Here is a 128,751-nt window from a genome sequence, read left to right as displayed (position 1 = left end):
ACAGGCTCCCACGCCACCACAGCAGCCAGCTCAGCCAGTCTGGGTGGGGAGCCCGGCACCCCGCCAGGGCCGACCCGCCTGCGGCGCCCGGCACCCCGTGTGCACCTGTGCGGCTCCACAGGGTGCTGTGTGCGGAGGGGGCTCTCCCCTGGGGTTCCCCGGGGGCTGCTGGCTCACAGGCTGTGTGCTGGCTCTGGCTCAGTTTGCTGGTGCGTGCTTTAAAAGCTCACCCTGGCACACATGGGTCCTGCCCTGGGGAGGCCAAATGTGAGAACAGCCCCCAGCACTGGGCAGGCACCCGCTGCAGTTCCAGGCTGTGCTGTGGAAACAGTCTGCAGCTCCCAAGGAGAAGCTAGGGAGCTGGAGAGGATGGAACCCACCTTGGCTGGCAGGTGGGGAGCGGTGTGCTGTGCTGGCAGGCGTAGGCAGTGCTTGTGTGGGATTTGAGCTCCAGGGCCATGCTCTGCCCACTCAGGCTCTCTGCTTGGCAGCAAGGTGCCCCCAGTGCTCACCCGTGCCTTGGGCTCCAGGTCCCAGCCCAGTTTTCCTGGCTGGGGTTGCCATGGTCTGCAAGGAGCCCAGAGAGGCCCAAAGTGCCCATTTGCACTCAAAGGTGTGAGCTCTCAGGTGTGGACAGGCGTTTGTCAGGCACTTCTGTGCAGTTATTTAACATTCAGCCCAACTATCTCCGGGCTTTACCTACACTTTCCTTCCTCCCTATCAGGGCAGGAGCAGGTCTGAAGGGGAAGGTGTTGGGGTGGCCCTTTGTAAGGTATTTTCATCTCTGTCCTAGAACAGTAAACTCTAGCAATGTGTTTCCTGGTTTTCTAGGAGAACCTCTGATGTCCTCCAAATTTTCCTGAGCTTCCTAAATGAAACCCCAGGAAATCTGCTGACTTCTCCCTGTTTTCTTCCCGAGGTTGTTTTCGTCTCTTGGCTGGTTCTTTTTTATTTTTGTTTTGTTTTCCCAGATCTCTTTATGAGCCTCTGATTAATTCAGCTTCTGATTCCTTGGCAATCGCCTCTGGAGACAACGCTCAAGATTTCTACACATGTGATCCATCTTCTTCTTGGCTGTATAGCCCTCAGTGCTGGAATTGGGTAAGAAATGTTACAACAGATCCTAGCACTCTGTAGCAGGGGTGTTAGGAAATAAAATATTGCACAGTGCTGCGTGAAAAACTCTTTGATTAATTAAAGGCGTGGGTGGCTACACAATTGCATCCAATTATCCACGCGCCATGGCGAAATGCGAGATAAAGGCATCGATTTCTTATTCCAAGGACACGGTCGAGGAGCCCATGCTGAGCCTGCAAAGCGTTGCCAGCCTGAAGGTGAACAAGAGTATTTTCATGGAGATGTTTTTCACAGAAATAGGAGATAATGGATCACCTCACCACGCTGTGCCCAGAAGGTGCTGCAATGCCTGTGTGTAGGAAGCCTGGCCCCAGAGCAGTGCCCAGCACCCTTCCCCCAGGGCAGTGTTTGGCCCTCTGAAGGCTGATGCAGAGCTCCTGCACACTGAGCAAACACCCAGCCCTGAGCATTGGTGTGTGGGAGTCTTCTCCCTTCTGGCATTTTAGGCTCTGGCCTGATCCTCAAAGCCACAACATTCTCTGAAAATCCTGACCAGGGCTTCCATCAGCTAGGGGAGCAGCCTGTGGAGGTTCCTGCCTGCCACTGAGGGTGAGAGCTGGAGAACTCACTGTTTACTCTCCTCAGAGAAAAGTTTCATTCCAGCTTTAAGTGATTGGGTAGCAATACAGTTACTTCTATTATGGTTTATATTCTAGCCTTTCTTGCTGCTTAATTTGTGACTTGAACAGAAGGAAGTCAGTGTTTAGGAGCTATCAGCGGGCAGGACTGTGCTGTGCAGTGTAGGTTAAGGACTCACAGTAAAAACACATGCACCAAAACCACACACAAACTTGATTTTGCACAACTCTAACAGCAGTGACTCAGCTTGCCCCAGAGATGGCTGAACGTGTTCCACCTGGCCCAGAACCTTCACCCAAGGGTAAAATATTAAGGCAAGTACATTACAGTCAGGCCACAGGCAGCAGCTGTCTCAGATTATTTCAGCCTTGCCTTAGAGGTGAGGAAATCAAGCAGGACTGAAAGCCCTGCCAGGGATGCCAGCAGCCAGATGAAGATGGGCAAGTGAGAAGTCACCCTGCATCCCACATAGGCTGTGGCCAGCTGCTGAAGAGGACCCAAGAATGAGTGAGAGCTGATTGAAATTTTAATTTTTGGTGGTTTTTTGTTTTGTTTTGTTTTTGTTTGTTTGTTTGGGTTTTTTGTTTCGGGGTTTTTTTTTCTGTTTTTTTTGTAGTGGTGTCTCCATGGCCAGGAAACAGAACAGAGATACTGAGATGTTTCACAGGAGATGAAGCCCAGCAAGAGAGTCTAACTGGGAAGACATGGAGCACAAACTGTAGCTCTTGGCTCTTTCACATCTTCAAGAGCATTAAGTAGAGCCTTCCTTCTGTTCCATTTGAGATGATGCTGGGCCCAAAGTTTACACAAATTAAGCCTTGCATGCCTGCTTAGTCCAGGGCATCTGGAGTAGCTTTGACAATGTTCTCGGCTAGTTGAGACAGGCAAATCAAACCCAGCAAGTCTGCAGAAAAGGGTGGCTAAGGAAGACATCTATACTGATCCAGGCAATCCTAAATCTGATTTTCTTCCCATTCGTGCTGTGTTAGCTGGTTGTGACCATCCCCACTGCAAGTGAGAGAAGACCAGTACTAACTGGAGTGGCCAGGCATGACAGGGAATGTTTCCAGGCAGCACTCTGCCCTTTTTCCCTTCCTAGGTTAGAACAGGATGGTCTCTCTCTGGTACATTTATCCCTGTTTATACCAAGTGTGTCTGCAAGGCAGAGCTGCCTTAAGGCTACCATGGCCTGCCAGCATGGCAACTAATGGCTTGCAGAGCAGCTGAAGGAGGAGAAAACAGAGTCCTGCTGGGTTTTCTCAAAAATCAGGTATTTAGAAGGAATTAGCAGCAGCCATGCCTTTCCTTGGAAAGGATGGAAGTGCTGGAAGCGAGATGCAGTTTGAGGGCAGCAGGGGAGAACCCAAGGTAGTGCCTGTGGTGTGGAGCACTTTGGTCTCCCCTACATGCTGATACTATGCAGTGTTCACAGTGGGAACAAATTGGTGCTGAGGGATAGCAGCTCTTCCCCATAGCCTGGAGCATGGGCTACCATCAGGAGCTTCTGACCTGGAAGTTTTCTTTTGCTGCTAGGCCCAGCACAAGAACAGGAGAGATGTTTGTTATCTTCTGTCTGGTGGCGCCAGCAGTTGAGCAAGAGGAGTGGGAGGCCGGTTGCTGGCTTCTGTATCCGTGCCATTCAGAGCTCCCAACTTATCCTGCTGGGTGGGGGACTTGCAGGCTTGGTAGCATTCCTGCTATGGTATATCTCACCTTTTGTTTCAGTGTAATTGGTCTGAAAGGGGAGAAAGGATGTAGCATCTTCCACCTCAAAGGGAACAGCTGAAGATTCATTATGCTCCTGGAGCAAACGCAATTAGTAGATTTGCCCTGATTCCCCCACGGCAGCAATGCTGGCAGCTCCAGCCAGTGCCATTGGCCCTCCCAGCTGAGGGTAGGCAGGTGGCCAGGCAGCCAGGCTGTGTTCAGGGCCCTGGCAGAGTGCAGGTCACAGCTGCAGGGGCAGTACCACAGCTCCCTGTGCAGATGTTCAAGCCAACAGGGAGGAACATTCCTGATGCCAGCTGAGCAGGGCAGGGTGTGTGCTCATCAGCCAGGATTTCTCACTCCCTGCAGCGCCTGGGTTTAGTGCAAGCACATTTATTTTCCCTGCAGCCTCTCAGGAGGCTCCAGAAGGGTGGGCAAGCCCAGGCTGCCAGGGAAGCCTGGTGGCAGCACCGTGGGCTTTTGGCTGGCAGGGTGGACTTGGCAGTTTGCTGGGCACAGGAGACCGGCACATCATTTGCTTATGGTTGAACTTTTGGAAGATGCACGTGAACATCATTCTCTTCATAGCTATGAGTGAGATGAGCAAAACCCCCCTAGGCTGCTGTGCTTGCAGAGATGCTGAGAGGGCTGTGTGAGTCACCTGGAGAAGCAGAGGGCACAGCCAGGTTCAGAGAAAGTCCCTGTGTACTTCGTCCCACCCCTAAGAGTCACTGTCGGGGCCACATTTTGGTGTGGGGATGGTTATTCTGAAAGTATTTGCTCAGACCACCTCAGAGTGTCAACCACACGTGGCTCAGGGCTTTCCCGGAGACCTTTGGTGACAAACCCCTTCCCTGCAGCTCTGCAAAATGAATCCAGTGATCACTGCACTGCTGATGAGGAGTTCACAGCCTGCCCCATCCTTATCCAGTGCCATGGGCTATCCATATAAAAGACTTCATTTTCCCTTTAACCTGTTGGGCAGAGCAAGGAAGGATGGGCTCACGCTAGAGTTTTTCCAGTGTAACTGAGGGGTGAAAAAGCCTGCTGTGTGAGGTGGCTGAGGGCTTTCCCCACTTAGACAGCGAGTCTGTCCCCCCACACCCAGCTCTTCTGCTTGGTGGAGTTGGGCTGTGCCCTGATGCTGTAGGCAGGTAACTGTCACAGAGTAGATAGACGTGAAACTACCCAGTTCCTTCTGCCTCACCCAGAGCCAGAAGGGTTTTTTGAAAACAAAAATAAAGGGGAAAATACAGTCTCCACCCTTCCACCCATTTTGGCCAGTAAATCAAATAAAACAATCTCGGAGCTGGCACCACAGGAGAAGCGAATGCCAGCTCCCAGCCTCTCACATGAGGTGTCGAAATAAAAGGAGATGAACAAACAACCCCCAGGTGCCTGGGGGCTGCAAACTGTTTTTAAGATGCTGGTGGGTTGTTTTTCCTGTGTGGTGGTGGGAGCAGACCCCCACAACCACCCCATCACCAGATAAGTGGCCCCCATAGCACTTGGCTACCCCTGGGCCATGGGCACATGTTGATTTTGGCTCCATGAGAAGGTCTTCATGCAGAAATGCATGTCACCACAGATGATTTTTATGGGCATCCTGGCGTGGGACAATGCAGCCAGTGACTAACAACATGGTGAAGGGGACATCAGGCTCATCTATCACCTCAGATGTGCCCAGCAGTTTCAGGGAGCCTTGCAAGGATAAGCCTGGTGCCAAGGTACCCCACTGCAGCTGGAGCCTCTGCCCTGGATGGGCACTCTTGGCCCAGGCATGTTTGATTACTGTGACTAATGAGTCTTTAGAATACGGGCTGAAGGGATTGAGGAGGGGGGAGGGACTGTTCAGTGGTTTTCCAGTCAAAACTCCCCTACTTAGAGCTATGTACGCTCAGAGGTGGCTCTGGGTTTGCCATGAACAGACCTTGTCATGGGTGCAATAAAGATTTTTGCAAAATTTGTGAGGGGGTTCGTGTTCTCCCCTCTATAAGGAAGATCATACCACAGCTGCTTCTTCACCTTTCCTGTGGTCCAGTTACAGCACCATGAGCAACTGGGAGATGCTTTGCAGGGCATTCACAAACTTCTTCACGGCTTCTGCCTCAATGCAGCCAAATCAACCACTCTCATTGCTTGCACTGGGGCTGCCCAAGGCACATTGGTGGAAAGTAATGGCCTCATATCTCACCAAAAAAACCCCAGGGACCAGCCTTTAACCTGGTGCTTTCAGGCGACAAGGGGCGCAGAAGCACTGCAAGGAGGGGATGGTGGCGCTGGGCTGCACTGAGGTATCAGAGACACTCCCGGCGCTGCGGGGAGCAGACGGGCCGGTCCGATGCAGTGTGTTACCCCTGAACTTGGGACCAAAACCACCCCAAGAGCATTGCAAAAAAAGCCATGTGTAATAAAAGGGTATTTTTCCCAGTGTTTTTCCCCATGTGCCTCAGCTGTTGGGCTCGCATGCAAGGCCGTGCGGGAGCTGCTTATCAGCTCGGCCCATCTCGGCAGCACACTGACGGTGCCGCTGCCCATCTCTGCTCTTAATCTCATTACAAATAAAGGAGGGGTAAAAGCTAAACTGAGCTCATATATTAATTCCCTGTGCCCTGCCCTGCTCAGCTTCAGGAAATACCTACTAAAATTGCCAATCTCGTTATCCAAACCATCCCTGGAAACCATAATTATTAGCTGCCTTGCTCCTTTGCCAAGCGTGTCCCCTCGCCATCCTGGCTCCGTTTTGCCCACAGGGCCCCCACGGTTCCTGCTCGTGCCAAGGTATGCACTGCAGCCACCTGCACCTGCACCCTCCCACCTGACCACGGCTGAACCCCCTCCCCTGAAGTTCACCAATGCTCTTACCCAGAAACAAGGTGAGGGTGGCCAGGCACCTCTCCGAGTCACCCTGTTTTGCTTCGTCAAGTTCCTGTAGCATGCTGGACTTATTTTTGGTGGGGTTAGATGGTGGCCAGGAGGCTGGAATATGTTGACATTTATGACTTTTTTTTTTTTTTAACGTATAACAAAGTTTTGCTAAATGAGAAGGAAACAAACTCGGTGCCAGCTTTCACCATGTGTTTAAAACAAGATAAAAGTAATCCTGGGCAGGCCGTGGTATCCACTAGAGCTGTGGAGAGAGCAATTTCCACTGGGGAAAAACAGACAGGTTACCCACACACGCTACATTATGCTCCAGGAAGATACTGGGATGCCCTGTTGCTCTCAGTGGCATCTATTGCACCTGTCCATGTGGATCCTGAGGCTCAAAGTGAAGACAGGGCTGTGCTTGGGGTGAACAACAACATGGGATCTGGCCCTGTGCATGGCTACACTCCATTGGTTCTGGTGCTGTTGCTGGCACCAAGGCATCTGATACATGGGACCTGGGTGCCTGCTGAGGAAATGTAGTGATGGGAGGAGAAGCACACACATATATATGCCCATCTACACCTGGCAAAGAGCACAGTGTTGTGGGACCTGGCCAGAGTCATACCCCAATGTACAGACAAGCAGGAACATTTCCCACAGGAAAAGGTGGCTCTTATAGTGGGGTGTGGGCAGAGGAGCAGTTGTGGAAACAAAAGACTTCTTTCCTTTTTTAATATAGTTCTTCCCCAAAGCAGGACTAGCCCATTTTTATCTCACTGCCAGCGGTTTTGTTCTTTTTCCCCCTAGGCTGGGCAAGGGTGTGGATAGGAGGAAACAACTCTTTTTTTTTTAATGACAGTTTTTTCATGGGAAGATGTTCCGCTGCCTGTGAGTGCTCAGTTTGGCTCTGCCCAGGTTTAAGCAGGAGGGATGAGCAGTGCTCAGTGCAAACTCCATCTCCTTCCTTTGCCCACATCTTCTCCCCAGCCAAGTTGCTGCAGCTTGCAGGCAGCCAGCAGCTGTAATGCAAAGCTGACAAACCAGTGCAGGCTCTGCTCCCACCCATGACTGCAGTGCCTCCGAGGTGGGGACATCCTTGCTCAGGGGCTGGCCTGAGAGAAGTTGGTGGGGATGGTGCCACCCAAATTGTCCATCACCAGGTCAGAGAACAAGCAGCAGGGTGGGGACACAGCAGGAGGACGCAGCTGCGGGGTGGGATGGAGTGGCAGCAGAAGAGGTTTTCAGCTGATTGCTTGCAGGGCTTGTGGCTGGGGCTCCAAGGGTGATCAGAGCTGCTGTATTTTGCTATGTCAGTCTAGAGGTTGGGAAATAAAGCTGACATATAAAGGAGTCCAATTGCACGATGTTTTATAATTTATCACGCCCCACCTTGGAAATAACAGAGATTAGTCATCATCCAGTGGAGTTGTAGGAGACTGCCTTGTCCACATGGCCCAAAGCCTCCACAATATTGGTGAGGTTCAGTTGCTTAAAATTAATGCCTTAGAAAGTCTCTTAGGCTAATGCCTATGGAATGTCCAGGTTTTATTAGATTGTAGCCACCAGACATAAAGAGCTTTAGGTATTTCAGTCTTGATTATAGATTCAGGAATTTGTAAATACCCACAAGTTTTATTTTCAGGTGAGGTTTCAGGGGTGAGCTTTTGGCTGGAGGGAAGCTTTCAGCAGCCACTTGCAGTAAGGTATTTACAGCCCACAGGGTTTTTTTCTTGTACGAGGTGTTTTCCATGCACCTACCCTCTGCATGAGGCATCAGGTGCCTTGCTGGGCTATCATGGCCCACTTGAACATCAAAACAAAAGCAAAGCTCCTTGCTAGTAAAGATCCCCTGGCATTGAGCAACACCATGCAGGGCTTCGCATTCAAAACCACGTCCGCACCCAAACACGCACAAACACACAAAACCATGTCAGTTGTTGTTTTAAATACTTTTAAATTCCATTATGTTTCCTTTATGAGTTGTTGGGTTTTTTTTCTCATTGACTGTCATAAATCAACCCTGCTAATCCCACTCTACACGTAGTATTATTAGGAGGGGCATGGCAGAGTGAACAAGGAACTAAGGCATGGTTCAACCATCTCCTCCAAACGGCTCCTATTGCTGGTGATAGAACTGGAGAATGTATAACAAATGGCCAACACCTAAGTGGGTTGTGCCTCTCTTTGGTGGCCAAGCCTTGGCCAGAGGAGCTCAGAGCTGGCCTGGGAGCCATGAAGTGTGCTCTGAAATGCACATCAGCTTTGTGCTCAGTGGTCTGACTACAGACACTGTCTCCCTGGGGAACTGCTTCATGCTGGTGCTTTGGGAAGCAGCAGTTATCAGACTGGCAGGGCAAGAGAGGAATAACAACGTGAACCAATGTAGCAGGAAGCAAAAATGTAAGTGCATCAGGTTGTCCCTGGGGCATATTTGACCAAGGAGGAGTGTTATACATTGAGTATTGTTGTCAGCTTTCTTCTTCGAAGGATACAGGTGCCTTGCAGGCACTCTGAATGTGACCCTGACAGCTCTGGTACATGCCAAGCCCCTATATCAAATCTCAAGAGTTGAAATTCGTTTCTCAGAGGCCAAGCCGCCTTGGTGACAACCCATCCCACTTGGATACAAAAGAGACCCAAACCCCTACATTTTATTTTGGTGTGTGTCTCAAAGAGCTCTGGGACTTGCTCCTGTGAGGCTACAGTGTGCCAATAAACCTGGCACCTACCTCTGCTGTTGCAGCAGAAATACAAATCCACTTCTGAGCTAGACTTTGCCAAAGCAGAGAGCTGAAAAAAAAACAAACAAACTGTAAAAGTGCCTTTGACTCACCACATTCCTGTTTCCTGGCTTCAGCCTGGCACAGGCCACCAGCAGGTCCCATCAGCAGAGCAGTATGGTGAGCATGGCCCAGGCAGCCTTTTCCCTTCTTGGGAAATTGTTTGCAATTTAGTCCCAAAATGTTGCATCCTTCTGAGGCTGCTCCACACTTTTGCACCAAGGGCGTTTCACCCAAAGTGTCTGTCGTGCCCTGTACACCCCAGCAGAGCACAGGGGCTGCAACTCCCCACTCACCAAACTGCCTGAAGCATGTCAGTGGTATGTAAGTTACTGCACAGCTGGATACAGAGCAATCGAGATGGACAGGCAGCCAAAAGCACGTACACATTTAATCCTGTCCACGTTGGTGTCTCTGACACTCCTCCAGCATGGGAGGGGCAGGAGGTGCTCTAAGATCTGGGGCAGGAAACCCCAAAGGGACAGGTACCATCATGAGGCAGACCCCAAATTCCCCAGTCTCTCCTTCTAATAATTCACTAAAGAAAGACAAAGACAGGCCCAGATGTGTTTAGTTTATTTCCTCTGGATTTAGACACAGCTCTGGCTAACCACCACAGCAGCAAACCAACCACGACTGGAGCCAGCCCCCCCACCTCCTCACAGGAAGACCAACTGGTGGGATCCCTGGAGCTCCGGGAGGGCTGGGGCTGCACTGAGGGGGCAGCTCTGCAGGATGCACTTGGGCAGACGTGGTTGTTGGGGGATGGCAGCACAGACCCACACAGAAGGTGCAGCATGTAGGAGTCAGGCCTTGGATGCAATAGTGTAGTGCAGATGGAAGGACAACGAAACAGGTGCCAGCTCTCCAAACTGACAGCTGCCCTCCCCTTCCTCCCCCCAGCTTCTCCTCTGGCTATTTTAAAAAGGGGGAGGGGGTTAAGCATTTACAGAAGAGGCTCTTTAGCAGGGAAGGGTCTCTGAAGGCAGAGATCTGTGAGCAGTTCTTTGAGGAGCCAACATGATCAATCTTTTCAACACTCTATGGTGAAGGGAGATAATCTCAAAGAAACAAACCATGCTGGTGACTCAGAAACACCCAGAGCTTTGTCCTCTGCAGATTCAACATTGGAGGAGGTGCAGCAAATGACTCTTCCAGCATCTTCTAGGTGGTAATGGTGCCCTCTTCATAGTCTGGGCATTTGTTTTTCCAGATGCACTGAGCTCCCCTCTGTCTTGCCCAGGACGAGCTTTTAAGGGGGTCTCTACAGAAGGACCATCCTTGTCTACAGCCTTGCAGCCTGTGAACGGATGGGAAGAGGGTGCTTCTGAGCCTGGAAGGTTTGGACTGGCAAAAGCTGCAGAAGCAAAGAGAAAAGACAATTCTCTATTGCAGATTTTAAGTCCTGGGAATGTCACAGCTGGCAGAGGGAAGCAGAAAAGGACTGAGAAAGTGCCAACACAGCAGGGAGCTGAGCAAAGTTGCTCAAGGATGAGAACTCCAGCAAAGATCCCTGAAGTGTTTTCTGGAGACATTGCATTCTTGCAGTAAATTCAGCAGTAAAGATTACTGCAACCTTCCTTTTAGGAAGTAGCACCAGAAGCAGCTGTGCTGCTATCCCTATGTCTGAGACATGGGCAATTCTGTGACTCAATGCTTGTTCTGATTGAGATAGAGGCTGCTCTAATCCCACACACAGGAGTAAATGTAATGGTTGGAGAGGGATGATTTACTGGCTTAGCAGCAGTTACTTGCCTAGTAAATCTCCTGTGATAGGCGACAAGTGCTTTCATTGCAACACCCTCTTGGAACTACTCTGAGCAAATAGATGCTACCACACCATGGACATCTGCTGCTTCTGCACTGTCAGGATGGGAGAATGCAGGCAGGACATCCAGAGTACGGAGCTGCATCGTGATCAACCAACACCATGCCACTCTAACTTCCTAAGCCTTTCAGCTGCCTTCCAACATGGACCTGGAAATTATGGGGTTTACTATGAACTTTGGGGTTTACCAGCAGCAGACTGGGCTGGCAGCTCAAAGGATGCAGTGTGAAGCAGCTTCCTTCATGCTTCCCAGGCCATTAGCCTTCCCAAGAGAAGAGACTGAACATGAGTGACAGACCCTATTTCACCAGAATCGACTGCAAAACACATCCCTTCAAGCCTGTGCACAGTTCATGCTCCTGCTCTGCAGCTGATTTCTGGAAGCTGTGCTCAGAATTAATGCCCAAACACCAGCTTTGCATGGCTACCAAGGTATATGCATTTTGCTAGGACTTGGGCCTTCTTTTGTTTTTCCCCCCTAAAAAGCACATTTCAAATGGTGAAGAACAGCCATTACTGATTTGTGCTCCAGTTTTCGCAAAGCAGCACTGCCCAGGTCTTCAGCCAGCACTTAGCAGGAGCAGGAAGGCTGGTCCATTAGCACACCTGAGACATTTCTCTAGCAGACGCTAAAGAGAAGCAGCTATTTTTGGTTGAGGGAGAAAAAAAATAGGTCCTCCAAGAGGATACACTGAATGAGTCCTGAGAAGCACTAGAGAAGAACAGGAAAGGCTGAAGGCAGAGTCAGCCCGACCAGGAGGTGCTGGTACAGGGATGAGGGTCCCAGCAAAAGCTGTGCTAAACACAGAAGAGGCACTCCTGAAACTCCACAATCATATTAACCTGTTAATTTATACAGTGTCTCTGTACAAAAATAGAAGGGTTCTAATAAGATTAACAATATTAAATAAATATTTAATAGAAAAAGTCTTTGGCCTAGTTCATAGCTCATCCTTTGGGTTTATGTTCATTTCACTGGGTCCTAGATGCTCCTGGTCCAACATCGCGATCACTTCGTCTGCCTGGATTCGCTCCTGCAAGAGAGGAAGGGGAGAAATGGTAACAGCAGAGCTTCAGTGCCTGCTCTCAGCTAATTCAGTGTGGCTCAGCCTGCAGGGAGGACACACATAGCAAGGATTTCACTCCAGAACCAGCAGTGTATTGAGGGGATGGGGAACTTGAGTTGGGAATTTGCTGGGCAAAATTAATCAAATCCATTTCGACCTCAATACCTAATTCCCTCCTCCCTTCAGGACTGCAGTAGCTGGGGCAGAACTGATGTACTGCAGTTTCCTATCACACTCCACTGGCAGCCACTGCCACAGCATACCCTCCTCCTGTCCCCTCCACATGATTTCAAGCTCCCTGGGCAGGGCTGATCTCCTACCACACAGGCAACAAGCACAGCGGATTTACCACTAGCACAAAAAAGCTGAGAGACACTAGAGTACATGACTGAAAATAAGCTTTTCCCAAAACCTCACAGCCCACCTGCATCACAAGGCCAAGGCACCAGGGTTTTGCACTCTCCCTGCATTTAGTTTTGCTTGGTCTTGTATCTTTTATTCTTGCAGACCAGAATTGATACCAAAGGGAGGTAGGGGCTGGTACATCAGCCTTTTAAAACAGAATCTGAAAGGTGCCTGGTGAAAGGCATCATAGCCCAGATTTTCCAAGGCATCTTGGGTTCCCAGCCCAACAGACTTCAGGTTGACAAAATGTCTTTGAGGACTTAGCAGCAGCAACACACCACTGAGCTGTGGATGGTTCTGGAGGAGTTCCCCAACCATCAGGCTATTACCACTAGGTGTCAGAAATGGCCAGCCCAGCCCTGCACGGAGCCTTTCCACACCTCACTAAGCACCCCAGCCGGCACTGCACAGGGCAATGGGTGCCCAGGAGCATGACTGGCAGGAAAACACAGTCCCGAGGATAGCAGCTCACATGGTGGGAATGCTGCTGTGGGAGTGTAGTGGGGGGAAAACAGATGTGCTGGGACTGGAGAATAAGATGGTCCTGGCTCCTGTGGAATGGTGGGTACTCCCCTACTCCCCCCTCAAATCATGATGGAAGGACTCACCAGCTCTCTGTAGAGAGGGTCCAAGGTGAACCAGAGAGCCACAGCACATCTCTGGCCTTTGGTGACTGCCTTCACCCCATGGGGGTTCTCACCGCCCGACGAGAAGCTGATCATTCGCCCGCACTTGGGCTTGATGGAGGCCTGTGGGAAACAGGCAAAACCAGGGTAGCAAGGAGCAGCACACATTGGCTGTGGCTGGGCTCACCATAGTCCAGGGCCTGAGACCTTACTGGGCATCTCTCTGTGTCACCCCAGGACCCGGTGAGCTGCTCTGGAGGACATGTAGAGCTCTGGGCATGGTTGAAATAAATGTGTGGGGTAAATAGGGAGGTGTCAAGCTTGGTCACGCTGTGCAGACATCAAGCAGAAAGGACATGGAGTCCTTGCAAAGCCTACAGGTGACCACCTAGAGCAGAATGGGGCCATGGCATAACTGTAGGGGGGTTCAGGCTAAGCCTGGCACGGCTGTGCAATGCCTCTTTCTTCCCTCTGCAGAGTCCACAGGAGGTATCCTGCAGAACCTCAGGGGCAGAAGTGCCAACCAAATCAACCCTGAGGCACTTAGTAAACACAATCTACTCTCTAGCACCTACTGGACTCCAGAGCACCAGCGTGGTGCCCAGACAGCTGTCCAACAGCAGACGGGGTGCCCAGCTTCCTTAATGGCTCCACAGAGGTGAGGGCTTGTGCCTGAGCCACATCCTTCTTAGGGTTTTATGTCCACCATTGTGACCCACTCTAGCACAAGAGACTCGAGTCAGGCACTGCATCTATATGGAAGCACCACTTCATGTTTGGCCATGAGATGGGGTGGGAGCTCAGCAGTCCTCCAGGCAGGGATGACTACCAGCCATCCCTCTGCCTGCACTGGGATGATGAGAACCCCTGATCTGTAGGTTTCCTGCTTGGCACAGAAAACCCCTAGAAAGTGAACAGAAACTCTGTGCACTTCTGCCAGCAGGATTTTGTATGGGCTGTTTGCAAGTTAGGAGCCACAGGTTGCCTGGGGAAGCCTAGAGCCCCTGAGTACAGGCTGCCTCAGAGCAGCATTTGGTCCACAGCACCCCCTTACCGTCACGGTTTTGGCGTCCATCTCGGTGAAAATGAACTCGCCGCCTTCAAAATCCGCGTTCATGTACAAGAGGGCACTGGGGGAGGAAGCAGGAGACCCCTGTGACAGGAGGAGTGGGGAGGGCTCAAGGCTGACCCTCACCTCCAGGACAGATCCCACATTGCTCCACCAAGACATGAGTGGGGGTCATCCAAGCTGCTCTGATTTCAGGGACACAGCTGAGAACCAGCAGAACTCTCCTTGGGTAGGGAGCAATTCTCAAAACATCCCCTGAGTCCCACCAGCTCTCACCCTCCTGTTTTGCACCAAAAACATCTGATAGACACACGGTCCTGTGGGCCACAGCTGGGATCTCCCAACCCTAAAATATCACAGAGCCATTATAAGTAAACCATGGCATCAAGCTTAGACACAATGCTTTCTGGCACCATAAACTACCTGCTGGATCTCACTTCTGCCATGGCTGGGATGTACCAGCTTTAATCTTGTGAAGCAAGATGCCATGACATGGGGAGGGTTCCTGGGTGCCCCAGGGAGCAGATCTCCCTTCCTTCCTTCTTACCTGTAATCCCGAAAGGTGTAGGCAGGCGGCTCCTTCCAGCACTCATTGGCTTCAGGGTCCAAAAGGCAGTTGTCAGCATGGATGGGGTGGCTCAGGTCATTCCTCCTCTCCTGCTGGCCTAGGCAGGACCATGTGGAGGAAGGGGGAAGGGGAAAGGGTGGATGAGATGGAAATGCCGTGCTCTGTGAGGTCCATCATGGGGCAGGAGCCTGCCCCGACCCCACTCTGGGTGTTCACAGATGAGAGGAGAAAAGCAAAGGTTGGGGAGAAAAGGCAACATCTGAGGACTCAGATCTGCACAGCTCTGCTTGTTCCTTACTGCAGGGAAGTGAAATGGAGAACTGTGCGTGGGGTGGAAAGGAGAAGGGACAGTAAGAGGAGGCAAGAGAAGAGGGAGGAGAAAATAGGAAGAGTTGCAGACATGAAAACCAAGAGACATCCCAGAAATTAGCATCTCTGGGACAGCAGTGCCCACCCTTTGCTGCTGTGGGGATGGTGACATTGCCCAACCCTTGGCCACCAGTTCAAGCATCATGCAAAGCACAGGTAATCTCAGGCCTGGGACCCCCACTCATAAACCAGGGCTAAAGCCCTCCCTTCCCCCAGCCCTGCCCTGCCTCTGGCCCCTCGAGCCCTCACCGGAGAGGGCGGTGCGGCACACCAGGTGTGTGTAGGAGAAGTAGAGCGTGGAGTTCAGCATGAAGTAGGACTCGACGATCCTGCGAGCCTTCTCGCTGATGTCGTAGAAGAGCCGGGCACTCTTCAGAGGGACACGGCCCTCGTAGCCATACTGGACAAGGAGAAGGGGCAACAGAGGTCAGTGTCATGTGCCCACCGGGAGGGACGACGCGGGAGAGGAGGAGGAGGAGGAGGGAGCTCTACCTTGAGGGCTTTGAGGACGGTGGCTCCTTCAAATCTCTCGTTTGGGGTGTGGGGGGAGGTTTTGCCCCTGTAACCATCTCCAGCCAACATGATCCCCTGAAAGACATGAATACACAACTGGTCAACTGGTTCATCAGGAGAAGGGGAGCTGCAGTAGAAGCACCTGGCACCCCCTTCCCCAAATTCCCCAGGGCTGCATTTACAGGGACAGATGAGTCTGGTGGGAAGGTGCTGCAGCTCTCTATGAACATGGATGATGGATATCTCCTGACTGGAGACATTCAGGCACCCTCAGACCCTTCTCAGGCTCAGTTAATGGTGAATGAGAAGGCTCAACCAGACTTGTGGATGAGCATCCTCTGGGATTGTGTGAAACATGGGGCAATGAGCTCTTTCTACACAGGCTCTGTCTTGCAGCATGTTTCTAGGAACAGCCTGAGATGGAGTAGCAGCTCCTGTGCTGCAGTTATGGGTGTGCTATGGGGATAAGTATCTGCCTGCTCTTCACAGGCATCTTGGCATCAGTTGCAACACTCAAGAGCGAGGTATGAACCCAGAACCTCTCCAAGGGCTGATCACACGTTCAGCTATCACAAACCTGATGCTGGGGAGAGCATCAGGCACTCAGCCCAGGTGGCAGCCATGTCCCCCCAGGGGCATTGCCAACTCACACTGGCCACCCTGTGCAGCTCCCGGCACTGCTCCTCCGAGATGACGTTGTCCAGGAGCACTCGCTGGGTGCCATTCAGCTGCTGTGAGTTGTAGACAAACTTCACATCGCTGTAGAGAAGTGGGCCCCCTGATGAGAGACACAAAACGACCCTGCTGAACATATCCTGGCCTTGTTGACATCTTGTACCGTGACTGAGGGCCAGCTGAAGTGACTCAGGTGCACAGGCAGGGAAAGAGCTTCACAGCAAGAGTTTGGCCTCCCATCAGTAACAAAAGAAACAGAAGCAACGGGAACACTCAGAGATGAAATCAACTTGCTGCAAGAACATCAGCATTTTCCACCTCCTCATCAGCTGCCTTGCAAACACAGGGACCACAGCCTGAAAACACCAGATCCTGATGGGACACAAGGACAGATGTGGACAGTGGTTAACTTGGCCCTCCTGCCCAGTTGCCAACATCATCAGAGGCCATAAGTTTCCATTGGACTCAAGCTGTGTGGATCTTGCTGGCTTGGCAGGCAAAGCCACTCTCTGCAATTGTCATCAGAGGTCTTTTTGTCATTTACACACACAGAAAGTCTCGCGAGTGCTGAGCTTGCTCTCCTCCAAGAAGGGGGCTGGGAGTGGGTGAGCCAGAGGGGTCTGAGGACAATCCTCCACTGAGGGAAAGGAGCTGCCCTGGCTGTCCCTGCCATCCCTCACATCCTGCCTCTGAGGTGCCTCCTTCTGCCTGCCAGTAGCCAATGGCTTGGCTGCATTTTGGGGGTCCAGGTAACATCCCTGGAATGGGAATATAGCAGTGGCTGGGCTTTCACACTGCTGAGCTCCCACCTGGTATGGGCCAACTAAGCCTTGCCACATGCTGAGCAAACGGGCAAGGAGAAGGGAGAGATTAGCTTTTTACCAGAGGTTTTGCTCAATCCCCATGAAATTTTACTGATCAAAAAACCAGGGCAAAGCCTCTAAATCACCTCTAAATCTTTTGAAGCTTCTTCCCTATGTCTCCTCGGAGAGAAAAAATGAAATAAATGGTAACAATAAAAGCCTAAACCAGATTTTTTTCCAGTAGGAAGGTGAAATGCACCTAAGCTGTGAGGAAAATTATGCACTGTCACAGAGAGGCAAAGAAATAGAGGAAACAGAGCCATGGAGCTCCTCTCTCACCACTTGGTACAAAGAAACTTCTCTGAACACTGATTTTATAATGTCTACTTTTCCTGTCTGTTGAGGCACACTGTGTTTTTGGAAGGTCTCCTTGGTCTATGGAGGACACATAACCCCCACAGAGCCCTGCCACTATCCCAGTTTATTTCTGAAGAGTTAGGTTTCTTGGAAATGGAAAAACGGGACGTTTCTGATGTTCACTGTGCTGATCTTGTTGCTTGATAATAACATTTATTGCAAACGCAGCTGGATCAGAAACAGGACTCTCAAATCCAAACTCCTGGCACACACACTCCAACTCAGGCCTGAGTTTTCCAGCTCAGATGTTGCTCCTCCCCAGCCATAGGCACATGAGGGATGAACATGGAAGGGCATCACTGACCACTTCCACCATTTCTTCTGTTTCTCACAGGAAACTAGCAGAGGTGGCCCTGTGCCGTGAACACCTTGTCCCATACCAGCAGCACACTCCTGCCTGCCTTCACTGCCCCCGCTTCCTCTAAGGACTAACAGAGAGAGACCTGTTTCCTGTGCCTGTGCTCTGTGAAAAACACCCCAAAGAAACTGGAGAATTTTTTCTGACTTTTGAGAGTGAAGGAATTGGCAGAAGGGAGGAAGGGGGGAAGGGAAGAAGTACAGAAGAATACAAAATTAAAACGGACTTTTCTCTTTTGGCCTATTCTTTTTCCAAGTAAAAAGAGAGAAAGAAAAAAAGACAACAGAGAAAGGCAGCAGCTGGATGGACAAAAATCCCATTTTCTTTTTGAATGGTTTCAGTTCTCTTTGTAAACAAAAACATTCTGCAAGTAAACCAGAATAAAAACATAGAAGAAAAACCAGAAAGAAGCACTCTGAAATTACTTGGTTATAGAGGGTGACCAGGCCAACAAATATAATTCAACCAGCTCTTGGCTTATGCAAGCTGTTTGGGATCTTCCTGTGGTATTCACCTACTTTATGTACAGCTAGAGAAGGGATAACAATACTCTGAACACAACACTGAGCAGCTGGAGACAACTTGGGCTGGGGAAAACTGTGAAATTCCTAAAAAAGCACAACTATCTATTGCATTACAGGGAGGTTGAATTGCCTGCTGCTGTGTAGCTGGCTCACTGGAGACACAAGACACCTCTTGGCTTGAGATCCCACTGTTTTGCAGCAAGAAGCCTGCTTTGGTGCTTGGCTACAATATTGTTATTCAAAATTGTTATGGGGAAAAATCTTGTCTTTAGTAGAAGATGTTATGGTATTTTCTGTGGTTGCTGAAAATGTGCTGAAATCAGTTGAATGTCTGCCAACAGGCTTAAAAACAAGTGACTTGATGTAAGCTAAGACATGAAATCACAAACCAGTCTGCAAAGAGAAATGGTTGCTAACATGGTGTGATCCAGCACATTTTGCACAGCATCAGGACTGTTACTTCCAGAATCCATCCTTCTGCAGCCTTGACAATAGGGAACATGTTTATCTTATAAGCATCTTGAGGCAAGACTACTGTTTGCTGGTGCCACTTTTCCCACGGTGAGGAAGATCCAGCCTTCCACCTTCACATCTCAGGGCTCTGTACTGAACAGCTCAGCAGGTGGGAAAAGCAAGTCCAAGGGCAGAGCAGTGCCACTGGGATCCACAGATCCAGAAATGCTGTGGCAGCACTGAACACTTCTCTGTCTCTCAAACAAAACTTCAACTCCCTCAAAGAGGAGTGGCCCTCGTTGCTCAGCAGCCAGCCTTTGCAATCCACAGTCTGCAGCAACAGGAAAAAATCTCCTGATTTTGTTCATCTGACTTACCCTCCTTCAACTCTCGATCTGGCTTTGGCATGGGTTTCTTTGCCAGGGACAGCCGAGGCCCATCCTCTGGTTCACTGCTGATACTTGATGGGACACTGAGGAGCAAGAGAAAAGAGGAACATCATGACTTTGGCCACAGGTCTCCAGTTCTTGGACTCGCACTTTTGCACCCTTTGCAAACTAACATGTGAAAAAAACAGGCTAATCAGTGCTTTGTACAAATGTCACAACCATACAAGTTGAAGCCCTCACCCTGTCCTGTGGCAAACACTGTTTTTCTGGTAATGGGAACAGTTTCCACCAGCAAAGCACAGACACCAACAAACCTGAACAGCACCACTTGCCTCAACAACCAAGTTGCCTCTAGACCAGCTAAAAATAAGGTCCTTGTGGGAATCTTTGCAATGGTAAGGGGCAAAGGGCCCTAATTCAATCATGATGGTGTGCTGGGGTGGATGGGCAGGACCCCCCCGAGTGGCAGGCTGGTACCACATCCATAGACACTTCCCTTTCACCCCACTGTGTGGAATGGTGAAGCCATGGGCTCAGCTGGGGCGGCTGGTGGCTCACCTGTGCTCATCCTGGCGGGCTCCATACCTGTTCCAGTAGTTCTGTGGGAAAAGAGAGAGATCGAGCTTCTTAATTTAATGCTCCAGCTAAAGCCAGGGAGCTACCTGTTCTACCTTGCACCCAGGAACATCAGCCAGCCTCTCTGGATCCATCCCACATAACTCTGGGCAATTGATTGAGGTAACCAGATTGAAAATGTAACCCCAAACCAAACTGGTGCAGTGAGATGAGTTCACAGGGAGTTCAACTTGCCCAGCTTTCTCTGTCTCAACCCACCACCATGGCAGTGGCTGAGACAGCCAGACACCATGGCAGGACAGCTGGACTAAGTTGCATCTGCATCTCTTTCACCCCAGAACAGCTGCCACCCTTGCTTTGCCATCACCATTTTCCCACAGGGAACAAACCAAGCCAAGACTCAGCTTCTGAGTCACTACACAGGACTGGCTTTATAGTAGAGAGGGGAGGGGAAGCTGGTCCTGTAGCTGGGAACTCCTAAAGGTCCTGGGCACAGAACACCCAGGCATTACCGGCTCTGTGTAGGCATATCCAAGGCCAGCCGCAGCCACTTGCAAGAGGTGTGACTCCAGCTTATGGCGCTGCAGGAGTATTTTTGCTTCCTGAAAAGAAAAAGAAAAGGGGAGTAGTTGCACATGCAGCTTTCACAAGACACAGACAATGCACCTCTGCTTTAGAGGGGTTTGGTTTTCATGCCACACTGCAGACTCCTGTGGGGTAAGGGATGCTTGGAGTAACCCCAGGCACAGGGCTGAGCTGCTCAGTACATTAGAGAAGGGATATTCAGCAACTCATTCGAGAAGTCTGAATCCCCAAAATACATGCCCTTAGCTGGCAGAGAGTGCTGAGCACCTTGGAGAACATCCAAATATCTGGGCAAAAGGCTGGTCAGAGAAGCCCCAGCTGCAGAAGAGGGTCAGGTTCAGTCTGGTGGGGCAGAGACCCCGGCTGGGCGGTGCCTTGGCTCCCCATGTGCAATGCAGAGCCCAGGGCCTGGCTGTGGGTGGGTTACAGCAGCACAGCCTGGAATACACTCAGGGCGCTTGGATGAGGACCACAAAGCACAGCCAGTTGGAAATTGTCCATCAGAGGGATTTATTTTGAATGAAAAATTTGTAAATAAAACACTGGGGTTTCTCCTAGAAAATGACTTTGCAAAGCAAAAATCACATTTTTTTTAACAGAAAAATTCAAATTACTGGAAATAATTAAATGTTTTTGTCAATGTTTTTTCCTAGATTTATTTTGTGAGGAAAATTATTCTTGTTTTCCTTTTTGTCATTTCCCTTTTCTTTTTTAGCATTTTACCAAATTAACCTTGATTTGCCTGGAAATCAAAGAATACCCGAGAGAATGGAAAAAATAATTCCTGCCTACCCTCTACTTATGGTGCAAGGGAAATGAGCCTCAGAAGGGCTGTGATGGTATGGGAAGAACTCCTGCATCGTGAGAAAGGCAGCGGCATGGCCACAGATAAAGGCTGCCTGGCCCGGAGAGGAAGCCTGTCCTGCTGGGTAACAACACACACTGTTTGGTTTTTTGACCCCAGCCTAATCCTGTGATAGCAAAGCTACTCCCCACAGAACAGGCTGAGCCCTGAACTCCAAGCTAAAGGACTTGAGAGTAACACTGGCATCCCAGCCTCCCCTTGGGAAAATATTTCTCAGTCCTCTCCTAACAGAGGTTGCCCTTTACTCAATGCTTCACTGCATTCCTCCTCCATATCTCCTCTGGAGCACAGGACAAGATGAGGATTTACATTGTTGAGGTACTTGCTCATCACTCTCCCTGCTCTTGCTCGGCCTTTGCTAAGCTGAAGTCCCCATTTAGAGAAGATCCTGCCCACCAGCTTCTCCCCCACACCAGTTACTCTGGACTTGCACCCTGGCAATTAGCATCACCAGCGAGCCCAGCACCTCCACTTCTGTTTTCAAAGTGGTCCCACTATGGCTAAGCTGCCAAGCTGCTTTTATTTTCAACTGATGCTTTTGTTAAAACCTCCCATGAAGAGCTCTTAGGTGTCACTCCCTCTCACCTTTCTGGGTTTGATGGTGTCTGGATCCACTGCACCCTCCAAGAGACCCTCGTAATAACCTGCGTTCTCCAAGACATCTTCATCATCGGGGTGGAAGAGGAGGTAGGATTTGGCACACTCCAGGGCTTTTACATAGTCACCAACTGGGAGGCAATACAACAGCAGTCAGGGAGGGCAGAGAGGGGCACAGCCCTACTGGCACTGCCGGGGGCTCCCACAGAGCACAGCGGGGCAGAGCCGAGGAGGGCAGTCTGCAGGGAGGGAGGGCACAGCCTGAGCTCCCCACCAGCTGAAGGGGCAGCCCAGCACTCTACAGGACTCTTTTGATGCAACCTTGTCTTAACCACTCCATTTCCCCAGCAAGGAAAGTGAGGCACAAAGACAAGACTTCTCTGCCCTCACACACAGATCGGATGGTATCCAAATTGGATCCAACTGGATGGGCAGGATGTGGATGCTGTCTGGCATCAAACTGCCTCCCATGGGGGGTTTTATCCACCACATTAAACCTCTAACTGGGCAGAGGAATTAAAAAGCCTGTACACCACACACAAAACACTGCTGACTCCTCCTGCTTTCTTCCCACTGTGTTGATGAATGAAGAACCTTTTATGTTTGAGTAGCAATTCTGACCCTCACGCATTCTTCCCTTTTCAGGGAAGAGGCTCTTAGCACAAGCCTGAGAGAGCAGAATTCTGCATACATTTTCTTTTATGTAACAGAACACAATAAAATAGCACACAGAACCACACGACTGGCAGTATTTTATAGCACTGCCAACTCCCGACGTTTTGCCATGCTGCCAACTCCTGCAACTTTACTAGGAATCTTAAAATACTTGGCAATTGGCAAAAATTGGCATCTTGGGATAAGCTTGGGGTAACTCATATATCTGTTATATATTAACTTAGAAAAAAAACCCCTATCAGTTCATTTCAGAAAATGTGAAACATAAATCCCTAAAACTTTAATGTCAAAAGGCAAATGAAAGGAGCCCAAAAAAAGCATGATTTATTTAAAAAATAGTAATGTTGAATCTAAAGTCTGGGCTTTTAAAACCTGACTGATGATCTAAAACACCTTTATAAAACCACTGGATTGCATTTCAGTCAACCTGACTTTTCAACCTGACTTTTGAAGAGACAATGTCCAATGTCCTTTGCTTCCCAAGTCTTTCAGACCATGCCACTGCATCACTGTAGCACAGACATCAGGAGGAGATAGCCTTACTTACATATGAAATAATTCAAACCTGTACAAAATGAACAAGCACTATAAGGAACAATACAACAGCCTTTACCTCTGTAATAGGCAAACTGCAAGTAGTCATAATGGAGGGGAAGGAAATTTTCGATGGGTGAGATACGGCCCGAACGCGTGGCGAGTTCTCGGACACAGTCGTGCTTGCAGGCCAGGACTTGCATGTAGTGATCTGCCAAAAAAAGAGGGAGAAGATGGTCTGAGCCGAGAGGGATGGTGATGGTGCTCAGACAAGGACAGACAGAAGTTAAAACTCCCCCACTGAAGGACATGGAACTCATGCTGCTCTGGTCCAGCAGGTGATTGTGCACCTAGAGAAAGAGCTTAGGCTCCTTCCCAAAGACAATGGAGAACTGCAGTCACAATTTTGCCTCTCTTTAGAAACGCCTTCCTCCTTCTGTCAACTCTAGAGGGAGCCTGAGCATCTCTTTTGTGTGCTGGGAGCTGCTGCAGGGTGCAGGGACGTGCAGGTGGCAAGTACCTCTTCAACCCCAAGAGCCAAACCAAAGGTGAGGACACCCATACAGCAAGTGGAAGTGTGAAGACAAGGTGGCCATATGTGCTGCCAAATGAAATCCATCTCCAGACTCCTTTCCTTCAGCTCATCTTTAATCCTCTCCTTTCAGCAGCAAGAAAGCTCCTGAGGGCATGGGGAGGTTTAGCTACAATGGGTTGCTGCAGATTCTCAAGTGCGGCCGAGCAAGGCACCTGCACCTCCAGTCTGAATGGTCTGAGGTGCAAGTACAGGCAGCAGAAATCCCCATGTTTGCTGCTTCTCAAAGATGAGCTATCTCCCAGGGAATCATAAGCACATGGTAAACATCTGCCATTAGCAAAGTTTCTTAATTGGTGGGAATTCACAATATAGGCGTTGTACCAGCTGTACAATTTCAAAGCAAACACTGACATCTGATTCCAGTTTGGAGCCTTTGCTGCAATGTACTTACAAATCTACTTTGCTTGCTCTGTCTCCATGCACCATTAAAAACCTTAAGGAACAAACACAGGCTTGAAAACAACCACGTGCTCAGCTACCAAAGCATTTCTCAGGGCTGCCAAAAAAACAGCCTGAGGAATTTGCAATGAAATCAAGTGGAAACAGTCCCCATTTGCTCTGGACAGGTAGTCTGAGTAGTTATCTGACTTAGCACACACATCCAGGGTATTACATTAAGAAAAGCAAGAAGGGAAAGGACATAAATAATATTGTTGTAATTTAAACCTGAAATAATCAATCTATCACTGAGAAGCACTGCTTTTTCTTGGTACTGTCAAAGTGCAGGCTATATAGACTGGAATCAATTCTCTGAAATGTATCTGCCCCTGGGGTGGGTGGAGAGGTGAGTGTTTCAACCTCAAGCAGCAGCACAGTTTGTGATTGAAAAGAGAAATGAATTTTGAAGAAACCTCAACTTTCTTTTTCTGGTTCATAGTGTTCCCACTCCCAGTTGAAACATTTGGGCCTGAGTGCCTTGCACCCAGGAGTGAACTCTGCATTATGCTATCCTGTAAGGAACCACTTAGTTCCATACAGAAAAGCAGTCACATCACAAATCTTATTTCCCTCTGTGTGCCTGTTTCTGGAGTTTGTTTACCCAGGCATATCTGTTAAAGACACAGTACTTGCAGGGACCATCTGGCTTCTTCTCACTCCCAGGTGATGTTCTGGGTTAAGGACCACCACATCATGACCATGTCTGTCCTTCAGATGGACCAGTACAGAAACATTTCTGCTCACTGGGGCTGCACTCAAATTGCACAGCACAGGAGCAATTTATCAGAGACCAAAACCTGTCTGAAGAGCAGCAGCTTTCAGTGAGAAGGAAGGTGGGTTTTCTTTGCCAGTGAAGGTTGCTTTCTTGATGTGGCCCCTGGTGCCCTGGTCATGCTCTAAAAGCAGGCATGATCAGCTGACAGTTACGTTACTACCAAGTCAGCCCTTACAACACTTCTTCTATTTTTTGCATGGATAAACAAACCCAACAAAGGCAGCTCCCCATCCGGTATGCTGGTGGTTTCTCATTTGGTTGTTTCAATTAAATTTCCTGTCTCGACACAAACAGAATTATGCAAACCCAAAAAACAGTCTGCATCTGAGTGAAGTACTTTCCACACAAGAAGCGAGACTCCAGAGCTTGATGCAACTCCAAGACCCTAAGCAGATAAATACGATTTCTGTCACCAAACAAACCTTAATTTATTGCTCTTCCTTCCCTTATGACTAATTAAATGTAATCTCATTTCTACTGAGAATGAACTGTTTTAATTCCCTCTGGCTCAGAGCCACACATGCAAATATGAAGATTACATAGCAACATTCAATTCTTTCCGGAGATTTCAGTCAAGATCATAATTAGGTGGGCCCCCACTAATGACAAATCCATCCTTTTGGATGGGGAGAAAATCTGTGTTACGAGCCTTTTTGGCAACTTTCCTGGCCATCTGGAGCATGGCCAAGAGAACTCTGCTACTCTCTTCATATGCTCTCAAAAACAGAAAACATAAACAGAGGCCAGCAATGTCTAGATTCCAGGGAGGTGTGTGAGACTGTGTACAGGGGGAAATGGAAGCAGTTTATGATAAAGCACCTACATTTCCAGCTCTTATGGAAAGTTGCAAATGCTCCACACATCTGGAAATGCAATTCTTCTAGCTGAGCTTCTATTCAGGACTGAAACTAGATGTCCTAGTTCCCTGCTCTCTAAGTTTGCACTTTCTGGACTTCTAAGTGCCTCCTGCAGTGATGAAAGGAAAGACACTTCACCGAATCCAGCCAAAGGTCCTAACTTGGTAATTAAAAATATTTCAGGGCCAAGGACAAGAACGCTAAAAATGCAAAAAGATCTCACCTGCAATAGCTTCGTAGAGACCAGCCTTATAATCCAGGTACTCATGCTCCTCAAATCTCTGTGGCCCCTCGCACATGATCTGGCAATCTTCATCCTCGCCGTAGTACCCTTTCAACGCACGCTCCAAAAACTCAATGGCCAGCTCGTACTCCTCCCTGTCGTAGTGCCTCACTCCAGCACTGTAGTCCTCCTGCAGAGTAGGTAGGCAGAACACAAGAGCATGAGCTGGCTATGCTGCCTGGGCCACAGCACCCTGCCCTTGCCAACTGCAGATGCTTCTCTAAAGAAGGTACAAGCGGGCAGGGACAGAACAGTCTCCCCAGAGACCTACCAGATGCAACTGGTTGTACCAAACCATTTCTAAGCCATCAGTGGAGTTTTGGACCACTGGAACCTCAGAAACCTGCCTAAATGCTCTTCTGAACTCCTCCACACTTAGGGAATCATCAATGCCACTGCTAGATTGTACATTATACGAAAAAACATTCCTTTTCTTTGTTTTTACCCTCCTACCAAACAACAACACTGAATGCCAAGGGAAAAGATGGGTCCTGACATAGGAAGATCTTTATTAGAATGGCTCCTAATGAGCACCTCTATTAATTACACCAGCCAGCCATGCCTGCTTCCTTGAGTCTTGTGAAATCAGGAAGTTGGGGGTGGCCCTGGCATTTGTCTTGGGCTTTTGCTTTGGAGAGATGGAAAAAGCTGACACTCTCCTGCCTGTCACCCTGCACCCTCCCCAGCACAGCCACTCATGTGCGTGTACCCTGCCCAGGTGGCAGAATCCAGGTCAAAAGAAACACACAGGAGCCAAGATCTGTCTATCCGTGCCCATGGAGGCATCCATCAAAGCTGTCTGCTGGTGCATGTTCACAGCCACGAGTGACCCCAGAATTCACTGAAGAGAGAGACCAGGCTGGGGATGATCTAACAAAGAGAAGAGTGCCTTGAAAAGGCAGGAGCTGGTTTGTCTGCTTAGGAAAATGCTATAAGGGAGAGTTTGTTTTCCTGTATTGTTTGTCCATTAATACAGACCTCAGCAAAAATCTCCCCATTCGTAGATGATCCTCTCTTGGCCTCCTAAATCTCTGCTCTCCAGACTGCCTGATACTTAACCTGTGCACCTCTTTAGCTCAGACTCACCATGTGCTGCCTGGCCTCCCGGTCAACCAAGCTGACCTTCCCTGCCGTGGTCTTGTAGTTCTCGATGTCCTGCTGTATCTCCATGTGCTCGGGGTTTGCCATGAAGAAGGTGTGAGCTGCATTTGCTGCCTCCTCCAGCTTGTTCAGCTGTAACAAGGTAAGAAAGACCAAGTGAGGTTGATGATGTGGGAAAGTGAACACAGCAGTTTATGCTGCATCCTCTGACACTTGTACCTCTGACACCCTTTTGACACCACTGGATTGGGCAATGATGAGATAACCAAGGAGAACACGAACACAGAGGCTAAAGAAAACAGCTGAAGCGAGAGGAAGGCCCAGTGCAAGTGAAATGGGAAGAGCTGGAGCTCTTGAGAGCCATACAGGTCACTGCAACACGGTCTCCTGGTGTTGGGATCTAACCCATATTCCAGCAGCACATCCTCTTAACTCAGCTTAACTTCAACCCCCTCTACAGCCCCAGATGGAAAGATGCTCTCATGAGACATGAGACAGAGAGAGGAGGGGAAAGCAGATGCTGAGATGATTCTCTCTACAAGCCTTGGAGGCTGAGCTATGTCCAGGCTAAAGGCTTCTGCTTGGAAATGGGGAGTTGGGACCATTTTTAAGCTCAGCTGTGTATAGCTGCAAAAGGCCAGACCCTGCTGATAGAGGCAGGGGTATAAACAGGAGCTTATTTCGGTAAATCAAGTCACTTTAGATTTAGACATTCAGAACTGAGACCAGACACTAGTTTCACCCTGGAGAAAGCCTCATAAACAAACAGAAATGCTAGTGCTAAACACATCCACAGCAGCTGCTGGGAGCATGGGGAGGAGAACAGACGTTCAGGTGAAACATCTGTATGACCTAGCAGGAGAGAAGTCGCTAATGTACTTGCTCCTGAAAGAAAACCAACACCCCTGAGAACCAGCAACCTGCAGTCAGGTCCCCTGGACATGTCTGCAGTCTGACCAGGCTCACCCAAGCTTGTCAGCCAGGACCAGGCTAATGCTGGCCCTAGCTAGGCTGTGTCCAAGTGTTCTTCTTGAACAGAGACCTGCAGTGAAGAATGAGCTTCATACCCTGTTATCCTGGGCCTGGAGCAGGGCAGAGAAGCTCCAGGGCAGAGCTGGCCAAAGAAGCACACATGAGTATCTCCAAAAGGAAGATGAAAGCCCTGGTCAGATGGCACCCCAGCCCGCTCCCCAGACCTGCCCTCTGCACACCAAAGCACAGCTGTGCTGCAGTGCCCACAGAAATGCAAAAAATTTGCCTTGTGTAAACTTCAGAAATTTTTAAGGATTATCTCTGTACTGACAACATATGCAGGGAAGCCAGCTTTTACTGCAAAAACAACATCTATTCCAGTCCCATTTGGAGTCTTCCAAAGGACACCACTCTCCATAATAACCCCTTGGCTTTCCAGCAGGCGAAAAAAATGACTGTAAGAAATTTTTATCCAAGACAGCACAAAAAAAATCAAAACCCCTTCAAGTATAGAATTACCTTTTTTTAAAAAAAGAGGCATTCCCACTCAGAAACATGCACCCCATCCCAAAAAAGCTCATCTCAACACAACCCCACTCTGGAAAAGTTCACTGAAGCTGGACATGATTGGATGTAGGATAAAGGACTGACCAGAGCATCTCACAATGGGAATTTTCAGGTCCTGCTGAGTGTATGTGGGACTGCCTCTGCAGCTGGTAACTAGGGAGAGTTGAGATGGAGCAAGAAGTTGGTTGGAGACATGTGAGCTGCTGACCTGTTCCAGAGGCCTCTAAAGAAGCCACTGTTTGAGTTGCTCAGTAGAGCTGCATTCCTCCACAACACACCACAAATTTCTATTCACAAACAACACCCTCTCTGTGCAGACTTTAAAACCAAATGCACCTCAGCAAGGGAAGTGGTCCCTTGAGAGACAACCTGCAATAGTCTGTTGTGGGATGTTCTTTTTCCCTTTTGTTCCATCTCCTTTTCAGGAAGCTGTCAAAAACTGTCACAGATTCCAAGATGAGCTTAGTTTTTCTGGGTAACATCCACCCCTGTGAGAGAGGAAGAGCCTGATTTCTAGACAACAGAAATTCCCTTTCAAACAAGGCTCACACTGTGTCTAGTCCTGCTGGCTCTTCACAGCAGAGATGACCTTTGGCATTTGCTAAGTGGACTCAAAGCAGAACATTTCAACTCAAAGCTTTTCAATTTATCATGTCCCATATTTGCCTTAGAAACACTCAAGTAACACAAAGAAGCCCACAGCTGCTAAGTTTGGGGGAGTTTTTAAGTGGTTGACTGTATATAAAGGCAAATTCCTAACTGGTAAGACACATTCAGAGTCTAGCACTGACATTAGTTATGAAACACTCTGGGAAAACTTTTGCCAAAGCATTCTGAATTCACAAGGAGCAGGATATTTTGGTGTTTAAAGGTCTGGGCTGGGACTCAGGACACCTGGACTCAGTTCCTGGCCCTGTCACAATCTCACTGTGCAGCCATTGGAAAAAAACATTTTTGTTTTCTTTGTGCCTGATTTTCCATTGTTTTAAATGAGTAACAATAAAAATAATAGCATTTCCCCCACAGAGTACTAATTTTGTTTATTTGGATGGCAAGTAACTTGGGGGCCATAATCATGTGCATGCATGTAATGCAAGGAGATTTTGATCTTTGTACAAACCATTGCTGAATGAAAATCACAAGTTAAAAATGACACTGTAGAGTCACAACCTCAGTATGTGTTCTAAGGTCTGCTTGCTCACCCCACTGGAATGAGATCACTGGACTATCACTGCAGCTTTGCACCAAACCCTGTGTACTTCAGCCAGAGAAGACACATGAAAGCAGAACATCAGCACTGAGGGAGACCCAGGACCACCCTGCCCTGTCCATTTTGATCTTAACATGCCAACAGCTAGAACTGAGAAGGGGAAAACACATGTAAGTGCTTCTGGGTTCTGATGCTGGAAAATATTTATTTTCCTCACTGAGATGCTAGGAGTGGTTCATTTCACAGAAAAATAGGAAAAATATTTTAAGCAGCAGAGTTTTGGATGAAAGAATTTTAGCAAACTGCAAATGCTCAGTTTCATTCCCATCTGGGACAGTGCTGGCCTGGACTTCAGTGGGACTGTGACTTCCAGCCTGCAGAGGTGGCTTGGATTAGGAAGGCTGCTTTAACCAGAGCATTATATAGGAACAAACACAGGCTGGAGAAAGGACACTGAGTGAACATCTTGAGCATTATTAGACAGTTGATCCCAATTCTCACTGATAACCATGGAGAAAATCCCTTATGGAGCCTTCCTGAGCTGCATGATGAAATACATAACACAATGTTAACAGATCCTTAATAGTTCTAGTACCTGTCAAGTTATGTTTAAGCCAGTAAAATCCATCCTGAGCAGTCTAATTTGTACCTGTAATGCCACTGTCACCAACCTGCCATGCTTAAAAAATAAACTGTCTCATTGGAACACGTATAACTTGCTTTTGATTTTACCATCACTTTGACTGCTGTGTCCCTCGAAAAGAAACACAGAGAATTCACCTCATCCCTAAAGCCCACCTGAAACAGCTCAGACTGGCTCAGCTAAATGTGGAGGGACCTGCTCTGAATTCACACTTGCCCTCACTATTTACAGATGATGAATCCTGACCAAAGCCCCTCTCATGCCAGATGCTCAGCAAGCTTCCATAAACCCCTGGCCCCTTCCCCAGGAGACAGGACACAGCAGATCCGTGGCTTTAGCTACAGTGACCCAAAACTTGCAGTCTTTAAAGTTTGCTTTCTGTGCTTGGCAGTGGGGATAACAAAGTGGAACAGGCAGCATGCCAGGCCTGTGAGATGAGCATCACACAACTTTACAGTCTGCTTGTGCAGCCAGGGCACGGGGTTGCCCTACCACCACCACTTTGCTTACACTGAACATTGACATACTGCAACTTAGGGGGGGAAGCAGCTGTAGCCAGAACAACTACAAGTATTCAGCTGCTCCCAGCTCATCCTGAGGTTTTTATGGCAAAAACAAGGACAAAAGAGATACAAAAGTCAGAAGATTTAAGAGAGAATGTAGCCAAAGCAATATTTGATTCTGACTGCCTGAGACAAGGGGTCACGGGTAAGACATAACCAAGACCTCAGACTATTTTTCATAATGAGTTCCCATTGCATTGAACATAATATCAGATATTTGCAGATGTCATGTATTCTGTATCAGACTGTCATAATCCAACCTGCTTCTATATTAAGGTATCTTCAGCACATAAAACATAGCTTGAATTAATTTATTTTTTTTTAGAGGGGAAGAGAAGTAAGGTTTGTACACTGGAAAATATGCCAGATCCCTCAAATACCCAGCATTTCTTGCCATGACAGGACTGGACCTACCTGCACATAACCTCAGTTAATTGCTAAGTGCATGAGCTTGGCATGGAGCTTGTGAGGAAAAATTTCAAACCATTCGGCTGACCTAGAAAAAAAAAGTCTCAACCCTCCCAGACAACTCCTGGTTTGCTGAACAGATAATGTTTTTCTAAACTTTTCCATAGCTCCACTGCTGCTGTGTTGTATTGAAGGCTTAGTGCCCTGGGCTCTGCAGAGGAGGGAGGCTCTGGAGTCTGCAATCACAGACAACAAGGGAAATAAAAGGTTCAGTGCCGTGAAGGATTAAGCTCGTTGTGTCTGTGCAGAGCTTACTGCCTGGGTGAGTAGAAGCAAGCAGCAGTGAGATGGCTATAAATAGCATGTGACCTTGTCTCAACTGTTCTATTATTGCAAATAAGAAGGAAAAATTCTCCAGAGAAGTTAATCAAGAAATTTTCCCTTTGCTGATGGGCTCACACCTTCACAGAATGATGCTTGAGCTGTCTGCAGCCCACCACAGCACCCACCGACCCCACAGAAGCACTAAAACCAGAGAGCAAGGCAAACATGTGACAGGAAAGCACCTTAGTCAAGTGTAGGGAATAGTTGCCAAGAGACAAAGATGTGAAGCAGTTCAGTAACACACCATACCCTGCTCTCCAAAGTCTTTTCTAGTTTCTTTTCTTCCAACTCCAGAAAAACAGGGTTGACTCCTATCCCTGACACTGCTGTGATGAGGGGCAGTAATGATGCATTCCTGGAGGCTCCACATGCACCTTTGCAGAGGTCTTTTTCGTTTTCAAAATGAAGACAACCTTTAGTGTGCTTTGGACAGTTCCTTTGGACCACCCCAGCTCACTGTGTGCCACTGCCTACCAAGCATTCTGGTAGATCCAAATCCGAAACAGAACAAATTCGGAGAATTGGCACAGGGAATATTTTTCATGAGAAAGGAAATTTAGGGCGAGTTTGGGGCTTTTTGCTATTCCAACACGCAATTTTGAGTATAAAAACGTGTGGATTGGTAAGCACCTGGTCAAAAGAGCTGACTAGATATTGAATTAGTCTCCAGAAAGTAGGAGATACTTGGACTTTTAAAACCAAACTGAACAAACCACTTCAACATTCTTCATAGAAAAAATTATTTCAATTACTCAAGACAGAAATCATAGTTCCTAACAAATCTCTCACTTGAGCCATGCTGGCAGTATTTTACATAAGTGTACATGTGTCCGTGCCGAGCAAACTGACTGGATAATCCTGTCTGAAAGAGCCATTTTGCACTGAGAAAGCAAATTAGACTGACCCTTACATCCTCCCTTCCTTCCTTCTGACATGCTCCTCTTAAACTGTTCCCAGGCACGTAAGAATGAAGAGTTCCACACGTTTCTGGCTGTGAATTATATGCTTCAGTGTACACTTGTGTAACAAATCCTGCACAAGGAGCAGGCCATTACTCACAGGAAAATCACTTCACAGTGGGAAGGACCTTCCCATATAAATCTCAAACACACTGAAGAATTGCAGGATTTATCTGCAGAGCAAGCAGTGGGAAATGTGTTTGTGTTTACTGAACCTTCGATCTGACTGTGAAAAACACTGTGAGCCAGATTTTGTCCTGTGTTGACACTCAGTTCTAACATACTCAGATAGCACTTAAGTTGTATGTGAAACAGTATTTTCAACAAGGAAAAAAATTCCTATAATATGCAGTGCGGGCTCTTCTGGCAAAACCAAAACCCCCTACAACAGGGTTTTAAAGCTTAGACAAGAAACCCCTTGTAGATGAGATTCTTCCCTTCATTCCTGTAGATGACAGCTGAGATCACAGACAGGAGCTGGCAATACACATATTGCAGCACATCACCCTGTACAAAAAAAAGTCACTCCTAGCAGCTCGCAGTGACAGTTGCCCCCTTCCCTCCAGCTTCAAACACACCACCCTGCTGCCAACACACGATGGCCACGCCACAGTCAGTGTTGCAAAACACCTCGGATTATGGGCTCTGAGCAGCTCCTCCTCTCTATTTTTAAGGATGCCAGCATAATTTTAAAGCTAAGTAAGAGCTTCCCTTATAATTTTCACTTGAAAAGGTGGGATGTATTCAGCCCTCAGGAATCTGTGCAGATAGTTACCCATAAGGCTCCTACACCAAGAGTTTTCCTTGGCCGGGTAATTAAGTGTTGGCCCTTGGAGATGAGTAGCATGGGAGAAGCAATACACTTACAGGCTAATGGCAACATGCAGTCTTGATACTAAAAGGTGGAGGGTATAAAACCAGCCAGGCTTTCCAGAGAGGAAGTTTTCTCATGCTTGTCCTTCCTCCTGTTGTTACAGCATCCCTGTGGCAGCCCAAGTCATCGCTCATCTGGGAAAGTATCAAAGATTAGCCCAGGCATTTTAAGCTAATGAAATCGAGCAGCTGGGAACAAGCAGGATGTGGCTAACCCCTCCTCAGGGACCACCAGCAAGAGTCCCACGGGCCACTCCCTATTAGGCAAATAATGAGCTTTCATCTGATATCCTGACTGATAATAGACAGGGAGTCAGGTGGTCTCTGCACAGAGTTGTGGAAATACCTGGGAGGAGAAAGGTGACTCTTTCTGAACCTGCTGGCAAGGAGTGAGGGAGCCCTTTGCCCATGAAGAAGGAAGATCAAGGCTAGAATGCTTCAATCTGATCAAGACTAAAACTGATTGAATGCTTTTAGGGGAAAACCAGAACAAAACAAACTTGGCAGGCAGTTAAAAGGGCTGGAGGGTGCATCACTTAAGTGTGCCTCACAGGAGGAAGCAGACAGGGCACTCTGTCCAGCAGCAGACAAGCCACAGGAACATAACGACATTCTACATTTCCACAAATCTCCCAACCTTAGGAACCCAAAGACATTTGATTTGGGCCAGAAACAAAACAAACTCACCTGTGATGACAGAACTGAAGCAAAGTGATGGCTCAGAGATGGAAAGGGGAAAACCTGGGAGAGGATCACAGGTGCTCTTGCAGACAGTCTTACAGTGTCTAAGATCTGAACACAAGCACGATCCACAACACCGAGTCATCGGCACAGTAACAAACTTAACAGTGTTTACTCTAAAGAGGATGAAGGCCAAAGCATGCTGCAGCATGTGTCTATCAAAAGACTTACCATCAGCAAAGAATTTCATTAAAACCGCAACACACAACTTCCTCTCCCAGTGATCGGGTGAGAGTTACACTCCTGTGACTGAAACGGAATAACAAGTGCTACATAAACCATGGTGGATCGCCCAAGGGCTGTGCATGACAGGCTGATCTCATCCATTTGCCTACAAGAGTAAGGCAAAGCAGCTTATTATAGCAAACTTCTGGATATCAGTACATGTCCCTGGAAAGGATCGATGCCACTTCTCCAGAATGATTGCAAGAATGCAGTAATGCAAGTCAGACTAGATCCAAAATGAGCAGAACTGCCACACATTCTGTTTTCCACATTCTGCATTTTTCCTGCTTTTATGTATCTTTCTTCCCTGAGACCCTTAAAGCTGCAGCTTTGCAGTTTAGATGTGAATTTTCTCTAGCATCCTGCCTACTTGGACACTGCAGCTGGTTGAAGTGTACTGATTGATAACTGGGTCAGACTCCTAATCAAGCTCTCTCTACACTGGTATCTCTACAGAAATAATTACTAAAACACTTAACAAAAACACAACAGAAAAATCCAAGACAAGCAGAAAAAATCTGAAATTTTCCTCACTTTCTACGGTTTAGCAATGGCTCAGCACCTCTTGGAAGAGTCAGACATGATGAGCTGCTGAATGCCCTTTGGGAGCCAAAGTTTCCTGTGAATATGCATATGCTTGTCTGCTGCTACTCAACAACATCCAAACAGCTACGTGTGTCCCTAGAATACGCCCTTCTGAGAAGACACATGGTTTTCCATGACCATCCTGGAGACAGAAAGCCACAGCGACCTGGTGATAAATAATACTCCTTTTTTGCAGCCCTTTTATGATGTAAACAGAATTTTGCTTAAGCCCTGTGCAAGCCAGAAGGCTGCCTCCCTGCCTGTCCCTTGAGCAACAGAAAGGTTCTTGAAGGTTGAAGAAGGTACTGACTGACTGACTCAGACAATGACTACGTTCAGTTTAATTTATTAACACCAGAGGTTCAGCTGGAAAAGCAGAGTACATAGCCCTGAAGGTGGGCTGCAAACAGGACTGTGCTGTCTGAGGAAGAGACTGTCTCTCCCCGCCCTGAGCCATGGTGGGGCAGCAAAGGGAGAAGCACACAAACCATACATTTCAAGGAGAAAACAGATTCATAGCATTGCTGTGCATCAACCCCTCACCCAAAACCCTTTACAGTCTTCAAGGAAATTGTTTTAATTACCATGTTTTTTCCAGACACAATGTTTCTGGAGTACCTTTTTGAGGGCTCGAGTCACAAACCAAAGGATCATGACTCACAGCTGCTGAATTCATGGAAACCATCATGATGGTGATGGACATTAGGGCACTGAAGATGCCCTGATTAAATAAATGATCAGATCACCAGCCCAGTGCAAAAAGCATTTTGCAAAGAATAAAGAAGATCTACAAATCAGAGTGGGCTCTGCTCACCATTAGAGGAACTGACCGACACCATGGGGAAGCAAACTGAGCTTGTGCCTTAGGTGACTATGGAGAAAACTGTCATCTTTGGAAAGAAACTTCTGTACTGATTCATCTCTACTGGACCAGCATCAAGGCACTGCACTGGAATCAAAGTTTGCAGAGAAAGGGAGAGAGTACACGGAAGGAAGTGAAAATATATTCATAGTTCTGCAACATAATCTTGTTTAGTCTGGAAAGCAAAGGAAAAGTCTTGACAGGGGCACTACCTATGTGGGCTGCCAAGTTCAGTCCAAAGATTCAGGTATCTCAGGGACCTTCCCCCAGCAGTGGCCAGAGGTGGACACTTGCGGGCAAAGCATAAGGACATGGCACGTACACAGTGACCCTCACACATAGGGTATTGTCAGCAAAAGCAGCTGCTTACAGGCTTCCTGAAACAGGATTTGTCTCCGGACCACTGTGCTTAAAAGCCACTGATGGACCTGTCCTCCGGGAAGCTGTGTAATCCTTTCTGGAACTCATTTATACAAGCTGCAATAAATAAGGGATTTGGGAGATTTTAAAACATCATTGTGTTATTTTCACCAGAGTACATGCATGGCTGAGAAAGACCTACCACTGTTAGAGACTTTCAGAAGACATGGGAGTTGCTGCAAAATATACCTGCACACACATTTTTTTGCCTGGAAGGCAAAAGGCACCGCAGAAGCACTGCAAAACTGCTCAGGTTCCTCCAATGTTCACTGCACTAAAACTCAAACCCATCTCAGTAAAACAGGGATGGGGTTTCCCACCAAAATACATCTTCTGAAATGAAGACAGATGAAACAGGGCAGGGAAAGGAGTCCACAACCCACCCTCTCATCCAGAACACTGAGAGCACGTCAAGTCTCAAGGGTGCTGTTCTCGTGCACAGGATGAGTTTGCTGGCATTGGATGGACTGTGTTGATTTCACAGCACAGCAACTGCCAGACATGTTCTCAGCAAAATCTGACCCTGACAATTCTGGAGGAGGGGTTCTCTTTCTTAAGAAAGAGAAAACACGGAAAAGCATGCTGAAGAACCCACCTTGATGCACTTCCACATTCAGTCTACCCAGCACTACTGAAGAAACATGTATTTCATCTGGAGAGGATGTAATTCTACCCTTGCATATGTGACTCTTACTCTACTCCAGCTCTCTCAGCTTTGATGAGCACTGTTACTAATTTGAGAGAGTAATTGCTGGCTTTGAGAGAAGAGTAACACTAGTCTCCAGAATGACACCTCCAACAGTCCAGGGGCACAGTATGGAGGAGTGCACACTGCTGCTCAGGCTCTTGGTACAGCTCCAGCATCTCCTGTGGAGTTACACCAGAGTGAATTTAGCTCGTTCTTCAGCGAGCAAGGCCACATAACACTTGGACAATTGCCTCCATACATGACACACACCACAAGCCTCAGCTGGATTTGCTGCTTCTGAAATGAAAACACTTTGCTTGCTTTCCCCAGCCTTAGCTTGGTAATCATTACTAAACACTTATCAACTAGACAGCCTTCATTTCCTGAGAGCCTGGACCTAATTATACCAGGAAACACGCCACTTTTTCTTCAGACACTGAGAAATGCTGGTTTATGAGCCTTCTACTACAAGGAGTAGGTCTAACTTTGCTCTCATTAGTAGAAGGTAGAGGAGGGGAAAAAACACAGCCAAATCTCAAAAGGCAAACACAGTGATCATTCACAGAGATGCCCTGGCTTACTCTACATCATTAATAACAACAATAAAATGCCACAGCTATTTCATCTCCCCTCCTTCCCTTTTTAATCCTAGCTGAGCCCTGTGAGGCCCCTGCAAAGAGGTATCATTTTCCCTGGCTTGCAGGTAAGGAGTCCGATGTCTCACAGCAAATCAGAACCAGACCTCAGGCTCCTCACGCCGTTCCTCGAAGGAGTGCAACAAGCCCCCGCAGCTCCGTTTCTTTATCAGGACATTCGATCCAGCAGTGGGATGAAGGAGTCCTTGCCAAATGTGCTGCACACAGAGCAGCGCTTTCAAACCCCTCCTTTGTGCCATGGGGCCCGCTGGGATGTTGAGTTACAATCGCCTGCTTGTAATAGAGCTCAGAGTATCACTACCAAATCAAACTGTTGGTTAATTAGTGTATCCAAAAAACCCTGCAAATGCACAGTAATGGAGTTACAGAGCCATTAGCACCAAATCACAAAATCTGCTGCTGCAGCGGTGTCAGCTCTACCCTGTGAGCTGCCCAGGAGCTGCCGCCCATCCCGGCAGGAAGCCAAACCGCAGGTGCCACATCCAACGGGAGCAACCTATGGCAAACCTGTTTGGAGAAGAGAGGCAAGGAAGACTTGAGCTAAGGCTGTGCTTCCTCTGACTGAGGCTTCCAGGCATTCTGACTAATCCTGTTATCCTGGCTTAGGAAAGAACCTACAGAAAGGCAGAGCAGAGCTGTGGGTCCTCCCAGTGGTGCAGTTTTCCCTTCACAACAGTTAACAGAATGACATGGGTGGGATGTGTCAGCTCCTAGTTTGACCAGTTCACAGGTGGCCAAAAGGGTGACCCGAGGAAGTGGGCACACGTCTCTCCTTGAGAGCAGCCAAGAGATGTGCCCTCTGCAGAGGGCTGATCAGTGGCAGATCCCACATTTCTGACTCTGCATGCTCTCCTACAGATATGTACCTTCACCCTTTTCCTACTCACAGCCAAAAGCTGGAAATAAGACCATTACCCTGTGCAAGAGCAGTACAAAGACTGGACACTTGGTCTGCACAGATTCCTGTACTGGCGGCAGATATGGCTAGAGCCAGGCTGGATGCCAGCCACAATCTAGACAAACTTACAATGTTCAGCTGCAACTTCTGACACCCTTGTCGCCCTGCTTGCTGGAAACCCTGTACAGACACACTCCTCCACAACCTTCTTCACATTAGGGGCTTAAAAGCATTTGCAGTGGTGAATGACCTTCACTGGTCTCCAACCCAAGCACTGGCTCCTCGGTTTCTCCGGTCTCACCAGCACCAGGAAGTAACATCCTGAAGGATGCTTGTGTCACCTGTAGGCACAACACAGGTGTTTATCCCATCACTACTTGCTTTGCTCTGTCTGCCTGAGATGGAGAAAGCAGCAGCTTGGTGTGGCTCCAGCGAAGGACGAGGAGAGAGGAAGCCATGCCAGCCACTGTGGGATGAACAGCAGCCCAGAGCTCATGGGGAGCAGACAGGAACACCACACAGCAGCACACTCAGGAGTGCTGTCTCCCACAGGGATGCTGTGTTCCCGCTGCAGCCCCACCACTGACATCACTCAGAGACAGTACCCGCTGTCTGGGGCAAAACTGTGCTTAGTATGCAAAAAATGAGAATCTGTCTGCCCTTGCTGAGGACACAGCTGAAATCATGCTCCTGCCAGAAGCCAGTGTTTTTCCAAGCACTGGGTTTCTGCTTTTAATTCCTGGCTCTGGTTCTGACTTATTGAGAATTCTTCTACCAGTCACTAAGCACCCCCACGACTCAGTTTCCCTGTTAAACAGCAGCACAAACCTTTTTGCCTTAACTGCTGGAAGGCTGAATGACAACATTTAAATACCTCAGATGACATTTCAGGGCTTAAGACATTGCAAGATTTTTCTGTTGATCTGAAAATTATGCACTGGACTCCTGTCAATCCTTATAAGTGGGTCTTTGTCACCATTCCCATCCACACCCTGGTTCCTCTTTGAAAGGCAAATACCATAAAAGGCTGTTTATAGAGACCGAGATCTAGAAAGAAGTCAAATAGGGTCAGGCTCACTACGGCTTTGCTCCCCTGAGCTGTGGCCAGGGAGGGGTGGCTTCCTGCTCCCCCCATGATCCATGGGGAACAGTGACCCGTCTGTCCAAGGAGCCTCCAACGTGGGTGGGTGTCTCCTTCCTCTTCGCAAAGAAACATTTCATCTTCAGTGGAAATAGCTAAGACGGAAAAGGCGGACGATGCCAAGATTAAGAAAAAGAATTAGGAAAACAGCAAGCGCCCCTAATCAATCACGCTCGGACAGTGAGGGTTTTATGTGCACAAAGACTTCACTTAAATTCTTTTTCACATTTATCCACAAGACAGAACAAAAAATATAGTGCCTGAGGAAATTGCCAGATGTTGATTCACCCCTGCTTTCTGAAAATGTTTCCATTTTGTTGAAAACCCAATTAGCAACCACAGGAACCGTGAAAAAAAAATTATTTTTTTTAGAAAAGAAAACCTGCAAGCAGCTCCAATGACAGCACATGACATGGATGAAGGCAGAGGAACTCTGCCTTCTAGCAGACTTCATGCTTCTAACTTTCTCCTGGCCTGGAGCAGCAGAACTGAATTGGACTCTCTCTCACTGGTACCAAGTTTGAGTTTTCCCTGGCACAGAAGAGAATGCTCAAAGAAACAGATGTGTCAGTGCAGGGACTTTAAAAAGAAAATATAGCTTACTATATTAATAGACCTTATGGTAAGGATCCTAATCATCATCTAGTTCACAGAGGTCCTTTAACTTGGTTAAACACAATCCAGGGCGACAACTGAGAGAGGCAGCGACTGAAAGACAAGTCACAGAAGGCAGTGAGGATGCAATGGCATCCTATGGGACTCACCCCAAACACCTGCTGGAAACCACAAGCCCTGAGAAATCCCATCACAACCAGTGAGAGGGATCTGCATTTTGCATTTCAATCCAAAGACAGCCCCTTAGAAACAGCTCAACGGTTATTTCACTATTACCTTTAAAAGACATCACTTAGAATATCATCTATAACTTCAACTCTCATAAGATCCAAAGCACACTTGCTCAGCCTGAGTCATCCACAAAACATAGAGCCTAACCAGTAGGTATTTCCCCCCCCCCAAAAAATAGACCTATGCTCTGGTTGCAGCAGGCACCCACAGACCAAGCAGTGAATGGGGGCTTCCCAGGCCCCGCCACCACCACCCACTGACAACAGCTCAGAGCATCCCAGGCTCTGCAGACTGCTGGAGCTCTACCATTTTCCAACATTTCTGTTCTAAAAATAGATTTACAGCCAGCTACTGATGGATTAAATATGAGGGGGAAGACTAAGTCACAAGCCTATTGTCACATTTACTCAGCTTCTGGCATGTGCACCTAACCATAATACCACATCTAATTTTGGGTTTGTTTTTAAAAAGAATCACTTTGGACTTAGTTTCCACAAAGTCCTTCTGTTTGATTTAGTGCACTACAGCTGTTCAAGAAGCTGTTGGAAAAGTATTCATGTGCTCTCAGATCAGACCACTGTTAAAAAAGCAGAGCATTCTCATAACATTAAAAAGAAAAAACTTTAAAAAGTACAAATATGAAGAGCTTTTGACAAATGTGTTTTGGTCATTGTTGAGGCTAATTCAAAACATAAATCACTGCAGGTGTAACTTCACTGGAAACACGTGGCTTTCCATGCAAAATAAATCTGTGGCACAGAATAAAATCTGCATGACTTAAATGGTGACTTGGCTGGCAAATGGAGGCCTGGGCAAACTTTCAGTGCCGCATTCAGCTCTCCTGGTGATTATTTACAGATGCTTCCTATGATGACAGCATCCCTCCCCTCCTGTTTTTCGGGAGCAATTCCCCAGCGCAAGATGCTCTGGAGCAGTCACACTGCCAGGCTGTGGCACAGGCACATGCAGCAGAAACATCCCAGGAGTGACGTAAACGTAAAAAAGAACTCTGGTTTCCAGTGACAGCAGCAGAAAATTCTCTGGCTGCCAGACCACAAACAAACTGGAGATGTTTCCCTCCCTCATCCTACTTGACACAAGACCTGAGCCAAGCTCCCTCAGCAGCTCTCCAAAGGGTTTACCATATGTCTGATTCCTGGCTGCACACAGACCTGTCCCCGCACTGGCAAGGTGAAAAAGCTCAGCACTACAGGACACTAGTGGCAGCAAAAGCTCTGTCTTGTGATGGGGCAGGAGAGACAGCACCAGCCTTCAATTTTCCGTCAACCTTGGGCTGGATTTTACACCAGAGCAACAACAGCAGAAGTGGCTTTCAACTTCTGGAAAAAACAGAGTGGCTTTGAATGAAGCACAAGGGAGAGCCAGAGTCCCAGCAGGGCTGCTCAATAGCTGTGCCCCTCGGTTTGCCCAGGCATGCAAGGCAGGACAGGGTGGGCTTCTCACTGCAGCTCGAGATTCAAACTCCCCTTCAGGTCTGGGCTGAGGGCTTCCCACCACCCCTGGATGCCTCAAACCAGGGCTGCAAGGCAATTGCTATATCTCACGTGCTCTATCACATTTTTGTCTCGTGCCCAAGAGGTCAGCGGGAGTGCTGGCACTTCTGGTCCCACGTTGTGCAGACAAAGAGGTCAGACTTAGGTGACCATTAACTGCACAGAATAGTCTTCTTTGCTAGCCCTACTACCAAACAGTTGTTACTTCAATATCTGATGACAGAGGTCCAAAGAGATGGCTCAGAGCAGGGCCCACTGTGCCAGCTGGCCACTGCAGCCCCAAACATCTACAAGAAGGCGAGTAACTCCTCCCATGCCCACGTCAACTGAGGGCTTTGAGATGCCCTCACCCCAGAGAGCTCATGAACGAGGTTCCAGAAAGGCACCAAAGATCGAGTCTGGAAAAGGAGGACAGTGAGGATGAGAGGGATACAATAACACTTAGCTTTTGGAAAACAGATGGGCCCAAATCATGCAAAAAGGCTTTATGATCTCTCAAGCAGGAAATAAGTGATGACATACTGTCATGTTGCTGTGTCAACAGCTGACACATCGCAGCAGGACAATTTCATGGACTCCCACGTTACTTTAAAAGCTCCCTCTGAAACCGCAGACAACAGAGGCACTTCAAGACTTGCAGGGCAATGGTTCTGCAGCAAACCCACTGCTGTGGTTTCAGTGCCTCAGGAACCAGCCTGCATAGAGAAGCCACAGCCAGCCCTGCCATCCACTAAAGGCATTTGGGGCTCACCACAGACAGCTGCTGATACGAGACCAAAGCACCAGCCTCCCTTCCCTTTCCCCCTCAAAGAAAACAGTGCTCTGACCCAAAATGTGTTCAAAGGGTTCATTGTTGTCTGGCCAACACACACGATGCTTGAAGCTAGCCTGGAAGTCCTCAAGGTTGTGGACTAAGTTCTGCATGTCTCAAGCAGGCTACAGCACTTCTGAGAGTCTCCTTTATCCCTAAGAGGGGCCTTTTGTTTGCCTTTAACATTATGCACCAGAAAGAAAATATTCCTCCCCCCTGCTTCTCTCCCTCTCTTTCTTATTGGAAGCAGACACTGGCATTTTCACTGACAAAACTGCTGGGCTGTTTTTCTAAGGGTCTGCATATTTACTTTCTCTGGTTTTTCTCAGCAGTGGGGTGCAAGAGCCAAATCCTTGAGGACTGGCCCACAGGGCCCTGTCATGATGGAAACCAGGAGGGATATCTCCAGGAAACCTTGTATTTCACTGTGCTGCCAACTGGAACTGTGTTTCTTCTTCCAGCACTGGGTTCAGCACAAGGCACATACTCAGATACCAGCAGAAAGAACAAAACTCATGTTTCCTATGAGCCTGATGGAAAGGCTACCCCTAAATTCTGCAAAACCCATTCAATCTCTACGGAACATCTTCATTTACAATCCAATTTCATTTTCTAGCCCATGATGTTAAGAGACAGCCTCTGTATAGATGAACTTCCCACAAAGTTTTGCTTTTCAAAGTGATCCTGCCTTTGGGAGAAGTTTGCTGGAGTTACCAAGTGACTGCACACAACTCTCTCCTTGGAAAGCAACACATTAGGAAACAGTCTGGGCTTATACATCAGAATAAGTAGTTTTGCTCACTAACCTATTAATTGACTCTCCCCAGCAAAGCCTCTCCCGCTCTAGGTTAGTGCCTCCATCCCCTGCAGCAAGCAGGCAAACATGAGCATCACCAGCAGATCTGCTCTGATCCAGCTGCAGCACCGCTGGCCAAAGCGGGAGGCAGGATCCTGGGCCACGGCCGTGACTCACCCTCCTGACCCTGCCAAAGAAGTAGTTTTGAAGCAAGGAAGTGACAGGAAGACTTAAATTAGAAAGCTGGTAAAACAAAATGAAAGAAAATCCTCCTCATCTCTCCTGGCTTGTACACAGCAGGAAAACAGGAGAAAGAGCATGCAAAGTGTGAGGGGTGTCAGAGCACAACATGGTGCTGAACTGACACACAGATGGGCTCTGGTCAAGTGACCTTTTCTTCTACCCAAGTGGAACAGCCCTTCCAGCATTTCACCACTTGCTCCAGAGGAGCCATGACCATGTCCAGGCTGCCATTCAGCACACAGCAAGCAAGCCAATGCACTGTATGGGCAAGTCATCGTGCTCAGTAGGGTGCTGCCAACCACACTGGTGCTGGGTGGGTTTCCCTCTCTCCCCTCTGCTGTAGAACATTAGAAGAAGTAATACATGCCTCAAGTACTTCCCCAACAACTACATACAAGGCTGGATGGTTCTTGCCTCACATACAGGTGCAGGAAAGCATCAAAACTTAAAACCATGACAGTCAATGGCAGATCTCCTAATGCTAACAGGAGCTCAGAATACAACCCCAGGTAAGCTGGCCCAAAAAGCAGCTGCTCCAGGTTTGCCTGCTTCTTCAAAGCTGTTCCTGTGGGTTAACTCCACAGCTTATTTGGATTGTAATATCAAATCTGCAGAGGGGGAGAGGGGGACTTTTGAAGTTTCCCAGGGAGAAATCCATATTTCTCTTACTGTACTTTGACCACTGTAATGAATTACCCTAACAAGACTCAACCATGTGTTTAGCTGGCAAGAAGGAGTCAGAGGCACAGCAGATCAGCGTGAACCACAGCCCACAAACACTGGTGAAAGAAATCTGAACTAGGACCAGTGCCCTGCCCATAAATCACATTACTGTGAAGAAATCTGGAGGCATGGTGATGATGAACTCTCTTGCTGTGCTTATGTCCCTGATCCAGGATGCATCCTACAGGAAAATCCATTATATTCTGTCCCACACACACACACTTGGCCCGAAAACCTTCTTTGCCGAGTTTCAGCCCATGGCTGAGATTTGATAGCCAAGTTAATAACTTCAGGATGTGTCAGTTCAGAGCAAGGAGGGTGACAAAGTCAGGCTGACTTTTTCCCACAGCCCTCTGAGCCTGGTAAATGGGACAAACATAAGGAAAGGGAGGAGGATGCTGTGCCACAGGCCCTGGGAAATCCTGTTGTGTGACTGGCCAGGCAGGGTGGATCAGCTCGCAGGCAGGCAAGGCAGATACTGTCAGAGAAAGAAAAGGGCTGATTAGGCCTTTCTACCACTAATAATATCAAAATAACGTATTGCTTTCATTGGCAGTCAAGCAGAAAACGAAACAGTGCAAAAAGGAGAAGCCTCAGGTGAAGTGGACTGGAATAATGTGGGGTCTGCAGGAACGACAGCCCTCAAGTGCCTTAATACTCAAGTTTTCCTCTTGCACATCGGGAGGTCTGTGAGGTACAAGCTATCAACTCCTATTCACCATCCCATGGGAATCCTCCCACACTCCTGCCTTTGCACTGCTGGTAAACTGACAAGTGTCTACAAGCTAAAGCAAGCCCCTGGGAAACAGGAGCCAGATGGTCCTACTGCCCACTCTAATGGCTGGGGGAAAAACATCCTCCCTTGCTACCTCTGAGAACCATTAAAGTGCTCTTTCTTCAGTGCAAAGGGCAGCAAAGATGCTTTCGCTGGCATTTAACCCCAATAATGAATTTTGGCTCAAGAGTCTCACCCATAGGCTCTCAGCTCTTAAATCAAGACCCACAGAGGACATGTCCTTGCTGCTACACAGAATGACAGCTCAGACTTTGCCAGACTTTGATGCCATGGCTCTCCCACTCTGGGTCTATCACACTCCAGCATCCCAAAGGCCAGACAGAGCCTGGGCTCTCTGAGGCAGGGAGGTTTTGCTAACATGCCTGTACACTGATTAACAAACTAAAGCACTGACTTTTTGTGACTACTTACTGGCATGGCACAAAAAAAGAAAAAAAAAAAAGCAGGAACGCCAAAGAATAATTGAAGTCACTTATTGAAACTCTCTAGAGGTTTCTTTACTGCAGATCCTGTGCAAAATCCAGAGCACACAATGGGAGGGAAGCAGCATACATATGAGAGCACATACCTAGCAGGTACCCTGCAGTGGGGCATAAGGGCACAGTAAATCTTCAGGATGTTCCCAGGCAAAGCTACCTCAAAGCATTATAGCTCTTATCATCTAAACACACAAGCATGCCCATACACAGCAGCAGCAGCATGCAAACTCTCTACAGATCTACATGCACTTGTATATAATGCATGCATCATAACAAGGGCAAACTGTATGTCTGGAGTCAAAGCTGGGTGGAAAGGATCAGTTCAGAAGTGGTGTAATGCACCTCAGCTCTGGAATTCAAACCGTTGGATAGAGTCCAACGGTATTTTTCCTTTTTCCTCTCTGTGTTGAATGTCTCCTCCCCCATCACCCTTACCCACAGGAAAGGTTGAATGTAAATTGTCTGTTAATTCACAAGAATAACTGAACAAACTGGGCTGCAGCAGGACTTAGCACACTCCCCAGCTCAGCTGTCCTTCAACCTAAAACTAGCACCAGAAGAGCTCAAGACAATGACTGGAAACACCCAGGGTGTGAGGCCCAAACCCCAGGGCTCCACTGACCCCATAGGCCAGTGACTGACAGGTCATGGAAGTGACAAAGAGTGATGTGAACCTGCCAACCTTCGCAGGAAGGGACTACAAAGGGTTAAAGGTAGGGTCACTGGTGGCTGTGGGTGAGCAGGGCAATAGCTGGCAAACCCCTGTGCCCTCCCCTCCTCTGGGATGCTAAGATTGGGTGGTTTTTGCTGCTTTCAGTGGTCTGTGCAAAGAACAGATGCCTTTTCAATACACAAAACAAATTGTTTCCTTGCTCTCAAGGAGGAGACACTTCCCTCCCACACATCCACCAGGTTAATGTACATTTACAACTCCTCGAGGGGAGGGAAAGACCATGGACCCATTGCACCTCAGTTGCTAGGCACTTTGCTTCTGATGAGCAAGAAACCCCTTTGTTGCTGGAGGGCAGCCTGGCAGAGCAGGGCCCCTGGGAGCGGAAGAGCTGTGGTGGAAGCCAGGATTTGGGTCTAGCTGGCTGCTGGCAGCACTTCAGCTGGCTGTGCCAGAGAGAAAAAAATAAATAAAATAACTAACTAACTAAAAAAAAAAAAAAGAAAAGGAGGCTGGGGAGTTAATATCATTAAGTATCTGACAGCTGGAAAATGTGAGGAGTCATTGTCTGCAGCCCCCCTACAGCTCCTCCGGCCAAACCAGTTTGCTGAAAGCAGCAGCAATAAAGCATAAAAGCCAAGACTGGAAATATTGACTCCCCTCTCTGCCCTGTTGCCCCCATCAAGGGAACTGGAGGTCACTCCGCCCCAGCTTGTGGGTTCTTGGCTTTCCTGCACCCCTATCCCCTGACCTCATCCCTCCTTGCTGCTTTGAGGCAGCAGCTCTGGGATTTGTGCCGAGAGGCCTGAAGAGGCCATGGCAGGAGCTCTCTCATCGTTCACCCGCTCTGAGCAGCTGTGCTCCATCTCCACACACAGCACTGATGTTGCTGCTGTCACCACAGGGGTGAGCAAACTGCTTTGAGCACAGCTTCTGTCCCCACTCAGCTGCCACTGGGGGGGAAGGACCAAGCCAGCTACACCCCACATCCCCAAAACCTCAGAAACATTGCTCCTTGCCCCTTCTCCCAGTTTCTCTGATGGGAGATACTAGAGACTCTAGGACCTTCCCGCTGAAACAGAACTGGTCCTCTGCAGACTGAGACATGATCCTTGCACTGCTTCTTCAGTGTGCATGAATGTTTTAGCATTGGCTGCGTGAAAAGAGAAAGAAAGCCAGAGCTTAAGACACATGCATCACCAGCCAGCAGTGGCCAACGACTCCAGGGGTATCAACAGCTTAACTATCCCTTAACCTTCAGGCTACCTTCCCTTCCAGCAGCTGATTCTGAGCCCAAGCCACCTTCGCCATGCACAGGCTGCCCACTGACTCACTCCCAGCAGCACCCTGAGCCTCCCTCTCCATGTCAAACTGATCTGGTGCCACCATGAGTGGGAGCATGCTGGAGAGTACTTCTAGGAAGAACCTTGTCCTGGGGAGAAGATTTGATGGTAAATTGTGGCTTTTTTCCTTTAAAGCTTACAGAGGATTTTCATCAAAAAAACCTTCAGAGTCTGATTCTGAATGTACTGAACTCAGACATCGAAACTACACCCCACTTCACCTACCAAAATGATGGGCAAGCAAACCAAAGATTCAGTTCCAGGAGGTCCTTTTAAGCAACTCCAGCTGCATGGACAAATTTGTGGGACTCCTTTTCCTCAGTCCATGTAGCAGGCTCAGGTCTGTATCTGATCACAGGGAGGCATTGGGCTCCACCCTCACACACCAGTCAAAGAACTCAGTCCTGGACATGGGTCCAGTTCAATCTACCCCACATTTCAACAAGAAATGAAGAACTGCCTTCATAGCAGCATGAGAATTAAAACTGATTGTCCTGTAATAGCTAGCAGCTAAGAATAGACCCAAACCACATTGTCTGGAAAGGCAAAACCACATCTCCTTCCCTCTCACACCCCTGAAAACTCCTGTGTAAGTGCAAAGGAGGACCTTGCATTGTATGCCACTTCTGCATCATCAAAAAACATATCCCCCAGTACATCCTAAAGGAGACAAGAGGTAAAGAGATGTTCAGCTTAGGCTGAATCTACTGGTAGGATACAGCAAGTACCCTCACGTTTCAAAAGGTATCCTTAAAACTCATGACAGCACATCCACTTTCCAGGTTTCAAGCCAAACAGTGGTGTGAGTGATGATATGATGGCCAACCAAACACCCAAACCCGGTTGGTCACAGAAGAGGAATTATTTTTGGCCATGGCAGATTTTTCTCTGTCCTGTAAATCTGCTAATTGCTGGTTTCTTGGAAAAGAACAGGGTGAAACTATGCCTATTCCTTGTGCTCAGATGCTGGTGCAGATCCATTCTTGCATTCACCAAGGAACACAACTTTACTATAACCCTCTAATTTGAAAGCTCAAGTGGTGTCGAACTGAAATTGAAAAAAAAAAAAAAGAGGGGGGTGAAGAAATAATTGGGAAGAAATCTAGACTTCTGTCTTGGTCTTTTTCATCTCATTGTGTCTTTGTGTCCTGGCACTGTCCCTTAGGAATTTGATGACCACCTTCCATAAGCAATCAGTGTCCTGGAGTGATAACACACACCTCCTGAGGTATCTTATTAGCTTACTCATCTGCATCAAATCCTGCAAAACACTGAATGACAGTAATACTCCTTGACCCTAAAAGCTCTTTGCTCAGCACCTCACCAGATGATACAGCTGCAACAGATCTACAGCAATAGCACAACATGTTCACACTCCTACATACATGTAATAGCAATAACTGAGATCCCAAAGACAGTAATTTCCTCACCGCTTCCCCTACTGAGTCCCACGCACTTCTGCAACAAACAGGAGGATTCTGACCAAGGCAATTCACGTGGGTATAAGGCACGTTTTCCCTGGCATCTTCTTCACTGGATGTTCACTAACTCCAAAAAGCACATAAGAGCACCTCACAGCAGCTTGTTTCGAAGTCTTTGTGTTCTTCCAGGCCAGCTGCCTTCCTCTACCTTGCCTTCGTCCAACTGGGAAACACACATTTAATTGCATTTATTTATGTTCAAAGAGGCCTACTGAAAAATAAGTGGATTAAAAGAAGGTCTGGAAAAAAAATTAAACCCTATTGTAGCGCAGCAGAACCTGCGTATTTGGGCTGCGATGTAATGCAGGCAATGAGAATTCTCCTCTGCAAGAGGCATTGGGAATTTAATGTTGCAGCACAGCCAGTTGTGATGCACTTAGCAGATGTCTGAGACCCACAGCCTCATTGATCTACCTTTGATCTTATGTTCCAGTCTTTCCTTCCAAGTCTGAACATTCATTTAACCACCGCAGAGGCTCAGCGCGTTTCTGCAGATGGATCTAAACCCCTCTCTGAACTCCAAGGGTAGGAGCTGCATATTCATCTCCAGGCAGCAAAAAAGGACACCCACTCATTCATACCTTCACCCAGGCCCCTGTCATTCAAGACCCACATATGGATATTCTGCTTGAACGTGGCCTTTCCATTGCAGCAGACAGTTAATGCTAAAAACGGGCCGGCTGGGAGCTGGTGACTGAGTTTGAACGTCAACACTTTCCCATTTGCACTTCCCACCAGTCAGGGTAGCCAGGCCAATGCTGCTCAGCCTCCAGGTTCCCAGGAGAGGACCCCTTCACAGCTGGTGAAGAGACTGAGACTACACAAGCCTTTCCTACCTCGAGACATCAAAGTTCAGTAGTGCAAAGTAGTAAAATACTACACACACACAAACACACACAGACAAATCCTGTCAAATTAGAGTCGAAGAGGCAGAATGGTGAAGCACCAGGCATGTCCACCCCATGGGTGCAGAACCCCCTGACCATATGTAGCACACACTAACCAGAGATGGAAGCAGTGGGACTGCTCAGTCCAGACATCTGGGCAATGGAGCTGGGACCAAATAAGCCCATTTCCAGGATGCTGTGATGAAACAAATTGTGCCTGGAGAGGTTCTCAACAAATAGAACCACTTTGCTTCCAGTCCCACGCCGGTAACTCTGCTGGTGCTACACTGCTCCATGCTGACTTGCTGCCCTAGATGCTGGCTACCAAAGACACATGCTCTCCACATGCTCAAAGCAAATATGGGGAGAGCCAGAAACAAACCTCCAGGACGTGCCATTCACTTAAGAGTTGGATTCGATGATCCTTATGGGTCCCTTCCAACTCAGAATATTCTGTGATTCCGTGATTTGTTAAGCCTAACGCCTTCTCTTCCAATTTATACCATACCAAGCTGCTGCTTCTCAGAGTTGGCTCTAACATGGGGAAGAGAGACTGGAGAAAAAAAAATTTGTAACAGCATTTTGCAGCCCAGTGAAAAAGTTCAGCAGCATTTGGCAAACTACTAAGACCTGCACAAACACACTATGCTCCCAGCTTTCTCTGAGCTTCCCCCTCCCAGCTTTGCTTGCCTCCCTTCTCTAACACAGACAGGATGCAGAGCTGGCATGCTCTCACCATTAATTAAGCAACAGCAATTAGGCAACACATTTTTAAGCGGTTCTCTCACAGCCAAGCTTGCTGTTCCTTGGGAAAAGGCCGGCTTCAGCATTAAACCAGCAGCTGTGTTCAAAGTGCCAAATCAGTGCATCAGAAAGGGGGAACTTGATATGTAAACAGCCTTGTCACTAATTACCCCATGCCTTCCAGTGAATTGCCGTGGCTTCGCTCCATTAGAGCTTCGACTTCCTCAGGGGCAGAGCTGCAGGCAGGGATGCTGCATGAAGCAAGGGTTTGTTTGTCTGATGGTTAAACCAGAGCCTGGGAGACATAACAGGAATAGCCTCACTGAATATTCAGTGTTGTACTAACAAAGCCATCCAAAACCAGTGACATGGAGTGGTCCCTCTCAGCACGCTCTTGCAGGATTTACCCGTCTGTCCCAAAGGCTCTGGGCTGGCATTTACTACAGCAGATTGCATAGGAGAAAGGCTGGTTTTCCCCAGTCCTTTGGAGCTGAACTCAAAGATAGCTGCTCCCTCCTCAGAAACTCCTTGGGAGGGGCCTAGCAGATGACAGGGAATGTGAGGTTTCCATCACACGGGCAGGGAATTGGACCCAGCTTTTCTCTTCGCTCCAGTAAGAACCAGGGACCCCATGTGATCCATGTGGTGCTGAAAACATGTTACAAAATCCCTGAGAAAAATGCTGAGCGACTCTCCCACAGACAGCACTCAGCAGCTGCAAAGTGAGCAATGCTTGGAGGTTGGTGTCCGAGGGGCCACGGCTCCGGCTGGGATCCACCGGGAAGCAGCCACATACAACAGCAGTGCTGGCACGGGGCTGTACTCTATGCCTCCTCTGCCTCCTCTCCGTGCCTTTGACCTTCACTGGGATGCCATCTGATTTATGTGTTCAGGGAAGCCTCAAGTAAAATTTTAAAAGATTTCCTGTTTTGTTTTGTTTTTTTACAGCAATGGCTATTCCTGCTCTGCTTCAATAAACGGACAAAGGGTGCCAAGGACAACCAATAAATCACACACACCTGCTCCACTTCTCTCAGCTGAATATTTACAAATTTCCAAAGCTGAACCTCTTCAAGCTGTTCAGCTTTTGATTTTATCTGTAATATCTATCTCTGTGCTTCTGAGATTTTCCTGCAGCTATCCTAAATTAACAAGGATAGGAAACCGGGCTTCATCTGTAACCCTAAAGGTCAATCACATCATTTAGCTTCAACATGCCAAACAGACAAGAGGAAAACAAACATGCAGAGTTTCCCAAAGGAATATAAGTAAAGAGCCCTCTCCCAAAAGAAAGCAAAAGCTCTAAACTAAGAAGGATACAGTAGTTATTCCTATCTGTTTAGACAGTTGTAACACATGCAATGCCCAACACTCCAAGCTATGTGTGTTTTCCCTGTATTTCCAAGGGGTGATAAAACATTCTTTGTTACTTATGAGAATGCCACTACAAACATTTTGCATTCAAATTTAAGTGCAGTTTTGGAGATCTGAGGGGAGTCTGGCAGCCCCAGGACAGCCCCAAGCGGCTTCTCCACACTCCAGCCCACAACACCCGTATTATGCTGCGAGTATGCAGGAATCCCACCCCAGAGAACAGGGAGATCTTTACAGCCTGAAATCACTGGAAACACTAAATGGCAAGTTCCAGATTAAAGCTCACCTTGGGACATCCCTGATTTCATCAACATGGGCAACAATGTGCACTGCATGTCCTGCGCTCCATGGGCTGCCCCATCCAGTACCATTTCTTGGGTTCCGTTCTCAAGGAGGCAATGGGCACTGGGAACATAGAGGACCTGCCTTAGCTCTGCAAACACCCATGCATAGGAGTCTGCATAGCATGCAGACTCCCAGCTATGCAGGGATGTGTGGGATGTGCCCCACAATCTGCACTTCAAGGATCCAGAACCAGCAAGGTGATGGCAAAGTCGAATCTCCAGCTCTGGGACTGGCTGGTTCTGCCCCTCCTTCTTGTGCTGCCCAACTGGCTTTCACACTCCAAGGGAGATGTCAGAAGAAGAGAAAAATAAAGTCACTAGCAGTTCTGAGCTATGGGGCTGGAGGTCCAAGCATGTCAAAATGAGTGACAGTGACAACACACGGGTGTAAAAATGAGTTTTCTTGCTCCTGCCATGGCAGAAGAAAATCCATCATCCCATGGTAGACTCCAAAAAAGTCTCTTTCTCTAATGCCCCCCATTTCCACCTGCATGTGACCAGCAAGGAGAAGTGTCTGTGTCACCTCTCATGATCCACAACCCGCACTCACTCCCGTGCTCCAGACCCTGCGCAGAGACTCAAGTCACAGTCCCCACAAGTACTGCTCAGGCTCTCCATGAAAGACATGAAAACGTTCTGGGTGCAAGTGGACTATGGATTTAAATTCCATGTTTGCAAGCTGTGTTTTCTCAGCAGTTAAAAATAATCAAATTCAAAGAAGCATCATGAAAGCTTTTCCAGGGACCTCACTTTTTAGCCATATTCAACTCTTGAAGTAACATCCCTGATTTCTAATTCATGTACAGCTTCATTGCCTTTAATAGCACTTTCACCCAAATCTGCACTTTCTCTTCTGACTAAAGCACTAATTTCCATTACCTCAAGAAGTATCAAATTCCAAACTTTCGCTGTAGCTTCAGGTTTTCACACTCTGGTTACAGACACCTCATTAGCCTCCCCACATCTGGTCCAGGCTACAAGGTGTTCATTCTGCGACACACCAGAATCAGTCAACGTGACTGTCTGATTACGTACAGGCTCCAAAATGTCTCATGTATAAAAAAAAAAATAGTAGAAAAAAAAAAGAAAGAAATTAAGCAGATGGCCCATGGAGCACTGAGATTTGCAATTTTCTTTGTGGAAAACTTCTGGTAACCCCAGTTCCAAAAATAATACTAGGAATAGCCCTCTGTGTGGGAAGGAAGCATTTTCTAAAAACCTTTGATCTCTGTGTTCCAGAGGAGGGAACTGACACATTAATCAGAATATATTGTTGAATGGGGTTACTCTCTCACACCACAGGGCAAAACCAAAGCTGGTATTTAAACGTTGGTGTCCAGTTTCTCATAGAAATTTACAGTGCGGGTTTTTTTTCTCCAGGATATTTTTTCAATTAACAAACTAGGAATGTATCAGTTCAACTCTTACACAATTCCTACTATCACCTCTCCCCTAAATCACTGCTCATCTCTGACTAAAATTTCTTTCCAACAGTTCTCACTCAGAATTTTATGCAGGTCTTTTTTAATATGTACGCATTATGAAAATTTCCAATTATAATGAATTTATCTATGGCTACAAGCCTCATTTCACAGGTGAGGCACTGAGACACTGAGGAGCACAGGCTCATACTTGGTGGGAACTTTGGTGGTTTACACTGAAGGCAGTCAACACTCCAGAATAACCTTGGAGTGTCGCAAAACTCTGCAGGATAAGTGTCACACACATATGCCTCTCTCCCACCTAGGTTTCATTGCAAACCAGAATTTACAGGAAAAACACTTTCCAGACTGGCATTGCTGCATGCACACTCCTCTCCATCACTTATCACCACTTGCAGAGGTCACCTATGGAGGACACCCCTTCCTATCCATATCCTCCCCAAATCTTTACCTAATCAGTGTGAAGTGCCCATGTCATCTAATCCCTCATTTTAGGAAGGCTTTCTCATTTTGGAAACAGCATCTTCAAGTTATCACTGGCCCCTTCTCCCCGTCCTCCACCAGCAGCAAAGCCAAGTCCCTGGACACAGGACTACACCGCAGAGCTCACGTCCTCTTCCCAAACTGCCTCTGTCTGTAGAGGCCACAAGCTGACAGCATTTGTTTGGATTCTGTTCTTGGACAAAACCTTGCTTGAAGCATTTGATTTTCTCCACTTCTTCCACTTCCCTTCTGTAACATGAAGCAATACTTTTTCCCCTATAAAAATTGAAATTGGGAGCATACGACCTAAATTTCAAGGTATTTATAATTTTTTATTTCAAGCCTCAGCATTATGCTGCCAAGCACTACTTGCTGCTGGGAAGGCTGACAAAAATGTGATCAGCCATAAACAAATGAACTTTCACTTTACCACAGGACAGAAAAGGGAAAAGGAAATAGAAAAAGGGAATAGGGTATAATGGAAAAGGGAAGCTAAAATTCTCTACTTTTAACTACATTGCAAGCAGAGTAAAAAGGGTATAAGTAAAGCTGTTTGAAATCATTATTATAAGGTGGTAGATGTATTAAGAGCAAACAGTATCAGACCTGCCACTTTTGCAATGGTGAGGGATGATGACCCTGCTGCAGAGTGACAACTGGTTTATAGACTGGTTTGCTATTGTCTATCAGCAGTTTATACTAAGTATGAAACCAGGATGAGGGAAGACAGATTATCAGCTCTGGAGAGTGAGGGGTAAAGGTCAAAAACTTTCTAAAGAGAGCTTTACCTCTAAAGAGCACACATTCTGTGTGGCTTTATTCATTGACATGATTGCAATAGACACACATGTGTTGAGCTGCTTATTGATGTTTGCATCTGAGAAGAGATATATGAAAACAGAAAGTCTGCTACCCAGTTTGAATAGCTGGGATTTGGCACAGCTATCTGACCTATATTAAGTTTCCATCCACTGGAGTACTACTTGGAGGAGATTCTTAACCACTGTTTTTATATCCTGCGCTTCTAGTTTCTAAAACAAGTTAATTCACAAAGAATCTGAGTTACCTCAGAGGAAGAGAATTATGAGAGACTTCCTTTGTCTGGATCTGATAATTCACTATCCAGTGCAGGGAAATTTGCTTGTAAGTGTAATCACAGGCAACACAGTAAAACTCATTGACTTCGGCAATGACTGCAGCTTCATGGTGCTGTGGAGCTGGCTCAGACCCCCTGCTATGATCCCGTTAATCAGCTCCCGGCAAGGCAAGAGACTCCCTGAATGCCATCTCCTTCCAGAGCAATACCCTGCAGCTCTGTTCCTGCTCTCTAGACCTCTCCTCATGAATCTGGCAGTGTTTTCCAACCCGACTGACAGGCAGCAGCATCCGGCATCTCCCACGTCTGCTGTCGTGGCGAGCACGTGCGGCCGCTGCACTGCACACCATTATGCAAGGGCTCAGCACCATGAACTCTCCTGCCCCTGGAACTGGAGAATCCCACTGAACAACAGGAAGTATTAAATCAGCATCTCCTCTGGAAAAATACCACAAGAAACCACCCACGGGACTCTTCTGCTCTTGCTCCTTTGGCCCTGAAACCCACTTCCTCAGCAAATTAACCACCTCTAAGAGGAAATGCTGCCTTTGTCCATCCTATTGTTTCTGAAACATCTGCACATGCTGTCAGCGTTCTCAGGTAGGCAGCATTTCCCCTTGGTTTCCCTCAGTAGGAAGAGCCCTTTCACAAGCACTCTCCTCCAGGAACAATTACCTCTTTAACCCTGCATAGTATTAACTCAGCCTTGAACTTACAAACACGAAGGACACACCTGCAAACAAAATGATCTGATTTCTGCAAAAATATAAGGGCTAGAATAACTTGAAGAATCTGGGTTGCTCCTGCAAACAGCATCTCTCACAATAATATCAGTCTTAGCATTCCCACTGCAGGACACCAGCAGCAAGAAATGCAAAGTCTATGCTTTGGGGAAAGTGGGAGCAAGTTAAACACACATCCAGCAGAGATGGGGTAGGGGCAGGAGGCAAGAGGTAAAGTGACCCTGGAAGGTCTGGTCCAGGAGGGAGGACTGAAAACAGTTGGCTTTCTCAAGCTAGAATTGAAAACACAGAGGGGAGCTGAAAACAGCCTTCAAATGCATAATGGGCTGATACATAAAAGGAAAGGTGATGAGGAGCCAGAGTACAGCCACTGGTTTAGTTTGTAGCATGCAAAAATGTTTATCTAGATATCAGGCAAAAGAATTCCCAACTTCACGGACATTTTCCTCTGGGAACTCAGGATTCTCCTCAGCAGGATTTTAAAAACATATATAAGTATCTGGCACGTAGCTATCTCGTAGCAGGTGGTTGGACTAAGTAAGTTTTTTAAGTGCCTCCCAGTGCCACATTTGCATGAATCTATGACCTTTGAGAATTAATTACAATTTCTGAAAGATCTTGAGCACTTTTAATCCAGAAAATTTCCCAGGAGTCAGTATTTGCCTGAGTTCTTAATGAATCACTGCAATTGTAACTGCCTTTTCTGTTGAAAACAAGCATCGTATTTGTGCTCTGAACATGTTCTTCTGTCTTTCCTTGAGTGCCCAGTCATGGCCATTCTTGGGGACCTTTATTCCAACTGGATACAGCTGCTCTTGTGCCAGTTGCCTAAAAATGAACGGTCCCCTCCCACAATACCATTAATCATCTGTTTTCTAGTACACACAAATGTTACTAAGAGTAACAACAGCAATAACAAAAAGCCTGGGACAAACAGGTTTTCCCACTAGAAAATCCAAATGTGGTTTCTGCACTGGATGTCCATAGTTTGTTATTGCAAGGAGATTCAAAGGAGCACAATTGCAGGGAATAGTTTATGATACATCTGGTATTGCGCTCGAGTTTATCTGGAAGGGATCTTAATTGAAACAGAAAATTCCTAATTAAGCCTGGAATCCTCAACAACCTTCCCAGCACCCAAACAGGAAATTCCAGGTAGGAAACTGGTTCTCATCCAACTCTGCCTCCTCCTGAAACCAGAAGTCAAAGGGGCCCCGTGTTGGCCAGGCAGTGCATCACCACTGATTTCGTGCTGCTCCTTGGCACCTTGTTGAACTCAATGGTATAGACATGGGAAAAGGGAAGATTAAAAAAAGCTGCTTGACTGATATCATGGGTATCTTTGAAAACAGAGGAGTAGAAAATCAATCTGCGGGCACAATCAGTGTGCCAGGCACAGACAGGCAGCCACTCATGCACCGCTGCCTTCACCATTTTGTCCTCAGCTGGTACCTCCACCTTCAGCCTAATTTACCACTCCCCACCCTGAGCACCCAGAGAGACTCTGATTGTTTCCTCATGCTGGGATATTTCAGCTGAAGCATCTATTGCATGAAAAGCATCAAGAAGTCGCTTGATGAAATTCAGATTAGCACTTGACACCTTTTATGATAAAAATAACCAAAGGAAACTGGGATTCATCCCAAAACACACTACACAATTCACATTAATCAGGGGATGATATACCTGTCTCATTTCCAGTCCTTCACCTCCTCTTCTCCAGTGAGATAAATGGCAAAGAAAACAAACCAACAGTGTCTAAATTTTCCTTGCATCCAGTTTCCCTGACACTAGTCTGCCTTGGCTGTGAGCTGGAAAATAATAAACCAGAGCTCTGTTCTTTCTCAAGGGCTGAGATGAAGAAGCTGTGTACAACCAAGAATGAAAAAGCCCATGACTCTCTACATTTTCCAGGCTTTGCTCCAGGCTGGTTTCTTATAACTGAAGTTGTGAAAGAAGTATAGCAACTCACTTCCCGGAAACAATCTGTCTTGGTCAAAAGTCACAATATAGGCATCTTCTAGCATCTTCCCCATATGCTTCTCTGAATCAGCACCACAGCAGTTCTCAGCCCAGCAAGATTTCACATCTCCAGGTGCCGCAGCAGCCAGCACATAGCCCAAAACATGACAGTCAGAAAGTGTCAATACCAGCATTTGCCTTTGAAACTTCAGTCATGGCAGCTGTCAGTACTCAGAGCTTCTGAAAACTTATTTGGTTGCTCTCCTATAGAACGAGATGCCAAATTGCAATCTCCTGTTTTTGAAATGTTGTGACCAAATGGCTCTCAGGTAGAGCTTGTTCCATTCCATGACTTTGCAAATAAAGCCATGCTGATATTTCTTCTCTGATCTATTCGGTGTCATTTCTGTTGACAGGGTCAGTACAGCAATCCCCATATTCCAGTGAGGGGCTAGGAACTTGGAGCAATTTTCAGATTCCATAAATCCCAGGGCATCAGGTGATGAGCTCCTGAATATCTTTTCCATGCTTCCTGCATGAAAGACATGAAAATCCAGGTCCTTCCTCTGCTCTTTCCCTGAAGGATAATCATGTCCCTTAATTCTATTTTTTGCTGAAACCAACTGCGAGGTCTGCAAGGGTGGAAAAACCTGGGAAGTCTGAGATGTGACCTACATCATGTCTGGGCTGCATCTGCTTGACTCAGCAAGCTCTGAGGGGGTAAGATCAGCATCTGTGGTAGCCAAGAGCCTTCTCCTCTCTTTGCAAAAAAGTGCAGTTGTGGCATAGCCAGACTCTGAGCAAGCAGTGAATTCAGAAGTGAAAGGGAGGTGCAAAAAAAAATACTTTCCTTATCTAGCAGATTACAACAAGGCCTTCTCAGCAGTGAGTGTGAAATGTCAACTGTCTCAGGGGAGCAGCTCTAGCACCACAGCTTTTAGGGTAAAATAGCTTCATTGATGGGTTTACTGCATATCACACCTGAGACAACTCAGTGGCAACATCTGCATCCATGGCAAACCTCTGTCTTGGAAACATCAAGGACAGACCAAGAGTGTGCCTCTTGGTCTCTCTCATACATGAGTGCTTATGCGTCAAGAGTTGTTTCCCCCTTACACCCCACTTGGGGGTTTGGTTAGGTCTAAGCAGAATCACAGGGTGGCAAACTGTCAGGTGGTGAACCTGACAGGATCTGGCGTGGGAATTGCAGGTGTCGATTCACACCTGCTGCCCCCTGACAAGTGTAGATCAAACATCCATAGCTCACTAATGAAGAGATAATTCTTGTCCTCCTTCCTGCTGCAGTTACCTGCAATGAAAATGCACAGAGCAAACCCACCTGCACAGGAGTTTGAACAGTTGTACCTACACCACTGAAATTCATTTAAAAATTAAGAAAGAGGGATAGATTTCATGTCATTATAGAGACTCATGCTGTCTGTAGCAGGGCAGAGAGAAGCCCTGCCAGTCCATTTTCCACTGCTACTCTTCTGGCATACATTGCTTTTTGGTTTTTTTAATGGAAGGCAATTTACTAGGGTCTTTTAGCCTTCTGAACTGAATCAGCCTAACAAGATATGATGTGCATTGTGGCAAAGCACATGAACAAACTTCTAGTGCCTTCATATCTTTTCATCTTATCAGGGTGGTGCGTGTCTGATGCCCAACAGATCCTGACCACAGTCACAAACCAAGAGCAGGGAACTCTCATTCCTCCTTTCACCTTGCTGAGCTTGTACTTATTACTCTCAGCAATTCATTTACCACATCAGTGCAAGCACTGCAGGCTCCTTGAGATGAAAGTCCATCAACTCCAGACGTTTGTATGCCTGCTACTGGCTCTGAGCATCCCATCCAGTAGAAGAGAGCAGAACAGCACACTGGCTCTGAGCAGATCACACATGAAAAAATCATTGGGGGGGAAGAGCCATAACCATGATGAAAGAGGAAAGCTGTTAGATGAGCTTTGTGTGCTTATTTGCTCAGCTAAGGTAAGCTGCTTGCCTTGGACTGCCCACAGCACAGCCAGAAGTAACAGCTTTTCTTCCTCAGGATCGAGAAGCCTTCTCATCTTTTTTTCATGTTCCAACAACTTTGTATTGGATATAAGCAAATAACGTCAATCATTTCTTCCTGATTGCTACCTTGCTGCTTAAGCAACAAATAATGTGATTAATGAACCTCTGAGGGAGAAAACAGAGGCTTTGCGAAACATAAAAAATCAGCTAAGCACTGTGAACTTTACTTAAATTCCCTAAAAATGAAGAGCAGCTGCCTGGCACCAATCCCCCCAGCAGTAGTAACTGCAGCATTTGGAACAGCTCTGAATGCTTCTGAAAATAGGCATGATCTTGTGCCAAAGAAAATAATCCCTTAATTTTATAGGTGTCTGATTATAAAAAAAAATGGAAATGAGAGTGTCTGGGGAGACACATATAATGCATTGCGTGGTGTCTAAAAAGGTCTTTCCTTTGCCTCTCCAAGTGTCAGCAAGCAGAACTTGACTTAATTTAAACTGGGAGCTTGGAGGATTCAAATCAAAAACCTTTTCACTGGATGTTCAGTTTGCCATTGATTTCAGTTGTTTGGGGTCAGGCCACTCAAAAAAAAAAAAAAAATCTAGCAAGAAAAAGTCCTCAGCAGCTCCATGTAGTGGCTGCTGGCAGAGGTTTGCCTGAAATTTTTAACAAGAGATTTCAGACTCTCTACATAGCAGTGGCATACACTGTCGTTGTCTCCTGAGGTGAAACCAAAGGAGATGAAAAATTGGAAAAAAATACATATTTTGTTCCTGGGTAACTCTTCTGATCTATGCTACCAGCAGCAGGACAAGTCAAGGTCAGAAGCAACCTTGACACGGCTTGGTAGTGAATGTGGGAAGGGGATGCTTGTGCTGAGGAGGACATGTCCCATGGTGGGGAGGGCTGAAATTCCTCTGACAGGAATACTGCACCCACGAGAAGAAGCAACAGAGAAATCCTGTGACTGCCCACACCACGATGCCCCGTGAGCCCAGTGGTGAATCACTGAATCAATACAAAAGGCTCTGTAACAACTTCTGGAGAGAAAGTGAGAAAATGTCTCACCAGAGCACAACAAGCTCTGGAGTTATTTGAAGCACGGAAAATACCAAGAACGGGCCATGAAACAGCAGCTGTTTGGGACTGGGTTTTTTATAAGCTACTCTAAAGAAAGCACTGAATATCTTACTTGTGTTGAAAATTATACAGGTCACCTTCCATATTTAGTGCAGAGTGGCACAGAGATAGCCAGGGGACAGGACACATTCCTACTCCATCTTTAGCACGATGCCACCCAGATCCATATGCGTTCTTGGCCTTCTACCCTGTATTTAAACTACAATAAGCTGTGCTCTGCATTCAAGGAAAAAGGGGAGTGGGGGAATGAATCCAGACGTTTGTGGGGAAGGTTTTAGTGAAAAGGCTGGCTGCTTTTCTGTGGTTACTGAGGTAATGAAACTTCCACAGGGGTTTACACAATGTCAGAGTGGAAGAAATTCTAAGAATCTACGAGAAGGGTTTTAAGTTACTCAAAAGCCTTACTGATAGGATTTCAGAGCCAGCTCCTCTATTCGGACACTAATGTGCAAGCGAACACGTCTTTCAAAACCACATGTGGCCAGGCTATTCATACTCCCAGTCTTGTCCCAGCCATTCATAAGCAGGAGTGTGAAGCAGCAAGGCAAATCAAATAAATGACTTCATTCCTCTGGGAATATGAGCAAATGCGAACAAAGAGGCAAACAGTTACAAATTCAGGGCGCCATATTTTTGCCAAATTTACTTATATTGGGGAACTATGAAGGATTCAAAGAATACAACTGTTATACTCATTCCTAAAGCTCTGCACCCATGAGCACACACGAGTGTGTGCACAAGCAAGCTTCAAGATCTTCCAAATTTACAAGCCTTCCTGCACAGCTCTGTGGAAGACATCACACAGCAGTTTAATGCACTAACACTTGTGTAATTGGATACAAAGATGTATGTCTCAGATAAAGCACAGTCTGGGGTATTGCATCCTGTGCCAGGTAAGTGTATCCTTTTTGCTAAAGCAAAGGCCAAAAGCTCCTGGAAATCCTTACTTTGTAGTAGAAAAGGTGTTTATGGACAGTCTAAGACACTCCCAATTGCTAACCTGGGGCCCATCAAAACACCAATCAGCTCCATTGTGAATTTTCTTCTGTAACAATCTATGGCACTGTAGTTCAGAAATGTGTCTATGCTTGCTGCTGTAGACCAATTATATTGTAAATATGAAATCTTCTAGTGGGATCTAGAAAAAAAAAAGGCAAATTTGGGACATGTTTCAGTGATGTGAAAAACCGACACACACTACCTGAGAGCCTCTCTGACCATCTGGCCTGGAGGATGAGTCCCTCCTAAGGAAAAACCAAATCCCCTGTGTGACAGTGCTGGCTTTGCCAGACAGTGGCACAGAGGCTTTAGGGGTGGAAGCAAAGCTATACAGCCTTCAAAACCACGACACAGACAAGGTACCTGACAAGTTGAGAGACATAAACAACAGCTGTTTGCTGTGTGCAGGGTCGACACCCTGCAAGATATTACCATCAGCTCCCTCTTTCTCAGCCTCAGTGGAGCCTGCCTGGCTGCTTCAGTCCCAGCACAAACTCCTCCTTCAGTTTTCTGCAGAAAGAAGTTCAAAGCCTACCTTTTGGCAAGTTCCTCCTTTCAAAACAAACCAAATCCTTTACTACTCATCCTCCTCAAAACTTGCTATGGGCAAGTGCCCTGCAGCATGACAGCATCCCCATGACCTCCTCCAGTTTGGCACAGGAGTCTAACAAACACATTTGATGCTGTGACTCGCTTCCCCTGATCCCTCTCTGCTGTTTCTGTTCCCTGCCCCACTCTTCTCTCACTTACACTTCTCTTTTGACTCTCCCACGGCTGGAAGACAAACTGAAACATGCTCCAGAGCTGAAATTTCAGTTCACCTCATGGATTTGGAATTAAGCAGAATATCAACTTTCAAAAAGAAAAAAAAATCTCAGCGGATGATGAAATAATTATTTTCCCAGGACTGATTTTTTTCTCCTAAAGCAAAGCAATATGAAAAATAGTTAAAGTCTTGATGCAAAGGGAGAGTCCCTCTCAGAGACTCTCCTCAAGCGGCACAGCTGAGACAGGATGAGCTGTCAGCCCTGCTCAGTCCTGTTACTGGCTGGGCTGTAAGGATGGGTCTGACTCTCCCTGCAGTAAGTAGCTTATTTTGATTGTAGGGGTTTTGCTGATGAGGTTCAGCAGAAAGAGGTAAGGAGGTGAGCAGAGCAGATTGCCAGGGAAATTTATGGTGTGCTATAGAATGGGATTTATGGCATGGGGTGGTGATGTGACAGAGGGATGGGATTGTGTTTAGGACATTGAAGATCCCCACTTGACCCTTCATCCTTGGCCAGATGTGTCCTGCTCTGTGAAATGAAAGCTGTTGCCTCTGGACAAGGCAGTTGGCTTTCCAGATTCAGTCCAGGTCTCAACCAGAAAATGTTTGTAACTCAGGAAGCACTCCAAAGAAAACCCTTGAGTCACATTTCCTACAGTGATCCTATCAGGCTTTTAAGGCTCCAAACAAGGAAAACCATTATACTGCAGCCTGGTAATGATTTAGGACTCCCACTCATGTGAAATGCTCAATTTTCCCCAGATTCCAGGGATATCATCAGGTTTTGAGGGCCCTTTAAACAGCAGTAGCAGTAGCTCAGGGAAGAATATCTGGAATAAAATATACTGAAGGTCCCAAAGTCAAAACGATCTCTACAAAGGTAGTAAGGAACACCTGACTGCAAACATCTGCTGTATGTAGTCCTACACTGCTGGAACACAGACAGTGCACTGCTGCCTGCAAAGGAGCTTTAACAAAGGGTCATGTCGGAAGCTGACCTGTCCTGGACCTGCATGGCTGACATGTCTCCTCTTTCGTACACACACAGGACAGTTGTGAGAGTTCACACTGCTGTATGACCATCTCCACTGAGAGGACAGTTAGCTCATGCTCTGCTAATAAGCCAGGCAGCACTACTGACTCTGAGCAACCCGCTCCATAATTGGCCTTTTGCAGCACAGGACATCTTTAATTAATCTGCTACTGTTTATGTGTGCTGTTGCCCTTGGAGCTCACTCACACTGCAGACATCATGCAGCGCATCTGACATTCTCCAAACATGTGATGTCGGTTATGTCTTACAATGCTGAGTGCCTGGTATGTAATTACTGCACATCAAACTCATTCCACAGATGGGCAAATCAGGGAATGGACTGCTGGCCTGGAGCAAACCCAGCTATTCCTGTCCTGCCTCATGGACTGTTCCTGGTGTCTGGGTCACACGCTCACAGTTGGGACTATCGGGCAGTTGCTGTGCATAAGCATGAGGTCTGCCAGGTCACATCTGAGCACTGTGCAGAATGCAAACCCAGCACGCTGGATTCAACATACATGGTTCAATGCACAATGCAGTTGTGCTTTAGTAAGTCATCAGGCATCAAGCTGAGTCATTAGAACAGATGTAAGTCAGTCCACTGCAAGTATAGGTACCAATTCAGCTCTTTTTCTTTCTGCATAAGTTGTGTTATGCTCCCCTCCATTTATCCAATAACCTCCACCTCAGTGCTTTCAGATTAAAGGACAGATACAGCTGTGCCATTACACAGCATAAAACCGCAAGTTTTATTGCTAATATCACCAGATCTCAAATCCAGACACTTGTGAGGACACTGTTAAATCCATCACCAACTTACAGTGCAGTCCAGCAGTCAGAGCAGTTGTTCTCGGCATGGACCAAGAACAAAGGAGGCTTCAAACCCTGCTATTTTCAGCAGCCTTTGGTACTTATCTCTATCTGAAATTCCCTAGCACTGACATCCTTCTGGTGTCACCAGCCCCTGCTGGGACAAAGCCTCTGCTTGCGTGAGCAGCATCCTGGCTCTGAAACAAGAGATAGCCGAGTGCTGCTCTGTGACTCCTAATGCAAAGCAAATGCACATCTAGTTCTCCGTGCTCAGGACTACTAAATCACTAACTGTAGATAAGAGCAGAGGGCAAAGCCTGCAGACACATAAAGGAGAGAGTATAGCACAGCCTAAATGTACTGCAGTTTTGCAAAATTAAACATGGTTGAGCTCTCAGCTGTTTGAGCTTAGCTCTTCTCCCTCCATAGCAGAAAATAACATCCAAAGTTGGCATTAAGTAGCTTAAATAAGATGGACAGTAAAGTAGTTCATATAATGCACTATTGACCCAGCTGTACTATGGCACTTCAAAGCACTGATAGCTACACAAGCACTCTGCTTCACTCAGCACGGTTATCCTGATCACTTCCCAAAGACAGTCCCTTCTACACTTAAGTACATTCTTACCCCAGTGAAATAATCCCTCACTCAGGGGGCTAAGCTTTGCTGGCTCTTATACCTAAGCACTCCCTCCCTTCTCAGGTGTGCAGCACAGGCAAACACCAGGAGGGTTTTCTTGTTCATCACCCCAGCTCCATGCATATCTGCACCTGAGAAGAGCCTGTGACACACATCTAAAGCATGCAAAGCTCAACTGTCAACCCTACTCAGCAGGACTTTGTTATTCAGCACAGGCTGGCTGCAGGACCAAAGCCACCCCAAAGCACAGCACAGAAGATCCCCAGGGACCTGGAACCCTTTCTGAGCATGGCTCCACCACTTAGGAGCTGAACTGTAACATCCACCATGTAAAATAACAGCAAAGGAACAGGAATGTAAACAATAAGCCTGAACCATGCAAACCTTGCCTATCCAATACTTCTCAAAAGCATCATGAAGGACAGTATGGTTTCTACACTGTGTTTGGCAAGATAACTGAGCACACTGACTGCTGGCAACTCAGTGACAGCTTTAAGTGCTGTAACTTTCGAAGAAAAAGTCCAGACAAATGATTATTCAGGTCTCTCTATCTGGTTAGATTCAAAAAACATTAGAGGCCAAAAATGGTTTATATAGGAGTCTATAATCTAGCCAGATTTCACAGCAAGAATCCAAAAATAAATTTGGAAAACAGAAGCACAGTGATTAAAATAACAGTGATTTGGAGTTAAAACCACCACTGTGGGAAGCCTTCTGCTACAGTGCAAAAGTCATTTTCTGTGGACTGTTTTGTTGAACAACCCAAACAGTAATCAGGCTGGAATCAGCCTCCCAAGATGGGAAAATCCCTTTTGTTAAGCTCAGATCTGAGTTCGGGAACATTCAAAGAATCACAGAATAGTTCAACTCCCAGTCCTTCAGTTGCCACACTGGAGAGTCCAGCTGCCAAAACTAAAACTGCCCTGCACATCCCAGGCAATCAGGGAGCTACAAGCCTTGTCCTCTACAAACCACTGCCTTGCAGGCCAGCCTCCTGTCACTGCAGCCTTCCCATCATCCACACTTGAACTACCTGCCCAGGCACTGGGGACCAACCAGGCACTCATGTCTTATGTTGTGCTTTAGTTACACCCAAGTCATTGAGGCTACAGAAATGAGACTCTAATTCATCATTAAAGCACTGTGTATAGTAACTGCCCCTTTATACAGTGGTGAGTCTGGTCTAGGGATGCTCAGGTTACAGTGAGAAAGATGCAGGCAGTATGGGTGGTGGAGAGCAAACCCGAGCAGCAGGAAGGGTAGCTGGGTGAGGATCATGCTGACGGGAGACAGGGGTGCAACGGCTTCAGCTCCCCCACACAGGCCAAAGTGCTGCATGAAGCCTGTCCAAGCCAGGCTTCAGCTGTAACTCAGCTGGAGATTACAGCCCAGACATGGGCATTACCTGGGGAAGGAGCTCTGTGGCAAAAAGAGGGGTGGGAGCCTGAGGATGTCCTTTCAATCCTCACAGAACACAGAACATGCTTGTAGTGAGCTACCAGACCCTTGCAGCCCAGCCTGGGCTGCAGAGAAGATACATGCAATGGACAAGCTGCTTCCTAAAGTGCCACATTGCTCTTTTGTTTGCTATTTGCCTGCTTTGTAGCATGATTCAGTCTGAAACCAAGTTTTATTAGCAGCACCCTAGTCAGCCAAGGTAGCTGGCTGGAGGAAGAGACAAACCTAAAGGGCCAGTCAGAGACAGCAGGTCTGTGACTGACCCTGGAGTGCCAACTTCAGAGGAGCTGCAGAGCCACCAGCATTTGGACACCAAGACGCAATACTTACATCACAGAAAATGGAGTGACACTGCCAATCAAGGGATGTGGGGAACCACCCTCTGCCAAAAGACATTAATGCTTAAAGTAAAGGGAATAGCAGTGACCAGCTTCCCCAACAGTCCCCAGTAGGAATCTGCAGTCAGTGCAGCACCCTGAGGTGCCTAGGCACAGTGTGCTGAATGCACCAGGGTAATTAAGAGCACTCAGGCTACAGCAAACCCTGTCCCAAATCCCTCTCTCAGCAGCAGAGATCAGGACTCTGTACCACCATGCAATAAAAGTCTTTCCCAAAGCAGCAAGAGTCCCTCTAAACAAAGCCTTTCCTCACCCACCTGTGGAGCTCAGTGCATCTCACAACTCTTGGTTAACAGCCTGCAAACACATCCCCAGGATCAGTGCTGCCCACAGGTGAGAAAACTCCTGTCTGTTCTCAGCCCCTGTGACACAGAAAGATCAGCAGTCCCAGCAGATAGGATGCTTTGCTACACACCTGAAAGGGACACAGGTGAAGTGAAATCTCTGAGAATAGTGAGTTTTAACTAATTCTAACTTGCTTAAAATAGAATGAGGTTTAATAAAATCCTTTAAAAAGATCAATCCCTTATCACTTATCTACATCTCCAAGATTATCTCTAGAAAGACTCTCAAGAACAAAATGAAATTTTTTGTTCAATGAATCATCTCAGAATACCAATCCATTAAAAAGTCCACCTATTACACAGCTCCATAAGTAAGGAAAATAGGGATAAGACACAACACATTTTTCTCCCTGTCACTAAAATATTTTGCTCAATCACAGATCCTTTGGATGAGGCTGGCAGCCCTGGACGGGGAAGAGTTTTCCAGCAGCAGAACGGTGCAACATTCCACAAGTCAGTGCTCTTCCTTTCAGACTATTTCAATGAAACTTTGCAGTTTCTCATCTGCTTCCAAAGAGACAGAGTAACTCAGGTCACAGATGCCCCAGAATATATATAAGCCTCAGAACAAGCAGTACCTTGGCAAAAACTACTTTGAAAACAGCTTTCTAAGCAAGAGAACCAACAGACTCTGCTTCAGTCCTTGGGCAGTCACAGCAACACCTTCGGCAAATATTTTGAAAGATATTTTCCGAGCTCTTTCTCTCTGTACCACACTGATCTTTCCCGGGAAGGGATATTGCTGGCTCCGTCTTCAAAGGAAGTTGCACCCAAAGCCCTGGGCTATGAACTTCAGCACATCTCCCCATCACACCCTTGGGAGTTCAGCCCTGACCTCAAAGAGCTGTGGGTTTAGGCAGTGCCCTACCTGCAATACTCTGAGGCAGGATTTGCCCACCTTTTTTTTTTCCAGGCAGAAGGCTCTCTGGATTCAAGTGCTCCTACCTCTAACTGACTGGACACAGCATAGTCTCAGGCTCATCCTTCTGCAGGGACATGATGTGAGGCCAAGGCCACTACTCCATACTTCTACTTCTATATAGTGGAAACAAGATTTTTTTAAAGGTATAAAACATGAGCTTAGCTTTGAACCTAAATCCCAATTTTCAGGCACTGAACACATCTCCCACAGGAGCCCCTGTCATTCACCATGTTCAGGGAAACCATTCACTGCACAGATCTGATGTCAGTGCCTTGGTGTGAAACTCGTGGGACAGAGGTACATTCTGATAGTGCAAACAGTCCACTTCTGACAAAGTTCCTTCATTTTCTTCTCCTTCAGGAGTTTTCTGCCACCTCCCAAATGTTCCCCCAACCCTTAATAAAACCTTTAATTCTACAAAGACAGAATTTTCTCGTGCCCTTGGATAACCCATATTTAAAACCTCCTGGCTTCTCTGTGCCCATGGTACTGATGGCCTCCTGAGCAGCCTGTCTGCAAACTCTGCCTGACCTGAGAACCAGCATTAGAGCAGGGGGAGGTGGTCGCTGCCACCAGGTCACCTCTCAGTGGCCAGCCTGTCACCTCCGCACTGCGAGGGGACATGTTCCTCGTCACGACAGTACTGTTGGCGTGCTGTCCCACACCCTATCTGCTTCCCATCTCAGCACTAGCACAGACCCAGCCTTTCATCCAACCCTGAAAGAACGTGTTTTTCTCCTCTTTTTTTTTTTTAGTGAACAAGAAGCTACAAGTGAGTATTTGGCCTTCACAACTGATGGGCTGCAGCCAAACCCTGCCATATGTTCCAGCTAATACATGTGGGCTTTGCTTTCCATCCAAAAAAGAAAAAAAAAAAGGACATTTATGAGTCGGGATTCAGCAGGAGCATGTGGGAAGGAAGGGGTGGGGAAGAGATGCTATTTTTGTTGCTATAATTATTTGGTGGCCAAATCCCTGACCCTTGACGTCAGCCCTGGAGGGTCTGTTTAACTGACCAGTTGTCATGGAAAGAAGGACTGGTTGGGAGGTACAGACTGATGAGGAACAGCTCTTTGCTGCCTGAACCCACCCACAGGCAGACCCCCTGCCTTCATTAGTAATCACCAGCTCATGGCCAAGAAATAAAAATGTCAGTACCTTATTGCTGATACATTGGTTGGAAACAAAAGCATCCAGGGAACTTCGCACCCTCCTTCCTGCCATCCATTGCTGTTAAAAAGCATAGGCCAAGTCCTGATCTCAGTTTCCCCAGTGTTAAGGCAGAGAAACTCCACAGCCCTCAGCTGGGTCACTCCAGGTTCACATTGATTTATCCAAACTCAGCCTGGCCTCAGTCCAGACTACACACATGGAAACATGCCACGTGCAGAGTACAGGGGTTCCTACTCCTTGGGAACGAACCCAATCACAATGACTAATTCATACCACCTCCAAAGGGAAAAAAAAATAAGATAAATAACCCCTCAATTCCTTGCTCCAGACATCCAGCACTGCTTTGAGCCCAGAGTCCTGCTAGCAAGGCTCCAGCAATGCTCAGGAGGTTGGCAGGAGTCGGCTCAGCTACTGACACGATGGTGTCATTACTGCCCACGCCATCCACGATGAAATCACCAGTTGTACAAGGAAATTGGAATAATCCTTGTTGGAACCTCAGGCACAACTAGAGAGTACTGGGCATAAGTTTGCTTAGCAGGGCTAAATTGCATTGCTCATTCACACGCAGTTCATTATCGGCTGCCGTTAGTTATTCCTGAGGCCAAGGACAACAAAAGGACTCCACAGAAGCCAGAGCAGAGCTCGCTAGGACGTATGGATGAGATTTAACAGGCAGCACAAAAAGTCATTTAACACATCTCAGCACACCAAAGAGCAGCCAGCAGAAGACGGTGCAAAAACCACAAGAAACTAAGGAGATAAAAGAACAGGGAAGGGGCAGGTTCCCAGGTTACAGCCCAGCAGCAGGAGTCTGGGCTCTCCTGCGCTATTGCTGCCCAGTTTTGCTCCGGATGAGATATAACTTAGCTCATGCACTGAGAGGCCTTTAGATTAAGGTCTCAAAAGATCCACTGAAACCATGTGAGTCACACCTGTCTCGTCCATCATCTAAGCCACGTCATCAGGGATTGCCAAGAAATAAGGAGGAATCCAGGCCTACCTTATTTTCTCCAAAAGACTGAGAATTATTGCAGTCTGGAACCTGCTGCAAGTGTATTTTGAAGCCCTGGCATGACTGCATAGCTATGAGGTGAGAAAGAGGAATTTGGCAAGACACAGGAAGTAGCCCTGGCTATCAAATGGCTGATTTCTAGGCTGCATGAAATGAGCTTAGTGGGCCTAGGACACGTTTGTACTGACTGTGTCCTGATTTATTGAGCAGAGCTGTGTTAATTTACTATCAGTTGAAATGATGTGGCAAACTGCAAACACCTTAGTTTTGCTTCGGATTTGCTCTATCAAAAAAAAAAAAAAAAAAAAAGGAAAAATCCACCAGAAAAACAAAACAAAAAACCATCAGAAAGTCACTACAGCCATCTAACTTTTAGTACAGCACCAGCCCAGAGTCAAGTCCAAAAAGTCAAGACTAAGTCTCCCATGAAGACAGTGACACCCTCACCACAAAATCATGTGCCTAGTCTGCATTTGCTAATGGCAGTATTGAACCACTGGGTCACCTCTTTCCCTCTCTGATAATACTTTCAACCCAAAACATTTTAGAAACATTTCATTTGAAATAGTCAGCAACAAGAGGAACAGGGTCACTATCCTGGGTTTAGGGCAAGACTAAATATCCTGTTCTAAACCCAGGACACCGACCCAGCCATCAAGACTCAGAGTTTTCCCTCCCATAAACTGAGTTTATTTTTGTCTACATAATTTTAACTTTCTGAGCACTAACATTTACCCTCTGCTGAGGACTAAGAATGCTCTCTCAGAAAATCTAAATAAAGAGACGTTCCAAGAGATTAATTCTGGGATCTATGTATTTATCCAGTATCTGAGTAATACTACTTCTCAAGATTGAAGATAAATAAACACCGCTAATGATAATAATACAAACAATAATGATTGTCTGACTGTTTTACTATAGGTCTTTGTCTGGGATGTGTCATATAAGGCTTACGAAAACAATACCAACTCCTGGGCAGACCTTGCAGGACAGGTGGTGTGGCTTTGGTGAGAAACAGCCTCAGCAGGCTACTCCCCTTTTAGAGACTTTAAGAAAGACTTCAAAAAAATAAGAGGCTTTACACATTATCCTGTGTCACTACAATGAGATGCTGCAAGTGAAACCACCACATTTCCCCCAGAGGCTGCAGCTCACCCCAGGACAGAACCCTATTATCTGCTTAAGTCCATGCATTATTATGGCATGAAGGAAAACTGAACAAAACATTCATGGAAAATATCAGTCCTTGAGTGAAACAAACCAAATTCCCTGAGCAACTACATTGGTGTGAATCCAGAGTTACTCCACAATCACTAGGCAGGCTATTCAGACGTGTCATGGAGATAAAGGACTCTGGCCCTGTGAAACACCACAGAGATGGGCAGCAGTGAGTAGTTACTTGAGGTGGAAAGAATTTGGTGGAGGTGTCTTAACAACCATCCCAAGGGTTGCTACAGCTGCTCAGATACCGAAGTGCGGATGGTGGTGAGACTTCTGTGAGCCCTGGCAGAAGACAGAAGGATCAGTCTGGAATGGTTAGAGGCCTGGGTTTACATACAGAAGCCTCCTCCCTTGGGTTTGGATTCTCATAAATAGGGAGTTTTCAAAGACAGAACTGGAGTCAGGCAACCCCACAGGGGTTTCTGAAGTTTGGGCTCCCACTCTGTTTCTTTTGTTTCTCTCCTGTGGTATTTTATCAAGCCATTATTGTGTCTGTGTTGCATTTCAGAAATCTTGGCGGTGTGGGTGGCAGGACAGCACAGTGTGACCCAAGGATATGCTCCCAGCAGTGCCCCATCAGCTGCAGTGTGAAAGACCCGGCAGAGAAGATAAAAGTGGAAGTTCTCCCCAAACAAGACCTTTTTTTAGAAAAGAAACAGCTTTAAAGAACAAATAAACTGCCTCTCGTACAACATGGCAAACCTAAACATCATTGTTTTATGCTTGCAACACATGAAATCATGATGATAACAGAACTGAAGAACATCTCAGATACGACAAGGGGAGGAATTCAAGCCAAAGACTGAATAAGCCAGATATAGTCAGACTCTTGCCCCTTTTGCTCCACCTACAATCCGACATTACTAAGAGAGGAGCAATGTCTGACATGCTGGGGACTTGTTTTATTTATTGTTTTAAACCCAAGCACAGACTAAAAGGCTTTTTCTCATCTAGATCCAAGGCTGGTGGTTACAGCCTACATACATGCGATTCCTGCCATGCTTCACTGATGTGCAACGGGGCTTGCAGGCAAGTGGGAAGACAAGACCATTCCAAGTCAGTATTTACAAAATGGGAGGAAGTGCTCAGTAACAGCACATCAATGTACAAAGAATAAAATTACAATGGACTATAGCAATCAACTCAGCAAAGAGGCCAGGGAATTCTGTGGCTGGGAACAGGATGAGACAAAGGAAAGAGACCTCGAGGGAAGGGTTAGTAGGGTAGAAGAGACACAAGACACGCGTTTGCAGTTGATACGGTGATCAACTTTTCCAAGTTGCTTGTTATTTTTGGACCAAGCTGACTTGCAGGAGTTAGACCAGGGACTGGAAGTAATGCTCTGTCACAGGGTTCATGGCAGACCATCCACGGCAAGCTCCAACACAGCTACTGAGTCAGCAGCTCACAGCAGCAAATGCTGTCATAGTGTACACTGCGTACATTTCTTCCTCCCTCCATTCACTCTCAGAGCCAGAAAAACTCCAAAAAGGAAGGTTAGGAACACCATGGCCTTCAGGCTAGGTTTTAACAGAAACAAGATGACTAAAGCAGCAAAGCAAGAAGGACATGATTAATAAAAATGCTTATGAGGGCAAAGAGATCCCCCACACCCACCTGCCAAGCCTAGAGGGTTTTTCACTCACAAAGACCAAGCAGCCAGCACACAGCAGAGAGCCACCAGCATATGGCAAATTGTCCTGCCTGTCAGATATGACAGCAGAAACCCACTGAAGGAACTTTTCTCTGTGGGATCAAGAGCCCACTACATGCTTTACAAGAGTTAAATCCCATGTTCTCATCCCCTTCTCTGTTTCCACACCTTCTCAAACCCATTCCACTCTAACTGCCTCAGCTACCTGTATCCAGTAAATTTCTTAATTACCTGAAAGCATCAGCTATTCTAGGAAAAGGAGTCACTTACAATGCACATTCAGAAGCTGCAAAGAAGATCTGCAAGCACATTTGGACTTGGACTCCCTGTTCAATGCAATTTGTCTACAGTCAACCTCATAGGTCTGATCCTAAGCCTGAAGCTGATAGAAACCTCCAGCTGAATCCTCAAACTGTCCCATTCCTGCAGTCCACCAGTCTCCCCTCACATCATGCTAGAGTCACCAAAAACACATAGATCACATCTGTGAAAACGAAAAGTGGTCTTCAGAAGACCACTGTTTCTATTTCAGAAAAGTACAGAGAAAAAGATAAATTTAGGGAACTGATAGGATGACATGGATTTAGAGGTTGACAGAACATGTTCTTACAGAGGGATACCACGGGTATTTCACCTAAATACATCATCACCTCCCTGCCCCTTTACAGTGCTCTGTGCAGGAGTATCTTGAGCATCTGCTCAGCAGCAGAAGCAATACAGCCCAGCCCAGCTGCTGCCACAGTCCAGTAAAAAAAGTCCCAAAAAAGCGGCAAAAAAAGTAAAAAACTTCCAATTCTAGCACCAGTTTTCCACCAATTCACTGCAGAGTCTCATTCACATCATCACAACTGGGCAAGACTGTACTGGTGCTTGCTCTGCAGTGAGAGACCAGAGGCAGCGGGACCCCCAAGCCTGCTCCCAAAACAGCTGAGGCACACGCACTGCTGGCCATTGTTTGGCCTGTGCATCTTTCCAGCAGGACTCAAAGCCTTTGCTTTTCCTACCCCACAGGAGTGTTGCAAGGATTAGTTCATGTATATTCAGCACAGTTTTTCAAAGCACTGCAAAAGAGCCAAACCCTTCAATTTTTTTCATCTTTTCCTTGCTCTGTCACTCCCTCCTGAAGGGATGTGTTTCTCCCCTCCTGAGAAACAAACAAGCATGAGGTCTGCGGGAGTGGGAGGTGGGAAGCACATTCCAGGCTGCTCCTCTTCTCTCAAACCACAAATGGCACCAAACCCTGCCATCCGTCCAGCACCTTGCGCAAGTGCCTGGCATCCCGGCCTCCCCACGAAGCCCAGGGAGGAGCTGGACAGGGCACGAAGCAGAGTGTTTAACCTCATCCCATTTTCTTTTTGGTTTCAAGGAGCAAAACATGAGGGTCAAATGGCCACCTATGGAGCTGCGCAGCCTGCCAACACACCCACAGCAAGGCGTGGGGGATTCTGCACAAGCCCTGCTTTGCGGCTCCCCTTCTCAGACAAAATGCCAAGCAGATGCTGCAGCCAAGGTCTACCCAGAGGGTGCGGAGCTGGTGCATCCCAACCCCCAGGGAACATGCCAAAGCCTTGGCACTCAGCCTTGGCACGAGGGTATGGTTCACATCCGCCTGTATGCAAGGGCTAGACATTAGACCTCGTGTTTTGTGCAAGTGCAGGCAAATCCGATGTGGGGCATTTTCTTCTGTGCACAGACTTGCTGAGCCAGAGCAAAAGCACAATCCTGGGAGCAGAGCTCAGGTACAGGCAGCAGCAAGGTGAGGATATGGACAAATCACTGGGGGTTGCCCTGCGGGACAGAGGTGATTGGAGTGCTGCTTAGAAATTCCAAGAGCATCAGAAAGGGTTAAAGAAAAAGGTACTGAAAACACGAACAGGTCTAGTCAAAAAGTACCTTCCCTTGGCTACAGTGCCTGACACCTGGACAGCCATGCAGAGAACAAGAACATCCATTACTCCATCAGAGAGCAGTAAAATCAGTGTTAGCATACACACAAAGTCTCCAGATGTTGCAAAAGCAAATTAAGATGAGTCACACATAAAATAAATGTTTAAAGGGCTGCTTACAACACATTGCTTTGATAAGCTTAGAATGCAATCTTAAATGAGGAAAATAACCTCAGTTATTGAGGAAAATACTCTAAGCATAAGAGCATAAATGCATAAACTCTAATTCAAGAACACCCCACACCCCAAAATCCTCTGGGGTTTTGTAAATCAATTTTACTGAAGTGGGAGACAAAAACCTATTCCCTAATTCAGAGGAAAGCTTTTCAATGAGTTTGACATCAATGAGTCTGGAAAAGGTTTTGAAATCAAGATAAGAAATCACTTAATTTTTTAGCATGACAAATTTAGTGTCACTTCCCACAGATGCTGACATTATATAGAGCATCTTTCATGGTAAGGACTGCAGGAGAATTCTGTCAGCTTCGCTGGCATTGCACATAAGCCAAGATACAGTTCCAGTTCACTCCCAGGAACTCTATGCAGCACGTGGACACTAGAGTTTAAGCCAATGCAGTTCTAGTCTTTGAGCTGTAAAACTGACATTAAGGCAATGTCAGAAAAGGAAATACAGAAAAAGCAATGCAGCTATGAATTTCCAAAAGGCTTCAAAATGCAATAGCTGATGATTTGTCTCCTTGATGTGTTGCTGTGTAGGCACTGCACCACAAGCACTTGCACTGCCTAGGACAGATGTTTGCCTCTCCAAATGGAAATGCATTTCAGCAGAATCACCCCTCCTGTGCTCCACTGTGCAGGTCTTCATGTATTAGATTGCCTATAGTAACTAAAGGGCTACGAATGTACTCAAATAAAGCAGAAGTCCAGAGGGAAATGTTCCAGAAATTCTTTAAACATTCAGCTTGGCATGAACAAAATTCCCACAGCTTCTGTCCTTACTAGTCATAAACAGGAAGACTTAGTATAGGTAGCTGGCTTGACAGAGCACAAATCTTGAATGAATAATAAAAATACCATTAACTATCCTAATGTGGGTTGGTGGGGGTTTGCTGGGATTTTATTTTTTTTTCCTTCTTTTTGGTAAAGAAGTTTAAAGAATAACATCATTTTTCTCAGGGAAGGTAGCAGCTGTAAGGCAGAAGTTAATGGGATAAGAGGATGATACTCAGGATATCCTGTCAGTGGCTGCTAACTACCGACTGCATAGTGTTACACAAAGTATTTCATATCACATCAAGGATAACGAACATCAGATTCCAGGAGATTATATACGTCCCAGCCTCACGTACAGTCCCAGCTCCTCAAACACAGCATCAGTTCAATATGCCTGAAAGGGAAGCACCTCTGGGGCAGAGGGCATTGGAGGGTTACTAAGGGGTTTCTGGGGGCTCTTCTCTGCAAACTGAAGGCGGATCATTTTCAGAATTACACTATGTTATACTAAAAGACAAACAAAAACATCCTTCCCAAAAACAAACAAACCAGCCCAAAACAAACAAACAAACACAAAACAGGAAAAGTACAAGAAAGCCAAAGCTGGACAGAGTCCATGTTGTCATCCAGGATGCTGTGTCTCGGGAACTGGCCGTGACCACTGACCGCTCACACCAGTGAGAACGCTGCGGGGGGACCATACCTGGGTGGCTTGAGAGAGATGCAAAAGGGTGCACACGTGGGACGTTTGGGAGCATGGAAGAGCGGGTAACCGTTTGGAGAGGGCGGTGAGGAGGGACGGGGCGGGGCGGTGCCTTACCTGGATGTAGGCGCGCTGCAGGTAGCTGTAGGGCACCCTGCGCTGGAAGTCGGCGCGCACCTCCTCGGCGGCGCGGTGTCGGGAGGCGGCCCCGAGCCGCGGCTCCTCGCAGCGCCGCACGCAGTCTGCCCGCCGCAGCACCGAGCCGAAGAAGGGCAGGTCCCCGCCGGCCCCCGGGCCCAGCGCCTCCAGCCGCACCTGCCCGCGGCACGACCGCCGGCACCGCAGCCGCGCCGCCCGCAGCTCCCGCCGGCTGCGCAGCGCCCGCTCCAGGCACCGCGCCGCGCCCGCGAAGTCCCCACCGTAGTACGCCTCCACCCCGCTGGCGTACAGCGCATCGAAGGGCTCCAGCGGGCCGCCCTCCGCCGCGCACCCGCCGCCCGCCGCCGGCAGCAGCAGCAGCAGCAGCGGCAGCAGCGACCCCCAGGGCCGGCTCCCCCCGGGGGCCATGCCCGCCGCACCGGCGGCTCCGGGCACCGTGCGCCCGGGCTTGGGGCGATGCGGTTCGCAGGCGGGGCTGCTGGAGGGTCCGCGCGGTGGAGTCCGTCCGTCTGGCGGGGTTCGGGGATCTCTGTGTAGTAGGGTCCGTGCAGTGGATGTCGGCGTAGTGGGATGCGGGGGTCCGCGCGGTGGAGTCCGCCCGGTGGGGTCCGCGGATCCGTGCAGTGGATCTCTGTGTGGTGCGGTCCGCGCGATGGATTTCGGTGTAGCGGGACTCGGGGGTCCGTCAGCGGGAGGCGGGCGCGGTGCAGCGGCTCTGGGCTCAGCGGGCTCCGGGGCCGGTGCGCGGGGTTCGGCGGTGGCTCTGCCCGTACCGGGCCCGTGGCTCCCTGCACGCCCAGCCCTGTGCCGCCCTCCCGCGCCGCCGGCACCTCTTAAAGGGCCCCGCGCCGCCGGCCCGCCCCGCCCGCGCCGCCGGCCCGGCCCCCCCGCAGCGAGCTGGGGGCGCGGAGGGGGCGCGACCGGCTGCCGGGGCCGCTCGGAGCATCCCCGCTCTGCCCCTCTCCCCGGCGGCTGCAGGGATTGGTAAATGACATCGGGAAATGGAAATCTCCCTGGGGTGGGTGATGTCAATGGCAGCAGTAGCCTTTCCTCCCTCTTCTCCCTGCCGTGCCCCACACGTCCCCCTGCCTCCCTCCTGGCGTCCTCGTTCGAAGGATGCTTGGTTTTGTTTCCCTGCGAGGCTGTTGCTTGGAGCCGTTTTCCGCTGGGTTCTCCACCCCCCTCGCCACTCTTGCCCCGGCAGCCTCCCGCCTTTGGGAATTCCGCAAATAAATCATCTGGGATGGGCACAGTGAGTGGCTGGCGAAGCCTTTTCAGCTCCCAGCTGTGTGTTTGTCTCGATTCCTCCAAAATTTCTCTCTTACGGTGCTGCAATACCCTGCCCTGCCAAAAATGTTACTCGTTTTTTTGCATGAATTTTAAGGCATTCTTGTGACGTTTGGCCGTGCAGTCTAGTGACACACGAAAAAAAGTATCTTAGTTGGCATTTTAAATAATCTCACTGTTGAACACCTGTCAGCAAGAAGTTTTTCTTGTTAACACAGTTAATTTGGCTGAAATCAGCTGTTCCTGAGAGGGAATGGCCAAATCCTGGATCCCACTAGATGCTTTACTGTAGGCTGTTCTGGGCTTGAGTACTCCAAAGTCTATGTATGCAGAACTGTGCTCAGTACAAGGCATTGTGGCCTTACTTATTTCAGACATTTCAGGAATATACATATTGGCTGTCTTCTCCTAGACTAAAATAGCTGCAAATGGGAGATGCTTGAAATCCATTTGGTCCAGATTTTGTTACTGCATCAAGCCAGATGTTCCTCATGGTCATGCTGTGCATTCTCCTCTGCTGCTCTAATGACTTTGATCAAATTGTGTTTTGTTTATACTGTTGTGTCCAGGATCAAAAACAGGGCTCAACACCCTCTCATTGGGCAAGTGATCAGATTATGGATTCAGTTTACAACAGTTTCACATAAAGAAAGTTTTTTTCCACAAGGCTAGAGATTTACTAGCATTCTTGGTGAAGATCTTTCCCAGCTGGCAAAGATTTCATAACAATCGTCCTTGTTACTTTCTTGCAAATTGACACGAAATGTTTTAAAGGTTTGGGTGTCCCTCCCTCCTTCTGCCCTGCCAGGCTGGCATGCTGGGGAGGGTACTCACAACAGGGGAACTAAACACCCTGAAGGGTTCTCTCCAGTGGGAGGGGTACATGCTGTAACCAATTGCCTGTGCACTGTGAGGTCCAGATAAAGCCTTTTGCAAGGGAAAGGTTATCAGCACTCCTGGGGAGTAGAGGCGACATTGTGACAGGGCTACTTAAATCTTCTCAAGCGTCACAGAGGTGCCACTGATAACTGCAGAAATTAAGAGTGTGAGTGAGCTCTGCCCCAAATCACAGAGAGAAAACACTTGGCTCCCCGGGTGCACTTTCTGAAGCATGCACCTCAGAAGTATCTATTTACAGAAGTAATTCCCTATTGCACGTAATTCCCCATTGCTTCCAAGTCAGCAACATCTCTGCTCTTGCAGTGATAACACCGAGCCCCTGCGTAGGAAGGAATGCAGAAAGTAGATGAGTGACTGGAGAGAGAATGAAGTCAAAATGTTTTATTTCAGACTGCTGTGTGTTCTGATCCAATCTTTTTTTCGTTAAAAGTCCTTTTTAAAACAGTAAAGAAAATGTTCTTAGTTCTGACACCTCACAGCACAATTCTACTGCTCTTTCTCCAGGGTTTTCTCTGTAGACACTAGGCTGCTACCACCCCACTTTGCAGTCTCCCTGCCTCAGGTCGTGATTTCTTTGGTCACAAAAGTTTGTGCTTTCCCCTACCTTGATGTTCCATTGCTACCTAACTGCAGGAAAGAGCTCAACAACAGTTGTCACATAAAAGGCTCTTATTCCAGGGTGTCTCTCAGACATTCAGTCCAGTTGCTTGAGCAACCACCTTTAGTTTTATGACCCTGCTCACTGCCAGAGCAGCAGCCAGATGGAAAGAAGTTTGCTGGTCCCCTGGCTGGGGGTCTTGTTCTTGCAGAAGATCTGGACCATAACATCCAGCAGTGCTGCTACTACAGCCATCAGCATCATAGGCAAGGTGGGCTTGCCTTCATGGAGTTGGAAAGAAGCCTTGCAAATATAAAGGCAGGATTTCACCCAGCAGAGCAATTACTGGTTTAGGATGTTACAGCTCTGAATCAGGCCCCAAGATACCTGAGATATCCCTCATGCCTTTAATGAAAGGAATAATTCTAAAAATGTAACAACTCAGCCCGTGTTCAGATGTTGATCCTGGCCTCTGTGCAGTTGTTTTGAAAGACCTTTTCCTACGTAAATAGGTTCATCTGAAGCTTTCTTTTTTTTTTTTTGAGGAAAACTCTGATATGTGAGTCAAACCACTGATGATTTGGCAACAAGATATGAGCAGAATTTAAAATGCCTTTCAAAATGGCTTTTCAACATGCACTTTACAAGCAGACCTAAGTTTCAAGCCCTCTCTGTTTCATTTGTAGACTTGCTTTCATACTTAATCATGGACAAACTTTATAATTCCAAATCAAACACAGGTGACCTCTTCAGCCATGTACCTTAGTGAAAGAGAAAGCTTTGAATCAGATGCAAAAGTACAACATACCCTTATGAAGGGCTTTGGTCTTTGCCTCATGTATAAAAGTGCAAGTTTACTGACTATATCAAATCTGTTACTTAACTACTTCATGATTTAGACCTGAATCCATACCTGAATTCCATAGAATGCCTCCATCTACTCAACATCTTTTTTTATTCAAGAAGTTGTGAGAATGGTTGTGAATGTCAGTAAATGTCAGGAAATTAATACCAAATAAAAAATGTGCTGCAATAAGAGTCTCCTTCTAGGAAAAATCAATCAGCGTGATACAAAACTAGTCTAGGTTTGGGCAGGGTGACAGAATGAGTGACCAAGGAGGAATTTCCTCTCTAAATTATTATTTTTGTTATAGCAAGATGTACCACATTGCAACAGTGCAGAATGTGGATGGAGAGAACACAAGATGCCTGCTGGGGTTGCCACTGCATCTGCTCTGGGTTGTACCTGTTGTTTCTCTCCTTCTGACTTACAGATCTACTCTCCCACAGCTGTTCCACTGTATGTTTGAGCCTGTCTTTGATGCATTGCTCTGGATGGGTTGCTGATGCCTTGAGGTCAGCACAGGTGAACAGGAGGTTTTTAATTTTTCTTCCTAAACCTTTTAACTTTTACTTCCTCCCAACAATATTTCTGCAGGCTCAGGACCTGGGACTGACTATTGCTTTCCCCAAACAGACATCTGACCTGTGATCAAATGCTGGGTGTTCTTCTTCCATAAACTACAATTGCAAGAATCCAGGTTGTCCTCTGTCCTAGCAGCTCCCTATCCTGACATTCCTCCAAAGCATGTCCATTTCATATCTTACTGATGATATTCTCTCTCTTTTTTTTTATGACGTCCTCGTGACGTTACCTCTGCAGAAGCACAAAATGATTGCCAGCAAAGCTTTGCTTACAGCATTGCTCTAAGTGCATAACCCACTTGTGTATCCTCCTCACACACACTGTCAGGGTCATCCCTAATCCTCCTTTGCATCATCTAGTAAAGTTGCCTTGGCACAGGCTTGTCCACTTCTCTCTCTGCTGCACACTATTATTAATGCCAAACTTGACAGCTCATTCTTTTCTTTGTCCTGGTCTGTCCTGTCTCTGCTTCATTTCATGGGATTTACTGTGTCTCTGCCTTTCTTGGACAAGGTTTTGTGCTCTAGAATTTGCCATTGATTCTCTACTGCAGCACAAACCAAAACTAACTCCCCACAGTCATCTCTGCAATGATCCCTCCATTGTGCCTCTTGAGACTTTGGACATGTGCTTTAGTTTGCAAGCACTTTGTGATACACAGAAACCCCTGTGCTGCATCTGTTATAAAAACCTTAATACACGAGCACAGACAAATACAACACAAGGTTTGCTGTTGGCACTCAGCAGAGAAATACAATCGTATAAATCACAAAAGCAGAGAATCCTCGTGTCTTCCCATGTGTAGGCAACAGGATAGCCTTATTGAATTCCAAGTGCCTTTACGCTTGGCTTACTTGGAAACTTGGACTTGACTTTACTGCCATTATAGATTAAAAAACAATAAAAATAAACTTCAAAAAGTGCAAAATACACAACCAAAGGCCCACTGGTGCCTTGGAATGGTTGACCACACTCCTACATCTTTGTGCTTGGATTTAAAATGCTTCCGTAGCCTATATTGTTTAGGGTGAGTACAATTAACTACACTAAAGAATTATTATACTGCGCTCTACATACCACTTTTCCTATGCTGAGAGCACAAAAAAAGTTTTACGTAGTTAGAGTTGCTGTTACGAACAGGAAGGTACCTATAAATGACATAAACTGAGAAAATTTAATCAGAGACTTATATGACACAGTTATTTTCAATGCATAGTCCGGAGTTAATGAGACGTGTGAATGGTTTCATTGTGTAACTGTCTGAACCTCAGCTGTGAGCTGTGGCAGTTTCAGGGGGTGAACAGGGTCCAATTCATGACTGCTGTAATTGGACCGAAGTCGGTGACATTGCCAAAATGATGGGTCAAGTGTAGAGCGTGTGCATGCACAGCCGGAGCCTGGCTGCAGCTCCAGGAGGTCCCACACACAGTGAATGGATGGGGCTGGGACAGACTGGCTGAAGTGGCCTCTTTGAGTAAGGTTTGAAGAACACAAAATTAATCTGAGGGTTAGGAGGGGTAGAGCCGCAGGTGACGCTTCTCTCCAACAGGACTGCGGTCCTGACATGACTGTGTGAAGGGAGAAGAAAGACAGGGGATGGTGGAGACACACCACACAAAGCAAACCTCCTCTTCTGCCCAAAACGAGGTTGGTGGAGATTTGCATGTGTGGATGGAGTGGCCCGGGCCCACATGCAGCTGGTGTGGATGTTTGCATACTCACCACCTCTCCAAAGAAGAGCTCTCCATGAAAATCATGACCATGAAAACCTTTGGGGTAAATATCTGATGGATTTGATTCCCAGGTTTTCTTGTGCTGGCAGCTCCGCTGCCTGTAATGGGGCTTTTCATGCCAAAAGTATGAGGACTGAGCTGCTGTTGAGTGACATGTGAGAATAAAAGTTTGTAAAAGCAAGATGTGGGCATCAAAGTGGGACAACAAAGAAAATACTCAAGGGCCCCTCAAAAGCTGTCTGATGCAGTCTGTATCTTTTAGTAGAAATGTTAAATAAACTCTCATTAAAATCAATATATCTACCCCAAAATCCAGTGTGGCCATATATTTGTCCTGCATGACCTCATGCTTCTTTTTCCTGTGCATTATCATCTGAGCATCTTGATGCATTTATTCTTTTTTGTCATTCCCCTTATCAGTTCTTCTCTGGTCTCAAAATATCATTCAGGACTTAGAAAATAATTAAAAATAAGATTATGTATAAGCCATGGGGCTGCTGAGCCAGCTCAGGTAAATGCTGCATCCCACCAAAACATAATTTGCAAACAGCAACGTTTTATCCACAGACTGCATTGCCAAGCAGTGAGACACTGCCACTCCAAGAGTAAATTTTTGTCTTTCCTGCAGAGCTCTCCACGAGCCAGACCCCAACTTATTGAAGAAAGAAGGAAATGTCAGGCAGGGGGAAGAGGCCCACAAGGAGGGCAACCCAATGGGAGAGAAGGGAGAGTTGTGGCAGTGCGAAACCCAGTGTCCTGCTTGTGAAACCAGAAGGGTGGAAGGAGCTGCAGGGGAAGCCCAGAAGACAGAGAAAACCCACTGAGGAAATGAAAAAAGCAATTTGGGAGCAGTAGGACACACGCAACAGAGAGGAGCTCCCTGGAAGAGGCATGGTTGAGCACCAGCAGTGATAACCGGGATCCATCCCCCACTGCTGCCATCCCCCAGCAGGGACACAACAAATACCAGCGGCTCTCGCCAATGGTGGCATGGCAGAGGTGGAGAGGTGACTTTTGTGTTGCCAGTCTTTCCCAATTTTAATGATTCAATGAAAAAGTGGGGAGGGCTGAGAGGCTATGGAAGACATTAAGCTCATTTCTTTCAAAAGTACTGGGTTCCCTATGGCTCCCCTTTCACGGTCCATCTTCCCTATACATTAATGCAGTTCTGACTAAGCCAACCAAGAGGTGCAAATAACATCTACAGCCCTATCAGCTGTAGCACAAGGGAAACTGGAAGAAATGATGTGCAGTTAAGTATAAGTTGGAGTAGCTCCTGATCTTCTCAAAGACCTGCCCTGGTTAAAAGTCAAAAATCTTCATGAGGGTGAAGTGCTGTTGGAGCAGATCACGGACACACTGTGCATGCAGAGAAAGAGGCCCAGAGGTGGTTAAAACTACACTCCAGAGTGCATTTGGCTGAATCATTTTTAAAGCAAGGTGCTAGGTTTATATGGCCATAGTTTTCATCCTAGAGAATCCTAAAATGTTCTGCTAAGGCTACACACATAAAACTCACTTCACTACGGCTGCTAGGCAGACAGATTGCTGGCACACTGCATCCCACCCAGATGTGGGAAGGGAATAACCAGCCCAGGACATCTCAGCAAAATTCTGTCTTAAGGGAAATTACTCCTGGGAAAGGAAGCAGAACTTGAATTCTTAACATTTCATGTAATTCACAGACCTCTGCGGGTCTTGGTTACTCTCCACAGATGTTGATGCTGGAGTCAGAGTGCTGAAGCCAACTCTGTGGCCCTGGGGCAAACAAGACAAAACACCAAGATTTCAGAGTTGGGCTGGGAGCCCACAAGGGCCCAGATTCTCCTGGGGGTGGGTCCATAGCACCTACTCTGCCTTGCTTGGCCCCAGCTTGGTAATACACAGCAGCAGGGGTACCTCCTGGCCCCGAACCCATGAGAAACTTCCTAACATTTGGTCAGCCCCAACCAAAAGGAATCAGGAGACTGAGAGTCTGTGGCCAGCTGAGGTGTGCAGAAGACTGCACCATCATTCCTCCTCTCATCCTATCCTTTGTAGCTGTATCAATAACTGAGGAGAGCTGGATGATGCACAGATACTATACAGAGCTATTCTGCTGAAGAAAGGGCTGGAAGGGCTGGAAGGGGTCAATGGAGGAAGGAAACTTGGAAGAGGTGGCTGAATAATACTCTTATTTGCAGAACTACTGCAGGCCAGTGGAAAACATTCAGTTTGGGAACAATTCTGCCAAGCCAAGCAATGACATATTCCCCCATTCTCTTTTCTCTTTCCTTTTCTTCCCCCATGGCTAATTTTTAGGTTTCATTAAAGCTGAAGTAAAGCTGGATGAACTCCCCTGCAGCAGCATACTTACGCTGGTTTCACAGTGGTACAAAGTACAGAAAGACTGGGTATGGAAACCATGGGTGTAAGCGGTGGTGTGAGGATGCAAAGTGACTCCAGTTTGCTCAAGAACAACACTATGAGATCAGTATCAGCATCAATCTCCCCTGTGCACCCTCTCCTACCCTTCTAAGGGATGCCAAGCCCCAGGGGCACCAACTGCACATCAGCCAGTGGTGGCACCGCAGAGGGTGACTATAACATCAGCTGCAGGACATATGGCAAAAGCAGCAAATCCAGATGGTGATAATGAAGTGGAGAGGAGCAAATATCCTGTCTCACTGAAGTGTTCCCTATAATTATAGAAATTGCAGAATAGAAACACTCTCAAAGAATGGGAAGGGAAATTGCCTCTGTGTTCCCTGTGGTGCTGTGCTGTGTGAAAGCTGATGTTTCTCTGATTAGTGGCAGTTTCTCCAAGGGGAGCAGGAGAAGGCTTTTGAGGGAGTAGATTCCCAGCATACCAGGTGCTGTGCACCCAGGCAGGGAAGCAAGCAGCCTGAAACTACTCAGGACAGAGGAACCAGCTCTCGTGAGTCTTCTTGCATGGGGACACCTTTTCTGGGTCAGGCATGGAAGGTGAGCACCCCAGCAGAGAGGATGTCACTGGCACAGCCTATTCAGTACAGCTTCAGTAGTTTCTCTGGGGCCTTTTTTTGGCTGAGGATGGACTAGCTGGGGGGGGGAAGCAGATCTCAGCCTTACTGTAATCACCAAAAATAGACCCTAGTGTGCATTTGTTCCCTCTCTCCTACATTGCATTACCTTTGGGACTTGTCCAAAAAAAGATTTCATAGGGCAGCCAAGAGGAGATGATGTCTGAATACAGTAGCAAGGACTCAGTTTTCCTTAATTTTCTAGTTTCTGTTTCAGCGTTTAGTGAAAAATAAGCCACAGACAGTGCAGCTTTTGTACCAGCTCCTTGCATTGAAGATCTCAGCTGTTAGAAATTAGAGTGTGGTTACATCTTTGACCCCTGTAATTTCTGCAGAGAACAGTGATCTGGTCTCACAAGCATCCCCCTGGCCAAGCCTTCAGGACTAGGAGTGAAATTTGCTCTGTGTGCCAGGCCAAGGGTGCTTTTTGAAGTATATGCCCAGAGAAGGAGAGCTAAAACCTTCAGCAACCTTTTGCTGCATTAATCCATCATACTTTGACAAGCAGATGGCTCAGATGGGCTGGATCCTTTATGGAAGAAGGGGGATATCTCATAAGAAGTGGGATTTTAATGGCAAAAGAGATATGTGAAAGCTTTAATCTTTGTGCCAGGCTGTTTAAGGGGATTCTGACCATTTTTTGTCAGGAAAGATTGCTGTGAACCTGGCTGTGCAACTGGCTGGATTGTATATTTATTTCTTGAAACAGCCTCCTTTGCTGTAAGCCAGGAAGGTCACTCTGAGCAGCAGCTGCTGAAGAGCCTGGCAGGCGCCCCAAAGCAAAGGTCACCAGAGCACTTCCAAGGGATTAACAGCCGGTTGGGTGGAGATGCAGGCTTAAAAAGCATCTCAGAAGGTCCTTGGCCACAGCTGGATGCTGAACTGGGGGAGTCTTGTGCCAGTAGGATTAATGCTGTCGTGAATGACTACAAGCTTTTAAGCAACGTGTGCTTGGATATGCTGGGTTTCATGGTCTTTGAAAGGGGCTCCACAAACAGTCTTGGGGAATGTGTTTCCTCTCTGGCTCCCAGCTGTAATCAAGGGCAGCATTGCTGTGATTTTCTACCATGCTTTTTGCCATCCTGTGCTTCAGGGCCTCAGTTCAGTTGGCATCTGCAAAGGCAAAATTGAGCCTTTAAACATCGGTCGTGTCCCTGCTGCACCACCAACAGCAACACTTACGGTGCAAATTGCTGCATAGAGGCAAAATACAAAGCTCAGGCTTCCTTGTGGCATTTCCCATGGGAACAGCCAGCAGAAACCCTCTTCTGCCAAAAGTAAAGTGGCACATGAGAACAAGAAAGGGGTTTTACCCCACTTTGGACTCAGACCTCTTCTTTCCACTTTAGTCATGACAGACCTTGAAATCCCTTCTCTATGGCAGTCCCTGAAGGGGCAGGGCAGAGCATCCTTATGGCCAGCAGGTCTTTCAGATGGAGTTCCAGGCAGGCTTTTGAAGTTCAATACTCAAATTGTCATAAGGTACATGACAACACACTTCTGAGGGAACAGGGCTCTTATTTCCCTGCTAGCATCAGACTCCATGGGACTCCAAAATCCTCCTTGGAAGAAGCAGGTAAGGGCAACAAGAGCCCACTCTGAGGGCTCAAAGATGCTCTCAGACCTTGAGTGTAGCTGATAGAGCTGTTCACAGGGCATAAGGTCAAAACAGCCTCTAAAATTTTCTGAATTCCAGTGTAGAAAATTTCCCTCAAGTGTGTGGGCCCTGCAGCAGAGTGGGTAAAGAGGCAATTCCTTACATCAGATGGGGTTCTTCAGTGTTTCATGCAACCAGATAGGGCTCAAAAAGGGACAGAGTCCAAAGAGAAAAGAAATAGAGGATGATGGAGTAAGTGATAAAACCTATGCCCCTTAATTAGTAGTCCATCTGTTGTTTTACAGACAGCAACGTGTCTTGGGACAAATTATACTGACACATATTTTCAAGTCGACACCGATTTTCAAGCACATCTTGTGCTAATTTTCCAAACTTCTGTGAAAAGGAGAGTGTATGGGGGGATTTTTTACCCAGTTAATTTTATGGAGTGCATTGAGTAAGGGTGGATTTATTTTCTGAGCTAGACATCGTTTCAAACATTGCTTTGTGTTTCTTCACTGAGGAGGCAGGGCACCGTTTTATTGCCTTGTGTAAATTGCTTGTTGTTTTATTGAAGCATAAAAACACTTGGCACAGCTACAGCGTCCCATTATCTTTCAATTGGGTGGGCAATAATTCCTTAAACAAACACAAAACCTTATTAAACTCTCAAATACCTAGAAATCAAAACAACTGAAGAACAGGGACGTCCAATATGCTGCGGGTAACGAAGAAATGAATGCGCTTTTTAACTACTGAATGCAATTAGATCTGGAAAACCACCTTGAAAGCAAAAATAAAAGCATATCTGATGCTAGCACTGCCTGCAGTGTTTCCTTGTTTTTCTTTCTGCTTCTGTCTCTGCCTCTAAGCCTGATACATTGCTGACTATAAGCACTGACCAAATCCCAAGGAACTCCTGATATTCTGCTTCCAGATGAGTTTGCAGATGCTAATCCAGCAGAGAGAGGTGGCAAGAAGAGGCTGGCAGAGATCTTTGTATTTGCTGAGCCATTAAAGAGGGATGTGTGCCAGCGCTGGACTCTGCACGAGGGCTGTTGTGTTGCCTCTTTGGACACACACAGGATGGAGATCAAATCATCAGCTAACCCCCCTCTGCAGCAGTCCTGCTTCGTGAGAGCTGACCTCATCTCAGACAAACCTCAGCACATTCATCACCAGGAATTTGTGAGTCATCTCTGGGAAACGTTTCTCCCTCTGCACTAACATCTGAGCAGAACAGCTCACGCTGCACTGGCCAGAGCTTCGCTGCCAGGTAGGGCTTCAGGGGATTTTCTCTGACTCCGTGGAAGCAGCTTGTCAGTCAGGATCTTCCTATCAGTAGCACTCAGAAAGGCTGTGGACATGGATTTTTTCTTCAATTTCTCCCTCCCCAAATAGCAGCATCCTGGAAGAGACACAAGGTTCAGTCCTTAGGCCAGGGGGATGGCTCATGGACAGCACAGCAACTAGGGACAGAACCTGAGGAGAGAAGATGGCAAAATCCAGCTGTGATGACAGTGCTGAGGGTTGCCTTTGACATCAGGGTCAGTGCCAAGTAGCAGCAAGCAAGGGCACCTCCCCAGCACTGTGGTCTTTGTGAGCCGCCATCAACTCCCCAGCTGCTTAAAAACTGCCACCACCTTTGGCTCCTGTCCTCAGCACAGCACATCTCCAGCCAGAGGTTGCATGGGAGTGAAAAAAGCTCCCCTGAAATGAGGGGATCAGCAAGATCTTTCAGGAGCCCTGTGCTCCAGCTGAAATGAGAGGCTGCACTGATTTTTCAAGCTCATGATGGTCAGGTTGACAGGAACACCAAAAGTCTGTGACCCTCTTCTTCCCTCACAAATCACGGCAGGTCTCTGCAGGACATTAAACAGGGCTTTGCAGAGGTCCCAGAGTCCCCTGACCTAACAACAGAAGATGTAGATGAAGACTGAAGAAGGACCCATGTAAAAGCATTCTTCAGCTCTAGGACAAATTTGACAGGAAGAAATGAGGAAGCAAGTAGAGAACCTGAGGTAAAATAACACTGCCCGTGTTACAGTGGGGAGGTACCAAATCACCCATCAGCTGGTGCTAGATTTTCCCTAATGAATGCTGTATCCATTACACACATACTTTCTGCTTCCATGAGGGGAAACACTGCCTGCTAGAGGAGCCCAAGGGAGGTGTTTGGTTTTCCAGGGTAGCTGGAGCTAGCATGTTTGTATTAAGAGAAACCCTTCAATATTTGAACCCATTCCCATTTGCAGAGAGGACCTACTCAGTCAGATGTCTTCCCCAAATTTAGCATTTAGGAAAAAGGAGGCTAATTCATGCTCTCAGATGGGAGAATGGTGTGGAAGGAGTTCAGGCAGCTGGAGGAAATGGCAGTAAAGGCATTTGGAATTCTCATAAATCATCTGTGAGCGTTTGGATGCTTCATTTTATGCTTATGCCAACACGCTTACTCTCTGGGCCAACCATCACTGATTTTGTTGGAGTTTCCCCAATGTGGCTTGGCCAGAATAAAATGAGACCTTTTTTCTTTAACCGTGTGTCCACTTTTTCATCACAAAACATCACAGGAACTCATTCTTCCCTACATTACACCCCCAGCTTTGCAAGCACACAAACATTCCTGTGCAAATAGTGTCAACTTCTGTGCTCAAAAAAAGCATTACTTGAGGTTTGCGTGTGCCCAGCCCAAGCTATGTCAAGGCTGAGTTTCTTCTGCCCTGAACAATGAGCAGAAATGGGCAGAGTTAGCCCCAAATGCAAGGGAAATCAGCCACTGGTTGATGCCAGGAGCACTACACCTCTGCAGTGGTTTGGTCATTGAGACTTCTGCTGCACTTAGCACAGCAAAACGAGGGTCTGAGACATTTCAGTGACATTCAGCAATGGGACACAAAGACAATAAATCCTTGCATTTGGGAACTAAGATGCTGCCTCTCATCATATCAAAGGGGAAGTGCCAGGGCAGGCACCCATGAATACAGACTGCCCTCTTCTCCCTCATGCCTCCAGCCATCATAGTTGTCTTATTTTTGTCTTAGCTATATTTTTCTTCTCCTTTATACAAACAGCTAGGAGAGAAAAGATCAAGATGTCCCTCCCTTAAACGTATTTTGAGCCAGATTTTTATAATATATCAGTACTACCCATTTATTTCAAAGAGGTTCTGCTGATTTCCAGCACAGACTGCAAGGTTAGTGAAACAGAGCCAAGATCAGGTCCCTGGGGCAGCCACACCCTTCTGAAGGGCTGAGATAAGTAATGGTGCCCGGTACCAAAACGATCTCTCCCAGTGGCAGGTGCACGTGAGGAAATCAGACAAAAGTCCCAAGTCACATGTAATATTTCAGTGATTATCAGGTTAAACTCTGCTAGCACAGGAAAAAAATCAGGCAACTGTGTTGGTTTATACTAGTTATGGAGCTGGTTCAAGTGTTAGATACAAGGTTAATCAGGCATCTCATCAGGAGACCAGGAAAGAAAATAACCTATTACATACACAGGTATTTTTACAATATTTATGTGTTATGACAGCACTCAGGGTTTGTGCAAAGTGCTGTACAAACTCAGAATAAAAAAGCTCAGTCCTCTCTCTCAGGATGTCACAACATATAAAAACAGAAATAAGATAGACACAGAGAAAAATAAATGAAACAGAAACTTAAGATACCTAAAAAATCCTGCCAGCTTTCATCTGATTTACTCACCACATTGACTGAGACCCATTTCCTTCTGTCTGCAGTCAGGTCTAGTTTCACAGGACAGCTGCTACCTGGTGAGAGCAGGTATTTTGGTGTAGAGAGAAGTGTAGGGACTGGCCTCAGGGTGTTATTTAATGCCCAGACAAGGATGTTGGGGTTTAATCTCAGCCAGCAACTAAGTACCATGAAGCTGCTCCGTCACTCCCTCAGCCCCTCTGGTGGGATGGGGAGGAGAATCAGAAAAAAAGGTAAAACCTGTGGGTTGAGATAAGAACAGTTAAATAATTGAAATAAAGTGAAATATCATTATTAAAAGTAATAGTAATGGAGGCATAAACCCCAAGACAGACAAATGATGCACACCACAATTGCTCACCACCTGCTGACCAATGCCCAGCCCATCCCACAGGAAAAATCAGCTGCTTCTGGCCAACTACCCCCAGTTTATCCACTGAGCAGGACATTCTATGGTATGGAATATCCCTTTGGCCAGTTTGGGCCAGCTGTCCTGGCCATGCTCCCGCCCAGCCCCTTGTGCACCTGCTTGCAGAGCATGGGAAAGAAACTGAAAAATCCTTGACTTAGGGTAAGCACTATTTGAAACAACCAAAACATCAGTGTGTTATCAACATTATTCTCATACCAAATCCAAAGCACAGCACTGTACCAGCTACTAGGAAGAAAACTAAGTCCTTTCCAGTCAAAACCGGGACACAGGAGCACCAAAAGAGAGAGCAAAATGTTTTTAGAAATACTTTTAGGATGAGACCTAACTTACAGGTGTCACCATCAGATGTTGAACTTAAACAAGTGATTTTTCATAGGGCTTTACCTCAAAAGGAAACAAATCTCTTCCAGACTCTCTAAGGACAAGCAAAGCTGCTGCAATCAGACTGACTACCTTAGTGGCTGCTGCTCTGTGCCACAGCTGCTGTGATTGAGCAGCTGGGCATGAGCTGGGAAAAGGAAGATTGTAGTTATATGGAAAAGTCTGCTACCTGCACCTAAGCCTGCAGACAGAGAACACAAAGTCAGGGTCAGATCTCTGTAGAAACCTCTTGGAGACACATTCCCAGGACTCTGGTAATGTTTGAGCAGCACTTGGAAGGCTACAGGTGCTACATATGTGCTAAATGCTGTTTTTAATTGGAAGCCAATAGGTGTGATATTGCCTGCATTTGTGCCAAAAAGGACTGGGATTTGCATGGCTTCCACACCAACCTATAAATCAGCCCAGGCTCTTTGGGAGCTTAATGTGAACTTACTCCAAATTTGGCCTGCCTTTTGAGAAGGTGGGTAAGGGTTTAATGTCCAGAGTCTGGGGTTCATGGCAAAAAAAACCCCAAGGGAACCTCCCTCACCCAGTCCTGAGTTATGGGGAAGGGTCCCAGCCTACACCTGCCTTACCTGCCCCCAGTCCCAACCTGGCATCTTGGAGATGGGGAGAGAAATTAACCCCCACAGGGAGTTACAGGATTAAATAGTTTTGACATTCACCTAGTAATCCAGAAAGCTGAAGAGACAGTGTTTAGCCTGGACAGGTTTCTGAAAGAGGCCTAGGACTCCAGAGTTCCACAGGATTAATGCAAACACAGGGGAGGTTGAAGAGCCAGGGATGCTGAAGGTAAACCACAATTGCTATATCATGTCATGCAAGGACATTCTCTGTTCCTAAATTGGCTAAGCAAAATGAAGGATAATTTTTCTCCTTCCCATAGTAATCCAAAATCCTGGGAGTAATTTATTAAGAAAATAAGCTTAATGCTGTACAAAGGGCATCTTTGGGGAGAGACCTAGTCAGGGCTCTCACAAGGAGAGATGAAACAGAATGGAACCTTTTGGGAGGAATAAGCAAAAAAATTTTGACTGTGTATATTCACTGAATAAGAAAAAGTAAAACATTATGAGGATGTAACAGTTGTACTGCCAAACCCTCTGAAATTAGAGGGCATCAGAGCTCGGGATGCTTTATTTCACTTCCTGATGTATCCATGAGTTGAGTGCACTACAGGAGATATCCAGGACATATTGCCCACTACTTATTTTTTCTGCCTCCTTCCCCCTCAGCACTGTGGTTCTCCCAGACAACAGAGTAGACGTTCATGTCACATGAAACAATTTAGTGTTTTGTTTTCTCCTCTTCAGCATGCAGCTTCAGCTCTTATTCAGTGCAAGCTGAAGAGGAGAAAACAAAACACTAAATTGTTTCATGTGACATGAACGTCTACTCTGTTGTCTGCTCTAAGGGCACAACTTCACATTAAGCTTTTCTCTGACTACTTTAAGCTGTCTCTAAATACTGCTCTGATGTTCCTTAATTTCTTTGTGTAAGAAATAAATACTATTAGTTCCACATTAGCTGTATAAAATTAATCCACACAAAATGAAGATGAAACATAGCAACAAATTTTGGTGTGGCTTCTGGAGCATTAGTATGTTGGTTTTTCAGAGTACAGCATATTTAATCTATCTAGGACACAATTTGTATTAATATCAGTCACATCAGTAAGCATCCACAAGCCCCACCATATGGAACAAGTGCTACAAGAAGTTTTTCAGACACCTGTAACTTGTCCAGTTTGGGGAAAGCAGGAAAACTCCCACTCAAAGTGGGCACTCCCTGCCAAACCTCCAGGCTTGGGCAGCACTATGTTTTTGCAACAAACCAGAGACAAGAATGTGCAAAACTGTCCCAAATTTTGGCCACAGAGAACAAAACAATTACAGTTGAAACTTTCCAAAACCACAGAAATGCCTGAGGTGGACAGACCACATGGAAACCTTTAGCTCAGAGTGTTTAACAGAGTTAGAGAAGAAGGTCTTCTGCTGGGAGGTGCTGCCCTGAAGTGCAGGTGGGCACCCAGCCCATACAATGCTGGAGCAGTAACCAGGGCTGACCCCGCTGAGGGATGGGGTCCTGCGTCATGGATAAGCTCTGGCACCTCTCCCAAACCAGATGTCCCCACACTGCTGCCCCTTGCTGAGACAGAGCCTTGAAGAGCATGGCCAAGCCTCATTAAAAGCAGCATGGGTAGGAGGTGGCAGAGGAGGCCACGTACAGCCTCTGTATTCTCCTCCTCTGATGCTGAACGGAAGCCCGGATGGATTATTTTCAATATCAACAACTATTTACTGGTCTGAGAGGAACTCTGCAGGATTGTGGCACAAACTTTGTTGTCACAGCATCCAGTCCCTGCTCCAGTGAATAATGAAAGAGTAACTGCCGAAAAGAGGGAGAAGAAAACACGGTGTAGCAGAAGGTGGTGTGCAGCACACTGAGCTGGAGCCAGAGCTCCTGGCAGGGGCTGTGAGAGGGTGGCCCTGTGCCCAGCCAGTGTACGATAGGAGATGCACAAATGACTGCTGAACTGAGGCCTTGGCATGGACGTAGAGGGACTGTAAGACTGGACATGCCATTTTTCCCCTGAACTGTAAAACAACTTCTGGCTGCTTTTGCTCATTTGAAATAGCAAGTGTTCGAGTACTGGGCAAATTCCAGGTTGGATAGCTTCATTATGCCTAGTTAAATGGTCATGGTGGGTTTTAATTAAGCTCATAATTCTTTTTGATTGCCTGCTTCAGGTATCACCAGACATTAATAGACAAGTGTGAGATGGATCATAAGGAGCTCTGAGATCCCTGTGGCCATGTTGTAATTGTCATTGCTATGGTACCTTTCACAGCCAGGTAAACTGTCACTACATCATTTCCACAGCAGATGTTGGCTATTCTGACTGCGAGCAGATGCATCTGCCAGGATGGTTAACCTTCTCCAACGAAATCTGAAGGATGTTGGCTCCAGAGCAAGCTACTAGGAGTGCTGCTTGGGCTGTCCTTGCTCTGGCTTGGCTAGAATTATAGAGAAAAGACAGCAAAAATTAAACTGGTAGGCAGGTATGTGTATGAATCTTGAGTCCAGCAAGACACAGGTTCAGCACAGTTTCCTGCACAGTATATGTCTGCATTGTTAGTGTCAATAATGGGCTGGGTAGATCTCCTGAGTTGGTTTTACTGCTGGGACTGACCTCAAGCAGCCAGATTGGGTACTAGACATGAGGAGCCTGCTGCGTGGCACCAGACTGAAGGCATCATACTCATTTTGCAGAGCAAGCAGGACTCCTTTCCTGATGGTCTTGCACAATGGTTCCCATGGAGATCCTATGAACATTGAGCACCAAGACTTGAGATAACCCTTCCCCTTCCCCTTCCTGGACAGATTAGAAGTAATGTAAGTAATGTCCAGGCATCGTGGGGTTCATGGCCCTGCTCTCTAAAGGAGCCTGTTTGTTGCATGATACATTTGGGGTTGTGGAAAAATTTATGAAGTGAGCTTGTGCTTTTCCTTGACAGTTTTTTCCAAGAGGCCTTTGAGTCGATTTTCTTCCAAGAGTCTGCATTCAGTTACAGTTTGGAATATGTGATCTCACAGTGTTTGTATTTATACCCCTCACAAAACCATTTTTACAGCATCAGTATCTGTAGGTTATTGTGAGACACCGAGTGAAGTCATTGTAAGGTCACTCGCAGGATGCTGCCTCCTACGTGGAGCACATTGGTTTGGCTGCAGGATAGCTACAGCCAAAGCTACTTTCTGTAGCTATGAAATGAAGAAATACAAGCAAGGGATATTAAAGTGATGAAATAACACAATATAAAGTGAAAATACACTATAGGGAAAACACTCCCCGGGCTGGGGTCAGTTATGAGGATTTGATAATGGAAGGGGGATTTTCCATCACCTACTCCCACATTAGGAAAACGTGCAGTTCCCTGGGCAACAAGCTCAGAGGGCTGTTGTTTTCATGACTTCTTTAAACAGTCTCTGATGTCTCATGAATGAACAAAATTTCCACAGTGAGATATTTCTGTATCTACCCCAAGATTCCTGAGCTCTCCTGGGAACATTCCCCCCATCACGCAGGTGACACCCTCGTTACATATCAGTGTAACAGGGGGCTGCAAATTGTCCTCACACCGTGTAAGAGGTTTGACTCTTGATCTTCTTGCCTCTTCCGAACTAATTTTCAGAGGGAAAAAAGTAACCTCCGTATTAGAGGAGGGAAAAACATGGCATAATAGATCAGAAGAAAAGGTACAGCAAAGGTTTTGACTCTGACCTTGCGGGCTTCCCTGTTGGTCTGTTTTTATGGAAGACACCTAAGTGATAACACAGCCATTTCCAGAGCTCACTGCTGATTGTTTCATCCGGTGGAAAACCTGAGCCCTCCTTTACTCAGGAAGGCAGTCAAATTCATTCTGCCAAATAGCTCAGAGGCATTCCAGCACCCAGTGGAAGTGCTGGTAGCTTTCCCACTGACTTCAATGGGCACAAAATATTCCCAAGACTGGAAATCCCAAATTACCTGCATCTGTTCTGCACATTTCTGAAGCCTTCCAACTACTAACAAGACCATCATGTTATAAGAATAAGTACAGCTATGTGAAACATTAGTGAGAATGTGTGTCTCAACCTAAGTCCTGGTCTACTCCAGCTGACTGGAAAACTGCCATAAATAAATCAGGATTTGGCCTCACAAGTGTGCTGGAAACAAGGGCCAGGTTCTTCAGCATGCTGCAAGTGCAAGGAGCAGCCCTCGGCTTGGGCTTCATGGGAGGGTATTATTCAATGCTATGGTTTCTATGGCTGCCCCGGCATTTGGATGCTTCCCACCCCTTTTGTCCTCAGCCACTTGGTTATGATGGGTACAGGGGGGGAGAAGGAGGATTCAGTACCCTGTAAACTGGCACAGTGAGGGTGGCTTCCCTTCACTCCTTGGAATGGGAGGTGAGACCAGAAGGAGAGTATAGGAGTGTTACAGAGAGAGTATGGGAGTGTATAGGGAGTATTTTGGGAGTTGCTGGAGGATGTGGAGGGTAGCAAGCAAGCAAGGGTTTTGTATTGCAGAAGAAATTTGGGATGCAGTGAGATGCAGTGGTTGTGGGGGGCATGTCAGGGGAATGAACCACTGGAAAGAAGTCACGATCTCCCTGGTCTTTCTCTTCTCTGACTTCTACCCCAACTCCTTATCTCTCCTCCCAGCTCTTCCTTTGGGTCTGGAATGCAGGGAAGATTGCTGAAAACTGATGCAAGAGCAGAGGAGGGACAAAGATGGCCAAGAGGAAGGTGTGAGAGTTATGTTGGGTGCAGGCAAATTTGAGGGGACAGAAAACAGGCAGAAGATGACCACAAGGGAGACCTCCCTTCTCCTAGGTGAAGAGATGCTTGCCCAGGCTCTCATTCTGGGAGAATTTATGGCTCTAAAATATAAGATAGAAAAATACCAGCCCATGCTAGAAGGCCCCTCCCTTTCACTTCCCATGCACTTGTCCCACCCAGCACTGCCCTGTCCCTCTAGAGTGGTGGTAATCTGTCCAGGAGACATGCTGCTGCCCCTCATACCCCCCTGCTCTCTGGTATCTCACCCACTCCCAAAGAAACACAGCAGTGCCTCAGCACTGAATTCATCCCCTCTTGGAGGAGTGAGTCCTTGCCACCTGGAAAGCATCTCACCTTAACAGGGAAATATAAAAAGGAAGATTAATTTGATGGAAGTATAAGGATTAAGTTTGCATAATTCTTGCTTAAGAGAGCTAAATGTACAAGGCAAACTAAACCCAAAGAAAAGAGGAGTGATAGCAAAGGCAAGGCACAGAGGGGTTCACCCATCCTATTTTGATGTCTGAAGTTATAGCTGGCAGCCTCTTGAAAGGTACAGTCAACATTTTAGGGACAAAGTCGCCTGGCTGTACTGAGAAGGCAGAAAAGACGTTCTGGGAACAAAGTCAAGCCTTTTAGTGACAAGTGTGGGCTCGAGGGGATTAGCAGGGCACAATGTCTTCCTTCTGATCCGCCCCCTGGCCCTTCATTCCCTGCGAGGTGCGTGAGCAGCCACCCCTGCATTCAAGTGGGGAAGAAAGTGTCAGTGGTAGGAAGGTCAGAACCAGCCTGCGCGAATTCCTCCCTCCATCCTCCGCAAGGTCCCTCGGCCAGAGGCTGAGTACCAAACACAGCACAAAGACCGGCTGTGGACTGCACACCCGGGGTGGTGTCCGATGCGGTGGACTTTTGGGACTCTGGGGTCTTTGTAGCTGAGGGCACGGGGCTCTGCATGGCAGGATTTGGGGCTGAGATCCCGGGTAACCAGACAGAGCCTCCGCTCTCCCCGCAGTGATCCATCCCCGCGACACCGCGTCCCGGGAAAGCGGTGCCAGGAGCGCACCGCCACCTGCCGGCCGCTCTATCGGCTCCCTCCTGGATCCTCCGCGATGGAGGAATCCCGCCTGGATTGATTCTCCGCGGTGCCAAGGAACCCACCGGCGCGGGGCTGACTCCGCACTCCTGGGATTTCTCAGAGATCCTCTCTTCGCTTTGCCACCTTTCCCAGCTCTCTGCGTCGCATGCATCTTCCCAATTGCCCTCTCCTAGTGTTGAAACGGACTGCTCCAGAGGGGCTGCTTGGATTTACCACGTGTGAATGTGTAAGTGGATTGATGCTGTTTACGTGCTTCTTGCCGACTTACTCGGTAAGGAGAGCTTGCAAACCTGCAGGTGAAGCCAGTCCAACAGCAGCCCAGATGTGCCAAGAAAGGCACCGAGCTTGGTCCAGGGACCTGAAATCCCACACGTTGGTCTCTGTATCAGACAGATGAGCTGCTGAAAGAACCGTACATGCCTGCTAAAGAAAAATGAACGGGATCACAGCAATTTATTTCACACAGACTGGTCACATCAGTCCTGACAAGGTCACATACACAAAAAGTTGCAAAAACTCAGGGAGTCTTAATGAGAGCAGTCTGCTTTAAGTTTCAGATGAAGTGAACATTTTTTGCCTGCATGAAAGGCAGTAATATTAACATCACACTTCAGATCCCTGCAGCACTTTGCAGGGATTAGCTAGTTTAACCCCCATCACTGCTCTAAGCAACTTTTGCTGAGGCATCATTACCCCCCATTTTTATATATCCCAGATGGTAGAATTTCTCCAAACCTAAACTTCAGAGCAATCAGTTCCCAGACTCCGGGTCAGTGGTCAATCTAACCATTCCTGCTGCCATCTTCTCCAGATGAATGGATGAGCAAGGGCTATGCATGTAGGCACAAGAGTCAAAGTACTCATCTGGCTGACAGGAGGGACCATGTTCATGATTTCTTAGGTTAAAGGGATCAGCACACATCCCATGAGTAGCCCAGACTGAACACTTTGCCTCAAATAGAACTGGAAGCCTGATGGACTGACCATCTCTGGCTCATTTTGTTTTCAGCTTTGTTTTCATGTATCAAGGAAAATTTTCAACGTAAAAGCCTTGTAGACCAGTGTTCCTGTTTATCTTACAATTTGGTACAACAACAGCAGTCAGCATGAAATCTTACTTGACAGTGAATCAGTCCTGGGCTGAGGAGCCTCCTTCTTCCAGAGCCAAGTGGAAAGTTTGCCAAGCTCTGCCCACAGACATCTCAGAGCAGGTGCCTTTTACAAAGAACAGCAAACAGGACATGAATTGCATGTGTAATCCCCCTGCTAGGTTTTGTAGGATTGCTGTTATTAGTAATGCAAGACCAGAAGGCTCCTCCTCAGTCATGACTGCTCCTGGAATATCAGTTTAAGCTGCAGAGGAGGGTGTTTAAGGCCTTCTCAATCCTCACATCCTCTCCTGGTAGAGTGCTAATCTGAGTGTTCACCATCTGGGTCAGTGCAGTAACCCTATGACTGTGGTTTCAAAGATATTCAAGAGACTCCATCACAACTGCTGAAGCCACCAAAGGAGCAGCAAGAGCTGCTCTGGTCTGTGGATGGTGTGGGCTCTCTGGGGGAGAAGCTGCCAGTGTGCAGAGGCACTGGCCCCAGCCCTGCACTAAACTGGGACAGGCTGCCACAGTCCCCTGCAAGCCCTGAGGAGCACTGAGTGAAGAGGGACACTGGGATGATGAAATGTTGTTATAGACTCTGGTTTAACTGCTGCTGGACTTTGCACTGAGGCCAAATATACTTTCCTGCCTTGTCCAGGGACAGTTACATGTGACACAGGGGAATGTGGGCAGATGGGTGCAGGAACTTTGCAAGCTCCTTGGACTGCCTTCCCAGGGTTTGCTGCCCACGACTTCATGGTCCTGTTCTCCAGAGAAACTGAGCAATAAGCAGAACAAGTGCTTGAGAGTTTAAAAATGTGGTCACATCATGTCAAGAGCCCATGTCCCAGCAGTGATGGGAGATAAAGATACCACCCCACACCCTTCCGCTCCTCATAGCTAGACGATGAATTTCTCCTCATTGTCCTAGTGACATCCTGTCTCAAGGAAAGATCTGGAGGAGGATAAGAAGGATCTTACAGACCAGTTCAAAGAGGGCAAAGTGTGAGAACACACCACACGGTGGGGCAGCCAGTGGGGCAGCCGGGAGGAGCAGCACCCCAGTGTCGCAACCAAGGGCAGGAACACGATGGAAAGGGCCAGACAGCAACGGGCTGTGCAAGCCCAGCATGAGCAATGTAGTCTGATTGGAAATCTACGCTCCGGGGAGCGGCTCAGTGCAGGCACAGACTGGGTGAGCACCTGCAGATGGAGCTGCGAGAGCAGGTCCTGCGGAGCAGCAGCCTGCATCCCTGCCTGCACAGCCCAGGGAACGGTGGGTGAGGCAGGCAGCCAGGCAGGGCTGGAGGGGGGCACATTGGCCCTCACCTGGCCACAGACTTTGGCTCAGGAAGGGTGGGGCTCACCAGGCTGGGAAACAGTTGTGTTTGGAGGAATCTATGATGCTCTGTAAAAGGTTTCCTAACTGGGGTGAGAAATCTCAGAGATGGGGACAAAAATGCCCTGCCAACAGCAGAAGTGCCCAAACCAACAGACACTAACACAAATGTCAGGGCATTTGCTTAGAAAACAAGCTGAAAATTGTATTCAGCACAGTTTAAGACAGGGAGTGGGACTACCATCACATGGACCTGTAGAGGCAACCTTCACCTTGCCAGGCTTTACAATTAGCATGAATATTCAATATTCACTGACCCAGAAAGACTGACCCTGTTCCCCAGGGCCTGGCTATGGGAGATCCTGCTAGACCTTCCTCAGATTTCTGTCTTTTCCTGCAAGAACTCCTTCTCTCAAGGGAAAAACCCTAAATGCCGCCTATTGCCACTCAAAATGCACTGTGACATCATCCAGTTTTGTACCCCCCCCAACCTCCCCTGGAGCAGTGGCCAGAGCAATGTCTCCCAGTTCCCCACAGCTGTATCTTGCCCTAGGGAGGATGTGGGGTTCCCTGCAGATCTCCCCTTCCAGCCCCATGTCCCCTCCCTGTGCATGGCCAGCTGCTCCCAGCACCACAGGGGGCTCAGCATCTCTGCCAAGTGCTTCCCCGGTGCAGTGCAGTTCTCCAGCAGCTCGGCTGGCTGCACTCTCAGCTCCGGTTTGGAAGCCGGAGCATTGGAAGCAAAAACTCATCTCGGAGCCGTCCAGGAGCAGGTTCCTGTATTCTTGGTAAAAGAGAAGAAAAAAAAAATCAGGAAGTGAGCAGACACGAAGGTCGTGTGAGCAGAGCAGAGGTCGGGGCATTCAGCTGTAGCTACGTGTGTGTCCGTCCATGGGGGGGCAACATCAGGGTGCTACAGCCCCTGCAGAATGCTCTGCTGGCTGGTAAAATAGTCTCTGCAAGTCATTGGACTCAGAAAACAGGTCATCCCTCTGTACCCCTCCTGGGTCAGGCATCAACCCCATTTAACCTGAAAAATGTCAATTTTTTGCTGTTGTTTGGTGTGAGGACAGCCAGGAAGGATGGGGGTGTACAAAGAAGTGGTTAGCTGGTGACAGAGAAATGTTCATCAATATGAAACATATCTGCAGCCCTACTCATTTTTCTGCTGTGCTTCCTGAAGCCCTCTGAGCCCATCTCCTCATTGCAGCAGCAGGAGGATGCTCCCCATGAGATGAGAGCCCTACCCTTGGGTTCATTTCCAGGCTCAGCTGCTCTGAAGTGACCCCGCTCCATGGGAAGGGGCTACACGATCCAACTATCTGTGAGGCCAAACAAGGAAAGCCTTTCTTGGCAAGGGAGAAAAAGGACCTGGGAGGCCCTCTCAGCTCAGGTGACCCACCCGACCCCCATCACAAACAGCTATAAATCCTCCCACTTCCCTGCTGCAGCATTCCCAGGCACTCCTCCTCTCACTGGAGCTGGACCTGGCTCTGCAAAGCATGTCAGTGCTGGCCACCCTTGGAAGGTAAATATGCAGCTGGCTGACTTACTACTTATTGGAGGAGTTTTCTGGCTGAGAATGGAGCTGACTTTAACCAGTGCATAGCAGAGCTGGGCACAAGCAGGCTCTTGGGCTTTGCCAGGCTCCCTGCAGGACCAGTTCTCCCAGACCCTTTTATCCAGCTTCATCAAGATTCAGTGTGGTTCCTGCCAGGAGTCCCGAGGGGGGGAGCCTGCAACCGGACACTCTCATCCCACAGCCATCAGCCTGGACTCAGGCTGTGCACGTGCCGAGTTAGCAGTGAGCAGTGCATTTCCACCGGGCACAGAAGAATGAGGCATCGGGACTGGTTCAGTATATCCCAAGGATGGACTACCTGCTCAGCAAGTCTTTAAAGAATGGTTAACTTGATAGAGATTAGCTGAATCTCCATATCTGCCCTCAGAGCCTCTCCCCCCTCTGTTCATCTGCAACAGAAAGCTGGAAAACAACCTGCTAAATGGCCCTTCCTCCACTGGATTTTCCCCCAGCTCCAACCCATCTCACCAGAGAGGCTGCTCTCTGAGTCCCCACATTCCACTGTCACCTTCTCACCCTACACCTTCCCCAGCCTCTCCTCCCCAGCCAAGCCTCCAAGCACTTCCCCCTCTCCAAGTCCTCCCTTCAGTGCAGCTTGTGCTGCCTCCTCCCTTCCAGGATCAACCCCTTCTACCTCCTCCCCACCCCAAGTCCTTTCTTGCTGGCTCGTTTCTCTCTGAACTTAAGCCTGCCAGGGAGGTTTGAATATCTGCTCCCCACGCGGGGGAAAGCCCTCTGGCAGGGTTGTTATCTTGGCTCCCTGCCACACAGCATCACAGTTTTGGCTGGCCTGGGGCAGGGGGAGCCCATGGGTGCCCCTGCCAAAGACCAGAAAAGTCCAGAAGCTTCCCAAGCACTCTGCCTACAATTTAACATAGTTAACAGGTGCTCAACACCGGGGAAGCCCCGTGTTTTATATAAGCCATTGCTAATCATCACCACGGGGCTTACCCATAGTAGTGGCACATGAATCACACCTGGTGCAGGTTTCAGCTCCTCCTCTGGCACACAGAGAAAAGAAATGCACAGCTGAGATCGTGCAGATAAGGGAGACACAAACTTGTTCCCTTTTCAGGATACCAAGGGATCACCCATGCAGGAGGCAGGGTGCTGGTTTGGGGGTGCTGTCCCACGTTATGGCTCCTTCCCCATCCCTGCACTCACATTCCAACTGCCAGCAGGGAGACAGCAGCGTCCTGCCCGGGGTCTGGGTTTCAGGGGCCATCAGCAGAGGACACACATGGCAGTGGGGGGTGCAGGGTGTGGGTGACAGGCAGAGTCTGGCAGAGCACTGGGCTCCGCTCTGCCACATGCAGAGTGACCCATCACCCTACAGTGACACACCACAGAAACCCAGGCCACTGAGGATTTGCAGCCCCTGGCACAGAGACCCAAGATCTCTAAGACGTTATGTCTTTAAGAGGTTTCTGGTACTTTGGTTAGGACATGTTGCTACCTGTGCTGCACAGTTTGCAATGTAAACACAATAGAGGGACCACTTCCTTTGGAGTTCCTGCTCAGGGGAGCTATAACTTGCTAAAACTCACCAGATTTCCACCATCACCTTTTTTCTTCCAGCTCAAGTCCTTAAAGCTTGACTGCCCATGCCTTTCTGATTCCCATTCAACTCTCTGAGAGTCAGCAACTCAGCTGGGAGTGTTAAACTCAAATACCTAAAAGAGTCACATGCAGTTAACCTAAATAACAAGCTGAAAGCTTACAAGAGATAGTTCTTCACCAGCCCAACCCAGCTATCCAAGATGTGTGTGTCTCTGAGTGATCCCATGCAGTACCATCAGGATATTTGCCATCATCACCAAACCTTTCTATTAAACCATCTCCTTAAGCTGCAATGGTTCATCATGATCCTGTGGATGGAAAGTCATGGCTTCTGCATGGGGGGTTATTGCAGCCAGGGACATATCCATCACCTCTTTAGCCTTGTGCAGTGCCTGCCTTCGAGCTGGAGCTTGGACACCCTCCCCCTCTGATTTTTTTTCCTGCTTCAAATGCAGGCAGAATATCCAACTGATTTTAGGCAAGACCTGTGCTAAGAATTATTGGTCAGAGGGTGCCAGCTCTCAGTTGCTCCACACTTCAGTTAGGAATGCCCTTCTTTGTTTCTTTCTTTCCTTTTTTTTTTCCCATTTCAGGAATGTTGTAAGTAAATTCACAGCTGAACAACAGTGGGAATGGAAACCCTCAGAGCTGAGGGATGCCTGTGTTACAGGTACGATAATTCCAAACTGATCCTCCTTTGTGCTGATAACAGGGCTGGCTATTGTTTTCCTGAAGTCCACATGTCCGAAAACACTGCAGGCGTAGATAATTGCAGTGAGCATGTGCTTTTGAATCTGTTTCTAAAACACGCCTGGGATTTAAGCTTTTTAAAAATCATGACCCTGATTCTGCTTTTTTCAAACTCAAAAGCAAAAATTCCCTTGGCTCGAAATGAAGAAGGGTCTAGCTCTTAAATGCAGCTTACAAAGGGGCAAACGTGCCCCTCTTTTCTTTTTACTTTTCTATGATGAAAGAAAAAAGCCTGAAAGCTTTCAGCACTTCCCCAGCTTCTTTCTTGCCCCCGCCCCCGTTCTCCTCCCCTCCCCCTGCTTTGATTTTATTTCCATTTTTAGGTGTAGAAAATCAGATCTCATTTGAAGTGAAAGGACAATTTGAAACTCGCTATTTTTTTCTGTTGATGATGCTCATTAGGTGAAGCTTTGTCTTTCGCTGTAAGGGATTTCTTTTAGCTTTTGGTTGGGCACTTGGCTCCACATGACCACCTTTTCATCCTTTCATGTTTTGCCACTGGGCAGCTGAGACTGGAAATTTCATACTTAGCTGTATGAAGAAAGAGAACAAGTGAGGGATAGCTGAATGAGCAGGATGCTTCCATAGGGTATTTTCTGGTAATAACCAAGGTACCTTTTGGCTTCTTTATTATCTAACAGGGTAGCAGAGGTTTGGGGACTGTTTGCTTGGGCTCTGAATCTTCATTTTACTGTTGCTGGCTGTGAGCTATTGCTCTGCAGTCCCTCCATCGTGATATACCAGCAAAGCACATGACACACAGTGGAAAACAGGGGAAAAATCCTGAATAAATCCTTCTTCAGTTAAATATTTTTAGGATAGGGCACAGGAAAGGAAAAAAGGCAACTTGACTGATGTCTCTCTGTCCCTCTTCCCCACCTCTTCTTACACCCGAAAAGATTTTGGCCTGGCCAAGGTACAGTGTGCTCACAGTTACATCATCATGGGGCTGGCTCAGCTGGGAAAAACACGGAGTTGTAAACACATTGTTACTGGGGGCCTAGTTCCCCTTGGTGAAACAGGGCTGCATGGCTGGTGTTTGTGTCGTGGATCCTTCGGCTTCTCGTGTCCCAGCTTAGAGGGATTATATTTACATCTCACCTTACCGATCTTTTTGGCTTGCCTGCCTTGGAATTGCTTCCACAGACCTGCTCGACTTGTTTGGCTGCTGCTTATTATTCAGCACAAGCCCCCACCCACTGTCCTTTCATGTACATTCATGTTTGTGTCTAAAAGCCACAAAGGGACATTTTTTGAGGGGGAAGGTGGTGAGCACTGGCTGCTGACTGGACCCTCAGCTCCCTGGACTCCCAGGGCCGGTGATGGGGCAGAGATAAGTCCTGTGCTCAGTTCAGTGCACAGAGCAAGGACAAAACAGCTGCTGGCTTGGTGAGAGTGAGTCACTCTGTTTCAAAATATGGAAAATTTAATGAGACGCTTCCTGAAACATGAGTTTTGCTCCCACTAAGCACAGGAGCAAATGCAAACCAGGATGCAGCAAGAAGCTAACGTGAGGGTGTAGATACAGACTCAATGAGGGACGGAGACAGATTCCTTCTTGCTCCCCCACCTGTAACTGCAAAGTGGGTATCCAATGAGCAGATGTAGGCAGTGTTGATGGACTAGGCATGATCCTACCAGTTACAATTATGTGTAGAGGAACCTGCTAAGGGTTAAGAATGACACAGGAGATTTCGGACTGCTCTGATTCCATGAGAGGAAATGGCTGCGCAGCTCCATGAGCAGCAATGAAATGGAGGGGCGTTCTTGAAGCAGGCATCTCACTGCCTTAGACTTTGCATTTTCATGTTGCCCTTCAACCTATGGCCACAGTTAAGCTTGCACTCAAATCCATAAATCCTTGAGTGACTCTTCATCAAGTATCTGATTCAGCTGACTGAAGTCACACCATGATTTGAAAGGTGCTCCTCAGTAAAGTCAAATGGGAGAGTTGAGCTGAGTCAGCCACCGAGACTGCTGATCCACTGATCTCAGCTTGTGGGAAAAGACTGGGCTCCTAGCCTATGTTTCCTTGCTCAAGGTTGTCCTTGTACCCAGCAGGATCCCAAGCTTTCCACCAAGTTGTGCCAAGGTGTCCATGAGCTAAGTTCCTGCAAAGAAGCAGCTCAGCTTGGATGCCCTAAGGGAGAACTGATGTGCATTTTACCATCCTCTGCCTCAGACTCAAAAGCTGAAAATAGGACCACCTTGAACAAAGGCAGGTGCTGGCCATTGGAATATCCATGTGAGAGATGGAAGATTTAATTCATATTCATGCTCTCATCAGTTAGGAGGCTGCAAACATCCTCGCAAGGGAGTGCCCTAACCTTGAGATGGTGGCTTTTCTGGGTGGCTCTGGTTGAGGTGTGCCTGGGTGTGAAAACACTCATCAGGAAAGACAGGACTCGGTCAAGACTCCTGGTGAGTCAATCACCAATCCGGACATCTGAGTCACTCAGTCTCTGCACCCAAAGGCTCGACTTTAGCAGGTGCGATCCCTCCATTCCTTCTCCCCATACAGGGATGTTGGGACAACATTGTTTCAGGAAAAGGCTCCTGGCTTTTATTTGGGTGGCTGGACACAGGCAGACAAGGATCACTCAGGTTTCATCAGACTTCTGAGACATTGCTGGCGCTGGAGCAAGCCTGAGCATGACTTGAGTGAGGCAGTTGGGACAGCAAATTCCAGGGGAGGAGAAACTGCACCAGAACAAAGGAAGTTTGTTTGAGGACAGAAACACAAAGAAAAGTCCTCATTGTTGCAGCTCTTAGAGAGAGATTAAACTGTTTCTAAAGTTAGGTGACTGCTCCCTGCCTCCCAGCCGTTCCTCATTTGTCACCCAAGTTATGTTTAGACCTGGGGCAGCATTACCTGTATTAAACTGAGTTATTTGCATCCGAAAAGAGTCATTAAAAAAGAAGGTTCAGGCAATGCTACTGATCTTGCTCACCTGACCTCCTTTGACATTACGGTCCAACTTTGTATCTTCGGCAGAGGCAGATGCAGAAAACCTTCCTCCACCTGGACTCTGCTGCTGGTGCTGCCAGCTCAGCCTGACGCTGTGACCAAGCAACTGCTCCCTGCTAGAGCTCCTGCTGACCTTAACGGAAAAGGGGAGAGCCTTTTTCGATGACTCACAGCATTGGATATTATGTTGGGAAATGAGCAGTTCAGATCAGTAAATTGGCTTGCTTTCATTTTCAGTAGTGACTGTTCTGTTGGATGGGGATTAGGGAGGCAAAGGGTGGTTTGTTTATCCAAAAGGAGAAAGGACTTAGTTGAAGTTTCGGTGGCTGATGGAAGTCCAGAGTCAATAGCTGAGAATTGCCCCAGGGAACTTCCAGATCTGAAAATCTGATGGCATTTTCAAATAGTACCAGTATGGAGAGATTCGGATCATTTCTAGATTTGAACTGATTCACCACTGGTTTTGTCAGAAGCTCATCAACCACATTTAGGACATTTTAGCTATAACTCAGGAGCTTTCTATTTGATCAGCTGCAGTCAAGAGCTTCTGTGATTGGAATCAAGGGAGACCCTTTCCTGCTGGGGTCCACTATACCCCTTCCTGCTCCAGTGCAAGGAAAGGTGAACATGTTAGATATTCGATCAGGTGCCTGCTTAATTCAATCTAGATAAAAGCTGACAGTAGCTCATAACTGTTTACTGAATGGTAGCTATGGACAAGCTCTTCATTAGTTTGAATATGGACCTCAACCAGATGAGAAAAGGGATATGATGACAAAGGTAGCTGTACTAGCAGGATAAAAGGAAAACCTCTTCCCTTCCTGAGTTGTCACAACAAACAAATGGACTGAACCTTTTTTCCTGTGGGAACCCCACATAAAAATAACAGAAATTGCCCAACAAATGGCAGCAGTCAGTCCTAAGCTTTCATTACTTCCTCTAGAAGCCTTTTTCGAGCAGATACTGTGATCACCTGTAATGTTCTAGCATTTGCCCTTGCAAGGTTACTCTGGTGTGTGTATGTCACCTACACATGTGCACGCTTGCATAAACACACTTTCACTCCTGAAGGTTCTATTCAGAACAGATTCCCATTCTCCACTCTACTAAGCAGTTAAACTTTGCCCTGCTGGAAGGCTCCCTGTGCTGGCTGTGTTATGTTACACTGACACACACACATGACGTTTCCGAGACAGAATTATCCTGAGAGCCTGACTTCACAAGTCTGCTTAAAATTTGACTGATCATCTGAAGCAGAATCCTGCCAACTGGTTTTCAAAGTGATCAAGAACAGATACTACTTCTTTTTTTAATTGCTTCCATCAAGCTTAATGGGATGTTCAAGCTGAACGAGTGTAAGTATACAGAGGTAGGTGTGGGAATGTGTCCCAGGTTGCACACACCACATTCTTCTGGTCTTCTCTGGAAGAAGATATCATCATTCTAGTAATCATCCTCAGCCATCCCACAGGTTTTGGGATGGATGGAGCCCATCGCTTCCCTTCCCCACCTGCCCTGGTCAACCAGAGATAAGTTGTGGGAAGCTGACTCTGTGTCCACCCCCTTCCTGTGGTCTGTGCATGCAGCTGCCTTCACAAACAGAATTAAAGCCATATGAGAAACATCCAGCAGGAAAAAAGAAATCTCTGACGTGGAAAAGATTTCACTGCCAACAGGGCTCCAAGGATCATAGGGAGGAAGAGAGATAGTGCTGAGTTACTGGTGTTAGGAGTAGACCCATCTGCCAGGATTGTGGGAAGGGACACCTCTCATCACAGGCTGGGGGTTATGGCACATCCACAAGCACACCAGTGGTCTCCACAAATATGTGCAGCCACCTATCCTGAGAAGAAAAACACCGCTACTGGCACTGAGCAGAAATGGTCTTTCATAGGAAGTCACCTCAATTACTCTTAAGAGGAAAAAGCTATGACTCTGAGAGGAAACTTTCCACTCTTGATTAGCTACATTGTGAGTTGTTCTGCAATGAATTCCACGGAAAGAAGGAAGAGTGTGTATTTAGCTTTTATCAGCATTTTTTCTGGACTTCTTTCAGTTCTGCAAAAAAGTAAAAACTGAAATGTCCTGAAAGAATCTCCTGTGGGAAGTCATGGATGTTGTAATCACTGCTCTTAGCTCCCATTTGTCCAGGAGATATAAATCAAAATTACCTGTGTCGCAGGGGAGTCCCAAACAAGCCTTTATCTAAATGTCATCATGGAATAGATTAGCAGATCCACTGCTTTACTTGCACATCTCTGCTCTGGCAGGAAGGGAGCAAAGCATGCCCTGCACTTCATGTGTCATGTGCAGCTATTCTGTAAGAAATGCTTAACTGGACAAAACAGGGACAAGACTGTGGTCAGTCCTGAGACCCCCTGTGCTTTATTAGTCCTATCATTTCCATAGGAATCCCTTCTCCAAAATTAGTAGGAACGGCCAAGTTGTGCCCCAAAAGGGAGCCCAGGTGCTGCAATTCCCAGGCAGGCTCAGGAACACTGAGCACAACATCACCTGCTTCACCAGAGCTGTTACTGCACTGCAGTCATGCATGAACAAGTCGATTTAAGTGTATATATTTGGTTCTGTCCCACCCTTAATACATTATGTATTTTTCCAAGCTCTAAGCTGTTTGTATGGCTGGCACAGCTTAACTGAAGCTACTGTTCAGAGGGGCTGAGGGCTGACACCATTTATATAATGCTGAAATAACTTGGGTTAGCAGCTCAGCAATGGAACCCTCTGCCAGTTCGTGTGCACAGTGTGTCACTGCCCCTTTCACACAGCACGGATTTCATTCCCCAGGTGAATAATAGAAGGAAAGGGAGGGCTAACTTCTGAATACCAGGACACAGATAAGCAAGTTTGCCCGTATTAGGAGGGGGTAAGCTGGCTTAGGGCAGGTACTTTACAAATCAGTTTGAATCCCCTCCAAAGCCCTTGTATTTTTGGGTCCAAGCAGACAAAGCAATGCAATCCTTCAAGTGTTCTCAGTGTTGACACACACTGCTGAGCTCTGTGTATGCCAAGATAAAGAGGCAGCCTCCAGTAGTCCATTATTCAGTGCTAGACAACTTGATTATGATGGAAACAAACCACTCTTTTGTAATATTGACATTGTGATCTACGGTAACAAGTTCTAAAAGGCCTGCCACATTCTGAACTACTGCTGTGGCTGTAATTAATGTTTTTAACTTGATCTGAAACACCTGATATATCTTCTTTGGAAAAAGGTTCATGCAAAGTGCAATTCTATAAGAGCAATTTTCATCTGCTGCTAACTTCACTCATGATGTTATCACCTTTCAAAGCTGGCCTGAGACTGGTTCTGGGAACAAATTGTAAGGAAATTCCTATTAAAGCACTGTCTTGCAGTGATAAGAGCTGCTCTGCATCAGGATTAACTCATGCCATCTGCAGAATTAGGTGTGTACAAGGAAAATTTGGTCATTCTTCTGAAACATAAAATGCCAGGCAGACTCTTACTTACTTTATAATCCAGTTTCTGAGGAACTCTGCAGAAAGCCTGGGAAGCCTGCCTTGCCCAGGGGTTTGCTGGTGCCAAAAGCATGGTCCTGCCCCACTGCTCTGCATTTCTTCCTGGACTCTGAGCTGAAGGCCCTGCTCCCTCTCTTCTGCTGGCCTGACCACCCACTGACAAACCTGGCAGTGAACTATTTGCTCAGCCCAATCTGTTCCAGAGATGGCAAAAAGGAGGAGTTAAGAATACATGGCTGGCAAGGGTGGACATCTCCCTTTCCAGGGCAGCTTGAGGACAAAGTGGTGCATCTTTATCCTGTGCCTGCAGCCAGAGTGAATAACTTATAACATCTGGTCAGCCCCACACCAACACACACAGAGCTCCCTGAGCACACGGTAGATTTGTGGAGGAGGGAAACCACCAACACAGATGACAGGAGACTCAAGTCCAGAGTCTTATGGATCTGTAGGCACTTCCCTTGGTTTCAGGCATTCAAGATTCAGGGCTATAGTTTGCCTGCTGCCCATTTGTTAGTGGAGTGAAGACACTGTCCTAACTCACCAGGCTGCTCTGAGGATCATGGAGAATTTAGGTGTAAAGAGCCACGTAAGTCTTGTGGAGAGAAATACTTGCTCTGGAGTTAGCTTGAATTTTAAACACTTATTTTGTCTATCTGCAGGGCTTAGTCCTGCAGACTTACCCCAAAACATGCAGCAGACAGCCTGGAGCAGTCCCATGAGCTCAAGTGTTGCATAGGTGTAAGTAATTATTAATAACAAAGCTACTAGGCAAACAGAGTGGGGTGTTTGAGCCATGACAATGTTGTATCCCAAAGCAGGACCAGATCACAGAGCAGTAATTATGTGCTCTCAGTGCAAGTCTGTCTGTCCAATATCACCCTGGCACCCCAGTCTGTATCTTCAGATCATTCGTGGTATTTCTGCTGTCATTGTTGGTACTAACAACATCCTCACCATCCTTGCTGCAAAAAAGCAGAGTAAAGGTTTACTCAGTTAGAGTAAAGGTTGTAGATGGGGGATGGAGCTATGTTTTTTGACACTAGTCAGTGATTTGGGGGCAGTTCCAAAGCTTTAGGGAAATACTGCTTGGTCCAGTGCTGACACTTTAAGTCTAATTAACTTGGGCAGCAGTTCTTAGTGAACAGTGAGTGTCACTGCAGCAGATGCTGGGCTGTCACATTGTACCTGGTTCTGGAGTGTTCAGGGGACTGCTCCCACCTCATGAAAGCCCCAACAGCTCAGCCCCAGCTGAGCTAGTGCCTGTTATTTTCTCCAAGATGGTTCAGCCACAGTCCTGTGTGGTGTTGTTTTTCATGTGGATGGAACATACTGCAGCTCCAATGTGAGCGAACACGTTAACATCAACAGAGCCTTTTCCCCAAGCTAAACATATTACAGCATCAGCAAATTACAGGGCACTGTAAATTAGACTCCCTCTTGTGCAGACTCTGCTTGCTGGGCCAAGGCCACATCCCTCCCCTAAGGAAGGCAGCGGCCGAGGGTTTCATTACTCCTCAGTCTCCTGCTCTCTGCACGGGGCTGCTCAGGCATGGTCACATTTCTGCTCATGCTCCCAGAGCATCCATCCCACGCATATTTCCCCAAGGATGCTTTTGTCATGTTGCAGTATGACAGTGACTAGTAAACCTCCACAAATGCGACTACCTGTAGGTCTGGGTCAGTTGTGGGGCATTTTTACTCACCGGGGGAAAAAAATACACATAGGAAGGGACTGGCTTCCACTTTCTGTCTCCAGTTTCTGAGCTCCTGTGTTGAAATCCCGAAGTCAGTTAAACAAGCAGACACCTGGCTCTCTGACAAACGTGTTTTGGCCAATGTGTTTTTACCAGACCTTTTCTGCAGAACAGAGTGTGGAGAAATGTTATTGTGGGTCTGGGAAAAACAATCATTGAAATGAACTGTTGAGCTCTTTTCCCTGGAAAAACAACAAATGCAGCCCACACTGTCCCATCCCCCTTGCTGCAGCTGGCAGCTTTGCTCGCAGGAGTAACCCGGGGCCCGGTTGCGTTTGGCAGAGCTCTGCCAGCTCCGAGGCTGGGGCTCTGCCGTGCACACCTCAGGGCAGTTCCTTCGGGAGCTGCATGTCAGAAGACAGGCACTAAAAAAAAGCAGCAAAAGAGGATCAGACACAGGTAAATGATTATTTACAGCTGCTGCTATGGGGAGTGTTACACAAGAGGAGGGTGGAGCGCGTTCCACCGCCCTTCCACAGCTTGTGGGCAGAAAAGCCGATCATCGCCGTGGTGTTTCTACTCCCCCAAGACGGAGTTAATACTGTTTACCTTGTAATAAGAATGCTATTTCTTGCTTTTTTTCCCTTGGCTGAGCTTGTTTTAAGTCTCCCCTGCTGCTGTCCTGCTGGGGCAGCTGGCTCCAAGGGCAGCCAGGAGTGCTGGGCTGGGAGTACCAGAATCCCACGCCTCCCACCTGCTGAACCTTGCTGTGTGGTTCCCAAACTAAAAATCAAAGCCCTTGCCTTCAGTGGGAAGTGAATCCATGGCAGGGGAGAACTCTGGTACTAGCACTGAGTAGCTTTCACGTAGCTGGGTCTTTCCTAGGAGCCAGGGATGTAGGCACTAACTTGACACTAGCTAGTTTCATGTCGTTCTTCCCTCCCTGCCACCTGCAGGAGAGTCTTTCTCACTTTTTTTTTTGTCTTCATTAAAACCCACCTTAAAACTATCAGACACTGGCAGAAGCTGTCTTTGTACTCCTCAGTCCTGGGGATCCTTGCTGGCAATGCAGGTGGAGGTTCTTAACTGTGATGAAAGGGTTTCTTCTCTCACTTGATGTGAAAATGCATTTTTGTTACATCAGTCACATCCTTCACCTGGACAAGAGCTTTTGCAAGTCTTTTTAGTGAGTGAAGTACAAAAATACCATGAATAAGAATAGAGACTTGTGCAATGTCCCAGAATGTGCCACCAGCTCATCTAACCCAGCCTGGCTGTACCAGTCAGGAACAGCCTAGTGTGGTCAGATGGACACTTTTCCAAACGGTCCTTCCTCAAGGAGGAGGGAAGACCTGTACAACTGTAGTGAAGAAGAGCACAAGGGAAACAGAGCCTAGAGTCAGAGCAAAGCAAAAATATAGGAAACTTAATATCAAAGTTCACTTTTCTCACACGAAAGCTGCTCCTGGGCCTGGCTGACCAACCAGGTAGGAGTGGAGGGCAGTTTCTGTGCCTCAAGGCAAGCCCAGCAGATGTGTTACCCAGATGGGTTGCTCAGTGCTTGGCCCCCAGGCCGGGCAGGACCCACCAGCTGACGGCTGCTTACAGCCCCTGCGGCAGCAAAGCAGGAGCACCCACAGGCTCCATAGCCAGGGACTCCTGTTGTCTGCAGCAGGTCTCTGTAGGAAATGTAGACCCTAGAAACACCGAGTCCCAGACACAGTATGCTAGGAATCCAGGCAGGGCTTTTCTGGAAAAGCTGTAGGAGTTGGGATGTTTTCCAATCAAGCACATGAGGCTCAACAAAGGAGTGTTTTTCCCTTTCTGCTCAGTGATGCAGATGCCAGAGTGCAGCACTTCAGGAGCTGCAGAAAGGGTCAAAAGCAACACGCTATAGAAGACCAAGCTCCTTGTTGCAGGCTGGACTTCTAGAAGCAGGCAAACAACCAGGCAAATTGAAAAAACAGTGGGAGTGGAGGAATGAAGAGTCTAATGAAGGGGGATAGGGAGAAAATCCTTGCAATACTGTTTGTGTTGCAATCAGAAGGCCAGTTTGGAAAGTTCAGATTGATTGTCCACTTGGATGCAAAGCCCCAGCTGAAATACGCGGTTGTTATAAGTCTGTGGCTCACCTGCCCATCTCTGCTCTGTGTGACAGCAGCCACTTGGTAGGTGCTAAGGTGGTGGGCAGACATTGTGGGGGAGTAATCCTGATGGAATACACACAAGCTGGCAGGACTCTGGCCACTTGTGAGGTCTGACATTTCAAGATTTATTGAAAACATCCCCGGTCATTGCAGGGGGGATGGACTAGGTGACTTTTAAAGGTCCCTTCTGTGATTTGACTGACACTGTGCAAAGAGCTGACTGCAGAATAACTTTTCAGGTAGACTCGGGCGTAAGACCTTGGAAGATGCTGCTACTATTGGCATCTTTTAGCTGTCCTTTGAGAAAACACTGAGATAATTTTACATCACTGTCACTTCACTGGTTGCCCCAGTTATTCCATGTCTCCATGCTCAGGACAAAAGAGTTGAGCTCTTTCAGTCTGGTTACTCTTCTAGATTTGTAAATCTACTTTTGCAGAACTTCAGGAAGTTACTGCCATTTCTGGGGTTTTCTCTAAAGCAGAAGTCCTGCATTAACTTTTGTCCCTCAGTAATGCCATTATTTCTGCTTCTGCATTATATTTAAAAGATTCTGAGCTTTTATTAGTATTTCACAAACATTTGTCACCAGATCTCTTGGTTACTTCTGGGATCTTAGTTGTAAGTTTTCAGTGGTTTAATACCCTTTATATGTTCAGAGCACTACAGAAAACAAACCCAAATTTATTAGAAGAAGCTCATGTACAAATCAGAACTGAAATTGGTAAAGGCATGAGCATGGATGATTTCTTAAAATTGAATTGAAGAAGAAATCCAACAGGCTGATGCTATTCCAAAAACATCTTGAGCTCTCTTATTCCTTTGAAATATCTAAGCAATACAAATGAACATGTAATTCCCACTGACAGTCAAGTTCTCTGCATAGTTTACAGAGCTTTGGCACAATGTGAATAATAAATATGGTATGGAAGAAGATGCCAAGAAGCAGTCAAAGTTCCCATTGTCTCACAAATGCCATCATTTCATTGCAGGAATGCCAGTCACATGCAAAGACTGAAACCTAGTGAGAAACTCTCCCCCAACTTTCAACCCATGTAACTCCTTTCCTATGCAACCTACAGCAGAGATGGCCAAAGGGCTGTAGAAAACACAGCCAAGTAGAATTGCATGATCACACAAGAAAGGCAGGGCAAATGAAAGTTTGGCTGTGAATTTTGTCAAATTAAAAGTATAGCAAACAAACAAACAAGGTAGCCTCTGGCTCCTTCATCTGTGCCAGTCTCACACACAGATCTGTATCTCCTGCAGTGGCCAATTTTTGCCAGCTGCTGAGAAGTCCTGCTGACCATTTTATAGGTGGGATTGCTTTCCTCTCTTCTGCCCAGGAAACTTCAGAGCAGAACTTGCACAAGTCCTTGGAGAGGGAGCGAGCATGAAAACATGGGAAAAAATTAATCTCAATGGAAATCCTTGACTAATTGACAGGCTGGAATAAGAATGACCATAGACCCCAAACTATGCCAGGCAACCAGCCTGCTCCAGGCACTGCAAGCTCACTCAGCCAGCCACATGCCTGGCTGTTTTGCTTTGCCAGCTTTACAAGGCCTAATTAGCTCTATTCCTTTTGTTTGTAATTACAAAAGCAAACAGCCCTTGGAGAGTGAGGGACTAGAAGAGGCAGCTCCTTGACTGAGCTTAAGAAAATGTTTTAAATAAAGTTTGCCTCTCATCACAAGTACTTTAAAATATGAAAAGGATGAACACAAGAGCCCTGGTGAATGGAAAAAGGTTTCCAGGGCAGGTAGAAGCAGGGTGATAGAGCCTTGTTACCCTGGGGACATATCAGTGCAGGTTAGTATCAGTGCAGGTTAGAAGAAACCACCCCCATCAGGAACCATTCTCTCTACCTGGCCTGCAAAAAAGGTACACCCAACTGGTCATGCTGTCACAACTAGCAGAAGCACAGCACACTCCCCAAGGGGCTTTGGAGTGAGATGGATCCTCCCACAGCCCATCTCTTCATGGCCCTGTTAACCCAGAAATATCAAGGAGGTGCGCAGAAGAGCTTAGGAGACACACACGGGTCAGCAGGTCTCTCACTGCTCTGAAGGCAGAGCATCTCGTGCAGGTAACCACAGCCTGCACATACCCTAACCCAGATAAAGCCACAGAAAGCACAACTCCACTGAAACAAAGCACCTCTCCTGGGAGCACCATGGCTCCACACCCCCTCCATCCCTTCCCCATTCCTGCAGCTCCCACTCCCCCTGTAAGGGAGCCATCTGCCTTCCCCCTACCCCTTCCTGCTCCACCCAGGGTGTAGCCTGCCTTGCCAAGGAGCAGACCTTCTGGTTCCTGGGCTGCAATCACAGCAGATTACTGGGTGAGTTTCTGCCAGAGGCCACAACTGCCTGACTCACTGCAGAAGATCTGTCCCCACCTATGTCTGCTGTAGATACACACAGCTAAACAAGCTCCATCCCGGCAGGCAGCCTCCCAAAAGCCCAAGCCCCACTCTTCTCTTCCACGCACACCATCCAAGTTCTGCTCAAAAACAAGAAATGAAGTAATAGCCTGATTTTCCTTAAAAAAGTCCATTTATTGAAATTGTTTAAACACTTTATACAAGTTCCCAGTACAAGCTTCTGCTCCCTGGCTCAGGGTTAATGCAAATACAAAAGCATAGACTTCATCAGCTCTTTATTGTGACCTGAGCTGCCACCTCCTAGGACAAGAGGTCTCACGAGGCAGCTGCTGTGCACGGGCAATTCCCCATGGAGAACTGGAAGCCATGTGACCCAGCTCCAAGTACAGGCCAACATCAGCTCAAGCCTGAAGCCAATGCTCTGGTTGGTATCTTTTAGTAACTTTATGCTGCAAAAGTCAGGTAAGACAGAGGTACAAGGCTTGTACAAACCACCAACACCACGGTGGTACATAGCTCAGCCAGAGGCTCTCCCTGTCTACAGAAGGAAATCAAGAGATCTGATGCCTCTGAACACATAGACAATTATAAAGCCTGGTCAGAAGCAACCATTTTCCTTCTACACAAAAAGGTTGAGCTTTGGAGAGGTGGTACCATCCTTCTAGGAATTACGACATTTAACTCCCAGGATAAGTAAACACCAAGTGACTGACTGGGTGTCAGTGGGGGGAAGAAGTGGGAACGTTTAACAAACCGCATGATTTCTTTTTTTTTTTTTTTTGATATGACTCAATATGCAAGGATGGCTTTATCTTTAAAATGTTTGTTTTTTCCTCTTTGGTGAGCTTGGATTACAAGAAAATGCCATAAGCTTTGGATCAGTTTTCTTAGAATTTGCCTTCATATCATCACTGAAAGTGTTTAGGAGAAATACAGGATGGAATGGCAGCGTGTGAGGTATCCTTGGGGAAACATCAGGGAGTGGCAGTGCATTCAGTTTGGTTTAAACACAACTAGCTGCATAAGGCAAACAGAGATCAGTAAACTAAGCCCAAATCATCCAAGGAAAGAGGGAAGTGTTAAAAGCTGACCTGTAACACACAGAAGTGGATAAAGATTCAAGCTCAGCTACCAGGGTGGGAACATGGAAAAAATCACTGGCAGCACTCGGTGTCTAAGGAACAGCCCCACCAGAGACACACAGTGAAAACAGAAGGCAATCATTTTTTTTGAGCTCTTCCCTGGCACCAGGCAAACCTGCAGCTGCTTTGGGAGTCTGATAACTTCTGTAGTTGCTACCTTACACTGCATCTTCCTTTGGCCAACAGCATGTGCACAGACAGCATGGATTTCTGTAAAGTCACTGCAATTTAATAGCGTCTGACCCTTTGTCTGCACAGAAAGCAGGGTGTTGTGCTGAAGATGATGCCAATAAGACAGTACAAGAGTATTATACATCTCTTCAAACATTCCTGCATTTAAAGTCTTTCCCCCGGATTCATGTTTCCCCTTAAGCTATTGGTTTCATCATTTTGTATAGAATACATGTTCCTTTAATTTCTACACACACCACACTGGGCTCTAACTTAATGGGATATGGGACTGAATTGTTACCATCTATTTAGAAAAAAAAACAAAACAAAAAACAAAAACCTAAAAAAAGCACCAACATCCATCTATAAAAACAGTATCATTTTCCCTTTTACTCCCAAATGCTAAACTTAACCCAAGCTTGGAGGTTTCATCTTTCCAGTGGCAATACCTATGAACCTAGGCTAGCCTGCCTCCACGGGCTGGGAGAGAAAGGAGAAGTTATGTCCAGTAGCAAAGAGGATTACAAAAATATACACATTTTTGGGAGAAGAGGAAGGCAGAACCTAGAGCCTGGACTCTGTTCAGGACAGTGGCATTATAGTGTCCTCTCCAAAATGCTTTCACTACCAGTGCTGGTGGCTCCTCTTCTTTGTTTTATTATACATAATCCTTCCCTGTGGAGGAGGCATTTTTTGGGTAGCCTCGGGTGGGTGGATATGAAGTTTCTCTCCGTGGACAGGAACAGCAGAGGAAGGATCCCCCCAGTATGGCCAGAGATGAAGCTGCCCAGCCGATGAACAGAGCTGACCCAAACTCAAATCTGGGGGAGAAAGAAGGGAGAAAGTGAATAACACTGTGATCCAGAGGTATTACTCATAGTAATGTTCACACAAAGCAGAAGGAAGCAGAAACTGGGATGGACATGGCTTCCTGCAAGGCAGCAGTTTGGAGCAGTCTGAGACTTTGCTGACCCTCAAACCCAGATCTTCAGCATCAGGTTAGTCCAGTATTTTGGGTTACCCCGCACAGCTGCGAGTGTGCAGGGTGTGAACTGAGGCCAAGCTCTGTGCAAACCAGTAGTGGAAGAAAATCATACAAGTCACATCAGTTAGGTCTCTGTCAGTGGTGCTGCCTTAACAGAAAGCCAAGACCTAAGAGCCACATGGATAATCTGGTCCCAACTCTTTCGGCACAGTTTGAAGTCAAGTCAGTTAGCTCAGAAAATTCCCTTTCTCTTTTGAGCTGCTGCTACTCAAAACGAAGCCCTGTGAGCATTTACCACACTAAACTGTAATGTTTTATACCCAAAGGGTCAGTACCTGGTGTTGACGGGGGTGAAAGGGTCATAAAAGGCCCGAGCCACTCTGTTGCCATACCACGATGTGGCCACCAATGCTGCCAGACCTGCACATAAAGGGAACACAATGTCATGGCTTAAGAAAAAACAATCAATAAAATCACTGCAAAAGTATGCATGCAGCAGAATCAGCATCTGGAGTAATGGCTCAGCTATGCTACCCTGGGCAGTTGAGCTGTTCCAGTTAGTGCTGGTTGGGAGAAAAGCTAAGAAAGGATTTGAGGTCCCCCCACAGTTACACTGCACCCAAAGCAGGACTGCTGACAGCCTTTCACTGAAGCAGGGTCAAAGGCAGCTCTGCTAACAGATATTGAAGGCATGAAGTCCACATAGAGAGAGTGTAATGCCAGTGCCAGTAGACCCATTTGATGCCTCAGGCAGCCAGAGCAACTGTGCCAAAGTCTGCTAAGACCAAAATGCCATCTAGAAAATAGCACATTTAACACTAAGCACATCTGTATGTTACCAACCTGAAATGATGAAGATCACCCCACCAAAGACAGCCATCCGCATCTTCTTGACCTGGTCATCTTCCATACACTTCATGCATTTCATGCCAGTCACAGCAACAAACAAACCCACGAGCCCCAGGAGTATTGCTGCCACCATCAAAGCCCTCGTGGCCTGCAGACTGCCTGGAAGACATGAGGATTTGAGTTACCACAAAGAAAACTCGAAATACAAATAGAAATTCAAATTACTGGCTCAGTAATCATGTGTAAAAATACTCCTATTCCCTGTCATACAGGATACATCCAAACAAGACACTCCTTTTTAGCTTTGGTCTCAAGACTGTCATGCATCAGGATCAGAGGACTCTCAGCCTCTTCTAAAATGCATGGCAAATAAGGGTATGCACCCTTTCTGCAGGAAATGACCTGGGAATTGCCCTCAGACATCTTTTTTTCCTTGATCATTTGAATCCCAATTGGAAGGACATATCTGTTTATCAAAAGAATTATTCAGATTTAGGCTCTGCCTTGACAAAGCACTTAAGCACACGTTTTAATATGAATAGTGCCATACATATGAATAGTCCCACAACAGACAGCAAGGCCCCTTTACTGTTCAACACTTCCAAAACCTGCCTTTAATACAAATAACTCAGTACCGATTTAGATTTTTGTTTTGTGCTAAACTCTCAGTTTGAACCCCAGAGAGTACAAAAATACAATTGCAACAAAACCAGGATTTTCCCAGCTAATTGAAAAATAGGTTGTTTTCTACCTAAAATATTTGGCTTAGTTGACTCAAATGCTTTAAGAGCCTCTTGTGCTTTGAAGAGTTGGAGCATGGGGTGATGCCTCCAATCTGCAAGTGTTGAATTTGCCTGAGTTCTCAGAAGACAGACTTGCTGTACTTTATCCAAGATTTAGTTTTATATGGACTCAGCTGAAGGCATAGACACACTAACCCTATGAATGTTAGTTACTGAACTCGAATTTTCTTGATACCAAAGAATAATAATAATTAAATTAAGCCATTACTAAAAAAAACCTCAGGTGACAAAACATCTGACTAGCAGTGAAATAAAAGCCTGGGCTTTATTGTCTGGCAAATCAGGTTTGTTTGAAAGGCATGGATTTTAATATACATTCCTGTGTATCTGGGAACAAACAGGGCTGGTTAATAAAAGGAATAAGCTCCCAGGAGCACGCTGTAACCAAGGCAGCTCAAGTGTCCCCTGACACAGAAGGTTATCTAGCAGTGACACAGCTACTAGCAAACTATCACCAGAATCTTTCCCAAGTCTGGAGCTCACCCTTCAAAACACCCTGACTGCCTCCTGCAAGCACTCTAGGCTTGGAAATTGCAAGATTTAAGCCTCTAAGAGAGCAACTTCACACTCAGTCAATGCTGGTATGGGAACCCATCTGAGTCCCTGATTCAACAATGGGCTCTCTGGCTCAATCTGAAACTCAGGAGTTCAGAGCTAGCACTGGCCAGGAGGGGAGCAAAGCCTCACACCCATCCTCTGCAGCTTCTTTACTACACTTTGTCCCACAGGACCACTAGTGCAGGAAAATTCCTGTGACACACACCAACACTAGGCTGTCAAGACTCCAGTTTTCTGGATTTGCCCCTTCACACAATCTTGTAAATAGATTATGTTTTGTAAATAGATTATGAAAATATTTACAAACAATACAATAAAAAGGCAATGTTCAGAGCAATAGGAAGTGACACTTTCATAAGATGAGTCTTGGTTTTCTTGGGAAAAAAGTACCTCAATCAGCTTGGCTAATGTTATCTCTTGCTTCCTTCAAAGGCGAAGGTGACACACCTCCACACCGCCCAGGTGTTAATCAAAACCCATCTGCTGCACTGATTGCAGAAACCCATTAACAAAGCCATTTGTCACTTAAGCATAAATCACCACAGCAGTATCCAAACTCGTTTTTAATTGATTTATCTCCAATGTTAGAGATTACACTCCAAAAGTAATTTCTATCTTAAAAAAGTAATGCCAACTTTCAGAAAGGCTTCAGCTGACAAATTACCACCCAGGCAGCCAATTCAGCTGCCGTACATTTAAGGCTAAATTGTGGCCTATTGCAGCAACTCTGAAGAGGCCAATGGCTGAATACTACTTTTACTTAGCATGGGAAAGGGTATTTTCTGCAGAGATAAGACAAACCTGTTTTATCAAGACTACAGTAAGTTGGGCTCAGTCTTGCTGCATGAGAAATTACTTTATAGGAGAGGGTTTTGAAAGAGTTCTTTCATGAAGCTGGAAACAGGCAATGTTATCTCTAAAAACTAGAATACTACTTGAAAGGGTGGGAAGAGACCTCTCACCTTCAAACACGATGCTAAGGAACAAACACAGGAAAATGCTGAAAAATGTTTCTATGACCTTTGAAGACCTAGCTATGAAACCTGCTAAAATCAAGATGTGTAAGTATTAACTGGATGCACGCCATGGCACAATAGCTTTGCAGAAACAGTTGAACAAAACACAGCATTGTGAGCATTTCCCAGAGCTGCCTCCTCTCAGCAGAGCCTGGGGGAACATCTCCTGGTGCCCTCACCCCCTCCTCATGCAGAGCTCAGTGGCATAGGAGGACAGAAGCATTTTGGAAATTTGCAGTAGGGCAGAAAAACAGGTTGAAGCATTTGCAGAACATACTGTTCCTTTATCCCAAGAAGCTGTAATGTGACATGGCTGTATTAGCCAACCACCCTCCACCCGCCCTGTGCTCAGAGCACAGGCTAGGAGGCGGCGTTTTTGTCCTCCTACCACTTTTGCAATGTGTGCAGTGCACTGACCACAGTTAATCATCACACAAGCTACTAGTTATTAACTACACATTAACAGCCATGTTGTCAATGGAAGATGCACATCGAGAGGTTGGGAAAGCTAGTTTAATAATAGTTCTGTTGTTCACACGGGCCTTTCCAGGTTCTTTAAAAATCCAAAATTATACAAGTATACGATTGTCTTGACCTGCTAAACAGGACTGGCTACCGACAGCAAGCAGAAGTACTCCACAGCAATTTAACTTTATGACTTCTACCATATTAGAGAAACATTAGGATTTCCCCCACACTCTTTGCTGCTGCAACTGTCTTACCAACAGGAATAGGAAAGCCCAGGCAGTCTCAGGAGCCCTTGGGGAAAAAACAGTCCTGTACAAGGTGAGACAAACTGGCCTGGCACCCAACAACAGCTGTCAGATGGCAACAGTATTTTGTCAATATAAACCAGTACTGACTTGGAAGCCAAGCCTTTTTGTTGCTGGTTAGTAATGAGACACAGCCTGAAAAGCCTATAGCAAGAAAGCAGCAAGGAGTGAAGAACAGAGGCTTAAAACTACTGTTGACAGCTAATAACAAATGTGTATTCTGCAAGGCATATAATACCACTTAAGTTCACAAACGTGCTGCTGCAGCTCATATCTGTTTCACATAATAAACCCTACTTGTTTTAAAAACATGCCAACAAACAGTTCTGACTTATTGTTAGAGGGTTTGGACACAAACTACCTGATGCAGTTTATCTGAAGCCTACTTCTTCCTTCCCACAACTATCATTAACTGACACAAAACTAATTGTTGGTAACTGCTTAGTTTATATATATATATATATAACTATATATATATATATATATAATACTTCAAAAGTGCTTCACCTGCAGATGTTTGAGGATTTTTTTCTATCATCACATTTCCTTATTTAATCTGTTTATGTAATTTACGTTACAGAAAAGCTGTTGGGAAAGTGCCATGGGATTTTTGTAATGCCTGTTTGTAATGCAAAATTGCTGTAATGGCTCTGTGTGCAGATTATTCTCTGATAGGGATGCTCATTGACAGCCTTACTTGTATTTAAAATATGGACTTTTCCTTCCCTTCCCACGGGCCTCCATGCAACCAACTGATGACAGAATACCAGTGAAACAGATGCTGTGCAGCTCCCTCTAATCTCTGCAAGGGAAGTTCCCCGGGAGTTACAAGCAGCTCCGCAGTGTAGGAAGCATGTTATACCATCCACCTCCAAGAACAGTCAGCAGCCTTCAAATCCTCCCCACCAGAGTTCATGAACACTGGATCCCCTGGAAGGAGTGGGATCTGAGATCCTGCTGGTCCACCCTGCCAGCATGTGAAAGTTACTGTTGTGATCTCAGCTTCAGAGGTGGCCAGCAAACATCTCTCACTTGCAGTCATTCTCACAGCATCCAAAAGCTACTAATGGCTTGGAGGCTTTTAATCCCCTTACCAGACCCCGCAAAGACCCACCCTGCATACCCATTACCTTCAAAGCACCCCACCACAAGTCTAGGAATCTATGCAAGACAATAACTCTGAGTCATGTTTCTTGACAAAATGGGAAAGGTGGGAAGTCCTCATTGCATGTCCAGCACAAAAGCAGCAAGTTCGGTATATGACTGTAGCCTTGTACTCCGCTTACCAGAAAGCAGGAAAGGTTTGACCTCCTCCTACACTAACAGAGAAAGGGTGGTGGTAAGACAAGCAGCACATGGTACCACCATTTCCAGATTCCTGGTCAAAGAAGACCTGGGCAGCCTGTTTTCCCACGAAGCCTGGAAATTCCCTTACCAAGAGATTTAGTAACACATAGTAACACCAGCTACTAAAGCTGCTTAGAAGCTGCTTGTAGAGCAATAAAGCCTGTGTATTGCAACAGACTCCCATCCCCTCCTGCAGAGGCACCAGGGCACACAAACAGCCTCGGTGGCATTCCAAGTAACCCTCTACCTTCCCAAAGCCAGCACAAGTGAGACTGTTTTATCAGTCAATCACGATTTTTCATGAGGAAGGAACAGGGATTGAGAAACACAGTAGCAAATTAACCCTTAACCCACATGAAAGGACAGATACCAGCAGGTTTTACCTGCTTACTCCAGATCTAAAGATGGAGAATTGGACACATGCCCCTCATGCTTTGTGCCTCCCTGGGCCATCCTCCCAACTCCCCTACCAACACAGCTGAGCTACTGTAACCTGAGCATGAACCCTTCCTTCCCCCCACCCATTCTCTTCCCCAGCTCCTGGAACAGGCTGAGCCTGAGCCACGACGGCAAAAGTGTAGGAGGGAAGATTTCACATTTCAGTGATGCTGCTTGACCCAGAGGGTATTCAAACCCTTGTTTATTTTCTGGGCTAGGGCACAACGGCTCATTGTGGATGTACTAGGTTTGGTGATGAAGTGATAGATGAGTCTCAGCTTGTCTCAAGCACAGAACCTCTCCCAGCAAAACCAAACAGGGCGATGAGTATCTTCAGCTAAAACAGCCTAGACAGGACCCAGAACAATCTCTGCTCAGAACAGGAGAATGTGGTTAGGTGGGGCTGAAATGTATCAGAGACAGGTACCAGGAGCCCTACATCCTCCTGTCTGAGACCATCCCCCTGAGACCCCGAGGAGCACAAAGCTGAGCTAAGCTCCATGGACCATGCTGGAGGGCCACAAGAACAATGCTGAGGCTGTGCAACAAAGCCTCGTTGCAAGGGTGGCATTTGTTGCCTCTATGTCTGCGTGTGGCCACGCACTGCTTTTCACGTAAGCCAGCAAAACGCAGCCTTTCTATTGCCTGAATAGGAGCAGTGACATAAGCCCTCAGCTGAACACAGCTGCGGGAGAAGTGCCAGCATGGGTGCACTCCAGCAGTGTGCCCACACGGGAAGCTTGAGGCCCCTCACTTGATTAATGGTGCTCATCAGCTTGTGCCAACCCCACCTCTGCCATGCAAAATCGGTCCAAGCAGCCAAACACTGACACATCCAAAGGAATGGCAACAGCTACCAGATACCCAAAAGTTTGCTGGCAAAGCCTTCCAGCATTCTCACAACCATGAGTTACTGCAGGTGTGAGAAGGTTCAGTCCTTTCTACAGGGACAAAGTAATTACAGATGTGAGCCTCTCCCATCAGCTCACGAAGCTCTGACATGTGAAGCTCTGGCAGGAAAGCGTGGCCAGGCAGAAGTTCCGCTCACACAGCTGTACCACCTTCCACCTTCACCAGAACACAGATAAATGCAGTAAGGGAGCTCTCCACCGCACCTGTCCCAGAGTGCGGCTGTCAGTATAGATGGTTTTGGTTTGGTGGTTGGTTGGTTTTTGTGTGTGTGTGTTTTGTTTGGTTTTTTTCTTTGTTTTGGGGTTTTGTTTGTTTGTTTGTTTTCATCTCCACCCAAAACAGCGCTGCTGGTCCCTGCCCATGCCTATGTGGCTGTAAAACCTTGAAGGCACACCAGGAAGGAAAACGGCAGATAATGGGATAACGTTTATACCCGCAGGCACGATCTGCTTTCAAGCGGGAAAGGCACAACCTAAGCAAGCTGAGGGACAGAAAAAACCGAGGGGCCCTTTTGCCAGCCCTCACTGATTTTCCCAATGATGCTAACATCCCCTGCGATCTCCCTGTTTCTTGGGAATTTTCAAGCATGCTGAATTGCAGGGCCAGGAGCAAGGCGAGAACACAAAAGGTGGCACACATACTACGAGCTCAGCCTCGGTGCTTGGCACCTCCCTCCCCCGTAGCCGTAAAAGAGAAGAGCCCGTATTGTTCGCTGGACAAAGGTGAGGGGAGCAGCTGGTTTCGGTGCTCAACAATGAATGGGCCAGATCTGGAAGGCCTGGGGCAGGTTTCTGGGAGTCTGTTCACGGCGGGTTCCGGAGTTGATTCCGCAGGCAGGTCTCATTTACAGCACAATGGGCTGCGCACAGCCCCCGAGGCAAGGTTACCTTTCGCAACCCATCCAGGGGGTGGATGGAGATTCCTCAGCCCTCCTGGCACCTTCGCCCCCCACCCCCAGTGCGAGATAAGAGGCTTGAAGCTGAGCTTACACATAATTACCACTCAAAGCACCCCGGACTGTGTGCTCAGCCCTGCCCCGGTTAGCTCAGCCCCGCATCCCGCGAGTGCCAAGTGGGTGCGCAGCAATCCCGATGGGAGCAATCCGCACCTCTGCAGGGCCCACGGGCGTTCGGGGCAAGGGAGCAGGAGGGACTGACGTGGGCTGGCCGCGAAAGTGGGGCGGGGATGGTCCGACTTCACTGCGTGACACATAGGAAGGGCTGGTGGCAATCGGACTCGGGGACACTCCCCACGGG

At 47.1% G+C, this 128,751-nt stretch overlaps 2 protein-coding genes across 2 annotated transcripts in view; both read right to left on the bottom strand.

Annotated features, from left to right (window-relative positions):
* Positions 1 to 9,634: 9,634 nt before the first annotated feature.
* P3H2 (prolyl 3-hydroxylase 2) lies at positions 9,635 to 78,722 on the bottom strand. The gene is made up of 15 exons (XM_027685863.1): positions 77,903 to 78,722; positions 27,005 to 27,151; positions 25,859 to 26,048; positions 23,050 to 23,181; positions 21,750 to 21,892; positions 20,227 to 20,316; positions 19,697 to 19,737; positions 19,127 to 19,221; positions 16,170 to 16,297; positions 15,499 to 15,594; positions 15,256 to 15,406; positions 14,617 to 14,734; positions 14,055 to 14,130; positions 12,983 to 13,123; positions 9,635 to 11,936 (listed from the first exon to the last, which is right to left on the bottom strand). Exons 1-15 carry the CDS (start codon positions 78,350 to 78,352, stop codon positions 11,844 to 11,846), a joined length of 2,091 nt encoding a protein of 696 aa, XP_027541664.1. The 5' UTR covers positions 78,353 to 78,722; the 3' UTR covers positions 9,635 to 11,843.
* Positions 78,723 to 118,654: 39,932 nt separating this feature from the next.
* CLDN1 (claudin 1) overlaps positions 118,655 to 128,751 on the bottom strand; it is an 11,583-nt gene continuing 1,486 nt past the window's right edge. The window contains exons 2-4 of the mRNA XM_027685672.1: positions 121,643 to 121,807; positions 121,135 to 121,219; positions 118,655 to 120,635 (exon numbers count right to left, since the gene is read on the bottom strand). Coding sequence (XP_027541473.1) covers positions 120,473 to 120,635; positions 121,135 to 121,219; positions 121,643 to 121,807 — 413 coding nt within the window. The 3' untranslated portion in view covers positions 118,655 to 120,472. The remainder of the gene's footprint in view (positions 120,636 to 121,134; positions 121,220 to 121,642; positions 121,808 to 128,751) is intronic.

This window comes from Neopelma chrysocephalum, unplaced genomic scaffold, assembly GCF_003984885.1.
Source record: "Neopelma chrysocephalum unplaced genomic scaffold, ASM398488v2 Primary Assembly neopelma1_69, whole genome shotgun sequence".
NCBI lineage: Eukaryota > Metazoa > Chordata > Aves > Passeriformes > Pipridae > Neopelma > Neopelma chrysocephalum.
This window is presented reverse-complemented; position numbering and strand designations above follow the sequence as displayed.

What these genes read in the sequence shown, in the direction of transcription:
- P3H2 (XM_027685863.1), bottom strand. Translation starts at nt 78,352, where the DNA reads ATGGCCCCCGGGGGGAGCCGGCCCTGGGGGTCGCTGCTGCCGCTGCTG. An exon ending in AGCTGCACAGGGTGGCCAGT is followed by an intron (nt 15,595 to 16,169) that starts GTGAGTTGGCAA and finishes CATGTCTTTCAG; the next exon opens with GGGATCATGTTGGCTGGAGA. An exon ending in CCGTCCTCAAAGCCCTCAAG is followed by an intron (nt 15,407 to 15,498) that starts GTAGAGCTCCCT and finishes CTCCTTGTCCAG; the next exon opens with TATGGCTACGAGGGCCGTGT.